The sequence below is a fragment of the Salmo salar genome, chromosome 14, assembly GCF_965601325.2.
Source record: "Salmo salar chromosome 14, fSalSal1, whole genome shotgun sequence".
Taxonomy (NCBI): domain Eukaryota; kingdom Metazoa; phylum Chordata; class Actinopteri; order Salmoniformes; family Salmonidae; genus Salmo; species Salmo salar.
The window spans coordinates 8,343,649-8,487,827 of record NC_138304.1 but is presented as its reverse complement, the minus strand read 5'-3'; the positions used below and the strand labels follow the sequence as shown (position 1 = coordinate 8,487,827).

The 144,179-nt window shown below is 42.5% G+C and overlaps 1 protein-coding gene across 1 annotated transcript; it reads right to left on the bottom strand.

Annotated features, from left to right (window-relative positions):
* Positions 1-25,054: 25,054 nt before the first annotated feature.
* LOC106568690 (pinopsin) lies at positions 25,055-136,686 on the bottom strand. The gene is made up of 4 exons (XM_014139251.3): positions 135,928-136,686; positions 110,435-110,763; positions 55,524-55,757; positions 25,055-27,279 (listed from the first exon to the last, which is right to left on the bottom strand). The coding sequence occupies exons 1-4, from the start codon at positions 136,295-136,297 to the stop codon at positions 26,923-26,925; spliced, it is 1,290 nt and encodes a 429-aa protein (XP_013994726.3). The 5' UTR covers positions 136,298-136,686; the 3' UTR covers positions 25,055-26,922.
* Positions 136,687-144,179: the final 7,493 nt, after the last annotated feature.

The following is a 144,179-nucleotide window of genomic DNA, read 5'->3' as shown; positions in this document are numbered from 1 at the left end:
ACTATTCACCCCCCCAAAGTCAATACTTTACAGCAATTACAGCTTCAAGTCTCTTGGGGTACGTCTCTATAAGCTTGGCACATCTAGCCACTGGGATTTTTTTCCCATTCTTCAAGGCAAAACTACTACAGCTCCTTCAAGTTGGATGGGTTCCGCTGGTGTACAGCAATCTTTAAGTCATAACACAGATTTTCAATTGGATTGAGGTCTGGGCTTTGACTAGGCCATTCCAAGACATTTACATGTTTCCCCTTAAACCAGTCGAGCGTTGCTTTAGCAGTATGCTTAGGGTAAATATCCTGCTGGAAAATGAACCTCCGTCCCAGTCTCAAATCTCTGGAAGACTGAAACAGGTTTCCCTCAAGAATTTCCCTGTATTTAGCACCATCCATCATTCCTTCAATTCTGACCAGTTTCCCAGTCCCTGCCGATGGAAAAACATCCCCACAGCATGATGCTTCACTGTGGGAATGGTGTTCTCGGGGAAAGAATATGGCACCACAATGATGAGAGGTGTTGGGTTTGCACCAGACATAACGTTTTCCTTGCTGGCCAAAAAGCTCAATTTTAGTCTCATCTGACGAGAGTACCTTCTTCCATATGTTTGGGGAGTCTCCCACATGTCTTTTGTGAACACCAAACGCGTTTGCTTATTTTTTTTCTTTAAGCAATGGCTTTTTTCTGTCCACTCTTCCGTAAAGCCCAGTTCTGTGGAGTGCACGGCTTAAAGTGGTACTATGGACAGATACTCCAATCTCCGCTGTGGAGCTTTGCAGCTCCTTCAGGTTATCTTTGGTCTCTTTGTTGCCTCACTGATTAATGCCCTCCTTGCCTGGTCCATGAGTTTTGGTGGGCAGCACTCTCTTGGCAGGTTTGTTGTGGTGCCATATTCTTTCCATTTTTTTATAATGGATTTAATGGCGCTCCGTGGGATGTTCAAAGTTTTGGAGATTTTTTTATAACCCAACCCTGATCTGTCCTTCTCCACAACTTTGTCCCTGACCTGTTTCGAGAGCTCCTTGGTCTTCATGGTGCCGCTTGCTTGGTGGTGCCCTTTGATTAGTGGTGTTGCAGACTCTGGGGTCTTTCAGAACAGGTGTATCATGTGACAGATCATGTGACACTTAAATAAAGTCCACCTGTGTGCAATCTAACTAATTATGTGACTTCTGAAAGTAATCGGTTGCATCAGATCTTATTTAGGGGATTCATAGCAAAGGGGCTGAATACATATGCACACACCACTTTTTTTTAAACAATACATTTTTTAAATTTCACTCCACCAATTTGGACTATTTTGTGTATGTCCATTACATGAAATCCAGATAAAAATCCATTTAAATTACAGGTTGTAACACAAACAAAATAGGAAAAATGGCAAGGGGTATGAATACTTTTGCAAGGCACTGTACAAACATTCTCTTTTTTGTTTTCTTGAGTAAGGCAGCTGTAATGCAGGTGTTTCAGCCTAGCTCAGTGCTTTCTGTGGTGGTGGGGCAAGCCAGCAGACAATACGGAGCGTTCCGCCGTGATTGGCTCAGTGTTCTGTCACTCATGGGGACGCTATGTCACCACCAAGTCTAAGGGTAGAGCTAGAAAATTCAAGCCCCTTGGGTGCTGCCATAGAGTTACATTAGAAGTGCCCATCCAAGAAGGCTCAAGGTCATTTGCCACAGATAACATGACGTCATATCACATTATATCTACAGTAGCTTTGATTGGACTGACATCATACTTTAAAAATCTTAGCTAGCAGTCATCATGAATCAAGTCAAAAATCTACTGGCAAATCCTTTTAAATCCATATAATCTGAAGAGAAATAATGCAGACAAATTATAGATAAAACCTATCTGTGCTCATCGGCCATTGTGTCACGGGCAGTAAATAACAGGAGGGATGAGTCAGGCGCAGGAGACTGAGGTCCGTTGAACAAAAACGTATTTAATACTGCCAAGGGGCAAAAATCCAAAATACAAGGCAGGGTGCACAAAAGATAAACTAAGAGAACGACTCCACTCTCAAAGTTAAACGGGGCGCAGCCCGGCAACCCTAATGCCTATCCAACACGTAGCACAAACAACTACGTACATAAATTCTGACCCCTATCACACGTAACATAAAACAATCCCGCACGAATCCTAACTAAACACAAACTAAATACCCCCCCCCTCTAATGACAAACACGAAACAGGTGCAACCTAAAACAGACATAACTAACAGACACTGAAACATAGATCGGTGGCAGTTAGTAGGCCGGCGACGACGACCTTCGAGCACCACCCGACCGGGGAGAGGCGCCACCTTCTGTGGACGTTGTGACACATTGGACATAAACATTACACAACAAGTTGGAAATCGCAAATTCAACAATGACTGGTTTGGAAGGAATCGGTGGCTGACTGCAAGCATTGCAAAGCAATCACTAGCCTGCTATTCAGTGAAGTTGTGTGGTCTAAGATTAAGGGTCTCTTTTCATAGTTTAAAATTATAAACATTCAACATTGACCATGCTGTCAATGAAGCATGATTTGTGCCACGCTCAAAACAACTGTTAAAACTTGGAACTGCAAAATCTGACTTTAGTGAGTTCAAGACAACTGGGAACTCTGGAAAAACAAGCTACGACCGGGAAAATACGTTTTGAACTTTCATCCAACTCGGAATTGCGAGTTCGGAACTTAGGCCTCTTTCTAGAGCTACGACCTGAAGATCACTGACGTCATCATGATTCAACCTTTTTTGTTCGAGTTTCCAGTTGTCTTGAAAGCACCATAAATCCAGAGAATGCCAGACTTTGATGACAAAGTTTGCCCACGAAGGACCGCCGCGCCACCTTCCTGTTCAAGTGAGCACAGCACAACAAGGTGAGTACAAAAATGTATTGTATGCTGCTGCAGAAATCATGTATTAATATAGGGAGATATGTATACTGTAGCTTAGAAAGTAATACTAAGTGTATGTTGTGTAGTAAGCTGTTAGTAGCCCATGTGCCTCACCCTAATAATTGTATCTATTTTCACCTCTTAATTTCGCCTACTGTTCTGACTTGGTGGTGCATATGTAGCCTATAACCTGTTTTTGAGAAATGTAATCATCAGATATTGTAAGAGCTTTCATTGTCTGCTTATATGTCCCCTTTATTTATTCTATGTTTCTGACTTGGTGTACAGGGAGAACACTGTAAGAATAAACCATGCTATGAATTCTGTTGCTGTACATTTCAAAAGTGCTTAACAAATAGTTATATTGATTAAGTCCGTGCTAGCTCGCTCAATAATGTCTTAATCTAAATTACGGATTGCCTCATATCTGCTTGTCGTCCCCTTATGCCATAGTTTGTACATCTCAATTGTCAGTAAAAACACATTTGTTTAACCAAGCATGTTAAATGTGTAACCAGAGGGGAAAAAAACTCTAGACCGCCTTTACTCCACACACAGAGACACGTACAAAGCTCTCCCACGCCCTCCATTTGGAAAATCTGACCATAACTCTATCCTCCTGATTCCTGCTTACAAGCAAAAACTAAAGCAGGAAGTACCAGTGACTTGCTCAATAAGGAAGTGGTCAGATGACACAGATGCTAAGCTCCAGGACTGTTTTGCTAGCACAGACTGGAATATGTTCCGGGATTCTTCCGATGGCATTAAGGAGTACATCACATCAGTCACTGGCTTCATCAATAAGTGCATCGTCCCCACAGTGACGGTACGTACATACCCCAACCAGAAGCCATTGATTACAGGCAACATCCGCACTGAGCCAAAGGGTAGAGCTGCTGCTTTCAAGGAGTGGGACTCTAACCCGGACGCTTATAAGAAATCCCACTATGCCCTCCTACAAACCATCAAACAGGCAAAGCATCAATACAGGACTAAGATTGAATTGTACTACACCGGCTCCGACGCTCTTGATGAGACAGCCTATAGGGAGGAGGTCAGAGACCTGTTAGTGTGGTGCCAGGATAACAACCTCTCCCTCAATGTGATCAAGACAAAGGAGATGATTGTGGACCACAGGAAAATGTATCGAGCACGCCCCCATTCTCATCGACGGGGCTGTAGTGGAGCAGGTTGAGAGCTTCAAGTTCCTTGGTGTCCACATCACCAACAAACTATCATGGTCCAAGCACACCAAGACAGTCATGAAGAGGGCACGACAACACCTTTTCCCCTTCAGGAGACTGAAAAGATTTTGCATGGGACCTCAGATCCTCAATAAGTTCTACAGCTGCACGATCGAGAGCATCCTGACTGGTTACATCACCGCCTGGTATGACAACTGCTCGGCCTCCGACCGTAAGGCATTACAGAGGGTACTGCCATCCAGGACCTCTATTCCAGGCGGTGTCAGAGGAAAGTCCCAAAAATTGCCAAAGACTCCAGGCACCCTAGTCATAGACTGTTCTCTCTGCTACCGCACGGCAAGCGGTACCGGAGCGCAAAGTCTAGGTCCAAGAGGCTTCTTAACAGCTTCTACCCACAAGCCATAAGACTCCTGAACAGCTAATCAAATGGCTACCCGGACTATTTGCATTGGCCCCCCCAACAGCATTTTTACGCTGCTGCTACTCTCTGGTTTATTATCCATGCATAGTCACTTTACCTCTACCTACATGTACATTAACCTCAATTACCTCGACTAACCAGTGCCCCCACACATATTGTTGCTCCTAATTATTTGTTATTTTTCTATTTTTCTTAGTTTTTATTACTTCAATTTATTTTGGTAAATACTTTCTTAACTCTTTTTTTCTTAACTGCATCGTTGGTTAAGGGCTTTGATTTGATTTGAAGTCAGCCATATAATAGTTTTTTTTGAAAGGCAGTAAATTAGGCTGAATGAACTGTTTCGCTGACAGACAAGGCTCCGCTGATAGCCAGGTGTAGCAATGGTAAGGTGTTGGGACTGCTGTTGGGACTAACAGTTTGTGGGCACCGTTTGTCACCGTTATAGTGCAATTCATGTATTGTTTAGTGATGTGTGTTGTGTAGTGGCTTTGCTGGCATGCATCCCACAAAATAAATGTTTGGGGGCCCCACCAAGATTTACATGCTGAAATCGCCACTGCTTACAGTATATAACCATCACAAATGGATATAGAAACTATTGAGTTGCAAAGGAAGAAATGATTAACACACAAATAATCTATATCCCAAGTTTTAGGAGAAAGCTCCAAATCTACCCTATGCTGCAAGTAGAATCGAGACAGTCTGCCTCTATCTAAATCCCATAATTTCAGGATTTTATGACCACTTCTGTGACAAGAGTTACAAAACCTAACTGAATAGTTGGTTCTACTCTGTGGGCCTGCAGGCTGCCTAAAATGTGCAGGAGGATTTCCTCTGCCTCGGTTCCAACAACGCCTGACCATATGCCCTTCCCTTTAGCAGAATACACAACAACGCTTTGTGGGCTGTTTGGGATTAGCCTCTGTACCTGTCCCAATAGCTGCACTGTGAGATATTTTGGCAGCTTGGCCTGCTTGCATACTAGAGAGCAGCGTGGACTCGCACACCACACACATAGGTTGGACTGACTGTGTGTCCATCCCGCTATCTGTATCCAAGACAGGCAAGTCACTTTGGAGCCAATTAGTGCTCTGTTCTAACAAATCTCTCTGCACGTCATGTAGAAATTACCCAGTCAAATTATGCTCTTTTTCGCATGCTTGAAGCTCTGCTTGCAACAACTCTATTTTTCCGCTCTGCGGTTCTCTGGGACTTCAGTCGTATCAAGCATGTTCCATGCTAGTTTGCTGTGTCGCAATTCATTTTTCCCAAGTAAAAACACAACAAGCTCCAGAATGAACATGTTCTTAGATGTTTTCCTATGCCAACATATTGCAAGTAATTAACAATTTCATCCCTAGTCAAATCAAATGTAAGCCCATTCTTGCCTAATTTTATCACATCATTAATTCAAGATGACTGCCATAAATCAAAAACATCTATTGCTTGCATATTTTCCATAATGCATGTGTTCGTTATATATCGGGGAATCTTATGGAATAAATTCCAAATTATCTGCAAGATATATCATGTCGGGGGTCACCATTAACTGTAGTGGGCAGTCATTTTTTGATATGTGTGTATTATAAATACCTCACATGCGACTCGTAATGAGACAAATCAATTAGCCCATTAAATGAATTATCTTTATCTGACTCCATAGGATAAATTGGAATATGCAAGGAGACTATGGTTGCGTTATAGTAATAGAAACGTCTGAGAATGGAATTCTAAATACAATTGTATTTAATTACTTTGTAAAATGATTGGATTCCCATACAAGGCATAAACGTAAGTTTCAAAGCATTAACAAGCATTACAAGGCATTATTCTAAGCATGGTCAGAGAGAGGGAGAGAAAAAAACATAGCCTGAAAGGCCATGCCCCAAAAGTCCATGGGGTGGAGAGAGAAAGCAAGAAAAAAAAAAGAGAAGGAAAGAGTATCTCAGCACAGCAGGTCAGGAACAAATATGAGAATGAACAATTCATCTTTTTTAATCATCTGAGTTGTTTGGATTCAAAACCTGAGTTGTTGACCAATAGTATTTCTGTAAAGTTAACCTCCAATCAGATATCAGACCTACATGATGTAACCTCTGCTTCTCAGAGGTGTGACAATGGGGGTTGGCAAGACCAACACAGAGAATGATGAATTCCTAAGACAACACACAGCAAATTCTTGCATACAGTTGTTAAGAAGAGTCACTTCAGGTCTGTGCTGCCCTACAGTAGCAAGCAGCTCAGCAACACTGACAAAAATGCCCCTCCCAAAAAGAAAGGTATGATTGAAATACATTATACAGTGTATATACAAAGGTATGTGGATACCCCTTCAAATTAGTGGATTCAACTATTTCAGCCACACCCGTTGCTGACAGGTGTATAAAATCGAGTACACAGCCATGCAATCTCCATGGGAAATATTGGCAGTAGAATGGCCTTAGTGAAGAGCTCAGTGACTTTCAACGTGGCACCGTCATAGGATGCCACCTTTCCAACAAGTCAGTTTGTCAAATTTCTGCCCACCTAGAGCTTCCCTACTCAACTGTAAGTGCTGTTATTGTGAATTGGAAACGTCAAGGAGCAACAACAGCTCAGCCGTGAAGTGGTAGGCCACACAAGCTCACAGAACAGGACTGTAGAGTGCTGTCCTCGGTTGCAACACTTACTACTGAGTTCCAAACTGCCTCTGGAAGCAATGTCAGCACAAGAACGGTTCGCCAGGGTTTCCATGGCCGAGCAGCCACACACAAGTCTAAGATCACCATGTACAATGCCAAGTGTTGGCTTGAGTGGTGTAAAGCTCACTGCCATTGGACTCTGGAGCTGTGGAAATGCATTCTCTGGAGTGCTGAATCATGCTTCACATTCTGGCAGTCCAACAGATGAATCTGGGATTGGTGGAAGCCAGGAGAATGCCACCTGCCCGAAATGCATAGTGCCAACTGTAAAGTTTGGTGGAGGAATAATGGTCTGAGGGCTGTTTTTCATGGTTCGGGCTAGGCCCCTTAGTTCCAGTGAAGGGAAATCTTAATGCTACAGCATACAATGACATTCTAGATGATTCTGTGCTTCCGACTTTGTGGAGACAGTTTAGGGAAGGTCCTTTCCTGTTTCAGCATGACAATGCCCCCGTGCACAAAGTGAGGTCCATACAGAAAATGACTGGTCGAGATCGGTGTGGAAGAACTTGACTGGCCTGCACAGAGCCCTGACTTCAACTCCATTGAAAACCTTTGGGATGAATTCGAACACCGACTGTGACCCTAATCGCCCAACATCAGTGCCCGACCTCACTAATGCTCTTGTGGCTGAATGGAAGCAAGTCCCCGCAGCAATGTTCCACCATCTAGTGGAAAACCTTCCCAGAAGAGTGGAGGCTGTTATAGCAGCAAAGGGGGGACCAACTCCATATTATTGCCCATGATTTTGGAATTAGATGTTCGACGAGCAGGTGTCCAGATACTTTTGGTCATGTTTTGTATCTACAAAAAAAAAGGAATTCAATGATTGATTTTTTTAACATGGTTAGGATACATTACTCATCATTATAGAGTAGTTACATTTATTTTGACCTTGTGTCACATACCAAGCTAAATACCAATGAAATGGCAGTAAGATTCAGAGGGACATGGAGGTGATGCTCTTGGGTCTTTGGGATATTGGAGGTAGGAAGGACCAGCAGAAAACCCAACCTCAGGTTGTTGGACAGATGCTCCATCTTCTTGCCATCATTCGTCACCATGTCAGAAGTGGTTACTTAATTATGTCTGATGAGTGGAGAGCATATAGAAATGCTCTGGAGGAGAATGGTTACCGTCTGTCATAGAAGATCATTTATTAACCCCGTCACTGGCACACACAACACATTGAGAGAGCATGGGGCACCATAAAGACATAAGTGAAGAGGCAACGTGGCAACTACACTGAGAAGTTGTTAAAGGAGCATCTCTGTTGCGTGAAATGGAGTTACTGGCTGGCTGAAAAACACAGAGATGGTGCGTTGGGCTGTTTACTGAAAGACATTAAGCTGTACATCAGATAAGCAGATCTGTTTGTTAATCATAAAAATAAAGTCCAGTATGTACAGCGGCTTGCGAAAGTATTCACCCCCTTGGCATTTTTTCTATTTTGTTGCCTTACAACCTAGAATTAAAAATGATTTTTGGGGGGTGTTGTATCATTTGATTTACACAACATGCCTACCACTTTGAAGATGCAAAATATTTTTTTTATTGTGAAACAAACAAGAAATTACACAAAAAAACTTGAGCGTGCACATAACTATTCACCCTCGAAAGTCAATACTTTGTAGAGACACCTTTTGCAGAAATTACAGCTGCAAGTCTCTTGGGGTATGTCTCTATAAGCTTGGCACATCTAGCCACTGGGATTTTTACACATTCTTTAAGGCAAAACTGCTCCAGCTCCTTCAAGTTGGATGGGTTCCGCTGGTATACAGCAATCTTTAAGTCATAACACAGATTTTCAAATGGATTGAGGTCTGGGCTTAGACTAGGCCATTCCAAGACATTTACATGTTTCCCCTTAAACCAGTCGAGCGTTGCTTTAGCAGTATGCTTAGGGTAAATATCCTGTTGGAAGGTGAACCTCCGTCCCAGTCTCAAATCTCTGGAAGACTGAAATAGATTTCCCTCAAGAATTTTCCTGTATTTAGCGCCATCTATCATTCCTTCAATTCTGACCAGTTTCCCAGTCCCTGCCGATGAAAAACTTCCCCACAGTATGATGCTGCCACCACCATGCTTCACTGGGGATGGTGTTCTCTGGGAAAGAATATGGCACCCCAATGATGAGAGGTATTGGTTTTGCGCCAGACATAACGTTTTCCTTGATGGCCAAAAAGCTCAATTTTAGTCTCATCTGACCAGAGTACCTTCTTCCATATGTTTGTGGAGTCTCCCACTTGCCTTTTGGCAAACACCAAAAATGTTTGCTTATTTTTTTCTTTAAGCAATGGATTTTTTCTGTCCACTCTTCTGTTAAGCCCAGCTCTGTGGAGTGCACGGCTTAAAGCGATCCTATGGACAGATACTCCAATCTCCGCTGTGGAGCTTTGCAGCTCCTTCAGGGTTATCTTTGGTCTCTTTGTTGCCTCTCTGATTAATGCCCTCTTTGCCTGGTCCATGAGTTTTGGTGGGCAGCCCTCTCTTGCCAGGTTTGTTGTGGTGCCATATTCTTTCCATTTTTTAATAATGGATTTAATGGCGCTCCGTGGGATGTTCAAAGTTTTGGATATTTTTTTATACCCAATCCTGTTCTGTATTTCTCCACAACTTTGTCCCTGACCTTGTTGGAGAACTCCTTGGTCTTCATGGTGCCGCTTGCTTGGTGGTGCCCCCTTGCTTAGTGGTGTTGCAGACTCTGGGGCCTTTCAGAACAGGTGTATTTATACTGAGATCATGTGACACTTAGATTGCACACAGGTGGACATTATGTGACTTCTGAAGGAAATTGGTTGCATCAGTTCTTATTTAGGGGCTTCATTGCAAAGGGGGTGAATACATATGCACGCACCACTTTTCCATTTCTAATTCTTTCGAATTTCTTTAAACAAGTATTTTTTATATTTCACTTTACCAATTTGGACTATTTTGTGTATGTCCATTACATGAAATCCAAATAGAAATCTATTAAATTATTGGTTGTAATGCATCAAAATAGGAAAAATGCCTAGAGGGATGAATACTTTTGAAAAGCACTGTAGCAGTATGGGTGACCGAAATATTTTGTTATATGTACATCCATTGTATTGGCACAATTTCTATGCTTCCCGTCCTTTAGCTTTTGACTGTTTTTACTTTCGGTTTTGTACACCAGCTTATATCTGAAAGAAACAGTGGGCGCCACTGTTCGCCCCCCCCCCCAGTGCATTTGATATTGTTTTTGTTTAATAGAACTGGAGGAGAGGAGCATCTATCCTCATGGTAAAAATGTGCTGCTATTCTTTCACGCTTTGTTTATATACAGTTCTAACTCATTTAAAATACAGTACAAACAAAATAAAAGGAAAGGTATGTTTTTTAAACTTTTTTAAATGTGTTTTAGCTGTTAATGATAATTCCTTATGTGTTAACACATTCGTGTGTTTACATCATTAAGCCTTTATACACAGTACCGGTCAAAAGTTTGGCCACACCTACTCATTCAAGGGTTTTTCTTTATTTTTACAATTTTCTATATTGTAGAATACAAGTGAAGACATCAAATCTATGAAATAACACATATGGAATTAAACGTATTAAGAAGGAAATATATTCTACAAATTAACTTTTAACAAGGCACATGTGTTAATTGAAATACATTCCAGGTAACTACCTAATAAAGGTAGTTGAGGGAATGCCAAGAGTGTGCAAAGCTGTCATCAAGGCAAAAGGAAGAATCTAAAATATATCATTTATTTTGAAAAAAATGGTTACTACATGATTCCATATGTGTTATTTCATTGTTTTGATGTCTTCACTATTGTTCTACAATGTAGAAAAGAGCAAAAATAAAGAAAAACCCTTGAATGAGTAGGTGTGTCCAAACTTTTGAATGATACTGTATGTCTTACTAATGACCAAAGGTGTCTGACTTTAAAGTAAGTACAGCAGCATTAGCTATAAGGCATTGATGTACAGTTGAAGTCAGAAGTTTTCATACACTTAGGTTGGAGTCATTAAAACTCATTTTTCAACCACTCCACAAATGTCTTGTTATTATTATTGTGTTGGCAAGTCGGTTAGGACATCTACTTTGTGCATGACACAAGTAATTTTTCCAACAATTGTTTACAGACTTATAATTCACTGTATCACAATTCCAGTGGGTCAGAAGTTTACATACACAAAGTTGACTGTGCCTTTAAACAGCTTGGAAAATTCCAGAAAATTATGTCATGCCTTTAGAAGCTTCTGATAGGCTAATTGACATCATTTGAGTCAATTGGTGGTGTACCTGTGGATGTATTTCAAGCCCTACCTTCAAACTCAGTGACTCTTTGCTTGACATCATGGGAAAATCAAAAGAAATCAGCCAAGACCACAGAAAAAACATTGCAGACCTCCACAAGTCTGGTTCATCCTTGGGAACAATTTCCAAACCCCTGAAGGTACCACGTTCATCTGTACAAACAATAGTATGCAAGTATAAACGCCATGGGACCACGCAGCTGTCATACCACTCAGAAAGGAGACGCGTTCTGTCTCCTAGAGATGAACATATTTTGGTGTGAAAAGTGCAAATCAATCCCAGAACAACAGGAAAGGACCTTGTGAAGATGCTGGAGGAAACAGGTACAAAAGTATCTATATCCACAGTAAAATGAGTCCTATATTGACATAACCTGAAATGCCGCTCAACAAGGAAGAAGCCACTGCTCCAAAACCACCATAAAAAAAGCCAGACTATGGTTTGCAACTGCATATGGGGACAAAGATCGTACGTTTTGGAGAAATGTCCTCTGGTCTGATGAAGCAAAAATAGAACTATTTGGCCACAATGACCATCGTTATGTTTGGAGGGAAAAGGTGGAGGCCTGCAAGCCGAAAACACCATCCCAACCGTGAAGCACGGGGGTGGCAGCATCATGTTGTGGGGGTGCATTGCTGCAGGAGGGACTGGTGCAGTTAACAAAATAGATGTCATCATGAGGTAGGAAAATTATGTGGATATATTGAAGCAACATCTCAAGATATCAGTCAGGAAGTTAAAGCTTGGTCGCAAATGGTTCTTCCAAATGGACAATGACTCCAAGCATACTTCCAAAGTTGTGGCAAAATGGCTTAAGGACAACAAAGTCAAGGTACTAGAGCGGCCATCACAAAGCCCTGACCTCAATCCTATAGAACATTTGTGAGCAGAACTAAAAAAGCGTGTGAGAGCCAGGAGGCATACAAACCTGACTCAGTTACACCAGCTCTGTCAGGAGGAATGGGCCAAAATTCACCCAACTTATTCTGGGAAGCTTGTGGAAGGCTACCCGAAACATTTGTCTCAAGGTCAACAATTTAAAGGCAATGCTAACAAATACTAATTGAGTGTATGTAAACTTCCGACCCACTGGGAATGTGATGAAAGAAATAAAAGCTGAAATAAATCATTCTCTCTACTATTATTCTGACATTTCACATTCTTAAAATAAAGTGGTGATCCTAACTGACCTAAGACAGGGATTAAATGTCAGGAATTGTGAAAAACTGCGTTTAAATGTATTTGGCTAAGGTGTATGTAAACTTCCCGACTTCAACTGTATGTGCTATGAATGACCGAAGGAGTCTCATTTAATACGAAGTATCACAGGACACTAAATAAAGTGTCAATAAATAGGTTATAAACGTTCTGCCCATTTATGAAGATTCTCAAGATCCTCAGGTTACTGTAGAGTGTGAGGGGTATTTAAATGGGGTGATAGACCAGCAAGGCTTGTTTTTGTGCATGTGTTAGAGAATTCTTCTAGTCAACATTCTGTGGCTGATCTCTCAGCTGGTAGAGGTTGAATGTGTCAAAGACCTAACTGTGTCCAGTACCGCACGATATGGCTCGCTATGTTGTTGTGTGTGTGTTTGTGTACGGAGGAAGACGTAACTTGGTTCCAGAAGAAAGCCACTTTCCATTTCCTTATCTTGGGGGCTTTAATCAAGGTAAGTGATTCCTGGTGTTATGTGACTACTATGACTTGAATGACATGACGGTTGGGGTCAGGTCTAATTGGCTATGCACCAAAGAGGGAAAAAGGTTGGGCCATTCTATACATTGTTTTGAGTATGACATGATAAGGTTATAGATGCTTTGTGAAGCCTCAAATGAATATGATTTATAAAGCTTTTATAAAGTCATGCTTATGTCACCCTTTTAGAAGCACAGGTTCATGTCATATTCTACATAGTAGGTTCTCACATTTGACATTGGTGGTTATGTCACACAGTTATGCCAAATTTATGAAACCTTTATAAACCATGACATACGGTTATAGATGCTTTGTAGCACATTTGTGGTGCTTATGAAGGCTTTATGTAGCCTTTATAAGCTGCACTTCATTTAAAGCAGAACCAAATTGGTCAATCAATCCACTCTGCACTGTGGAATGTTACCAAGACAAAGCGTGACCTTAACATAAATCACTTTGGCATAGGCACAATGATGGCCGCTTTGTTTTATTTTACAAGCTTTTGTTTCACCATGGCTTCTGTCTTCTAATCGCGACTTAGTATGTGTCACAAATGGCACACTATTCACTTTATAGTGCACTACTTTTAAAAGGGCTCTGGTAAAAAGAAAAGTCCACTATAAAGGGAATAGTCTGCCATTTGGGACATATCCTCATTCTTCTGTGGTGAAAAGCCACGTAGTGTGGGTAGAAATGAAAAGAAAGTAGTTCAGAATTGGAGGCCATTATTATTTATTTAAACAGGCAAGTCAGTTAAGAACCCATTCTTATTTACAATGAGGGCCTAGGAACAGTGGGTTAACTGCCTTGATTAGGGACAGAACGACAGATTTTTACCTTGTCAGCTTGGGGATTCGATCTAGCAACCTTTCGGTTACTGGCCCAACGCTCTAACCACTAGGTTACCTGCCGCCTCATGCGATCATGTCAGTCATAAAGTGCTTACTAATGTCTGTGTTGTTGAATTGGATGACATATTCGTTAATGGATAATTATAAACTAATACATGCTTTATTCTCCACTATTCTGAGATCTTTACAAAACTTTGGCCTTAAAGAAGTCTCTTTTAGTCAATAACTAACTAGAGAGTTTCTCATCCTTACTCTCGAAGGGCCCTCACTTGAGGATTGTACTGGTATTGTATCTAATTGCAGATGGTCTGGCTTGACCACAAGACAGAGACTGACCCAATAGTGTCCAGTTGGCATCCTTACTGAAATGCTTGCCATTAATGTCACTGTAGAATTCAGCATACAGTAAGTATGTCAAGCGCTTTCAACTTTTGCCAACTAACTATCTGTCACTGACGTGACCATCTTCTTTCTTTTTAATTTGTGAGATGTACATCCACACCCGTATGCATAAAAAAATACCATTTCCTTTTTCACTTGGAAGAAGATTAGGATAGTTATACGGATGTGGTGTGTGAATGTGTGTCTGTGTGTGCCAGAGAGAGAGAGAGAGAGAAAGAGAGGTAGCCTTACTCTTTTATGCAGAGCTCCAGTAGTCAGGCCGAAGGCCTTGCGGGTCCAGGTCACTTCAGTGTTCTGATCTTGGATCAGGTCTCCCGTGTCCATTTAACCTCATTCGCTATGATCTAAAAGGCAAAACTTATCCAGTCACCTGTAATTATATTCCTGACCCTGTTTGTCCTGTCACTCCCCCGGGAGAGCTTTCTATTCACTGGTTTCACAGCGTGTCAGTCCAATTTTATGTTTGTTATGATAACTGACTGAATCCAGAACGTGCGTGGGTTGGAACTACAATGACATTTCTAAAGTAGACAAATAATCCCTTTGTCATCATTATGAAGTCGTTAGGTTTAATTTAGGTGGCTACTTTCTGTTGCCATTATCTATCGACTATCGTCATTAAACCTAGCTGTGCTAAACTCCGGTGCTCTTCATGCTATCTAGCTAACATTACCATTGCATTTATATCTAAAGTAAAGACTTAAGGTGTGTGGAGCTCTGACTGCAATTTGCAGTGCTATCACTACAACACCAGTATATATCTGAGTGGATCAACAAGATGCAGAGTTTCCCTCTCAAAAACATTTCTGGCTCTATAAGTTTGTTGTGGTATTCGGCACAATTAAGATTTTACTTGGACCAGGTATTCCATTGCTTACTTGCACAAAAGGTTTTATCTCCACTAACCTGGATTTATAAAGGCTAAATAATTCATGGACTGATAACGAAATGAGAAGAAATAGAAGCATGTGTTAGGCGTGTATATGGGAGGCGAAGTCAAGTGCAGGAGAGCGGAGTATATTAAACAGGCGCACTTTAATACCGGTCAACAATGACAGCACATAAAACATACTAGTGCCACAAACACGGTCTATAACAAAAGTGCAGCGCCTTACAAAATAATCAAGTAACAATCAACAATTACACACAAAGACATGATGGGGAACAGAGGACTAAATACATGTAGATTGATTGGGGAATGAAAACCAGGTGTGTATGGAACAAGACAAAACAAATGGACATATGAGAAATGGAGCGGTGATGGCTAGAAAGCCGGTGACGTCGATCGCCGAACGCCGCCCGAAGAAGGAGAGGAGCCTACTTCGGCGGAAGTCGTGACAGTCCTGTGTGCTTTTGTCTGTCTGGGTGTTTGTGTAGTGTACATCCCAGTGCGTTGGTTCTTCAAACAATGTAAAAAAAAAAACATTCAAAATTAATCGATAGAAGGATATTGGGAACTATGCTCCAGTGGTAATGTTTCCCCTAGGCACAGATCTGGAATGTGAATGGGTTAGAGGTGGGTTACCCACTCACCTTTCTGCTAAGAGGGTTAGAGATGGGTTTCAACATGGATGGACTGGGACCAGAAATGGTCCCTGGCATTTCAAACACACCAGGAAATATTTTTACTTGATGGCGCATTATTGGTGAAATAATGATAATTCTGAACAAAATCCCCAATTTAGACCAGCCCACTGAACTAAAGATTGGACCAGCCCATCAGAATTTGCCCAAACTGCCCTATGGCCATTCAGTTGAATATTACATCAAGTCTGCTACTATGCCATGTGAAACATAATACAATACCACATTATGGGTGGAGTATTTATCCAACAAATAAGGTTCTAGAACTCGGTTGAAGAGCAATCAAGTGGCGAAGTGGGAACATGACGGTTCCTGCACGCACAAATCCTGAGAGGTCAGATGGAATAATCGTCATTAAGAAATCCATACGAGGAAAGGTCTTGTAGGGATACATACAATTAACCAATTAGCTATTCAATGTCCTTCCCCATCTCTCTGTATTTACCTTGTGGTTCATCATTTTAATGCTGGCCATCCAGTGATAGCTGGGCACACAGCCAAGCGCCATGGCAGTGAGTGTTATTTGGCATGAGCTGAAGACAAATTCCACCTGTTCCGGGGCATGTCAATAGAATATAAGACAGATTTGGAGCACTTTGGTGTCACAGACACTATTCATTTACAGGAGCAGAATACAGAAGACACAGCCTATGTCTTTAATTTTAATGCAAGTTCAAATCTCACAGGATATTTATCAGCGTCTAACCTGTGGTTAAGGATAAGAACAAAATAGGAGTTGAGGGTTAAATAGCTGTATAATTAATACGTGTATGATTAGAACACACATGTTGGATATATAATTGGCCAAAAATTTTAAAAATACAATCAAGAAAACAATTATGAATAATTCTAAATAAGTTATCAATCATTTTTACTAACACTAGAGTAATATAATTGTACTTAAAAAAAATTATAATAAAGAAGTAAACTTTCTGTCAGGTCAAAGCTGAAGAGCAGCTTTTCATTTCTTCCTTTTGTTTGTTTTCCTCTCCTATGTCCACATTGAGGAGTCCTTGCTGTTCTACGGCTGTGGGAAGAAAAATATTCAATTGTGACGCAGGACCTTTGTCATTACATGCCGGCTATTTATCAGAACAATTTTCGCCCAAAGGTGAACTGATCCATGACAAAAAGGATCATTTTTATTTCATTCAGGCTCCTATCCTAAGAGGTGGGGATGTCATCAGGCTATCCACAAGGTTAATCAGCCATTACCTGGCTGCAGCCTTCTGGGGGAAATCGGAATGATCCACGATAATGTGGGCCAGCCATGTTGATTATTGAAGCGATCAGATCTCCACTCCCTTGAGGCCTCTATGAACACTAGTGTCCAAATCCCAGCCCTGCACCGCAAACTCCAAATGTCTGCTTCACTCCAGGCTGATAGCATCAGTTTGGGTCCTGATTCCATCAATTCAAAGGTCTATTACAAGGAGTACAATCTATACCGGCACAGCATCACATTGCTGGGTAATCTCTTGTTGTTTCCTGTTCTTGCTAACTTGTGCAAGCTTTTCCCTGTTAAAGCTTTAAGAGATAATGCTCCTAGACAATGATAATTTGTTGCTGGGACCCAATTGACCCTTCACTAAGCCCCGCCCCAGAATGTTGGGCAACCAATCAGAGCGCTCCAACGGATAGCAACTGTCATCTAGTCCAACACCTCGGACATGCTCACATTTGAAACACATGAAGTAGCGGTGCACGACTCCAGGATTTTTGGAGTCGACTCCCAAAACACGCTGAAACAAATGCGCACACATGTACACACCACCTCATTATTGCGAAGTCCTACTAGTAAGACAACATTTGCGTTTTAGAGGACTGGCATGAGCATGATGGTGCCCATTTGCTCATCAACTTAGCCTATAAAAGGCCTGTTGTTTGAATATAGAATGTGATGTGTAGGAACTAGAATATTTCAGTAATACAGTATTTCTGCTTTGCGCAACCTTGACGGATCTCATGGGATGATGCGGCGTGCTCTATGCTGATAAACCTATTCTTTACCATGTCATATTCGGATGGTTATTACTAGAGATGTTGGTTTTGTAATTATTATCAAAGCATGTGCGTTATTCCAGAGGACGATTTACACAGGCTTAGTTTTTCGAAATTGCCCCCTGTAATTCTTAATAATTGAATTGACTCTTATGTCGGAAGCCTGTAGGGTTTTATTGTAGGCATGAAGATATTTCATTTACGTCATTTAGCAGACGCTCTTATCCAGAGCGACTTACACATTTCTGCATTCACCTTATGATATCCAGTGGAACAACCACTTTACAATAGTACATCTTTTTTTAGAAGGATTACTTTATCCTATCCCAGGTATTCCTTAAAGAGGTGGGGTTACAGGTGTCTCCGGAAGGTGGTGATTGACTCCGCTGTCCTGGCGTCGTGAGGGAGCTTGTTCCACCATTGGGGTGCAAGAGCAGTGAACAGTTTTGACTGGGCTGAGTGGGAACTGTGCTTCCGCAGAGGTAGGGAGGCGAGCAGGCCAGAGGTGGATGAACGCACTGCCCTTCTTTGGGTGTAGGGACTGATCAGAGCCTGAAGGTACGGAGGTGCCGTTCCCCTCACAGCTCCGTAGGCAAGTGCCATGGTCTTGTAGCAGATGCGAGCTTCAACTGGAAGCCAGTAGAGTGTACGGAGGAGCGGGGTGACGTGAGAGAACTTGGGAAGGTTGAACACCAGACGGGCTGCGGCATTCTGGGTGAGTTGTAGGGGTTTAATGGCACAGGCAGGGAGCCCCGCCAGCAGCGAGTTGCAGTAATCCAGACGGGAGATGACAAGTGCCTGGATTAGGACCTGCGCCGCTTCCTGTGTAAGGCAGGGTCGTACTCTGCGAATGTTGTAGAGCATGAACCTACAGGATCGGGTCACCGCCTTGATGTTAGCGTAGAACGACAGGGTGTTGTCCAGGGTCACGCCAAGGCTCTTAGCACTCTGGGAGGAGGACACAATGGAGTTGTCAACCGTGATGGCGAGATCATGGAACGGGCAGTCCTTCCCCAGGAGGAAGAGCAGCTCCGTCTTGCCGAGGTTCAGCTTGAGGTGGTGATCCGTCATCCACACTGATATGTCTGCCAGACATGCAGAGATGCGATTCGCCACCTGGTTATCAGAAGGGGGAAGGAGAAGATTCATTGTGTGTCGTCTGTGTAGCAATGATAGGAGAGACCATGTGAGGATATGACAGAGCCAAGTGACTTGGTGTATAGCGAGAATGCGTCGTGTGTAGATGATAATATGCTACACTGATAACTTGTGCTTGGCTGCCAAATTTATAGGTCTCCCCATAATATTTAAATTGATGAAGTGTGATCATACTTTTTTCTAGCGATCCATGGTAGACGTCCCTCTTAATAACAATGTTCATATTTATTTGAGCTGCTGAACCATGTTTGCACTTGACTGTGTTTATGGATGTGAAAGTGAACTTCCCATTTCCAAAAAGTTTAGCAGGGATGCTGCTTTGCGATCTATTGCCTAGGACAGGGCTCTCCAACCCTGTTTGTGTAGCGCTACCATCCTGATGGTTTTCACTCCAACTCTAATCTAGCGCATCTGATTCAATAATTAGCTGGTTGATAAGCTGAATCTGGTTAGTTACAACTGGGGTTGGAGTGAAAACCTACAGGAAGTTATCTCTCCAGGAACATGGTTGGAGTGCCCTGACCTAGGACATCAACAGTCAGCCAGAGTTTCATTAAATAAGCTATAGGCGCACAATACTTTTTATTGCACATTTAGGGCTAATCAAATTGTATTTGTCACATGCGCCGAATACAACAGGTATAGAACTTACTTACAAGCCTTTAACCAATAATGCAGTTTTAAGAAAATACAAAAAAAGTAAGTGATAAGAATAACAAATAATTCAAGAGCAGCAGTAAATAACAATAGCAGGGGGTACCGGTACAAAGTCAATGTGCGGGGGCACCGGTGTCGAGGTAATTGAGGTACTATGTACATGTAGGTAGAGTTAATAAAATACCAGGCAGTGATGCAACCCGTCAGGATGCTCTCGATGGTGCAGCTGTAAAACCTTTTGAGGATCTGAGGACCCATGCCAAATCTTTTCATTCTCCTGATCGGGAATGGGTTTTATCATGCCCTCCTCACGTCTGTCTTGGTGTGATGTGGATGCCAAGGAACTTGAAGCTCTCAACCTGCTCCACTACAGCCCCATCGATGAGAATTGGGGGCGTGCTCGGTCTTCCTTTTCCTGTAGTCCACGATCATCTCCTTTGTCTTGATCACGTTGAGGGAGAGGTTGTTGTCCTTGCACCACACGATCAGGTCTCTGACCTCCTCCCTATAGTCTCATCGTTGTCTCACACTGTTGTGTCATCAGAAAACTTAATGATGGTGTTGGAGTCATGCTTGGCCGTGCAGTCATGAGTGAACAGGGAGTACAAGAGGGGACTGAGCACGCACCCCTGAGGGGCTCCCGTGTTGAGGATCAGCGTGGCGGATGTGTTGTTACCTACCCTTACCACCTGGGGGCGGCCCGTCAGGAAGTCCAGGAACCAGCTGCATCGGGAGGTGTTTAGTCCCAGTGTCCTTATCTTCATGATGAGCTTTGAGAGCACTATTGTGTTGAACGCTGAGCTGTAGTCAATGAATAGCAATCTCACATAGGTGTTCCTTTTGTCCAGGTGGGAAAGGGCAGTGTGGAGTGCAAAAGATATTGTATCGTCTTTGGATATTTTGGGGCGGTATTCAAATTGAAATGGTTCTAGGGTTTCTGGGATAGTGGTGTTGATGTGAGCCAAGACCAGCCTTTCAAAGCATTTCATGGATAAAGACCTGAGTGCTACGGGTCGGTAGTCATTTAGGCAGGTGACCTTAGTGTTCTTGGGCACAAGGACTATGGTGGTCTGCTTGAAACATGTTGGTATTACAGACTCAGATAGGGAGAGGTTGAAAATGTCAGTGAAGACACTTGCCAGTTGGGCAGCGCATGCTCAAAGTACACGTCCTGTTAATCCGTCTGTCCCTGCAGCCTTGTGAATGTTGACCTGTTTAAAGGTCTTAGTCACATCGGCTGCGGAGAGCGTGTTCACACAGTCATCCGGAACATCTGATGCTCTCATGCATGCCTCAGTGTTACTTGCCTCGATGCAAGCATAGAAGTTATTTAGCTCGTCTGGTAGGCTCATGTCACTGGGCAGCTCTGGGCCTGGTCGAGTGTCTGTAGTATATCCCTCCCGTACGACTCATTGAAGAAAAACTCTCTCTAATCTGAGGTGAGTAATCGCAGTTCTGATGTCGAGAAGCTCTTTTCGGTCATAAGAGACGGTAGCAGCAACATTATGTACAAAACAAGTTACGAACAACGCAAAAAACAAACAAAATAGCATGGATGCTAAAGAGCCGATAAGGCGGCAACCATCCCGTTTGGCACCATTAAACTGCTGCATTTGGCGATGTTCAACTTCAATTCTATTCTTCATGGCACCATGAAGAACAGCTTAGCCGTACTTATTGATAGCCTAATATATAGTTGAATATACTTTTGGTGAATTTACAAGGCATTGCTAGACAAGACATTGCTGGATACAGATTACCAAGATATAGCCTACAGTGATTGAAAAAAGTATTTGATCCCCTGCTGATTTTGTACGTTTGCCCACTGACAAAGAAATGATCAGTCTATAATTTTAATGGTAGGTTTATTTGAACAGTGAGACAGAATAACAACAAAAAAATCCAGAAAAACGCATGTCAAAAATGTTATAAATTGATTTGCATTTTAATGAGGGAAATAAGTATTTGACCCCTCTGCAAAACATGACTTAGTACTTGGTGGCAAAACCCTTGTTGGCAATCACAGAGGTCAGACGTTTCTTGTAGTTGGCCACCAGGTTTGCACACATCTCAGGAGGGACTTTGTCCCACTCCTCTTTGCAGATCTCCTCCAAGTCATTAAGGTTTCAAGGCTAACATTTGGCAACTTGAACCTTCAGCTCCCTCCACAGATTTTCTATGGGATTAAGGTCTGGAGACTGGCTAGGCCACTCCAGGACCTTAATGTGCTTCTTCTTGAGCAACTCCTTTGTTGCCTTGGCCGTGTGTTTTGGGTCAGTGTCATGCTGGAATACCCATCCACGACCCATTTTCAATGCCCTGGCTGAGGGAAGGAGGTTCTCACCCAAGATTTGACGGTACATGGCCCCGTCCATCGTCCCTTTGATGCAGTGAAGTTGTCCTGTACCATTAGCAGAAAAACATCCCCAAAGCATAATGTTTCCACCTCCATGTTTGACGGTGGGGATGGTGTTCTTGGGTCATAGGCAGCATTCCTCCTCCTCCAAACACGGCGAGTTGAGTTGATGCCAAATAGATCAATTTTTTGTCTAATCTGACCACAACACTTTCACCCAGTTGTCCTCTGAATCATTCAGATGTTCATTGGCAAACTTCAGACGGGCATGTATATGTACTTTCTTGAGCAGGGGGACCTTGCGGGCGCTGCAGGATATCAGTCTTTCACGGCGTAGTGTGTTACCAATTGTTTTCTTGGTGACTATGGTCCCAGCTGCCTTGAGATCATTGACAAGATCCTCCCGTGTAGTTCTGGGCTGATTCCTCACCGTTCTCATGATCATTGCAACTCAATGAGGTGAGATCTTGCATGGAGCCCCAGGCCGAGGGAGATTGACAGTTCTTTTGTGTTTCTTCCATTTGCGAATAATTGCACCAACTGTTGTCACCTTCTCACCAAGCGGCTTGGCGATGGTCTTGTAGGCCATTCCAGCCTTGTGTAGGTCTACAATCTTGTCCCTTACATCCTTGGAGAGCTCTTTGGTCTTGGCCATGGTGGAGAGTTTGGAATCTGATTGATTGATTACTTCTGGCTCCCAGGTGTCTTTTATACAGGTAACAAACTGACATTAGGAGCACTCCCTTTAAGAGTGTGCTCCTAATCTCAGCTCGTTACCTGTATAAAAGACACCTGGGAGCCAGAAATCTTTATGATTGAGAGGGGGTCAAATAATTATTTCCCTCATTAAAATGCAAATCAATTTATAACATTTTTGTCATGCGTTTTTCTGTATGTTTTTGTTGTTATTCTGTCTCTCACTGTTCAAATAAACCTACCATTAAAATTATAGACTGATCATTTCTTTGTCAGTGGGCAAACGTACAAAATCAACAGGGGATCAAATACTTTTTTCCCTCACTGTATGCTCACGGTTCTGACTGTCTGTCTGCCTCCCCAATCCTCTCTTTCCCTTGCTGGATCACCTGCTCCTCTTTCTCTTCGCCATGAAAAACGCTAGTGTGTATTTGGTCTTCTTGTGCGAGACATATTTTGCATCATTTGATTACCGATGCAAGTTTCCGACTGTCTACCTCGTTGCCAACACGCTTACCTATGTCTGGCTGTCCCCCCTCCCATCTCTCTCCCCCTCACTAGCTCACTCTTTATTTGCTGTTAAAGATGCAAGAGTTTGTGTTCTCGAAGTACACTACGTGAAATAGTTTCCTCCGTTGCAAAAATCCTGAATGTTAGGAGTCTAATTCCTAGCGGAATCGAAGCTTGACACCCAGAAATGAGAACTGACACCTTGAGTCGAGGGGCAATGTGTCGAGGAATTGATTATTTTGGAGGTGACTCCCCACCACTAGATGAAAGCCATTGAGGGTTTTACAAAACCTGTGTTTTCCAACAAAGACAAACTGTTTAAATGGCTAAATAATTGAATAGTGAACCAAGGGTACTTGCTAATGTGATTCCTGAAATGCAGAGCCTGTTGGAGTACTTTTTAAATGCAAAATTACATTTGTTACATCATTTGCTAGCTCAGCATTTAGCTAGCTAACTAGTTCTCAGTCTTATTGACCACCCAACGTTGTTATCGCTAGCTAGCTAGTTAATATAACTATTTTTTTTCAAATGAATGTTATTTAGCTTAGTTAGCCATGTTATGAATACAACTCTCATCGGCATCAGGATACAATTTGAGAGAGCACTAGATAGCTCCAAAAGTGTTTAGTAACTTTGGATGCATGCTGACAGTGCATTCAGAGCCATCCAGTGGATAGCCTCACTACAACCTTTATTTTACCAGGTTCCTGTGAAGCAATTGTAATAACAGTCCACCACAACATACCAGAGAGTCTCCTGATTAGCAAGGGGTAGTCTGTGTTCAATTTCATTGTGTATTAATACACAGTTTTAGATCATTGTGAGGGGATTTCGCCAGTGGTCAGAAGGGGGAATTGGGTGTCCTAGGAAAATGTTGTCTGAGGTTGCAAAAGTAACCAAGGGGGGCGGGGGTTAGCGAAGGGTCAATTGATTTACACTTTACTAAATACATCTTATGATTTCTTAATGAAGCCTTTATAAACACTCCATTACGGTTGCTCTAAGGAGCAAAGTACTTTATAATGCTAAAGGAGGATATACATGTTTTATCTGGTGCTTTGCCAATTGTGGCATACTCTTCTGCCACCCTTTGCTTATGTGACTTATGTTGATAGCTTGAGGGTTACATCAATATGTGGCATTTTGCCAGAAAAGATTGTGGTTTAGGCTTGTGGTTAATCTTTTACAGCCATATATAGGGTAAGTTATATTGCCTGTTACTTGACCATAACCTCAACCCTTACCTAAAGCTAATAAAATGGCCTTCTTGGTTGTCAGGCAATCATACATGAAAGGGAGGTGAAGTGAAAACAGGTGTCTGAATGTTGTATACATCCTCTCCTACTGCAACAGATATGTCTCATGCAAAAGTAGGTTGACACTACTCAGCATTGAGGAGATGGATTGGGGGTGAGGTCCTGCAATAGACTAGACCTGTCAAGGTGGTGTACTTTATATTAAGTTGCTTCACGTAACAGAAACAGGTACGTTCTGGCTCGGATAAGGCTACTAAATTATCATACATCTGCATATTGTGTAAAACTACAACATCACTTCACTTCACAGTTACCAGATTCTTGTTTCCACTTTCAATGGGCCTAGTGTGTACAGCAGCTCTTTACTGAATACATCATCAACAGAAGACTTTATACATTGTTTTCAAAGTCTTTAATAAACTGCAACACTCAATACAGTATGAAATTTCTATTGCTTTGGTATAATATTATTTACATACTATAACTGGTTTGTCCATAGTTGAAGTGGCAATCTGCAGTTGCTACACACATTTTTGGACATATAAATGTGTATGTACCCATTGATTCTTGAAGAACAACTTAGAAATGCCTCACGACCTTAGTTCAACTGTCGTACCCCGTCAGAACCAAAATATAAGCTTGTTTTACTCCATTGTTTGTAAATGATGTAAATGGTAAAAACTATAATTTTGTCCTTACATCCATAGCTCTGTCTATGAATGAGAGTGCTACATTTCTCCAGCCCCATACCTCAGCCTTTTAGCGAAACAGTGATGCTTTGTTATTGTTTCAGCTGCTGATTGCCACTTTAAAAGTCGCATTTTTCAGATTTGAACAAAAATGTGTTCCACTTAAAAAAAAAAAAACAGAAAGTGCACTTTGTTCATACTGCACACACTGTACATGAAGTGGGCCATTAGGCCTACTCACTGGTGCACCAATACACATTTTTTATTCCACCTGAAGCACTGAGCATAGCCTCAAAGGTTGAGGACCAATGTATACAGTACATTTTGTAAGACTTAAGGTTATAATACAATATCTCAAGAGGACATGCTCTACCAGTCCTCTACTTTCACTTTAGTATCATGTCATAACAAGTCATGCAGTCAGACCCAATTGGGTATGATGCAAATGTGATTATTTTCATGGTTTTATGTCCCAAAGTACTTCATTGATATTCAAATAGGAAATTAGCCAAAGTAAACAACCTATCTAGTAGTAGGCCCTTAATCACAACACGGGCCATCATATTTCACATGAAAAGGAACAAACTATTGTACATTATGCTGTAAAGTTGTTAAAGCTAGTTTATATTACATAGCAGGGCTCTATTCAAGTCACTTGAGGATTGCAATGCCTACAGACCCAACATATAGTAAAACAATTACAACATTTTTGTCAGAACAGATTAGATCCCCTTTTCTCAGATCCAGACCGCAAGGCCAGAAATAATCAGGGACTGATTGCGACCTAACACAGTGAGTGGAATCTCTGGCCAATAAGTTACATTAATCAATCAATTTACCACCTGGGAGAAAAGAAAACCAACAGTACCCTGGACCTCCAGATCCATGCCCCACATATGGAACTTTTTGTACTTTTTTTCATATTTACATAAAATGTTTTTCAAAAGAAGTATACATGCCAGACACATGCTACCTATGTTTATGACAAATTATATACGTGACTAGCTACAATTGAATATGTTTGAGTGATGGAACTGCTGAGTTCAGCAGTAGATCAATGCTAAAAAATCATTAACAGTACAATCCCATCATTACCTTTAGTGTTTGTTGTTTTTTTGTCATTAGCGCTTTGTCATCTTGACACCTTTGAAAACTGTCTCCTGAAAATACTTGAATACAATAATTGCGTTTCCTCAATCTGTTATTCCAATCTCAGATCAATACAAAAATGCACTCTTTATCGCTCTTTATCTTTGTACTGTAAAAGGTACAGACGGTGAAATCACATCATGACATTTCATAGAACTAATATATTTGACAAAACATTAGAAATTGTAAAAAAATAACAGGGTTTCTTCACACCCTTTTCTCCCCACTCTCAGTCCATAGGTGTATTTGAGAAAGTAAATGGCGAAAGAATGTATAACATTGTGCAGAGCCAGACAGATTGATGTCCTTCCTCAAGACGGACTAGTAGCTCCTGTGGCTCCACTTCCGAAGAGTCATGAGGCTTTCAAAGATTTCCCTCTATGCCTCCTGTCCATCATACTGGCAAGAGGCAAGCTTCGTAACATCACTAAATCCACTTTGACGGACCCTCTGGATCCACCTCCCCTCCCTGTAATTGGTTCCTAGAGGTCGTAACCCCTGACGGCCTCAGACCTTCGCCGTTGTAGTGGGCCACTAGCGACACCATGTTGGGCTTGACCATGTCAGAGGAAGCGGGGACGGCTGCGTACACAGTTGCGTTCCCCAGCTGGGGGACTACGCTGGTGGGCTGCCCGAGGGAGGCCACCTCGAAGGTGAAGTTGTTGTCGTTGGTTTTGTTGGTGCCACCACGGACAGCTTTGGTCGGCGCCTTGGAGGAGCTCCTGACGCTGGAACCCCTCTGGGGCTCTTGGCACCTCAGCAGGGCTCGGAAGCACCTGTAGAACTGGCATACCAGTGAACAAACACATACACACATGCCCACGTTCAAACACATCCCCAACATACAGACGGACAAACAGAAAAAAAGATGGGGAGACAGAAAGACTTGAGTCAAGTTGGACTAACTGTACAGCATCTGTTTGCTCGAATGCTGAATTATCAGAAAAATGAACTACACTGCTAAAAAAAATAAAGGGAACACTTAAACAACACAATGCAACTCCAAGTCAATCACACTTCTGTGAAATCAAACTGTCCACTTAGGAAGCAACACTGATTGACAATACATTTCACATGCTGTTGTGCAAATGGAATAGACAACAGGTGGAAATTTTAGGCAATTAGCAAGACACCTCCAATAAAGGAGTGGTTCTGCAGGTGGTGACCACAGACGACTTCTCAGTTCCTATGCTTCCTGGCTGATGTTTTGGTCACTTTTGAATGCTGGCGGTGCTTTCACTCTAGTGGTAGCATGAGACGGAGTCTACAACCCACACAAGTGGCTCAGGTAGTGCAGCTCATCCAGGATGGCACATCAATGCGAGCTGTGGGAAGAAGGTTTGCTGTGTCTGTCAGCGTTGTGTCCAGAGCATGGAGGCGCTACCAGGAGACAGGCCAGTACATCAGGAGACGTGGAGGAGGCCGTAGGAGGGCAACAACCCAGCAGCAGGACCGCTACCTCGCCTTTGTGCAAGGAGGAGCAGGAGGAGCACTGCCAGAGCCCTGCAAAATGACCTCCAGCAGGCCACAAATGTGCATGTGTCTGCTCAAACGGTCAGAAACAGACTCTATGAGGGTGGTATGAGGGCCCGACGTCCACAGGTGGGGGTTGTGCTTACAGCCCAACACCGTGCAGGACGTTTGGCATTTGCCAGAGAACACCAAGATTGGCAAATTTGCCACTGGCGCCCTGTGCTCTTCACAGATGAAAGCAGGTTCACACTGAGCACATGTGACAGACGTGACAGAGTCTGGAGACGCCGTGGAGAACATTCTGCTGCCTGCAACATCCTCCAGCATGACCGGTTTGGCGGTGGGTCAGTCAGGGTGTGGGGTGGCATTTCTTTGGGGGGCCGCACAGCCCTCCATGTGCTCGCCAGAGGTAGCCTGACTGCCGAGATGAGATCCTCAGACCCCTTGTGAGACCATATGCTGGTGCGGTTGGCCCTGTGTTCCTCCTAATGCAAGACAATGCTAGACCTCATGTGGCTGGAGTGTGTCAGCAGTTCCTGCAAGAGGAAGGCATTGATGCTATGGACTGGCCCGCCCGTTCCCCAGACCTGAATCCAATTGAGCACATCTGGGACATCATGTCTCGCTCCATCCACCAACACCACGTTGCACCACAGACTGTCCAGGAGTTGGCGGATGCTTTAGTCCAGGCCTGGGAGGAGATCCCTCAGGAGACCATCAGCCACCTCATCAGGAGCATGCCCAGGCGTTGTAGGAAGGTCATACAGGCACGTGGAGGCCACACACACTACTGAGCCTCATTTTGACTTGTTTTAAGGACATTACATCAAAGTTGGATCAGCCTGTAGTGTGGTTTTCCACTTTAATTTTGAGTGTGACTCCAAATCCAGACCTCCATGGGTTGATAAATTGGATTTCCATTGATTATTTTTGTGTGATTTTGTTGTCAGCACATTCAACTATGTAAAGAAAAAAGTATTTAATAAGATTATTTAATTCATTCAGATCTAGGATGTGTTATTTTAGTGTTCCTTTATTTTTTTGAGCAGTGTATAATGAATGGTGAGGCTACAAAACTCCAACCCAACCAGTCATTGCCTTCCTTAAAATGGGGGAAACAAATAATGTATGTGCTGCTGTTACTCTTTATCCGTCACAAACAGCAGGATTAAGGTTTAAGGACCATTATACCAACTTCAAGTTGTTTCCTACCCAACCCCACAAAGACCACTTATAGATGCTTATGTACCTACTTGAGGTTGTTTCCCCATCTCACCTTCGCAGGCACAACCTCCTAAACTCTCCTACTTCCTGCTGACAAACAAAGGGTCCATTCAAGTTGCACGTTTCTCACCAGGGAAATCAATTCTCCCTTTCTCTTGTTCCCTCTATCTCTGAGAAGTGCCATGGTGAATAATTATGACTAATCAAGAACCGTCTGGTCGGAAACCTCCTTTTCCTCTTTTCTCCCTATCGTTCGTCGAGCTTGTTGTCTCACCTTGCCTTTTCACATAGGACAATGCTGAGAGACACTCATTATTTGTACATTTCCAAAATGGTATTAAATGCTGAACTAATTAGGTTCTCAATCAAGAATGAGTATTTGATAATGTGAGGCGCAGGAAACCTTGACTGGCTATATAAAAAGCCTGATAAAATAAGAGGACAACAGAGACTGTCACGGTTGTCGTCGGTTAAGGAGGACCAAAACGCAGCAGGTATGTGTACGCTCATCTTGACATTTATTAACTCAGAATGAACACACCAAAACGAAACGAACTTACGAACAACGAAACAGTCTTGAAAGGCTCACTCGGCAAAACAAGAAACAATCTCCCACAAATACACAGACAAACACACCCAACTAATATAGGACTTCCAATCAAAGGCAACACCACACAGCTGCCTTCAATTGGAAGTCCACCCCAATTAACTCAACATAGAAACAGATTACCTAGACTAAACATAGAATTACATAAACAAGGAACAGTGCCCAAAACCCCGGAATACATAAATCAAATGCCCTTTTTAGAAAAACCACCACCCCGAACCACATAAACCAAATACCCTCTGCCACGTCCTGACCAAACTACAATAACAATTAATCCTTATACTGGCCAGGACGTGACAGTACCCCCCCCCCCTAAAGGTGCTAACCCCGGAAGCACCTCAAATTAACAAAAACCCCAAACAACAACAAAAAAATCCCCCTAACTAAAGGGAGGGAAGGGAGGGTGGCTGCCGTCAACGACGGCACTGTGCTACACCCCCCCCCCCCCAACCCACCTATATCTGGATGTGGCTCTGGTTCAGGCAGTTCCGGGCAGACGACCCACCCCGGCAGCTCCGGGTAGACGGGCCACTTGGGCTGACCCGGAAGACAGTCGGGCCACTCGGGCTGTCCCGGAAGACAGTCGGGCCACTCTGGCATCGCCGGGCAGTCGGGCCACTCTGGCATCGCCGGGCAGTCTGGCATCGCCGGGCAGTCTGGCATCTCCGGGCAGTCTGGCATCTCCGGGCAGTCTGGCCACTCTGGCATCTCCGGGCAGTCTGGCCACTCTGGCATTTCACTGACGGGCGGCGCTGGCGACTATTTACTGACGGGCAGTTCTGGCGACTCTTGACTGACGGGCAGTTCTGGCGACTCTTGACTGACGGGCAGTTCTGGCGACTCTTGACTAACGGGCAGTTCTGGCGACTCTTGACTGATGGGCAGTTCTGGCGACGTCGGACTGGGATGACGCACTTGAAGCCTGGTGCGTGGTGCTGGTACTGGACGTACCAGACTGGGAACACGCACCTCCAAGCTAGTGCGGGGAGCGGGAACAGGACGAGTCGGACTGGGCTGACGCACTTCCAGGTCCGCACGAGAGACAGGAGCTGGAAACCCAGGGCTATGGAGGCGCACAGGCGGTCTTGATCTTACCTCCTGCACAACCCGTCCTGGCTGGATGGAACTAGTAGCCCTGTATGAGCGGGGTGCTTGTACAGGGCGGACTGGGCTGTGCAGGGGCCTGATGGTAGCCGTGCGTAGAGCGGGAGTTGGGTAGCCTGGTCCTTGGAGGCGTACCGGCGACCAGATGCGCTGCGCAGGCATCCTCCTACCAGGCTGGATGCCCGCTCTAGCACGACACCTGCGAGGGGCTGGAATAACGCGCACCGGTCTGTGCGTGCTTATGGGTGAGATAGTGTGCTCCTCAGCGAAACATGGCGCTCTCCACCTCATACGCTCCTCCATATAACCACGGGTAGCTGGCTTCCGGCTCTTCCTAGGCCTAGCCAAACTACCCGTGTGCCCCCCCCAAAAAAAAATATTGGGGGTGCCTCTCGTGCTTCACCCTCAGCGCGTCCAAGGCCTCGTACCTCCGCCTCTCTGCCTTGGCTGCCTCAATTTCCTCCCGTGGGCGACGGTACTCCCCAGCCTGGTGCCAAGGTCCATCCCCGTCCAGAACTTCCTCCCAGGTCCATCTCTCCCGCCAGTCCAACTCGAAATGCCTTTTCCTCTGCTGCTTGGTCCTTAGTTGGTGGAAGATTCTGTCACGGTTGTCGTCGGTTAAGGAGGACCAAAACGCAGCAGGTATGTGTACGCTCATCTTGACATTTATTAACTCAGAATGAACACACCAAAACAACAAAACAAAACGAACTTCCGAACAACGAAACAGTCTTGAAAGGCTCACTCGGCAAAACAAGAAACAAACAATCTCCCACAAATACACAGACAAACACACCCAACTAATATAGGACTTCCAATCAAAGGCAACACCACACAGCTGCCTTCAATTGGAAGTCCACCCCAATTAACTCAACATAGAAACAGATTACCTAGACTAAACATAGAATTACATAAACAAGGAACAGTGCCCAAAAACCCCGGAATACATAAATCAAATGCCCTTTTTAGAAAAACCACCACCCCGAACCACATAAACCAAATACCCTCTGCCACGTCCTGACCAAACTACAATAACAATTCATCCTTATACTGGCCAGGACGTGACAGAGACTGATTTTTCTCATACGTACCCTAACCACTACATCATACTCCCGTCCCATACAGATGAGTAATGATTACAAAATGGACTAGATAGCTGGTCTCAAGACACGCTGCATGGTAAAGGAAGGAGTGAGGTCCTAATAGCTGTTATAACTCATATCATAACTTGAAAAGCAACTCACATTCGCAGTGACTCCACTATCCCCTTAATCCACCAACAAAGTAACTTGTATATACTTATATCATTTTATAAAGTGTTTCTAAAAGTTATACGACAACATTATATAAACATATCGGAAAACATTTCGGAAAAGAAGCGTCAGTAGCTGCCTGCAGCAGATGAGCATGGAAATTCATTGTTTGGGGGGGGAAGTTATAGAAGGAAATCTGCATGAACATGCCATCCATATTTAAAATCTACAAACTGATCAGGAAACCACAGGTGCCGTGTTTCACACTGATATCACTTTTTGCAACAAAGTCAACAAAGCTCAAAGACGAGCTCAAAGCGCAGATATTTAATTTAGCACTTGTTGGAGGCTGACAGACAGAGTGTGTTATTAAAAAACTTCATATCCAGTTTTGAAAGCATAACAATGCAATGAGGGTATTTGGTTCATTTTTATTACAGGCATACACACATACAGATGGAGACAGAGACCTTGGTAGAAAAGGCCTACGTCCCAGGCTGAACTTTAACAACCCTCCCGTTCCATACCGTCATCTTAAGGGCTCTGACGTCACCTCCCTTGAGAAAACGTAGTGTACTTAGTATACTCTGCGAGTTTCATGTATACTTATAGTCTACTACATTTTCTCAAGAGACGTAAAAAAGGAGAGTGTCCTACGGCACCGCTGCCTCTTCAGAGGGAATACACAAAGACAATAGACACACACACAGAAAAGATCATCCAGATAAAACAAAGATACAGTAACACAGATCCACCTTGTGTTGACCCACAGTACATGCATTGGCAAAGTAAACACAATCCCCATTTCATAATGTCAAATTGGAGAGACTGAAGACTGGCATGGGGTGTATAAAGCATAGAAACTCTATGATCTTGTTGAGCATACCCTGATTTTGTCAGCTGTCAAAACACAAACCTTACTGAGGCACTGAGAGAATTGGATAGATGAGTGAGTTATGGAAAGCAGAGCAGGAGACACAGCATAAGGTCATATATGGGTGAAATATGGAAACTTCAAAAGCGGGTCTATGAGCAGGAAGTTTGAGTTTGTCATGGATTTTGACTGTTCTGGTCATGTTAATGACAGTGAAGCTGGATCTAGATGAAAACATACAACCTAGATGTCACGAAGAGGGGTAGAGGAGTTAGTGTGCTCCGAGGCTAGCTCAGCAAACACAAGGGTTTATATAAGGCCAGGATTCAATCTGTGTGCTCTAGTCGACAATGCAGCGTTTAAAGGCAATGCTACCGCATTCGCAGAGATGGCATGGTAAAAGCTGTCGGCTCAATTGAAAATCACCTTTAAATGTCAAGTGCGCTATAGCATATTTCCCAAACTCTGGCGTGTGTTTTCCCCTTAGTTCGGTTAGTTTGGACTAGTGGGAGCACTCTATCCGCACTCTGAAGCGCACTAAACAATGCACCATGGTTCGCTCAAAAAGGATGGTCTCAGTGCGTTTCCATTCCTACCATAGTGCTGTTCGCTGCAGGTGAGAAGGCAGTGAGGAAGCAGTCTGGACCAAACACAGGAAAAGAACCGGAGGCCCAGTATTATTGGTTGTTTGACTGCAAGCATTTTATAAAATGCACTCAGTACCATAACTTGATATATCTGAAACATTATGAGTAGCAACGCATTCATGAGCGCATTGGATGCAGATTAAGGGAGATGGGGGCTATACGGGGATATAGGTGTCAGGTATACTCCCTCTCCGGCCTCTAGGTCATCAGGCTGTTGATTATCCCGCACACCTTTCACCATCGTCAAGCGCACCTGCACCTCATGACACTCACCTGGACTCCATCACCTCCTTGATTATCTTCCCTATATCTGTCACTCCCCTTGGTTCTTTCCTCAGGTGTTATTGACTCTGTTTCATGTCAGTACGTTGTTTGTGTTTTGTATTTATTGTTTTGTTTATTTATTAAAACACTCACTCCCTGTACTTGCTTCTCAACTCAGCGCACTCGTTACAATAGGCTATTGAATAAAGGCTATTCACGTCGCAATTAGAGCAGCTATTGAGCAAATTTCTCCCGCATGTTGTTGGAAGACCAAAGCAAAAGTAATATGAAGTTTGGGACAAGTTATGCTTCTTGGTAATCATAGATGGATTTAAACATATGACTTGCATTAACACATGGTTTTGTTTAGGCATTTTAGTTTGTTTGAAATTTGGCACGGTGAAACCAACCAGACCAAATGAAAAAAATACAATATACAAATAATCTAACGCTGATTAGAAATATAGCTCGAACAATGTGTGAAGACGCCCTATTTTTAGTAGCTTGTTTTTAATTCAAGCTCTGTCAAGACGGTTGTTGATAATTACAAGACAGACATTTCCATGTCTTGCCATAGATTTTCGTGTCGATTTAAGTCAAAACTGTAACTAGGCCAATCAGGAACATTCAATGTCATCTTGGTATTGTGTTTCAGGTTATTGTCCTGCTTAAAGGTGAATTTGTCTCCCAGTGTCTGTTGGAAAGCAGTCTGAACCAGATTTTCCTCTAGGATTTTGCCTGTGCTTAGCTCAATTCTGTTTCTTTTATCCTGAAAAGCTTCTTACTCCTTGCCGATGACAAGCATACCCATAACATGATGCAGCTACCACCATACTTGAAAATATTAAGTGTGGTACTCAGTGATGTGTTGTGTAGGATTTCCACCAAACATAATGCTTTGTATTCAGGACATAAAGTTAATTTCTTTGCCACATTTCAGTTTTACTTTAGTCCTTATGGGAAACAAGATGCATGTTTTGGAATATTTTTTTTCTGTAGAAGCTTCCTTCTTTTCACTCTGTCATTTATGTTAGTATTATGGAGTAACTACAGTGTTGTTGATCCATCCTCAATTTTCTCTTATCACAGCCATTAAACTCTGTAACGGTTTTAAAGTAACCACTGGGCTCATGGTGAAATCCCTGAGTGGTTGTATTGGGTATCTTTGTAGTGACTGGGTGTATTGATACACCATCCAAAGTGTAAGTAATAACTTCACCATGCTCAAAGGTATATTCCACTTTAAAAAAAATCTACCAATAGGTGCCCTTATGTGCGAGGCATTGGAAAACCTCCCTAGTCTTTGTGGTTGAATCTGTGTTTGAAATGCACTGCTTGACTGAAGGACCTTACAGATAACTGTATGTGTGGGGTACAGAGATGAGGTAGTCATTAAAAATCATGTTAACCAATAGAGTGAGTGCATGCAACTTATGTGACTTGTTAAACAGATTTTTACAACTGAACTTACTTAGACTTGCCATAACAAAGTGGTTGAATACTTATTGACTCAAAACATTTCAGCTTCTCATTTTTAGTAATTTGACAAATAAAAAATGTACATTATTACACTTTAACATGATGTGGGGTATTGTGTGTAGGCCAGTAAAATAAAATCTATATTTAGTCAATTTTAAATTCAGGCTGTAATACAGCAACATTTGGAAAAAGTTAAGGGGTGTGAATACTTTCTGAAGGCACTGTAAGTAGCGCCATCTTTTTCTCTGATAAACTTGCTGGACTGTTTGCCATAATTTCAACATCAGTTGTCTCAGGTCTACACATGTGCCTATGGGGTAATGGGGGTATAAGCAAAGGGTTGTTTCTGGATGGGGTCATACGTTTGCAGTCGATAATGAACACAAGCTCTAAGCCAGTGAGGACATATTTTGTGAGCACATATTTTACATTACATGTACCCATCTACACGTTCATGTGACGATCGTCGCAATGAGGAGACCAAGGTGCAGCGTGGTCAGTGCTCATGATAAATTTAATTTAACAAAACAATAAACAAAGAAAAAACCGACTGTCATGTACTGCAGGCTAAACTGATCTGTACAAAAACCAATCTCCCACAAATCCAGGTGTAAAAAACACCTACTTAAGTATGATCTCCAATTAAAGACAACGATGACCAGCTGCCTCTAATTGGAGATCGTCCCAAACAAAACCCAACATAGAAATACAAAACTAGAACATGACAACATAGAAAAACTAAACTAGAAAACCCCCTGTCACACTCTGACCTACTCTACCATAGACAATAACAGCTTTCTATGGTCAGGACGTGACAGTTCATTAGGCCTTTAATGTAATGCCTTTCAATGCTCCTCAGGGGAGGCAGAGATGCAGAGTCGGCTGCTTTTCTTTTCAATGCGTGTTTAATTCAAGTCATAATTTGGATAAAAGGTCTGAATACACAAGGTGAGACAACGCTTGTTGCTCTCAAGGGACTGCTGACAGTTTGTAGCCCTCTAGGTTCTCACTACTGAACTTTGATTAGGACACAATACACATCCTTTATTCTCTGGTTAACTTGAGTCACCTGGACTCAATTGGGGAATGAGTAGTTCTTTAACCTGTTATGGCTAGGGGGCAGTATTTTCACGGCTGGATAAAAAACGTACCCGATTTAATCTGATTATTACTCCTGCCCAGAAACTAGAATATGCATATAATTATTAGCTTTGGATAGAAAACACTCCAAAGTTTCTAAAACTGTTTGAATGGTGTCTGTGAGCATAACAGAACTCATTTGGCAGGCCAAAACCTGAGAAGATTCTGTACAGGAAGTACCCTGTCTGACCATTTCTTGGCCTTCTTGATTATCTCTATCCAATACAGGGGATCTCTGCTGTTACGTGACACTTCCTACGGCTCCCATGGGCTCTCAGAAGGCGGCAAAAAGCTGAATCGTGGCGTTGCAGGCTCTGGCTGAAAAAAAGTACCGCGTTTGTATAGTGGCCGGTCACAGTACTATGAAACTCAGGCTCGTGCACGAGGGGATCCCATGCTTTTATTTTCTCTCTCTTTGTACGTATACACGCTTTCCCGGTCAGAATATTATCGCTTTTTAATGAGAAAAATGGCATAAAAATTGATTTTAAACAGCGGTTGACATGCTTCGAAGTACGGAAATGGAATATTTAGACATTTTTTGTCACGAAATGCGTCGTGCGCGTGACCCTTATTTACACTTCGGATAGTGTCTTGAACGCACAAACAAAACGCCGTTATTTGGATATAACTATGGATTATTTTGAACCAAACCAACATTTGTTATTGAAGTAGCAGTTCTGGGAGTGCATTCTGACGAAGAACACCAAAGGTAATCAAACTTTTCTAATAGTAAATCGGAGTTTGGTCAGGTCTAAACTTGGTGGGTGTCAAAATAGCTAGCCGTGATGGCTGGGCTATCTACTCAGAATATTGCAAAATGTGCTTTCACCGAAAAGCTATTTTAAAATCGGACACCTCGATTGCACAAAGGAGTTCTGTATCTATAATTCTTAAAATAATTGTTATGTTTTTTGTGAACGTTTATCGTGAGTAATTTAGTAAATTCACCGGAAGTGTTCGGTGGGAATGCTAGTTCTGAACGTCACATGCTAATGTAAAAAGCTGGTTTTTGATATAAATATGAACTTGATTGAACAAAACATGCATGTATTGTATAACATAATGTCCTAGGCGTGTCATCTGATGAAGATCATCAAAGGTTAGTGCTACATTTAGCTGTGGTTTTGTTTTTTGTGACATTATATGCTAGCTTGAAAAATGGGTGTCTGATTATTTCTGGCTGGGTACTCTGCTGACATAATCTAATGTTTTGCTTTCGCTGTAAAGCCTTTTTGAAATCGGACAGTGTGGTTAGATAAAGGAGAGTCTTGTCTTTAAAATGCTGTAAAATAGTCATATGTTTGAAAAATTGAAGTTTTTGTATTTTTGAGGAATTTGTCATTCGCGCCACGCCTATCATTGGATATTGGAGCAGGTGTTCCGCTAGCGGAACGTCAAGATGTAAGAGGTTAAGGCACCCTCATTTTTCAAATGTAATTAAACAAGTTAAGGCAAGTTAAATTGGGGATATTTCTGAACCATAGACTTTATAGTTCAAGGTCCAAACTCCAATACACTTTATACCTCCAGTGGTAGCTAGAAACGTAGAAACTGTAAAGTTCTGGGGGGCGAAACCAAATTCAACATTATGATGTAGTTGATTGTTTATTTGTTCCAATCTTTTCCTCTCAGTCTATGCTTGTTTTTTTTTGCAATTTTAACCATACCCATCTGCAACATCCATGGCCACCTCCACTGTACTGAGAGGAAGAGAAGTAGAAAATTGTACTCACCATAAGCCAAGTGCCATACCCCCGTCAAGAGGGCAATGATCTGTCTTCTCTGATAATTGTTACCATAGGTCTTCATGGGACAAACACATGCCGCCACTTGTATCTGTACAGCATTTTTAGTCTTCAACTCGCCTCAACTCACAGTTTCCATAGTAACGGGCTGGGAGGAATTGAAGACTGAAAATGACATACAGGACATTCGTGTCTCAGTTGAGTGGATGAGTGGGCTCAAATCTTCCTGAAAGGTCAGCCATTGGTGGGATACACGGGGAGGAGAATGTATAATTGAAAGTGCCAGGAAGGGACAGTGGAGCATTCGTACTGTCATGACATACCATTATATCTAAATATATCTTGCATTAATATTAAACTTGTGAGCAAAACACCTTCAGTGAAGACATAGAGGGTATTCAACTCGGAACACCAGTGTTTTACTGTTGAGTAAATGTTGCACTTGATACACGTAATGTTGGACTGGTGTAGGAAATAGTTTACAAGAAGTCAAGGTTTCTCTCTCTCTCATATCTTATGGCAGCGTTTCCCAAACTTGGTCCTGGGGATAATACCATACAAGTATAACCACTATTGGTTTTACAAGAAGACATTTGTTTTTCATTGTTTTCCACCCAACACAGACACACAAACACACACACACACACACACACACACACACACACACACACACACACACACACACACACACACACACACACACACACACACACACACACACTAGTGATTGTGTGTGTGTCAGAAGCTTTCTGTCCAAAAATGATGCAGAAAAATGTATCCATGCTTTTGTTACTTCTAGGTTGGACTACTGCAATGCTCTACTTTCCGGCTACCCGGATAAAGCACTAAATAAACTTCAGTTAGTGCTAAATACGGCTCATATTACTCCAGTGCTAGCCTCCTTACACTGGCTTCCTGTTAAGGCAAGGGCTGATTTCAAGGTTTTACTGCTAACCTACAAAGCATTACATGGGCTTGTTCCTACCTATCTTTCCGATTTGGTCCTGCCGTACATACCTACACGTACACTACGGTCACAAGACGCGGGCCTCCTAATTGTCCCTAGAATTTCTAAGCAAACAGCTGGAGGCAGGTCTTTCTCCTATAGAGCTCCATTTTTATGGAATGGTCTGCCTACCCATGTGAGAGATGCAGACTCGGTCTCAACCTTTAAGTCTTTACTGAAGACTCATCTCTTCAGTAGGTCCTATGATTAAGTGTAGTCTGGCCCAGGGGTGTGAAGGTGAACGGAAAGGCTGGAGCAACGAACCGCTCTTGCTGTCTCTGGCTGGCCGGTTCCCCTCTCTCCACTGGGATTCTCTGCCGCTAACCCTATTACAGGGGCTGAGTCACTGGCTTATTGGTGTTCTTCCATGCCGTCCCTAGGAGGGGTGCGTCACTTGAGTGGGTTGAGTCACTGACGTGGTCTTCCTGTCTGGGTTGGCGCCCCCCCTTGGGTTGTGCCGTGGCGGAGATCTTTGTGGGCTATACTCGGCCTTGTCTTAGGATGGTAAGTTGGTGGTTGGAGATATCCCTCCAGTGGTGTGGGGTTATTGCCAAGCCTCCAGCTTGGCAAAGTGGGTGGGGTTATATCCTGCCTGTTTGGCCCTGTCTGGGGGTTTCATCGGATGGGGCCACAGTGTCTCCTGACCCCTCCTGTCTCAGCCTCCAGTATTTATGCTGCAGTAGTTTGTGTCGGGGGGCTAGGATCAGTCTGTTACATCTGGAGTATTTCTCTTGTCTTATCCGGTGTCCTGTGTGAATTTAAATATGCTCTCTCTAATTCTCTCTTTCTCTCTCTCTTTCTTTCTTTCTCTCTCTCGGAGGACCTGAGCCCTAGGACCATGCCTCAGGACTACCTGGCATGATGACTCCTTGCTGTCCCCAATCCACCTGGCCATGCTGCTGCTCCAGTTTCAACTGTTCTGCCTGCTGCTATGGAACCCTGACCTGTTCACCGGACGAGCTACCTGTCCCAGACCTGCTGTCCCCGACCTGCTGTCCCCGACCTGCTGGAACCCTGACCAGTTCACCGGACGTGCTACCTGTCCCAGACCTGCTGTTTTCAACTCTCTAGAGACAGCAGGAGCGGTAGAGATACTCTCAAAGATCGGCTATGAAAAAGCCAACTGACACTTACTCTTGAGTTGCTGACTTGTTGCACCCTCGACAACTACTATGATTATTATTATTTGACCATGTTGGTCATTTATGAACATTTGAACATCTTGGCCATGTTCTGTTATAATCTCCACCCCGGCACAGCCAGAAGAGGACTGGCCATCCCTCATAGCCTGGTTCCTCTCTAGGTTTCTTCCTAGGTTTTGGGAGTTTTTCCTAGCCACCGTGCTTCTACACCTGCATTGCTTGCTGTTTGGGGTTTTAGGCTGGGTTTCTGTACAGCACTTTGAGATATCAGCTGATGTAAGAAGGGCTATATAAATACATTTGATTTGATTTGATTGTCATTCGCAAACGAACGGTTCTTTTTGAATGAATCATTTTGGCGAATGTCAGGAAACTAATCGCATCAGTGGCTCCCTGATTTGCATACTGCTACTACTGCTATTTGAGCTCCACACAACGTTTTTCTGCAGATAAGTTACAAAATAGTTATCTAAAGTGGGTGCATCCTCACTACAGAAACAATAAATAGTGGGGAGAGCTCGTCAGTGTAAAAACAATCTTTGCAGGCCATCTAATAATTTGGCCAGTTAAAAATGTATTTGAACACGCATTTCACGATCTGACATAATGGTAGCTTACTTTTGGGGCTTTACATTGGAGATTTGCATTTTTTTCATGGTTCTAGGTGAATTTTTAAGCATTTTGAACGAAGAACCGTTTGGGAGCCATGTTCCCCCATGATGAAAGGGGGGCATGACTTTGGGAGCCAAATGAGCCGTCTCTTTTACATGAATGGAGCCAAATCAAGTCTGGAATGCCTATTACAAACACACACACACTGCGCCCAGTGAGCAGTTAAGTGCCTTACTCAAGGGCACAAAAGCTGAAGATGGCAGCTAGGATACTGATGCCAACCCTCTGGTGGTCGGCTCATTTCCCACCAGATTTTTCTCATCTGACCTGGGATTCGAATGGGCAATTATCTTGTTGCTGGCTCGGCTCTCTAACCTCTGGGCTACCTTCCGCCTACATATTACTGATATCATACACTTATTTTAGATTGTCACCTGAACATCCATTTGCCTTTGAGCTATGGATATAAGGATGACGATTGTGTTAGCCATATTATTTTACTGAATACTTCAAGTTATATTGAGGTTTTCTTTTATTTATGAGTCTCATACAAGTCTCATACAAGTCTCATACAAGATGACATGCTCCAGTTCACTAAACAAAGTTTAAACAATGTATTGTATTTCCAGTCAAAACTCATGACATGCCTGTGTCCACTAGACAACGTCATCCCGCCCTGGGATTCTTCCATCTCCAGCGCTACACGATAAACAGCCACTGTCTTAGTGTTATACACACACTGAAACAAGCTGACAGTGCTTTACTTACCACTTATTCTGACCCCTTTGATGAAAAGAGATGACTGCGTGAAACAGTGTGAAGCAGAACACATCAGTAAAAAGCGATGTGATTAATCATACTCAGAATTAATGCAGCCACGATCCAGCCCTTCATCATTAAGACAGAAGGAAAGCAAATGCATGTAAACAAGGCTTTACCGCAATTAATAACTCTGAAAGGGACACCAAGATGCGCCAAGGCCATTAATAAGACAGAATGGCAAAGTTTTACATCCCTTAAGGGGATTCAATAATTTTCCACCTGCAAAACAATACTCTTTTAAATAATCTTAACTTCGGAAACTTTGTTCTTTGCTGTCCAACAAACACAAAAAGGCATTCATGTCTGAACTTTTATTTCCGAATAGTCAAACCTTTCATCACACTTTTTTCTGGAGCTCACGGCCAATCTCCCACTACCACAAATAAAACCTTCTGAATAATTCAACAAAAATACACTCTGTTTTATCTGTCCGTGAGGGGAATACATTTGGTAACAATAACACAAACAAGGGAGCAGAGGAAGATACAGTGAGGGAATGTAACGGCCGTCTTCAGAAAGAGACCAAGGTGCAGCGGAGGATGTGTTCATCATTAGGAATTTTAATAAATGAAAGAACACTACAAACAAACGAAACACGAAAAGAAACGACAGCCAAACAGTCCTGTCAGGATTAACTCTACACAGAAAACAATCACCCACAAACCCCAAAGTAAAAACAGGCTGCCTATGTATGACTCTCAATCAGCAACAACGATCTACAGCTGTTCCTGATTGAGAGCCACACACGGCCAAATCAAAGAAACAATCCAACATAGAAAAATAAACATAGAATGCCCACCCATGTAACACCCTGGCCTAACCAAAATAGAGAACAAAAACTCCTCTCTATTGCCAGGGTGTTACAGTACCCCCCCCCCCCCCCCCCCCCCCAAAGGTGCGGACTCCGGCCACAAAACCTGACACTAAAGGGGAGGGTCCGGGTGGGCCTTCCTACGGTGGCGGCTCTGGTGCGGGCCATGGACTCCGCTCCACCCTCGGCTTAGCCCACTTAAGTGGCGTCCCTGGCTGCGCCGGAGGACTGGCGGTGACCCTGGCGGCTCCGGACAGGCGGGCGGCTCTGGCGGCTCCGGACTGGCGGGCGGCTCTGGCGGCTCCGGACTGGCGGGCGGCTCTGGCCCAGGATTCACCAGGCTGGGGAGACATGCAGGAGGCCTGGCTCTGGGCGCAGGCACAGGACTCACCAGGCTGGGGAGACCCGCAGGAGGCCTGGTCCGAGGAGGCACAGGATGTACCAGGATGGGGAGACCCACTGGAGGCCTGGCCTGGGAGGAGGCACAGGATAGACCAGGCTGGAGAGACCCCCTGGAGGCCTGGTCCTGGGAGGAGGCACAGGATAGACCAGGCTGGAGAGACCCACTGGAGGCCTGGTCCGAGGAGGAGGCACATGATAAACCGGGCTGTGGGGGAGCACTGGAGTTCTGGTACGTAGGCTTGCCACCCATACTCCAGGCTGAATGCCTACTTTTGCCCGGCCCGGCACGGGCGGAGCGCAGGCATAGGCCGAACTGAGCCCTCCCAGCGCCCCGGAGACACAGTGCGCAGCGCCGGTGCAGGATAGCCTGGACCGAGACAGCGCACCGGAGACCAGATGCGCTGAGCTGGAACACTCCGACCTGGCTCGATGCCCACTCTCGCATGGCACTTGCGGGGGGCTGGCCTATAGCGCACCGGGCTATGAACGCGCACTGGAGACACCGTGCGCTTCACAGCATAACACGGTGCCTGACCAGTACCACACTGCTTCCAGTAAGCACGGGGAGTTGGCTCAGGTCTCCAACCTGACTCGGCCACACTCCCCGTGTGCCCCCCCAAAAAAATGTTTTGGGGCTGCCTCTCGTGCCTGTTGCGCTCCCTTGCCTCATACCAGCATCTCTCAGCTATCGCTGCCTCGATCTCCCACTGCGGGTGGCGATATTCCACAGCTTGAGCCCATGGTCCTTCTCCGTCCAGTAATTCCTCCCACTTCCAGGAATCCTGAATGCTCTTCTCCTGTTGCTGCTCCTTCCTCCGCTGCTTGGTCCGTTGTTGGTGGGTGATTCTGTAACGGCCGTCGTCAGAAAGAGACCAAGGTGTAGCGGAGGATGTGTTCATCATTAGGAATTTTAATAAATGAAAGAACACTACAAACGAAACACAAAAAGAAACGACAGCCAAACAGTCCTGTCAGGAATAACTCGACACAGAAAACAATCACCCACAAACCCCAAAGGAAAAACAGGCTGCCTATGTATGACTCTCAATCAGCAACAACGATCTACAGCTGTTCCTAATTGAGAGCCACACATGGCCAAATCAAAGAGCCAAACCAACATAGAAAAATAAACATAGAATGCCCACCCATGTAACACCCTGGCCTAACCAAAATAGAGAACAAAAACTCCTCACTATGGTCAGGGCGTTACAGGGAAAAAAGTAGTTGATCCCCTGCTGATTTTGTACGTTTGCCCACTGACAAAGAAATGATCAGTCTATAATTTTAATGGTAGGTTTATTTGAACAGTGCGAGACAGAATAACAACAAAAAAATCCAGAAAAACACATGTCAAAAATGTTATAAATTGATTTGCATTTTAATGAGGAAATAAGTATTTGACCTCTCTGCAAAACATGACTTAGTACTTGGTGGCAATCACAGAGGTCAGACGTTTCTTGTAGTTGGCCACCAGGTTTGCACACATCTCAGGAGGGATTTTGTCCCACTCCTCTTTGCAGATCTTCTCCAAGTCATTAACGTTTCAAGGCTGACGTTTGGCAACTCGAACCTTCAGCTCCCTCCACAGATTTTCTATGGGATTAAGGTCTGGAGACAGGCTAGGCCACTCCAGGACCTTAATGTGCTTCTTCTTGAGCCACTCCTTTGTTGCCTTGGCCATGTGTTTTGGGTCAGTGTCATGCTGGAATACCCATCCACGACCCATTTTCAATGCCCTGGCTGAGGGAAGGAGGTTCTCACCCAAGATTTGATGGTACATAGCCCCGTCCATCGTCCCTTTGATGCGGTGAAGTTGTCCTGTCCCATTAGCAGAAAAACATCCCCAAAGCATAATGTTTTGGTCATAGGTCATAGGCAGCATTCCTCCTCCTCCAAACACGGCGAGTTGAGTTGATGCCAAATAGCTCCATTTTGGTCTCATCTGACCACAACACTTTCACCCAGTTGTCCTCTGAATCATTCAGATGTTCATTGGCAAACTTCAGATGGGCATGTATATGTCCTTTCTTGAGCAGGGGGACCTTGCGGGCGCTGCAGGATTTCAGTCCTTCACGGCATAGTGTGTTAGCAATTGTTTTCTTGGTGACTATGGTCCCAGCTGCCTTGAGATCATTGACAAGATCCTCCCATGTAGTTCTGGGCTGATTCCTCACCGTTCTCATGATCATTGCAACTCCACGAAGTGAGATCTTGCATGGAGCCCCAGGCCGAGGGAGATTGACAGTTCTTTTGTGTTTCTTGCATTTGCGAATAATCGCACCAACTGTTGTCACCTTCTCACCAAGCTGCTTGGCGATGGTCTTGTAGCCCATTCCAGCCTTGTGTAGGTCTACAATCTTGTCCCTGACATCCTTGGAGAGCTCTTTGGTCTTGGCCATGGTGGAGAGTTTGGAATCTGATTGATTGATTGCTTCTGTGGACAGGTGTCTTTTATACAGGTAACACACTGAGATTCGGAGCACTCCCTTTAAGAGTGAGCTCCTAATCTCAGCTCGTTACCTGTATAAAAGACACCTGGGAGCCAGAAATCTTTCTGATTGAGAGGGGGTCAAATACTTATTTCCCTCATTAAAATGCAAATCAATTTATAACATTTTTGACATGCGTTTTTCTGGATTTTTTTGTTGTTATTCTGTCTCTCACTGTTCAAATAAACCTGCCATTAAAATTATAGACTGATCATTTCTTTGTCAGTGGGCAAACGTACAAAATCAACAGGGGATCAAATACTTTTTCCCCTCACTGTATATCACAATATATACCAGGGTCTATACCTGATCAATTATTTGGGTAATGTCTGTACTGACCTCGCCTTCTAGATGGTAACGGTGTGAACAGGCAGTGGCTTGGGTAGTTGAGTTCTTGATGATCTTTTTGGCCTTCCTGTGACATCAGTTGCTCTAGGTGTCATGGAGGGCAGGTAGTTTGCCCCCGGTGATGCGTTGTGTAGACCGCACCACCCTCTGGAGAGCCTTGCGGTTGTGGACGGAGCAGTTTCCGTACCAGGCTGTGATACAGCCCGACAGGATGCTCTTGATTGTTTATCTGTAAAAGTATGTCAGGGTTTTGGTGACAAGCCAAATTTCTTCAGCCTCCTGAGGTTGAAGAGGCGCTGTTGCACCTTCTTCACCACACTGTCTATGTGGGTGGACCATTTTAGTTTGTCTGTGATGTGTACGCCGAGGAATGTAAAACTTTTCACCTTCTCCACTGCTGTCCCTTGGATGTGGATAGGGGGATGCTCCCGCTGCTGTTTCCTGAAGTCCACGATCATCTCCTTTGTTTTGTTGATGTTGAGTGAGAGGTTGTTTTCCTGACACCACACTCCGAGTGCCCTCACCTCCTCCATGTAGGCTGTCTCGTTGTTGTTGGTAATCAAGCCCACTACTGTTGTGTCGTCTACAAACTTGATGATTGAGTTGGAGGCGTGCATGACCACGCAGTCGTGGGTGAACAGGGAGTACAGGAGGGAGCTGAGCATGCACCCTTGTGGGGCCCCAGTGTTGAGGGTTAGCAAAGTGGAAATGTTGTTTCCTACCTTCACCACCTGGGGGCAGCCTGTCAGAAAGTCCAGGACTCAATTACATGGGGCGGGGTTGAGACCCAGGGTCTCCAGCTTGATGATGAGCTTGGAGGGTACTATGTTGTTGAATGCTGAGCTGTAGTCAAATGAACAGCATTCTTACATAGGTATTCCACTTGTCCATATAGGATAGGACAGTGTGCAGTGTGATGGCGATTGCGTCGTCTGTGGACCTGTTGGGGTGGTTTACAAACTGAAGTGGGTCTAGGGTGGCCGGTAAGGTGGAGGTGATATGATCCTTGACTCGTCTCTCAAAGCACTTCATGATGACAGAAGTGAGTGCTACGGGGCGGTAGTCATTTAGTTCAGTTATCTTTGCCTTCTTGGGTACAGGAACAATGGTGGCCATCTTGAAGCATGTGGGGACAACAGACTGGGATAGGGAGCAATTGAATATGTCCGTAAACACACCAGCCAGCTGGTCTGCGCATGCTCTGAGGATGCAGCTAAGCAGCCTTGCGAGGTGTTAACACATTTAAATGTTTTACTCACGTAGTCCGTGATTTCCTGTAGACCCTGCCACATACGTCTCATGTCTGAGTCGTTGAATTGTGACTCCACTTTGTCCCTGTATCAGCATTTCGCTTGTTTCATTGCCTTGTGGAGGGAATAACTACACTGTTTATATTCAGCCATATTCCCAGACCTCTTTCCATGGTTAAATGCAATGGTTAGCACTTTCAGTTTTGCGCGAATGCCGCCATCCATCCATGGTTTCTGGTTAGGGTAGGTTTTAATAGTCACAGTGGGTACAACATCTCCAATGCACTTCTTTATAAACTCACTCACAGTCATCGTATAGGTCAATGTTGTTCTCTGAGGCTGACCGGAACATATTCCAGTCCGCGTGATCAAAACAATCTTGAAGCGTGGATTCCGATTGGTCAGACTAGCATTGAATGGTTCTAGTCACTGGTACATCTTGTTTGACTTTCTGCCTATAAGATGGTAGGAGCAAAATGGCGTCGGGGTCAATTTTGCCGAATGGAGGGCGGAGGAGGGCTTTGTATGCATCGCCGAAGTTAGAGTAGCAGTGATTGAGTGTATTACCCCTGCGCGTAATGCAATCAATATGCTGATAGAATTTAGGTAGCCCTGTTCTCAAATGTGCTTTGTATACATGCACACACAATCTACAATGTGGCAGTACTTGTGATTGAGTTACAGAAGTTTCCCTCCTCTAAGTTGGCACTGCCTAGGTGTTTCTGGGTATAATAAAGTCCCTAACGATAGCTGCATTCAGAGAAATACCCTATTTTTGTACCTTCTTCATCCACTATGCCCACAGTAAGACCAGCTGATAATTTGAGTTAGTTTGACAAGTTGATAATGGAACACTACCAATCGGATAACATCACAGTGTAGCCAATACATTTGATTAGAGCGATCTTATCAGAAATAGTGGACAAGCACTAGGTGGGTTGTTAAATATTCTGTCCCACACCAGATGCTGAAGGTGCAGGAAGTTTCACAAGTTGGTAAAGATAGAAGATCAACCATTTATTTTTGACCGTTGGTCTCGTTGAGAGAGAAATGCTGTCTCATTGACAAAGAGAAAACAAAGTCAATTGGTGCTTCTTATCAGCACTCAGGCTAGGACCCAGATGCACACACAGGAGGTGGATAGTACGAGTCTCAGAGTTTATTACAGTACAAGGGGCAGGCAAAAGGCAGGCAAAGGGTCGTAATCCAAATTAGATTCAGCCAGGTACAGGACGGCAGGCAATCGGAATGTCAAGGCAGGCAAAGAGTCGTAATCTAAATCAGAGTCAGGCAGGTACAGGACAGGCAGAAAGGGCAGAACTGGGGAAAAACTAGAGCACAGGAAACATGGGAACATGCTGGTAGGACTTGACGGGACAAGACGAACTGGCAACAGACAAACAGAAAATGCAGATGTAAATACACAGGAGATAATGGGGACAAATGGGAGACACCTGGTGGGGGGTGGAGACAAGCACAAGACAGGTGAAACAGATCAGTAATGAATTTACCTATATGCAGTACATCATAACTTTATCATAGCAAACATAGGGTAAGCTGGTGAAAATAAATGGTTGAACCGGGTGTATGACCAATTTCTAGAGAGAAGGACTGTGAAGGTGAAATCCCCTGTCAAGGCAGAGAGTTGGTCGTTACTGCATTCTGGGTTGAGTCGTTGGTGAGGAAGATGCCATGTCTCCTATTAATAATTTTAGTAGATGACCTCCTCTAAATATGTTGATTGTCTCCGATTGATTGGCTGTTTGCTTATAAGGATATACAGTAACGGACCGTCAACGCTCTAATGAAGGTTCAACATCATAGACGAAATTCATCAGCAGACATGGCCTAAGATGGAATGGAGACGTCTTCACATAGAAATTAGGAGCATTGACTAGGTGACAGATGTGAGGAGTACCATGCTAAAATGTCAATGACCATGTCTCACAGTAAAGCGCTTAACTTGCGGGAGGACGGGGGTCATGCCCGATCCAATATTAGAGACAGGTCAATTTGACGTCCTCAGTAATATACCATGATTGATTTGATTGATAGGAAATTATTTTTCCAACATAAAGCGTCAGACAACTACTGGCTTTCTGTGTCTTTTACACCACACAGTGGTACTCATTTCCTCGTTTTCTGATTGGACCCCCCCCCCCCCCCCGCCGCTAATTATGCTTTTGGTTTGGCGTGGTCCTCCAAAGCCTTGGTTTGTGGAGGGAAGGCTAACTTGGAACATTTAAAATAGTACAGTCAAATGTAACATGGTAAATTCATAAGCACAAATTATGGTTTTTTAAATGGAGAAAGTGAGAATGCGCATTTTTCAAAAGAGTGGTAATTGGTAACGGTTATATTGGGCACTTTGGTAGTATTATAAACCTTAAAACATCTAATTTCAAGTAGGCTACAGATTTAGACAAGGGTTGTTTCTACGAACCTCAGGCTGTAGGCTTAAGCAAGCCTGTTTCTCTCCCAGTCAGAGGCAGCCTGCTTGTTTCCCAGACTCTGACCACTGACCAACAGCAGCAACCTATCCTCTTTATTTAGGCCAAAATTGTGGGGTTAAAGCACACATCATGTTTATGCAACCAAATAATCACAATACTTCCAGAACCAACTTTTGTTTTCATTTTCATTTGAGAATCTGCAAAAGAAATTGGTCCACCCTAGCTACTGTACATTTCATGTGACATTGTAGAGCAGTAAGCTGGTTTATTTCTCATTTATTATTTATTTATTCTTGATTTCAATATGGAAGGGAAACCAGGTACTGGTGTTTGTATGTACTATTTCTTGATAAGTAAACATCTAATTGATTTAGTAAATCTCTGTTATTCGTATACCATATTTAGTAGCAGTTCATTTATTTGGGGAAGATGAAGGGGCATGGATAATACAAATACTGAGCTATATTGTATGCTCAATTTAAAATATATATATATATATTATACTGAAGAACAATATAAAAGCAACATGTAAAGTGTTGGTTCCATGTTTCATGAGCTAAAATAAAATATCCCAGAAATGTCCCATACAGTTTATTTCTCTCAAATTTTGAACACAAATGTGTTTACATCCCTGTTAGTGAGCATTTCTCCTTTGTCAAGATAATCCATCCACCTGACAGGTGTGGCATATCAAGAAGCTGATTAAACAGCATGATCATTACACAGGTGCACCTTGTGTTGGGGACAGACAATAAAAGGCCACTCTAAAATGTTCAGTTTTGTCACACAACACAATGCCACAGATGACTCAAGTTTTGAGGGACCGTGAAATTGGCATGCTGAATGCAAGAATGTCCACTAGAGCTGTTGCCATAGAATGTAATGTTCATTTCTACTCCATAAGCCGCCTCCAATGTCGTTTTAGAGAATTTGTCAATACGTCCAACCGGCCTCACAACCGTGTAACCATGCCAGCCCAGGACCTCCACATCCTGCATCTTCACCTGTAGGATTGTCTGAGACCAGCCACCCAGACAGCTGATGAAATTGTGGGTTTGCACAACCGAAGAATTTCTGCACAAACTGTCAGAAACCATCTCAGGGAAGCTCATCTGTGTGCTTGTCATCCTCACCGGGGTCTTGACCTGACTGCAGTTCGGCGTCGTAACCGACTTCAACCTTCGATGGCCTCTCGCATGCTGGAGAGGTGTGCTCTTTACGGACGAATCCCGGTTTCAACTGTACCGGGAAATGGTAGACGTGTATGGCGTCGTGTGGACGAGCGGTTTGCTGATGTCAATGTTGTGCCCCATGCTGGCATAAAGTATGGACACCGAACACAATCTTTCTGCATGATTTAAAAAAAAAAATTCTTTCACCTTTATTTAACAGTTGAGAACAAGTTCTCATTTACAACTGCACCTGGCCAAGATAAAGCAAAGCTGTGCGACAAAAACAACAAAGTTACACATGGGATAAACAAACATACAGTCAAAACACAATAGAAGAATCTATGTACAGTGTGTGCAAATGTACTAAGGTTAGGGAGGTAAGGCAATAAAAAGGCCATAGTGGCGAAATAGTGACAATTTAGCATTAACACTGGAGTGACAGATGATGATGTGCAAGTAGAGATACTGGGGTGCAAACGAGGGGGGAAAAAATAACAATATGGGGATGAGGTAATTGGGTGTGCTATTTACAGATGGGGTGTGTACAGGTACCGTGATCGGTAAGCTGCTCTGACAGCTGATGCTTAAAATTAGAGAGGGAGATATAGGACTCCAGCTACAGTGATTTTTGCAATTCGTTCCAGTCACTGGCAGCAGAGAACTGAAAGGAAAGGTGGCCAAAGAGGTGTTGGCTTTGGGGATGACGAGTGAAATATACTTGCTGGAGCGTGTGCTACGGGTGGGTGTATCGTGACCAGTGAGCTGAGATAAGACAGGGCTTTAGCAAAGACTTATAGATGACCTGGAGCCAGTGGGATGCGTGACGAATATGTATAGAGGGCCAGGCAACAAGAGCATACAGGTCGCAGTGGTGGGTAGTATATGGGGCTTTGGTGACAAAACGGATGGCACTGTGATAGACTACATCCAATTTGCTGAGTAGAGTGTTGGAGGCTATTTTGTAAATGACATCGCCGAAGTCAAGGATCGGTAGGATAGTCAGTTTTACGAGGGTATGTTTGGCAGCATGAGTGAAGGAGGCTTTGTTGCGAAATAGGAAGCTGATTCTAGATATAATTTTGGATTGGAGATGCTTAATGTAAGTCTGGAAGGAGAGTTTACAGTGTAACCAGACACCTAGGTATTTGTGGTTGTCCACATATTCTAAGTCAGAACCATCCAGAGAGTGATGCTAGTCGGGCGGGCAAGTGCGGGCAGTAATCGGTTGAAGAGCATGCATTTAGTTTTACTAGCATTTAAGTTGTTGGAGGCCACAGAAAGAGTGTTGTATGGCATTGAGGCTCGTTTGGAGGTTTGTTAGCACAGTGTCCAAGGAAGGGCCAGATGTATACAGAATGATGTCGTCTGCGTAGAGGTGGATCAGAGAATCACCATCAGCAAGAGCGACATCAATGATATATACAGAGAAAAGAGTAGGGCCAAGAATTTAACCCTTTGGCACACCCATAAAGACTGCCAGAGGTCCGGACAACAGGCCCTCTGATTTGACACACTGAACTCAATCTGAGAAGTAGGTGGTGAATCAGGCGAGGCAGTCATTTGAGAAACCAAGGCTATTGAGTCTGCCGATAAGAATGTGGTGATTGACAGAGTCGAAAGCCTTGGCCAGGTCGATGAAAACGGCCGCACAGGACTGTCTTTTATCTATGGCGATTATGCTATCGTTTAGGACCTTGAGCGTGGCTGAGGTGCACCCATGACCAGTTGTGAAACCAGATTGTATAGTGGAGAAGGTACAGTGGGATTCAAAATGGTCGGTAATCTGTTTGTTAACTTGGCTTTGGAAGACCTTAGAAAGGCAGGGTAGGGTGGATATAGGTCTGTAACAGTTTGGATCTAGAGTGTCTCCCCCTTTGAAAAGGGGGATAACCGCGGCAGCTTTCCAATCTTTAGGGATCTCAAACGATATGAAAGAGAAGTTGAACAGGCTAGTATAGTAATAGGGGTGGCTTGGGGGGGGGGGGGGGGCTTGGGCAAGTTGCTGCGGGGGGTGCAGAACTGTTGGGCGGTGTAGGGGGTAGCCAGGTGGAAAGCATGGCCAGCCATAGAAAAATGCTTATTGAAATTCTTGATTGTCGTAGATTTATTGGTGGTGACGGTATTTCCTAGCCTCAGTGCGGTGGGCAGCTGGGAGGAGGTAATCTTATTCTCCATGGACTTTACAGTGTCCCAAACTTTTTGAAATTTGTGCAACAGGATTCAAATTTCTGTTTGAAAAAGCTAGCCTTAGCTTTCCTAACTGACAGTGTATATTGGTTCCTGACTTCCCTGAAAAGTTACATATCACGGGAGCTATTCGATGCTAATGCAGTACGCCACAGGATGTTTTTGTGCTGGTCAAGGGCAGTCAAGTCTGGAGTGAACTAAGGGCTACAGCTGTTCTTAGTTCTGCATTTTTTGAATGGGGCATGCTCATTTAAGATGGTGAGTAAAGCGATTTTAAAGAATAACCAGGCATGATGGGATGATGGGATGAGGTCAATATCCTTCCAGGATACCCGGGCCAGGTCGACTAGAAAGGCCTGCCCACTGAAGTATTTTAGAGAGCGTTTGACAGTGATGAGGGGTGGTCGTTTAACCTCGGGCCCATTACGGATGCAGGCAATGAGGCAGTAATCGCTGAGATCCTGGTTGAAGACAGCAGAGGTGTATTTAGAGGGCAAGTTGGTCAGGATGGTATCTATGAAGGTGCCTATGTTTACGGATTTAGGGTTGTACCTGGTAGGTTCCTTGATAATTTGTGTGAGATTGAAGGCATCTAGCTTAGATTGTAGGATGGCCAGGGTGCTAAACATATCTCAGTTTAGGTCACCTAACAGTACGAAATCTGAAGATAGATGAGGGGCAATAAATTCACATATAGTGTCCAGGGCACAGCTGGGGGCTGAGGGGGGTCTATGACAAGCGGCAACAGTGAGAGACTTATTTCTGGAAAGGTGGATTTGTAAAAGTAGAAACTCGAATGATAGTGCACTGCCTCATGTCGCAAGGATCTGTACACAATTCCTGGAAGCTGAAAATGTCCCAGTTATTCCATGGCCTGTATGCTCACCAGACATGTCACCCATTGAGCACGTTTGGGATGCACTGGATCGATGTGTACGACAGCGTGTTCCAGTTCCCTCCAATATCCAGGAACTTCACACAGCCATTGCGGAGGAGTGGGACAAGGTTCCACAGGCCACAATCAACAGCCTGATAAACTCTACGTGAAGTTGTGTCGCGCTGCATGAGGAAAATGGGGTCACACCAGATACTGACTGTTTTTCTGATCCACGCCCATACTTTTATTTTTGAGGTATCTGTGACCAACAGAGTCATATCTGTATTCCCAGTCATGTGAAATCCATAGATTAAAGCCTAATGAATTTATTTCAATATACTGATTCAGTAAAATCTTTGAAATTGTTGCATGTTGCGTTTATATTTTTGTTCAGTGTATTTTATACTAATACAATTGCCCAGTGAAAGAGTGTCACGACTCCCACCGAAGTCGGTCCCTCTCCTTGTTTGGGCGGCGTTCGGCGGTCGACGTCACCGGTCTTCTAGCCATCACCGCTCCACCTTTCATTTTCCATTTGTTTTGTCTTGTTTTCCCACACACCTGGTTTACATCCCCTCATTACTCTACGTGTATATTATCCTCTGTTCCCCCCGTGTCTGTGTGTGGTATTGTTCGTTCTTTACGTGTGTGACGCTTCAGGCTGGTTTTACGGCGGGTATTGTTGTAACCCGTGGTTTTGTTATTTGTACCTATTTGTGTAATTTGTGCGCTTCGCTTTTTTCCTTGGGCCGGAGAGTTGTGAAGCAGTTGCATCAGGCTATTTTCCTCTGCCTGAATAAAGTGTGCCTGTTCACTTATCTCTGCTCTCCTGCACCTGACTTCCTTCGACCAGTTGCGCACACTCTGACAAAGAGATTTTGTTGAACAAGTCATTAACATCTCAAAATGATTGCCTCCCGTTTTCAATACTCCAGCACCCTCCCCTTGCGAGGATAACAAAACTGTGACATTTATAAAAGGTTTTATGAGATGGGAGAAAGCATTGGTAGGGATCTTGACCATTCCTCCAAACATAATCTTTCCAAATCCTTGATATCCTTCGTCTGCGTTTATGGACTGCCCTCTTTAATTCAAACCACACATTTTCAATGGGGTTCCAGTCCGGAGACAGATGGCTATTGTAAAATGTTGATTATGTGGTCAATTAACCATTTCTTTGTGGATTTTATCCAACACAATGTTATGCCCACAGCTCACAGCTGTTTACCAGTGAACCCTATTTCTCTCACTTTTCTTTTCTTTCTCATTGTTTCTGTAGTGAGGATTCACCCACTTTAGATAATTATTTTGTAACTTATCTGCATAATTCGTGTGGATGATTACGAAGTTTCTCTCACCTGTTTGTGAAGATGTAGTTGACATCGGGCAAATGTTACATTATGACAGTCAGGTAATGTACAGTGCCAGTCAAAAGTTTGGACACACCTACTCATTCAAGAGTTTTTCTTTATTTTTGCTATTTTCTACATTGTAGAATAATAGTGAAAACATCAAAAGTATGAAATAACACATATGGAATCATGTAGTAAACCAAAAAGTGTTCAAATTAGCCACCCTTTTCTGGAAAACCTGGGAATTTTGTAAGTATGACTATTACATTATGACCATGATTATATATCTTACCTGCTTGTTCATGAAGATATAGATAATGGGGTTGATGAACGTGCTGGTTTTGGCTAAGACTGAGGGGACAATGCTGGCCTCAGGGGTGATCAGGCTGGGGCGTCCGAAGGTGGCCAGCAAGGCCATGACCCCGTAGGGCATCCAGCACATCAGGTACACTAGCACCATGGTGACTACCATGACAAGAACACGGTGCTCCCTCTTCCTGCTCATAGCTGTGTTGATGCCGCTAACCTGGGGAGGCAATAAGCAGGGAAGTAGAGAAGATGCAAGGAAGGAGATTAGAGGAAGGAATGTGCAGTCGAAGAAAGAGACCAGAGGAAAAGGGGTAACAGAGGAAGAGAAAGACAACGAGTGAGAGAGAGCAACATCTGGAATGTCACTCTTGCTCATCAGACACAGGGAATGCACTGACAGTGGAATCAGAGAAACAAAGCGAAAGAAATGAGATCGAGTGGCCCACCATCGACCACTTTTCCCAGACATGCATGTTCTGACAGAGTGCATTGTCTATTTAGGTACTGGTGTGCGACAGGAATCCTAATTTCTTAACATTTTTCCCAAAATGTAAACAGGGTTCGAATCTTGGCATCTCCATTGGGAGGCACACTGAGACATCAGGGCTAAATGTCACCCATCTTGTCGTGGCCATAGAAACACACACACACAAAGCCCGCTGGGCCTCTTGCTCTGCACAAACATGAGCTGTTTATATTTGACTATCTGCACTGTTTCCCCGATGACCGTCCATCATCCCCTGTCACTCAAGTTGCCACAGAGACAGACACTTCGGCAGGAACCAGGTTTCAAAAGGCTGCAGTGCAGACATAATTAAGGGGATAGGAGTGTTTTCACCCACCCAAACAACAACAAAAAACATTACTAAAACATAAAACAACTTTCGGGTTTCAGCCATTAATCACTATTCTCATGGCAGCTAATCATGGTAGCGAGATTCACTCTCAGTCCAACCTGGTCTCAGAGCATTTCGTATTATTCTGTACTGAAATCCGTGAGCTACATATAGTATATGTTACGTTTGGTATGGTTACATAAGACAGATGGTTTCGTAAGGCAAAAATGAACGGAGGGTTGCGTGTTCGAATCTCATCAGGAACAACTTTAGAATTTTAGCTATTTAGCAACTTTCCACTACTTACTACTTTTTAGCTTTTTTAGTATGTTAGCTAACCCTTCCCCTGATCTTCATGTTTTTAGCTAACCCTTTAACCTAACTCCTAAACTTAAACCTAACCCCTAAGCCCCAGCCTAGCTAACATTAGCAAGCTAGGTAACGTTAGGCACCTAGCTAGAATTCATAACATATCATACGTTTTGAAATTTCATAACATATTGCATGTTTTGCAAATTCGTAACATATAATATGAATTGTAATTCATAACATACACTACCTGACCAAAAGTATGTGGCCACCTGCTCGTTGAACATCTCATTCCAAAATTGTCTAGAATGTCATTGTATGCTGTAGCGTTTAAGATTTCCCTTCACTGGAACTAAGGGGCCTAGCCCAAACCATGAAAAACAGCCCCAGACCATTATTCCTCCTCCACCAAACTTTACAGTTGGCACTATGCATTGGGGGCAGGTAGCGTTATCCTGGCATCCGCCAAACCCAGATTCGTTCGTCTTACTGCCAGATGGTGAAGCGTGATTCATCACTCCAGAGGACGCATTTCCACTGCTTCAGTCCAATGGCGGCGAGCTTTACACCACCCCAGTCGACGCATGGCATTGCGCATGGTGATCTTAGGCTGCTTGGCCATGGAAACCCATTTCATGAAGCTCCCAACGAATATTGATTGTGCTGACGTTGCTTCCAGAGGCAGCTTGGAAATCGGCAGTGAGTGTTGCAACTGAGGACAGACGATTTTTATGCACTATTGGCGGTCCCATTCTGTGCACTTGTGTGGCCGACCGCTTTGCGGCTGAGTCGTTGATGCTCCTAGACGTTTCCACGGCGGGAGCTCTAACAGGGCAGAAACTTGACAAACTGACTTGTTGGAAAGGTGGCATCCTATGATGGTGTCATGTTGAAAGTAACTGAGCTCTTCATTAAGGCCATTCTACTGCCAATGTTTGTCTATGGAGATTGCATAGATGTGTGCTTGATATTATAAACATGTCAGCAACGGGTATGGCTGAAATAGCAGAATCCACTAATTTGAAGGGGTGTCCACATACTTTTATATATATAGTGTATCATACACCACTCAGGGGGCTCCCGAGTGGCGCAGTGGTCTAAGGCACTGTATCTCAGTGCTAGAGGCATCACTATAGACACCCTGGTTCGAATCCAGGCTGTATCACAACCAGCCGTGATTGAGAGTCCCATAGGGCGGTGCACAATTGGCCCAGAGTTGTCCGGATTTGGCCGGTGTAGGCCGTCATTGTAAATAAGAATTTGTTCTTAACCTCTTACATCTAGACGTTCCGCTAGCGGAACACCTGCTCCAATATCCAATGATAGGCGTGGCGCGAATTACAAATTCCTCTAAAATACAAAAACTTCAATTTTTCAAACATATGACTACCACACTGTCCGATTTCAAAAAGGCTTTACAGCGAAAGCAAAACATTAGATTATGTCAGCAGAGTACCCAGCCAGATATAATCAGACACCCATTTTTCAAGCTAGCATATAATGTCACAAAAAACAAAACCACAGCTAAATGCAGCACTAACCTTTGATGATCTTCATCAGATGACACACCTAGGACATTATGTTATACAATACATGCATGTTTTGTTCAATCAAGTTCATATTTATATCAAAAACCAGCTTTTTACATTAGCATGTGACGTTCAGAACTAGCATACCCCCCGCAAACCTCCGGTGAATTTACTAAATTACTCACGATAAACGTTCACAAAAAACATAACAATTATTTTAAGAATTATAGATACAGAACTCCTTTGTGCAATCAAGGTGTCCGATTTTAAAATAGCTTTTCGGTGAAAGCACATTTTGCAATATTCTGAGTAGATAGCCCAGCCATCACGGCTAGCTATTTAGACACCCACCAAGTTTAGCCCTGACCAAAGTCAGATATACTATTAGAAAAGTTTGATTACCTTTGGTGTTCTTCGTCAGAATGCACTCCCAGGACTGCTACTTCAATAACAAATGTTGGTTTGGTTCAAAATAATCCATAGTTATATCCAAACAGCGGCGTTTTGTTCGTGCGTTCAAGACACTATCCGAAGTGTAAATAAGGGTCACGAGCATGGTGCATTTCGTGACAAAAGATTTCTAAATATTCCATTACCGTACTTCGAAGCATGTCAACCGCTGTTTAAAATCAATTTTTATGCCATTTTTCTCATAAAAAAGCAATAATATTCCGACCGGGAATCTGCGTTTAGGTAAACAGACGAAAGAAAACAAAGCATGGGGTTGACGCGGGCACGTGCCAGAGTCTCACAGTACTGTAACCAGCCACTACCCAAACGCGCTACTTTTTTTTCAACCAGAGCCTGCAAAGCCACGATTCAGCTTTTTGCCGCCTTCTGAGAGCCCATGGGAGCCGTAGGAAGTGTCACGTAACAGCAGAGATCCTCTGTAATGGATAGAGATAATCAAGAAGGGCAAGAAATTGTCAGACAGGGCACTTCCTGCATGGAATCTTCTCAGGTTTTGGCCTGCCAAATGAGTTCTGTTATACTCACAGACACCATTCAAACAGTTTTAGAAACTTTGGAGTGTTTTCTATCCAAAGCTAATAATTATATGCATATTCTAGTTTCTGGGCAGGAGTAATAATCAGATTAAATCGGGTACGTTTTTTATCCGGCTGTGAAAATACTGCCCCCTAGCCATAACAGGTTAACTGACTTGCCTTGTTAAATAAAGGTTACATTTAAAAATTAAACATAAATACGAAATGGGTTATGGTCATCCACAAATTAATAAATACCATACGAAAAGTAACATATCTTACTAAAAGGGCATCTCGGATTTACATACAGAATAATACGTAATGCTCTGAGACCAGGTTTCTCAGTCGATCTCTCCCACTGTCTCTCTAAAGACAACACTGTGATGATTTGATAAATGTTGGAGGCCTCTTCCAGCTCCCCTTTGTATTATGGGTTATGTGTGTGGGAGAACTAGGCACTAGCGAGCAGGGGAGTACTATCACATTTCAAAGTATTTTTTTATATAAATTGTTCCTAAACATGACCATAATTATTCTGTTTGCAGTGGGAATTTCCAGTAATTTGTCCTATCGGTTAAAGTAATGACTGCTTGGGCCTATTCATTCTGTTCTTGACCCTTCTGCATTATAAGCAATATTTTTCAGCTTTGCCTAGGGGCAGAGACCGATTTCGCCAAAAGGCTAAGAGCTAACTGCCTTAAACCAGTGTCTTCGTAAGGATTGCACCCATCTACCTCATAGCATCTTTGCACTTCCCTAAAAAAGCTAACTATTCACTCTCCATGCACAACACAAGGCCTAAAAGGGACACTGCCCACTGTTTTGTCCCGATGCTACTTAGTTAATCGATTATCATCACTGATTGAACAGCAGACTCCACTACTCTTTAAGACAGAAGTTATGGACCATTATATTTAAAGCATGTGAGAAAAGGTCAGAGTTAGAGAGGTAATGCCAAATTGACATTGGACATAAGGCTTCTGTCCATATTTTTTAAGATCCTTTTTTTAATGCAGGGCTTCGGATGTTTGATACACTCTCGATTTGGCTCCAACAGGGCTTTGATCCAGAAGATAACGTTTTTCCTTTCTGTCTCCATGACTCTTTCACTGAGTCAGCACTGAGCAAAGGACAATTAATGGGTTCAATCTAAAGACTGATTGGGTAAATCAAGACTGCTCAGTGACTTGGAAAGACAGAAATACGGGAGATACAAAGGTAGACAAAATGTCCTTCAAGGATCAGTGTGGTGTAGCCAATAAGAGGTGTTGTCTCACTTTATCTGTCTGTCTGACTCACTGTCTTCATATCATCTACTGCTCTGAAGAAAGAAAAAAAAAAATCTGTGGCAGCGAGCAGTATTCGTTAGGTATAGTTACCAATGGTCAGCAATTCCATTATCCCACAAAACTAAAGGGTGAAATGTTAGTGAAAATGTGGGAACTAGTTCTCTTACTAAAGTTTGTACCTTTAAAGGTAGACTCAGCGAGATGATGTCGCATCGAACAGGCTTTGAAGCCACAGGTCGGCATATTGGCACTCCCCAGTAGGAGCAGTCCTCCATAGGAATGAATGGAATTCTACAGTATTTCAATTAAAAGTTTCAAGAACAAAATTACATGTATTTAAGTATTTTTTGGTTGTTGTAGTAACATTAGTAACCTAAAAAATTATACTTGAAGGGAAATGTTTTTATATATATATGTATATAGTTTAGCTCACATAATATAATCTAAAAGTATACATTACTCTGTCTGTAATATAATTTAAACGTGGCAAAAACATGAATGTAGACATTAATAAGTGCATTATCTTTTGAATTCCCTTGGCAGGCACTGAAGCCATTTTATGTTGTGCAGTGCAATTAAAAAATGTATACAAATCTATGCCAACAGATTGTGGTGTTAACTTTAATCCAGATGCAGTGTCTGTGAGTGCTGTGTATGTGCATGCCAAGTATAGGGGGTCCTTTTCACTCTGGCTGAGACTGAAATGTCAATAAAGTAGAATAAATAGTATGTGCCAAACGAGTGTCCCTTCCTGGGAACAAAAACCTCTGAAAGATGTCTTCTGTGTCACATTGGCACAGAATTTCCATGTCTGTGATGGACGCTCAGCAGGTCTGAATGTGATTGCGGTCTACATACAGGCTTATGTTTTACCTCCATTGCCCTCATAAGCTAAATACAAAACAGTGTTTATGAGGACTTGGTGTAAAAAAAAAAAAATAGGCAAGGAGAAACATGGGGACACCACCTCACAAATGCACTTCTTTAAGTGTTGAATTGTATGTAACTGTGGGCTGCCAATGCCCAGTACTGTAAGAGCCTACCAACACACACAGATCAGCTCGACAGAATGCGCAACACTAAGCTATCAAAGTTTCTTACAGGCGTCATAACTTAAACGTCAATAATTAGAGCTATAGGCTACATTGCTGTCAAATTTGTGACACTATGCAATGAGCGTAACCAAGTCGCAACTTCTCCAGGTGCGCAATATTTTATGTGTGGGAGAGTTTCACACACACACACACACACACACACACACACACACACACACACACACACACACACACACACACACACACACACACACACACACACACACTATAGTGAGAGAGCAGGTAGGGGGCGAAAAAGCAGGCTGTGTCATTTTCATAGTATTGACATCACCTTTACCATAGCCTATCACACAATGACAGTGTGTAATGCAAATGAATGATAACAGTGAACGTTTGCCTACTTCTTTTAGTAGGCTACACACGGTATTGGTCCTACTACTGCAACATACAACATGTAAAAAGAAATGTAGGCCTATCTGAAATGCAGCCATATACACAACAACTGTAACTTTGCACACAAGAAAGCACGCGATGTTGAAGTAAAGCCCCACAAAGACTGGTAGCCCAAGATGTGCTCATTTAAACACCACACACCGTAACATCGATTCAGAACCATGAAAGCTACGCCAGTCAGCCGATGAAAGGATAACGTGAGCTGCCAATTTCAGCACCACTGGAGTGGACAGCCAGGACAACAGGAGCATTGCACCAGGGCTCACCTCAGAGCACAACCAATGAGGCTACATGGGTCATTGTCCCTATACCCATCAAATAACGCAAAGCTTTATATCTATCAATAGCAATTTGACCCACAAGCAAGGACATTAAGAATCACAGATAAATCTAAAAGCTGCATTTAAGTAAAAAGCAAAGGTCTAAACTTACTGAGGGAAAAGGTTGTAAAAATGACGCTGGAGAAGAAGGCAGACGTTTTACGTGCAACTTATTTTTGTTACATATTTTGTACATAATGTTGCCGCTACCGTCTCTTATGACCAAAAAGAACTTGCTGCTCTTTAATTACTTTTTACTTTTATTTCTTATTCTTATCCATATTTTTTAAAACGGCATTGTTGGTTAGGGGCTCGTAAGTAAGCATTTCACTGTAAGGTCTACACCTGTTGTATTCAGCGCATGTGACTAATACAATTTGATTTGATTTGTAGCTTACCATTTAGAAGAGTTGTAGCCTCCTCGATGCTGTGTTCAACCTCATGAGAAGTTTCTGATTCCATTCTCCTTCCTGGTGAAATTTACCTGCCAGGTCCCTCTCAAATGCCAGCTGGACAAGCTGGGCTTTTCGTTGATGTAACATGCTCTGTGTTCAGAGTCTGCGTTCACTGAATACATTCTTCAGGGTGGAGAACAAATTTTTGCACATTGCTGTAGATGCCCAAAATGTTTTTACCATGTTTCAGTGTGAACAGCACAGTCGGCATTGCTGACAAAGACCTGCTGTATCTTTGTAGAACAAACACTGAGTGGGGTCCATTTGTTGTTGCTGGCTGTGGTTGCGATTTCACTTTGCAAGAATGTGCAAGCCACAATAAACTCTGCTTCCACTGGTTCAGTTTTGGTTAGATTTAATAGGTTGTCAGGTGCATGTGGCTGTGGTAACAGAGGTGCAGGTGCTTGTTGTGACGTTACGCTCGTGCTGCTGGTGCTAGGCCATTGCTTTTCTCGATCTTGTTGGTCAGCAGGGCACGTGAGGGATGGGCGGCTATTACATTTGCTGCTAGGCTCCTCAGCCTCGGTGGTCGGGCCTGCATGCTGGTCGGTGAGCTTGGCATCACTATCGACATGGTGCCTAGCCATTTTCAGATATTCATGCTGATCAAAGCATAGTCAACTAGCTATAATTATTCAGCGCGCTGCTACCAAAACTTAATGAAGCTAGTAGCTACTAGCAATAACTAACTGTAGCTATCTGCAAATGTGAACAACTTTGAGAAAAAAAATGCCCTGGGAGCCAATGAGCTTCCTTAACAACGTAATGAAGGTGGTACCTTATGACATTGCATGGCTAGCATCCTAATCAGAATGAATTTTGGGGATTTTTATTACTAAATATTACATAATTACATTCCCCCTCCCTCACCCCTCTTCAGATCAAGAGTTAACAGCCGGCATATAGGCTCTGTCCCGGTCTGCGCAAGTGGAAGGCCCGGCCTCGCAGGTAATTCATATACCATTTGTTATGTTTATGGGGAAACAAAACTGGAGGGGGAAGGTCTGGTGGGGTCCATGCCCGGCTTTGCCACCCTGTGAAGCTGGTAACGTAATGTGTCTGGCTAACCATTTACACTATACTGCTGTAAACAAAACATGGCGGGTTGTTAAGGATGTTAAATTGAAATGGCATTCATACATCAAATAACGTGACGTCAGTGAAAGGCAAGGGAGAATCCCCTGTATAATGGTTTGCCTGAAATATATTGTACATTAGCAAAGTGAAATGTACCCATCTCCTGGCTCTACAGGGCACAGGATAACTCAAGGTGGCATGTTTACACTACATCCAGGAGACGGCCTTACAACATGGCCAATGATCAATCTTGGAGTCAATCCTGCCCCCCCCCCCCCCATCTCCCCTTGGAGTGTCTCCTTAAAGCGAGCCAACAACTCTGCGAGAAGACACTTTCTTTCTGACAGCACCGGCACCAGGCCATATATTAGAGCACCTTAATGTGCTTAATTAATCCACATAATCAGTCAATTTAAAGTAGTAGACAACCTAAATGGATTAACCGACTGCAACCGACTCTGGCCCGGTCAGTGAACATCACCTATTGCTGGAAGTGCGGGAGCGGCTGGGAGAGCAAGAAATGTGTGGCCTTTCATGACCATTTGATGTCCAATCTATGTCCAGTGCGTGTCCCATCAGCGGAGAATTGGGGTGATAAATGGCACGTGTTCCTACGACTCCCACCTTCTCCATCTTGCAGAATGAGGTGATTAGCATCGGTGGCTTGCCAGCCTTGGAACAGTTGAGCCTCTGTGTCGCCTGGGCAGTGAAGCGAAAGCAAAATGACCCTGTACTGTTTGCAGAGGAAAGACAAACAGGCCTCTTCCACCTTTAGGGACGTGGTTGCATGCCCCGCTAAACAACACAAACCTGCCACCCGCACCACAACATGGCTTCCCTCAGAGACTCTTAGAAAGCATCTGCCAAACAAATTAGTTCTGGATGGGGACATTTCCAGAAAGTATCATCTATGCCTCAAACTCTTGGGAGAGATGAGCAAGAATGGAATGGTTTGCGAAAAATTAAATCATCTTTCTGAGTGAAGACTGAATTTCCTATCTCCTATTGCTTATTTTATTTCCAGTTGCGTCCAACTTAATCCTGAGAACAAAACTGCACTGGTTCATCTCAGGGGCTTTTGAATCAAGGCAAGGCCCAAAACAGTGGCAAGAGCTCAATCAAGTGTTACAGCGATGTCTGTTCCCACCTCAGAATAGGTTTTCTTCCCTAAAATTCGATATAATGAGGAAGAATCTGTGGATGTTTCGCAAGGGAATTGTAAGGGAATCAATTGGGCCATCTTGAAGTTCAAATGATTAACAATCAACTTTATATGTTCATTTATTATATATGACTATGTCAGCTCGATTCCAGAGTCAATGGTCACACTTCTGTAAAACTACAGAGTAAAATCAAAACCTGAAAGATAGACTGGTGTTACTTATTGAGCAAAACACAGAGGTAAATGTATCGATTTACTATTCTGACATTAACTCTGACATGAATGATTGTGTGCAGCTATCATTAAGGAAAATACATTTCAGAGAATAAAGGAAGTAGTGCCTTGTAGCTTTCACTTGGATAAGTATTTTGGTGATTTCTTCTTAGCAGGGTTTGACAGCTGCAGCTGTGTATGATAACAAAGTCAAGTCGATATCTCCCACTAGGACATAAATGCCTCAGAAAGCTACATCCTCACCAATCAGATCTAACATTATTCTCCTCATCTTCTCTCCATACCCCAGGGAAAAGCTAAAAGTCTGAGAAATAATTAATTCCACTAATGCCATGTCATACATTTTGAGTTGTGAAGATGTATTTTTGTATTTACCCAAAGTGTCTTTCTACAGTATGTTGTGAAGTATTAGAAGCAACGGGACACACACACACACAACACACACACACACACACACACACACACACACACACACACACACACACACACACACACACACACACACACACACTCTTTAAGCTTATCACACATAAGACTTTACCCACACCTCCCAAAAAAACAAATAAACACACACACACACGCACATTCACAAGCTTTGGTATTCCAAATCAAACAGCCACACTCACTTATACAAATGTGCTATCTTAATCCTGCAACAACAGAAACTGTGAATTATTGTGTGGATTATAATGAATGGACATTTTTGTAGAGGTTGATAATTTCTTTGGTAGGATAAATCAAGTCTGACATTTTAAAGTGGAAAATATAAACTTTAGAAGCCTTTTTAAACCTTGAATACACTACCGTCTGCATTCCCTGCTGAGCAGGAAACAGAGTGATCAAATTAAGATAGTACATTTGTATGCCCATACACACCAGAGACACACACATACCCCACAAAGACACACACACAGCACTTTTGACTGCCTGTTTCGCTTCAGCATTCCAATTCCTGAATCCACAAGGACTTCCTGCCAGTCCTGCTCGAGCCGTTAAATGTGATTGATCACACTCTTTGTGTCTCTCGCATTACCCTACATGAGGCTCCTGTGGCCTGCCAAGATTCACTTGTCGCCGGTAAAGGGCTTTCTCAGCAAGAAGCCTGAACGCTCGACTGCGCCTTGCCACAAACGCTCACAATCCTTTCCAAATCAAATCAAATCAAGCTTTATTTCTATAGCACATTTCAGACATGGATGCAACGCAATGTGCTTCACAGGAAAAATAACTAATAAAAAACGATGAAAATAAAAACAGAAATATTTACTACACAGCAAACATCAGAGGATAAGAAAATGTACAATAAAAATAACATCTCAAAGAGTAAAAATCACCCTAAGGAAAAATAGAGCTAAAAAGGTGTGTTTTAAGATCTCTTTCAAAATGACCACAGTTTCAGACCCCTCAGGTTCTGAGGCTAGGGCCATAGCAACTAAAGGCTGCCTCTCCATGCCTCTTGGTCCTAGGATTTGGGTTAGTTAAAAGGCCAGTACCAGAGGACCTGAGGGACCTACCGGGTACATAATTAAAAAGCATGTCTAACATGTATTGGGGTGCACAATCATGGATTTAATAGAATAGAATAATCTTATAATGTATTCTAGAATTTACTGGCAGCCAGTGCAGAGAACTTAAAACCGGTGTAATGTGTGTTCTCCGTCTGGTCTTGGTCAGCATTCAGCTGCAGCATTCTGTATGTTTTGTAGTTGACCAATGACTTTCTTGGGGAGACCAGGCAGGAGCACATTACAGTAGTCAAGCCTGCTTGTAATAAAAGCATGGGCGAGTCTCTCTATATCAGCCTGAGAGAGAAACGCCGCTCCTTGGCAATGTTCCTCAGGTGGTAAAAAGCTGGTCACATTCCTAATGTGTGATTTGAAATTGAGTTCAGAATCTAAAATGACACCTACAGTGCCTTCAGAAAGTATTCATACCCCTTGACTTATTCCACATTTGGGTCTGTTACAGACAAAATTTTCTCCATAATGACAAATACATTCTTGCAAATGTATTGAAAATCAAATATCGAAATATCTAATTTACATAAGTATTCACACCCCCTGAGTCAATACTTTGTAGAAGCACCTGGGTAAGTCTCTAAGAGCTTTCCACACCTGGATTGTGCAACATTCTTGGTAAGCAACTCCAGTGTAGATTTAGCCTTGTGTTTTAGGTTATACTCCTGCTGAAAAGTGAATTAATTCTGGTTGAAAGCAGACTGAGCCAGGTTTTCCTCTTGGATTTTGCCTGTGCTTAGCTCCATTCCATGTCTTTTTTATCGTGAAAAACTCCCCAGTCCTTAACGGTAACAAGCCTATCCATAACATGATGCAGCCACCACTATGCTTGAAAATATGGATAGTGGTACTCAGTTATGTGTTGTATTGGATTTGCCCCAAACATAACACTTTGTGTATTCAGGACAAAAAGTGAATTGCTTTGCCACATTTTTTGCAGTATTACTTTAGTGCCTTGTTGCAAACAGGATGCATGTTTTGAAATATTTGTATTCTGTACAGGCTTCCTTCTTTACTCTATCAATTGTGGAGTAACAATGTTTTTGATCCATTCTCAGTTTTCTCCTATCACAGTCATTAAACTCGGTAACTGTTTTAAAGTCACCATTGGCCTCATGGTGAAATCCCTGAGCTTTTCTTTCGTCTCTGTTAAGTGAGTTAGGATGGACACCTGTATCTTTGTAGTGACTGGCTGTACTAATACGCCATCCAAAGTGTAATTAATAACTTCGCCATGCTCAAAGGAATATTCAATGTCTGTTTTTCTACCAATAGGTGCAATTATTTGGGAGGCATTAAAACCAAATCCCTGGTCTTTGTGGTTGAATCTGTGTTTGAAATTCAATGCTCAACTGAGGGACCTTACAGATAATTGTATGTGTGGGGTACAGAGTAGTAGTCATTCAAAAAATCATGTTAAACACTATTATTTCACTCAGAGTGAGTCCATGCAACTTATTATGTGACTTGTTAAGCACATTTTTACCCCTTAACGTATTTAAGCTTGCCATAAGAGAGGGGTTGAATACATTTCAGCTTTTAATTTTTTATGAATTTGTAAAAATTCCCCAAAACATAATTCCACTTTGACATTATGGGGTATTGTGTGTAGGCCAGTGACAACAAATCTAAATGTAAAACTTTCTAAATGTAGGCTGTAACACAACAAAATGTGGAAAAAATCAAGTGGTGTGAATACTTTCTGAAGGCACTATAGGTTTTTTACCTGGTGTTTTTTCTTTATTGCTCGTGAATTAAAATATGCAGCCAGATTCTCCTTCTGTGCTTTGGCTCCAACAATCCCTCCTTCCCTCTCTGTCACACCATCAAGGTGTTTCCCCTCTGCGAGGTCAGACACAGGGAATGATTGTTGCTTTTACAGAAAGAAAGAGAAAAAAGTAAGGCTGGGGGTAAAAATCGGCATCTGTTATTAAAGCATTATGTTAAGGCAAGGCAAGGCTTGCAAGGTTGGAAGTCTAGAGGCAATTGTGGGCAAAAGTGTGTGATTGCAGCCCACAAATCAAGGCGTTCCAGGAACGCCCCCCCCCCCCCTCGAGCATCCCATTGGTTCCTGCATGTGGGCATCTTCATGCAAGTGTTCAAGTGACACTTTTAAAATACTGGATTTCTCATGATTGTCTAGGCCAGGTATTCCCAAACTGGGGTATGTTTACACCCAGGGGTACGCGCAATGTGATTCATGTGTATTTTCTTCACATTTTCAAACAGTCCATTTATATTTTCCATCGGGGCTATACATTTAGGTGTTGTTTTTTTCTTGCCTGAGTAGCCTCGTTTCACTGCCAAAAATGAAATTAAACTATCTAGTGTTCAGCAAAATAACAACACAATGACAAATACAGGTAGCCTAGTCAAATAATTAACATCCAATCACATTAACCGTTACTCTCTTGCAGGAATTCCACTAACAGTCTGTATGTAGCCAAATGTAGCTGCTGAGCATGTTGGTATCTGTACTGATGGCGCAAAAGCCATGATAGGGAGACATAGTGGCGTGGTAACGCGCGTGCAAGCAGTTGCTCCCGACGCCACTTGGGTACACTGCAGCGTCCACCGAGAGGCTCTTACTGCCAAGGGAATGCCTGACAGCTTGAAAGATGTTTTGGACACTACAGTGAAAATGGTTAACTTTGTTAAAGCAAGGCCCCTTAACTCTTGTGTATTTTCTGCACTATGCAATAATAGGGACAGTGACCATGTAACACTTTTACAACATAACATGCACTGGTTGTCAAGGGGCAAAGTATTGACACGTTTTTTTAAATGAAGAGTCTAGCTTAAAGTTTTCTTTACTGACCATCATTTTCACTTATCTGACCGCTTGCATGATGACGAGTTTCTCACACGACTGGCCTATCTGGGTGATGTTTTTTCTCGCCTGAATGATCTGAATATAGGATTACAGGGACTCTCCGCAACTATATTTAATTTGCGGGACAAAATTGAGACTATAATTAAGAAGTTGGAGCTCTTCTTTGTCTGCATTAACAAGATCAACACAGAGGTCTTTCCATCATTGCATGATTTTTTTGTGTGCAAATGAACTCAAGCTTACGGACAATGTCAAATGTGATATAGCAAAGCACCTGAGTGAGTTGGGTGCGCAATTACGCAGGTACTTTCCAGAAATGGATGACACAAACAACTGCATTCGTTAACCCTTTCATGCCCTGCCTCCAGTCCACTTACCGATATCTGATCAAGAAAGCCTCATTGAAATTGCAACAAGCGGTTCTGTGAAAATTGAATTTAATCAGAAGCCACTGCCAGATTTCTGGATTGGGCTGCGCTCAGAGTATCCTGCCTTGGCAAATCGCACTGTTAAGACACTGATGCCCTTTGCAACCACGTAACTATGTAAGAGTGGATTTTCGGCCCTCACTAGAAAATGATTTAAGACTGATACTCTCTCCAATATAACCAAATATTGCAGCGTTATGTGCATCCTTTCAAGCACATCTTTCTCATTAACCTGTGGTGAGTTATTCACAATTTTCGATGAACAAATAAGGTTTTATATGTAAGGTGGTTAAATATAGAGCAAAATGATTGATTATTATTATATTATTATTTGTGCCCTGGTCCTATAAGAGCTCTTTGTCACTTCCCACAAGCAGGGCTGTGACAAAAACTCACACTCATTCTTATGTTTAATAAATGTATCGTATAGTGGGTGTGTGGCAGGCTTACAATGATGGCAAAAAACAACATTTGAGAGTGCGCTGACTGTGGTGCTAGAGGTGGTACGCAGCTGGAGGTTGAATGTTTGAACGGGTACGGGACTGTAAAAAGTTTGGGAACCACTGGTCTATGCGATTAAAATGTGTGTCAAAAGGGAAATAAAAGTATTATCATTTTTTAGCTTAGGCTTCATTAATGTTCAATGTTTTAGATTAAAATTGATGTGTAATCTGTTGATGTGTTGGATAGCAGATGTAACAGATACACCAACCACCCCACCCCTCTCTTTATCAAAGCTATGAGGAAGTGATGTACTAAATAAACAGATACCGTCCAGTAACAGAAGCACTTTCCTGCAGTCAAATGACCAAATGACCCTCTAGTGGCCTCATGGGTGGAATGTTATTCATATTTTTCATAATTAAAATATATTTTTTAAACAGCCAAAGAATGCAGTTTTTCTATGTCAAATGATTTTGTTATATTTCAGTCTTCTGTATATTTCACCAGCCACGTTGGTGGGTGGTCAGGGCTCCACAGTGTGAGCATTTAATTTGCATGTGCAAATAAAAATATTGTTAAAAGTATGAGCACATGTATAAATTATTTCTGCTGTTTTGTTTCATAGCTGGTAATCGCACAAAGAACTACAAATCCTATATCCCACGTCGCGCAGCACCACTGCCTGGCTGAGGGGCTGTGCGCAAGGAGTGCTGAAATATTCATTTTTAGAAGCGCTGTGCACATGCATAAAATATGGTCTAATTTACTCAAAAGTCTACTAAAGTGAGACTTTGTCCTCATTTTCTTGGTTAATTACATTGTTTTGCTCACAAACTAGGTTGTTTTTCAATGTTTGAGTTTGCTTCAACGGTCGTCGGCTGAATTCTCTCAATCTCACAGGCACTTGACTTGAGTGTGTTGGCACTTACCGCTTCTCCTTCTTCTTCTTCAGGATTTTAGGGCGGACTACATCCCAAAATTGTGTATTGCTGCCACCTATTGGGTGGGGTGAATAGTTCACATTTTAACATAGAAAAGGGAAATTGGAGAAAGGGTGAAAAATAAATCCCATAATCAACAAAAATGTATAATAAACAAAAATCTATATATTCCTACATTCAAAGTGAAATGTTTACTCAGATCCCTTCAGGCTCAGGGGGCACATCTTGTGACAAAATTCCCTGCAATGAGGTCTTGCAGATCAAATAATCCTTTAGCAGCATTCACAATAATGTCCAGTTTCTCTGAATTTTTGTTAGTTTGGCCAGGACAAATCAAACTTTGTCACATGCGCCGAATTATAACATGTAATAAGCATTTCATAGTAAGGTTACTGTGAAATGCTTACTTACAAGCCCTTAACCAACAGTGCAGTTCAAGAAAGAGTTAGCAAATAAACTAAAGTAAAAAATTATAAAAAGTAACACAATAAAATAACAATAATGAGGCGATATACAGGGGGTACCGGTACCGAGTCAATGAGTGGGGGTACAGGTTAGTCGAGGTAATTTGAACATGTAGGTAAGGGTGAAGTGACTACTGTATGAAGGTGACTATGCATCAGTTATCACCTGCACAATGAAAGCAACAAACTCCAGGCCTGTTACCACATTAACCTACCACCCTTCAAGGGGCAGCTGAACATTTGTGACTCATCTGTGATATTTTGTTTAAAAGGCTAGGGGTTACAAAAAATCTTCAGACCAGATAATCTTGTTTCTCATGATATGAAAGTCTTTAGGTGCCTTTTGGCAAACTCCTGTCATGTACCTTTTACTGAGGAGAGGCTTCTGTCTGGCCACTCTACCACAAAGGCCTGATTGGTGGATTGCTGCAGAGATGGTAGCCAGAGTGACCATTGGGTTCTTGGTCACCTCCTTGACCAAGGCCCTTCTCCCTCGATTGTTCAGTTTGGCTGGGCGGCCAGCTCTAAAAAGAGTCTTGGTGGTTCCAAACTCCTTCCATTTAAGAATGATTGAGGCCACTGTGTTCTTGGGGACCTTCAATGCTGCAGAAATTCTTTGGTACCCTTCCCCAGATCTGTGCCTCGACACAATCCTGTCTCGGAGCTCTACGGACAATTCCTCCGACCTCATGGCTTGGTGTTTGCTCTGTCAACTGTGGGACCTTATATAGACAGGTGTGTGCCTTTCCAAATCATGTCCAACCAATTGACTTTAACACAGGTGGACTCCAATCAAGTTGTAGAAGTATCTCAAGGATGATCAATGGAAACAGGATGTACTTTGAGTCTGTTCAATTTCGAGTCCCATAGCAAAGGGTTATGTAAGTAAGGTATTTCAGCTTTTTATTTTTAATACATTTGCAAACATTTCTAAAAACCTGTTTTCACTCTGTCATTGTGAAGTATTGTGTGTAGATTGAAGAGGAAAAATATTTATTTAATCAATTTTAGAATAAGTCTGTAACGTATCAAAATGTGGAAAAAGTAAAGGGGTCTGAATACTTTCCGAATGCACTGTATGTCGGCTAAATCTGAAATAAACTTTAAATGTAAATTTGCGATATTGTGCTGAACTTGAACAATATAGATCAAATCGAGCCTTGGAAGGGATTGATTTCGAAGTCGCTTTGTTGAGTCCAAAACAGGAATGACAAACTGGATGATATTCTGCTCCTGCTTGGAGGAGTGCTTAGATATATTTGGGCACCATGAACGCCAGCTCTCGCAAATAAAAATAAATATAATGAAAAAGCAGAAGTTATATTTGACACACGGAGCATCTGAGATCGTCAACAAATGGCTCTGGCTCCAGCAAACACCAGAATAAAAACAAGAAGGGAGAGGAAAATCTGGGATGCTGACGTTCCACAGATTTCGCCAATGTTTTCATGTACTGCCTTGAAACCTTGAACCTTTATTTAACTAGGCATGTCAGTTAAGAACAAATTCTTATTTATAATGATGGCCAAACAGGAACAAAAGTATTTGTTGAAAAACAAGAACTCATGGTAAAGGCCAATTAATGAAGTAATACTTGTCTTGTTAAGGAGATATATGTAGTGTGATAATGCAGGGGTACAATGGTGCTGATGAACCTCAGTGTCTACAGGATTTAGCTGTGCTGTTTTACTCAAGGACCAAAAAGCCTGTCACCCAAATTACTCATGTGTTTTTGAGCTGCAGTAAACATGAGTGTGACAGCTATATCGGTCCGCTAATACAGGTCTAGTAAAGGCCCAGTGCACTACTTTTGTAAAAAACAATAATAATTCTGATTTTTCAGGGGGTTCTGCAGCTCTCTGTACTTACATTCCCCAACCAGAAGCCATGGATTATAGGGTAGAGCTGCCACTTTCAAGGTGCGGGACTCTAACCCGGAAGCTATAAGAAATCCTGCTATGCCCTGTGACTAACCATCAAACAGACAAAGTGTCAATACAGGGCTAAGATTGAATCATACTACACCGGCTCTGACGCTCGCCTTATGTGGCAGGGCTTGCAAACTATTACAGACTACATAGGGAAGCACAGCCACGAGCTGCCCAGTGACACGAGCCTACCAGACGAGCTAAATCACTTCTATGCTCGCTTTGAGGAAAGCAACACTGAGGCATGCATGAGAGCATCAGCTGTTCCTGACGACTGTGTGATCACGCTCTTCGTAGCCAACATGAGTAAGACCTTTAAACAGGTCAACATACACAAGGCTGCGGGGCCAGACGGATTACCAGGACGTGTGCTCCGGGCATGTGCTGAACAACTGGCTGGTGTCTTCACTAACATTTTCAACATGTCCCTGATTGAGTCTGTAATACCAACATGTTTCAAGCAGACCACCATAGTCCCTGTGCACAAGAACACAAAGGCAACCTGCCTAAATGACGTCCGTAGCCATGAAGTGCTTTGAAAGGTTGGTAATGGCTCACATCAACACCATTATCCCAGAAACACTAGTCCCACTCCAATTTGCATACTGCCCAAACAGATCCACAGATGATGCAATCTCTATTGCACTCCACACTGCACTTTCCCACCTGGACAAAAGGAACACTTATGTGAGAATGCTGTTCATTGACTACAGCTCAGCGTTTAACACCATAGTACCCTCAAAGCTCATCACTAAGCTAAGGATCCTGGGACTAAACACCTCTCTCTGCAACTGGATCCTGGACTTCCTGACGGGCCGCCCCTAGGTGTTGAGGGTAGGTAGCAACACATCTGCCACACAGATCCTCAACACTGGAGGGGTGCGTGCTCAGTCCCCTCCTGTACTCCCTGTTCACCCATGACTGCATGGCCAGGCACGACTTCAACACCATCATTAAGTTTGCAGACGACACAACAGTGGTAGGCCTGATCACAGACAACGACGAGACAGCCTATAGGGAGGAGTTCAGAGACCGGGCCGGGTGGTGTCAGAATAACAACCTCTCCCTCAACATAACCAAGACTAAGGAGATTATTGTGGACTACAGGAAAAGGAGGACCGAGCACGCCCCCATTCTCATCGACGGGGCTGTAGTGGAGCAGGTTGAGAGCTTCAAGTTCCTTGGTGTCCACATCAACAACAAACTAGAATGGTCCAAACACACCAAGACAGTCGTGAAGAGGGCACGACAAAGCCTATTCCCCCTCAGGAAACTAAAAACATTTGGCATGGGTCCTGAGATCCTCAAAAGGTTCTACAGCTGCAACATCGAGAGCATCCTGGCTGGTTGCATCACTGCCTGATACGGCAACTGCTCGGCCTCTGACCGCAAGGCACTACAGAGGGTAGTGCGTACGGCCCAGTATATCACTAACTAGGGCTAAGCTGGCTGCCATCCAAGACCTCTACACCAAGTGGTGTCAGAGGAAGGCCCTAAAAATTGTCAAAGACCCCAGCCCCCCCAGTCATAGACTGTTCTCTCTACTACCGCATGGCAAGCGGTACCGGAGTGCCAGGTCTAGGATGGAAAGGTTTTTACCCCCAAGCCATAAGACTCCTGAACGGGTAATCAAATGGCTACCCGGACTGTTTGCATTGTGTGCCCCCCAACCCCTCTTTTACGCTGCTGCTACTCTCTGTTTATCATATATGCATAGTCACTTTAACTATACATTCATGTACATACTACCTCAATTGGGCCGACCCACCAGTGCTCCTGCACATTGGCTAACCGGGCTATCTGCATTGTGTCCCGCCACCCACCACCCGCCAACCCTTCTTTTACACTACTGCTACTCTCTGTTCATCATATATGCATAGTCACTTTAACCATAGCTACATGTACATACTACCTCAATCAGCCTGACTTACCTGTGTCTGTATGTAGCCTTGCTACTTTTATAGCCTAGCTACTGTATATAGCCTGTCTTTTTACTGTTGTTTTGTTTCTTTACTTACCTGTTGTTCACCTAATACCTTTTTTTGCACTATTGGTTAGAGCCTGTAAGTAAGCATTTCACTGTAAGTTCTACCTGTTGTATTCTGCGCACGTGACAAATAAACTTTGATTTGATTTCCAACTCTGACTCCCAGTACCAAAACTCAAAATTCTTCCTTGTTTGGGAAGAAACAAGCTTGAAACCTTGAACAAAGACTGTTGACATCTAGTGGAAGCCATAGGAATTGCATATGCCCCATAGCTTTCCATTGGAAGAGCACGGGCTCTCAACAAAATAAATAATTCAGGTTGGTTTTTCTTTGGATTTTCTCCTACCATATCAATTGTGTTATAGTCTCATACATTATTTAAACATTTCTATAAACTTCAAAGTGTTTTCTATTCAATGGTACCAATTATATGCATATCCTGGCTTCTGGGCCTGAGTAACAGGCAGTTTACTTTGAGCATGTCAGATGGATGCATATCCATGTATGATTAATATAATTCACCGATACATTTCTTGGTAGTCCAAAGTTGTAAATCACAGCTGGTCTGGTACATTGTTTGCTGCTTCCACCCAGTTGGGATGCACTGTTTCAGTTTCAATTCTCAATATTTTGAATGAAAATGGATGACTGTAAATAAGGCTGGGAATGTCAATACAATCAAACTAGCAAGAGCAATGATCACACGTCAGTCATAACGGGGCTAATAGGATAGCACATGTGTCAAACACAAGGCCCGCAAGCCGAATAGGACAAACAAGCGAGTGTAAATGAGTCAACAGTTGAGTCATCTACTTTTTCATCATCTTTAAGAAATAATAGCCTGATGCATGTGTACAGACACATACCACAGTCCTAACTAGGCTCCTAAAATGTTGCAGTCTGGTTTTGGTTTTAAAGCTTGACAACGAATATCCAAAAAACAAAACCTGCAAAAAAACACCATGCAAAGGAGAAACTTGTAGGCCTATTATAGCAACATTTGAGCAGTAGCCTAGTCTGGCTACTCAATTACAAGACATTTCGAGTGCAGCATACAGCAATGCTACTTTCAACCGCACCAGTGATCCATGCAGTGCAAAAAAAGGAAAACCATTTAAGTTAAAATTTTACAACAACCTATAGCTACATTTTTGTTATTTGGAGTTATTAAATACTATATTATGCACATCTGCAAGCATAGCAGAAAAGGCTGGACAAATAGGATTTATCTCTTCTTTTGTTTTAATATGTTAACATGCTATATACAACAGCATAAGGGGACATATTTAAAAAAAAAAATAAAACAACGGCCAGTTTGGGTCGCAGTTGCATGTTTTTTTTTGTGAAAACACATAGGCTATGTCTGGCCTGCGAATTCATTGTGCTTTTTCAGCACGGCCCATGAGCTGACTATGTATTTATGTAGCTAGCTATTTCTTTAGTTAGCTAAAAACACGGAGACTAACATTAGCTAGCTAGCTAGCTAGCTGCTGGGAGGATGTCATGTCATTGGAGGAGTGGATGAGTGACCAAATTTTTTCCCTCATATTGTTTTTCAGTGGCTACAGCTAGAGATGCAGGTGTCATTTGGTTAGCTAGCAAGAAATGTGAATTGCTTTGCTAGCTAGCTAGCTATGCTGATTTTGAACGACTGTTATCCACAGCAAATCTCTTAGTTGTCAATCAAATATATTTTGCAGGCAGGGAAGTCCCCATTCAGTTGTCGAAATGTGGGTTGGGACAAGCATGCATTTGCTAACTGCAACTGTTATATTCCTTTTCTTTTAGCCCCTCAAAGACTGATCTTCTTTTTTTATTATATACTAAACCGTTACAATTATAACTGGCTATACTTATTTCACCCCTTACCATAACTAGATACTATTCTCAGTCTAAATTGACCATAATTAGTGTTTGTAAAGTTACAGCCTTGAGAGGTATTATGATGATCAAAATTAGAGCTTTCAAATGTCTGATATTTAGAATTCAAGAAATACGTTCGAGCAATATTTGTTTTATTCCCTTGCCTGTTTACCTGTGAGCCAATGCCACAGATGTTAGAAAGTTGAGACAAGATATTATGTGTGTAGTCAATCTGAGTCGGGCGATGTGTATGATATTGGATGTGATTTAGTGAGAGTGTGTACAATAACGGTATAGGAGTAAGACTATAATGTGTGATGTCCAAATAAATAATAACCCTGTCAATTTGCATGGTTGAGTGTCTATGTTTGTAACATGTACTGTGTATAGCCTTAATATTCAGCATATCACCATCATAGTTGCATCATAATTACTTTTAACATCATTGAAAAACACACCCCAGCATTTCCATAGCAATTGACGTTTCACATGATCATGAAAGAGACCCTCCATTACTATAGAGACGACTTCACTACAGTACAAAAGTATCCCGTACAATATGTTACTATTCCCTATTCTGTACAATATGTTATGTCCCTATTCTGATATATTACCCTTTGCTTGTTGTAAACAAATAGAGTTGAAGTCGGAAGTTTACATTCACTTAGGTTGGAGTCATTAAAACTCGTTTTTCAACCACTCCACAAATTTCTTGTTAACAAACTATAGTTTTGGCAAGTCGGTTAGGACATCTACTTTGTGCATGACACAAGTCATTTTTCCAAAAATTGTTTACAGACAGATTATTTCACCTATAATTCACTTTATCGCAATTCCAGTGGGTCAGAAGTTTACATAAACTAAGTTGACTGTGCCTTTAAACAGCTTGGACAATTCCAGAAAATGATGGCATGGCTTTAGAAGCTTCTGATAGGCTAATTGACATAATTTGAGTCAATTGGAGGTGTACCTGTGGATGTATTTCAAGGCCTATCTTCAAACTCAGGGCCTCTTTATTTGACATCATAGGAAAATCAAAAGAAATCAGCCAAGACCACCTCAGAAAAGAAATGCAGACCTCCACAAGTCTGGTTCATCCTTGGGAGCAATTTCCAAATGCCTGAAGGTACCACGTTCATCTGTACAAACAATAGTACGCAAGTATAAACACCATGGGACCACGCAGCCGTCATACCGCTCAGGAAGGAGACGCGTTATGTACTTTGGTGCGAAAAGTGCAAATCAATCCCAGAACAACAGCAAAGGACCTTGTGAAGATGCTGGAGGAAACGGGTACAAAAGTATCTATATCCACAGTAAAACGAGTCCTACATCGACATAACCTGAAAGGCCGCTCAGCAAGGTAGAAGCTACTGCTCCAAAATCTCCATTAACCTCTCTGGGCCAGTGGGACGTTTGCGTCCCACCCTAGTCAACAGCCAGTGGAATCGCGTGGCGCGAAATACAAATACCTCAAAAATGCTATAACTTCAATTTCTCAAACATATGACTATTTTGCACCATTTGAAAGATAAGACTCTCGTTAATCCAACCACGTTGTCCGATTTCAAAAAGGCTTTACAGCGAAAGCAAAACATTAGATTATGTCAGGAGAGTACCCTGCCAAAAATAATCACACAGCCATTTTCCAAGCAAGCATATATGTCACAGAAACCAAAACCACAGCTAAATGCAGCACTAACCTTTGATGATCTTCATCAGATGACACTCCTAGGACATTATGTTATACAATACATGCATGTTTTGTTCAATCAAGTTCATATTTATATCAAAAACCAGCTTTTTAAATTAACATGTGATGTTCAGAACTAGCATACACACCGAAAACTTCCAGTGAATTTACTAAATTACTCATGATAAACGTTGACAAAATACATAACAATTATTTTAAGAATTATAGATACAGAACTCCTTTATGCAAACGCTTTGTCAGATTTTAAAATAGCTTTTCGGCGAAAGCACATTTTGCAATATTCTGAGTACATAGCTCGGCCATCACAGGCTAGCTAATTTGACACCCACCAAGTTTGGGGCAACCTAAACTCAGAATTACTATTAGAAAAATTTGATTACCTTTGCTGTTCTTCGTCAGAATGCACTCCCAGGACTTCTACTTCAACAACAAATGTTGTTTTGGTTCCAAATAATCCATAGTTATATCCAAATACCTCCGTTTTGTTCGTGCGTTCAGGTCACTATCCGAAGGGTAACGCGCGAGTGCATTTCGTGACCAAAAAATTTAAAATATTCCATTACTGTACTTAGAAGCATGTCAAACGCTGTTTAAAATCAATTTTTATGCTATTTTTCTCGTAAAATAGCGCTAATATTCCAACCGGACAACGTTGTATTCATTCAAAGACTGAAAGAAAAAAATGGAGAAGTCTCGTGACCGCGCATCTCAGTCTCACTGTCCCCAGGCAGGCCACTTACAAACTCTGCTGCTGTACTTTGCCCAGAGACAGGAGACACGTCATTCCGCTTTCTGAACGCTTTAGAGAGCCAATGGAAGCCTTAGAAAGTGTCACGTAACAGCACAGATGCTGTATTTTCGTTAGAGATGCAACAGAAAGACAACAAATTGTCAGACAGGGCACTTCCTGCATGGAATCTTCTCAGGTTTTGGCCTGCCATATGAGTTCTGTTATACTCACAGACACCATTCAAACAGTTTTAGAAACTTTAGAGTGTTTTCTATCCAAATCTACTAATTATATGCATATTCTCATTTCTGGGCAAGAGTAGTAACCAGTTTAAATCGGGTACGTTTTTTATCCGGCCGTGAAAATACTGCCCCCTAGCCCCAACAGGTTAAAAAAGCCAGACTACGGTTTACAACTGCACATGGGGACAAAGACAGTACTTTTGGAGAAATGTCCTCTGGTCTGATGAAACAAAAATATAACTATTTGGCCATAATGACCATCGTTATGTTTGGAGGAAAAAGGGGGACGCTTGCAAGCCGAAGAACACCATCCCAACCAGCCTTCCCTGTGGCTCAGTCGGTAGAGCATGGTGTTTGCAACTCCAGCATGGTGTGTGCAACGCCAGGGTTGTGGGTTTGATTCCCACAGGGGGCCAGTACAACAACAACAAAAAATATGCATGAAATGAAATGAAATGTATGCATTCACTACTGTAAGTGACTCTGGATAAGAGCGTCTGATAAATGACTAAAATGTAAATGTAAGCACGCGGGGTAGCATCATCATGTTGCGGGGGTGCTTTGATGCAGGAAGGACTGGTGCACTTCAAAAAATAGATGGCATCCTGGGGAAGGAAAATTATGTGGATATTTTGAAGCAACATCTCAAGACATCAGTCAGGAAGTTAAAGCTTGGTTGCAAATGGGTCTTCCAAATGGACAATGACCCCAAGCATACTCCCAAAGTTGTGGCAAAACGGCTTAAGGACAACAAAGTCAAGGTACTGGAGTGGCCATCACAAAGCCCTGACCTCAATCCTATAGAAAATGTGTGGGCAAAACTGAAAAAGCATGTGCGAGCAAGGAGGCCTAAAAACCTGACTCAGTTACACCAGCTCATGAGAAATGGGCCAAAATTCACCCAACTTATTGTGGAAGTCTACCTGAAACATTTGACCAAAGTTCAACAATTTCAAGGCAATGCTACCAAATACTATTTGAGTGTATGTAAACTTCTGCCCCACTGGGAATGTGATGAAAGAAATAAAAGCTGAAATAAATCATTCTCTCTGTCACGTCTTCCGCCGAAGTTGGTGCCTCTCCTTGTTCGGGCGGTGTTCGGCGGTCGACATCACCGGCTTTCTAGCTGCCACCGATCTACGTTTTTTTTCTATGTTGTTCTGTCTTGATTGTACACACCTGGTTCCCATTACGTTATAATTTATTCCCTATTTAATCCTCTGGTTCCCACATGGTTTTGTGCATGTTTGTTCTTTGTTTAGTTTTCAAGACTTCTGTGAGCTGGTGTGTTTTTCCCTGTGTGGAAATCATTGTTGTTTCATTTTCGAGTAAAGTACGTCTTGTACTCAGTTATGTGTCCTGCGCCTGACTCCGTCCTAACCGCTGCACACTGACACTTGACAGAAACATGCACCTAAAAAATGGAGTCAGCAGGTGCATCCAGTCCTCCGTTACCAGTGGAGGAGCGCGTCCAGCAGCACATGATGGAGCGATGGGAGAGAGGGGGTTTTCCCACACCCCCATTAACTTCACCCCAACCCACACCGCTGTCCATCCCTCCGTCACCTGGACCCAGTGGGATTCGGCTCTCGCTCCCAAGGGCATATGATGGGACGGCTGCCCGGGTGCCAGGGGTTCCTGCTCTACCTGGCGACAGTCCATCCGGCTCCCTCGGGATACGAGAGCTTGTCCACCCTCATCTCCTGTTTGTCGGGGAAGCGCTTGAGTGGGCCAACGCAGAATGAGGAGGAATAGACGCAGCGTTGGTCCGCTATGAGGATTTCACCCGCCGGTCTTCAATCATCCACCTGAGGGGAGAGCGGCGGGGGAACGCTTGTTCCATCTCAGACAGGGGATGAGGAGCGCACAGGACTTTGCACTGGACTTCAGGACCCTGGCTGCCAGCGCGGGATGGAATGAGAGGGCCTTGATCGACCATTACCGGTGTAGTCTACGTGAGGACGTTCATCGGGAGCTGGCCTGCAGGGACACCACCCTTACCCTCGACCAGCTAGTGGATTTATCCATCCGGCTGGATAACCTGTTGGCCACCCGCGGACTTCCGGATCGGGGTCCGTCCATTCCATACCCTAGCACCTCCGATCCTATACCTATGGAGCTCGGAGGTGCTGCTCTAAGGGTGACCGGAGGGGGGGCCGTTTCCTGCACCACCTGTGGCCACAGAGGGCACACTGCTGGTCGGTGCTGGAGAGGTTCCCCAGGGAGTCGAGGCAGCAGGCAGGTCACTGGTGGATCATCCCAGGTGAGTAGGCACCTGACTCACCCAGAGCCCCCTGTTGCGCACGTGTGTATGTATTGAATTTCCTGAGTTTTCCCCGCATTCCCAGCATAAGGCCCTAGTAGATTCAGGCGCAGCTGGGAACTTTATTGACCGTTCATTTGCACTTAGATTAGGGATCCCTATTGTTCCTGTTGATGTCCTTCCCTGTACTTGCCTTAGATAGTCGTCCTTTAGGGTCAGGCCTGATTAGGGAGGTCACAGCTCCACTATGTATGATAATGCAGGAGGGTCATAAGGAGAGAATTAGTCTCTTCCTGATTGATTCTCCTGCATTCCTGTGGTGTTGGGGCTTCCCTGGTTGGCCTATCATGACCCCACTATTTCGTGGCAACAGAGGGCTCTCAAGGGATGGTCACGTCAGTGCTCAGGGAGGTGTATAGGTGTTTCCATAGGTGCAACTATGGTGGAGAGTCCAAACCAGGTCTCCACCATGCACATCCCCCCTGAATATGCCGATTTGGCTCTCGCATTCTGGAGGAGTCATGTGTATCCTCTGTCTCAGGAGGAGACGGCGGATATGGAAACATATGACTCCGAATCTCTGGGACAGGGATACATTCGGCCTTCCACTTCACCTGCCTCCTCGAGTTTAATTTATGTGAAGAAGAAGGATGGAGGTTTATGCCCGTGCATTGACTATGGAGGTATAAATCAGATCACGGTTAAGTACAGTTACCCGCTACCTCTCATAGCCAGTGTGACCGAGTCATTGCACGGGGCGCGCTTCTTCACAAAATTGGATCTCAGGAACGCTTACAACCTGGGGCGTGTCCGGGAGGGGGATGAGTGGAAGATAGCATTTAGTACAACTTCTGCGCACTATGAGTACCTCGTCATGCCGTACGGGTTGATGAATGTTCCATCAGTCTTCCAATCCTTTGTAGTCGAGATTTTCAGGGACCTGCATGGGCAGGGTGTAGTGGTGTATATAGATGACATTCCAATATACTCCACTACACGCGCCGAGCATGTGTCCCTGGTGCGCAAGGTGCTTGGTCGACTGTTGGCTGAGAAATGTCTGTTCTTCCAACACTCTGTCTCTTTCCTAGGGTACCGCCTGTCCGCATCAGGGGTGGAGATGGAGAATGACCGCATTTCAGCTGTGCGTAATTGGCCGACTCCAACGACGGTAAAGGAGGTGCAGCGGTTCTTAGGGTTTGCCGTCTACTACCGGAGGTTTATCCGGGGCTTTGTTCAGGTAGCGGCTCCCATTAACTCCTTGCTGAAGGGGGGACCGGTGTGACTACAGTGGTCTGCTGGGGCGGACAGGGCTTTTGGTCACCTGAAGGCTCTATTTACCTCGGCTCCCGTGCTGGCTCATCCTGATCCCTCCTTGGCATTCATAGTAGAGGTGGACGCGTCCGAGGCTGGGATAGGAGCTGTGATGTCTCAGCGCTCGGGCACGCCACCAAAGCTCCGCCCCTGTGCTTTGTTTTCGAAGAAGCTCAGCCCGGCGGAGCGAAACTATGATGTGGGGGACCGAGAGCTGTTGGCTGTTGTCAAGGCTCTGAAGGCGTGGAGGCATTGGCTTGAGGGGGCTAAACACCCTTTCCTCATTTGGACTGACCACCGCAATCTGGAGTACATCCGGGCGGCGAGGAGAATGAACCCTCGCCAGGCAAGGTGGGCCATGTTTTTCACCCGTTTTGTTTTCACCCTATCCTACAGACCAGGTTCCCAGAACGCTAAGGCAGACGCACTGTCCCGGATATATGACACAAAGGAGCGGTCCACGGATCCCACTCCCATACTTCCAGCTTCTTGCCTGGTGGCACCGGTGGTATGGGAGGTTGACGCAGACATTGAGCGGGCGTTATGTACGGAGCCCACTCCCAACCAGTGTCCAGTTGGGTGTCGATTTCGTGACGGATCTTCCTCCATCACAAGGAAACACCACAATTCTGGTTGTTGTGGATCGGTTTTCTAAGTCCTGCCGTCTCCTTCCTTTGCCTGGTCTCCCTACGGCCCTACAGACTGCGAAGGCTCTGTTTACACACATCTTCCGGCACTACGGGATGCCTGAGGATATAGTGTCTGATCGGGGTCCCCAGTTCACATCGAGGGTCTGGAGGGCGTTCATGGAACGTCTGGGGGTCTCGGTCAGCCTGACCTCAGGGTTTCACCCCGAGAGTAATGGGCAGGTGGAGAGAGTTAACCAGGATGTGGGTAGGTTTATGCGGTCCTATTGCCAGGACCGGCCGGGGGAGTGGGCGGCTTTCATCCCCTGGGCAGAGATGGCCCAAAACTCCCTCCGCCACTCCTCCACTAACCTGTCTCCGTTTCAGTGTGTACTAGGTTATCAGCCGGTCCTGGCACCGTGGCATCAGAGCCAGATCGAGGCACCTGCGATGGATGAATGGTTTCGGCGCTCGGAGGAGACATGGGACGCTGCCCATGTGCGCCTGCAACGGGCCATAAGGCGACAGAAGGCGAGCACCGACCGCCACCGCAGTGAGGCCCCGGTGTATGCACCGGGGGACCGGGTCTGGCTCTCGACCCGAAACCTGCCCCTTCGCCTACCCTGCCGAAAGCTGGGTCCGCAGTTTTTGGGGCCATTTAAAGTCCTGAGGAGACTGAACGAGGTATGTTATAAGTTACAGCTTCCCCCTGATTACCGTATTAACCCCTCGTTCCATGTGTCTCTCCTCAGGCCGGTGGTGGCTGGTCCGCTCCAGCAGCCTGAGGACATCGAGGGGGCCAGGGCGTATACTGTGCGAGCCATCATGGACTCAAGGCGTTGGGCGAGGGGCCTTCAGTACCTCGTGGAGTGGGAGGGGTACGGTCCGGAGGAGAGATGCTGGGTGCCAGTGGAGGACATTCTGGACCCTTCCATACTGCAGGAATTTCACCGTCTCCACCCGGATCGCCCTGCGCCTCGTCCTCCAGGTCGTCCCCGAGTGGTGATCCTAACTGACCTAAGAGGGAATTTTTACTTGGATTAAATGTCAGGAATTGTGAAAAACTGATTTTAAATGTATTTGGCTAAGGTGTATGTAAACTTCCGACTTCAACTGTATAAACATGTAGACAGAGACATAGAAAAGATAGACAAACAAGAAACATATTAAATTATAGAACAGTTCTCGAACAATAGAGAGGGCAGGGAGGGAGAGAAAAGAGAGAGAGTGAGAGAAGAGGGTGAGATGAAGTGTGTATGTGTATGTATAAGTCCGTATGTGTAAGCGAGCATGTAATTGAGTACGTATGTGTTCATATCCACTTCATAGTGTTCAGATATTTTTACAGTTCCCATAGTTTCTTTTTTTCGGAACCTGAAGTCCCTGTAGAATTTAGCACAGCCATGGTGTTATGGAGCTGTCTCGGAATAGCTGTCCATCTATAAAGAGTTGTCCACAATGACAAAAGCACGCTTACCCCTCTCCCTCTGTTGCCTCTGTACAGGATACAACCTCTTGTGACGTTTGTTTATCTCCCGTGGAAATTGATCATTGAGACCGAATTTGGTCCCTTTAAGCTCCCTTCCCCTGCTTTTGATCAACTCCTTTTGTTGGTAGTGTTCAAATTTTGCGATGATAGGTCGGGGACCCTTGGTCTTGTCGCTCCGAGCTCCAAGTCTGTGTACTCGGTGGAAAGCCACCTTGTTTACAGTCTCTAGAGGAAGTTTCAAGGCAGATTGCATGAATTCTCTCATCGCACCATCTGGATTATTGGATGCGTTCTCAGGAATCCCCGAAAATATTACATTTTCACGCATGCTACGGCTTTGTATGTCTAGTAGCGACTCCCTCATTACCCTGGTTTCCCTGAGTAGACAATCCATGTTGGAATTGTGGATTTTACCTTGGCTGTGAATGCTTTGTTCTCTCCTTGGAACGTGAGAATTTCACCCTGGCTAAACTCCAAACTCCCCCTCAGCCCTGCTACCTCCTCACACAACTTTTCCAGTGTTGCATGGATTCCAGCCAGAGCACTAGCCTCTACTTCAACGTTAAGGAAATCGTCTGTGTCTGTAGATAAATCTGTCTTTCTTTTTTTTGTAGGGTTAGAGTTCTTTTGTGAGGTAGCCAGATCTTTCCATGATGGAGTATGTTGTTCCTCCATAGCATAAAGCTGTTTGTACTCGTCAATTTCCCTCAGGATCTATTAGTATCCAGGTTGGCTCTTTACTGCAACCAGTTATTTACAAAAGTTTTTAACAATGCGTCTTTCCCACGACAATGACCAGTGTTTCTGTAGTACAGCCACCTATCACTGTTGTTTGGTTAGCGTTGTATCTGTAGTACAGCCACCTAGCCCACTGGTTCAAATACATTTTTGGACCTAATGGATTGTTTTTTGCTCTGACATGCACTGTCAATTGTGGGACTTTATATAGATAGGTGTGTGCCTTTCCAAATCATGTCCAATCAATTGAATTTACCACAGGTGGACTCCAATCAAGTTGTATTGGAGTTCACCTGTGGATGAGCAATGGAAACAGGATGCACCTGAGCTCAATTTCAAGTCTGAATACTTATGTAAGTAATGTATTTCTGTTTTTTATTTGTAATACATTTGCAAAAATTTCTAAAAACCTGTTTTCACTTTGTCATTATGGGGTATTGTGTGAAAATTGATGAGGAAAGAAATGTAACGTAACAATATGTGAAAAAAGTAAAGGGGTCTGAATACTTTCCGAATGCACTGTACTGCGGCAAACCAAACCATGCTCCAGCTAGCAGCCTAGTGCAAGCTTGTTTGAATGCCGATAAGGTAGCTAGATTGCCAGCTTGTTGATTAAGTTGTTTAGTTTATTAGGATCCCCATTAGCTACTGCACATGCAGCAGCAATTCTTCCTGGGATCCACATAAAACATACAAATACATGACAAAGTACAGAACAGTTTTAGACAAGAACAACATAAGATATTACATTAAATTCAATTTTTTTATTAAATAAGAGTTATATATAGGAAAGACACCAAGAGACAACAAAAATACTATTTACACACTATTCATATATACATATTCATATATACAGTACAGTTAAATTATATCTACAGAAAGAGGAGAGGTGCTGTGATACAAAAACATATTGTATCTGTTTTTATGTACACTACTAATCAAAAGTTTGTACACACCTACTCATTCAAGAGCTTTTCTTTATTTTTACTATTTTCTAATAGTGAAGACATCATAACTATGAAATAACACATACGGAATCCTGTAGTAACAAAAAAGAGATAAACAAATCAAAATATATTTTTGATTCTTCAAAGTAGCCACCCTTTGCCTTGATAACAGTTTTGCCAACACTTTGTCCGCACTGACTGCAACTCCTTGCTAAGAGTCTCAGTGAACTCACTGGCTGTATGTGCTGATGTGTCTGCAAACATCAGCATACATAGTCATTTTAGCTTCTTGTAAGACTAGTGGCAAATAATTTGTAAAAATAGAGAAGAGTAACGGCCCAAGGCAAATGCCCTGAGGGATACCGCACTGTACATATCTGATGTTAGAGAAGCTTATATTGAAGCATACTCTCTGAGTTCTATTGGATAAGTAACTCTCCAACCATGTGATGGCAGGTGATGGAAAGCCATAACAAGTTAGTTTTTTCAATACGAAATTATGATCAATAACATCAAAGGCTGCACTGAAATCTAACAATAAAGCCACAACTATCATTGTATTATCTATTTACTTTAGCCTATCATCAGTCATCCGAGTCAGTGCAGTACAAGTTGAATACCCTTCCCTATATGCATGCTGAAAGTCAGTATTTAACGTGTTCTTTAAAAAATAGCATTGTATTTATTCAAACACAATTCTCTCCATCAGTTTACTAAGAACAGGCAGTAAACCGATTGGGCGGCTGTTAGAGGCAGCAAAGGGTGCTTTACTATTTTTAGGTAGTGGAATTACCTTAGCTTCCTTTCACGCCTGTGGGGACACACACTCCTTTAGGCTTCGGTTAAAGACATGGCAAATAAAGAAATACAGTCTGCTACCATTCTCAATAGTTTCCCATCTAGGTTGTCTATACCTGGTGGTTGGATACCAACTGTTTTTCCACCTCTTCCACACAAACTTGACCAAATTCAATACAGCAATCCTTCTCTTTCATTATTAGATATTCAATACACTAATATGATGGTTCACTGTTCCCTGTTCAAAGTAATTGAAATGATTAGCTATATCATAAGGTTTTGTTATAAATGACCCATCAACTTCAATGAACGATGAATTGGGTTTTCTGCCCATAATATAATTTAAGGTGCATTTAAGTCTTTTCCCCATAGTTTTTTATGTAATATCTTGTTTGGAAATACAATTTCTTAAAAATAAAAAAAATGTCTCAATTGACAGTATGTCAACCAATCAGCTGAGCAGCCTGACTTGTTTGCCACCTTTTTTGCATCATACAATTTTTAATCGATCCAGTGGGCTCTAACAGTTTCTTAGCAGATGCATGTTTGTCAACAATTGGCAAGAATAATTGTACTAATACTCCCAAGTGCTGCATCTGGATTCTCCTCCTTATACACATCAGGCCAACATAACATGTTTACATCTTCAACAAAAGAGTCTTGAGAAAACATTTTGTATGATCTCTTAAATAACTTTAGCTCCTGCCATTGGTACTTTGGCTTTCCTTGTTATTGCCACAATGTAAAGGTCACTACAGGCAATGGGAACGGATATTGCTTTGGAGCAAAGCTCTGCAGCATCGGTGAAGATATGATCAATGCAAGTGGATGTCACAGATCCAACACTATTAGTAAACACTCTAGTTGGTTGAGTGATAACCTGGGTCATATTACAGGCATTAGTCACAGTAAGAAGCTTCCTCTTGAGAGGACAACTAGATGATAACCAGTCAATGTTCAGGTCACCAAGAAAATACATTTCTCTGTTAGCATCAGAGACCTTATCTAACATCACACACGTATTCTCCAGATACTGACAGTTTGCACTTGGTGGTCTATAGCAGCACTCTAAAAGAAGAGGCTTCAGATGAGGCAGGTAAACCTGCAACTACAGCACTTCTACTTCATTTGTCATGAGATCCTCTCTGAGCTTTACAGGAATAAGGTTAAGAATAATACAGAAACACCTCCCCGTAAGCATTCCCTTCTTTTCTATAGATGTTATATCGTTTTATTCCTACTGCTGTATCATCAAGATTCTCAGAAAAGGCTAATATATTAAAATATGATCTAAGATTAGCAAATTACTAATCTCATGAACTTTGTTTCTGAGGCTACATATATTTATAGGAGCTAACGTTAACTCTTTCTTGGGTAGCTTATATAAAACTGAACTCGTAATGATAATAGGTTGTATTTCTAATAATTTTATTTCTTATAATACAAAATAAGGAATTCATGGATTTTAGCTCGCAGGGCCTAAAATTAACAATCGTCGCCTGCCAAATGTGGGTAGATTTTGGCATTGGTGGGTAAGATGTTTATTTCACCAGCCACGTTGGCGGGTGGTCAGCTGGGCTGCACAGTGTGAGCATTTCACTCGCAGTTGTGAATAAAAATGGTCAAGTATGATCACATTTATAGTAAAATAAATGCTGCAGTAGCTGTTTTCAAAGTATTTCTGCCGTTTTCTTTCATAGCTGGTAAATTAATCACACAAAGTAAAATAACTATGAATCCTATCCTACCTTGTGCTGTAACACTGCCTGGCTGGGGGATGTGCGCACGCGAAGAGCTGGGTGAAAGATTACTTTTTAGAAGCTCTGCGCACAGGCAGAAAAGTTTGTCTAAGTTGCTGGTGGACCAAAAGGTACATTTCAGGCCCTGTTAGCTCAGCTGCAGCAGGGTGCTCTATTCTTTGTGCCACTTCTCCATAGCTGTGTTGCTGGACTGTTGGTCTCTTCTGATTGGGGTTTTGTCCTGTTAGCATGGGGGGTAGTGGGGTGGGGTGGGTGGGTGCTGTCCACTCTGGAAGGGGCCTGATGGTGCAGGGTGGAGCTGGCCTCTCTGGATTAGGGCCTGGTGGTGTAGGGTGGTGCTGGTCTCTCTAGGTGGGGGCTGGTGGTTGTTATCTTGGAGGATGTATAGCAGAGTTCCTGTTTTTTTTGTGTGTTTTTTTTCATTCAGTTTCCTAGCAAACACCTTGAAACCCTATTTGTTCAAGTGTACTAGGTTGCACATCAGCGGGTGGTAAATGTCATGGTGGTTCTCTAGGTAAACATTGTCCAAGAGTGCACAGAACTCTAGACAGCTCAGCGTTATTTGCCTTGAATAATGTGGAAGGGCACATCGCCACATGGTAACAGGGTGGACACAGTGATTTTGGTGTTAGGAAATCTCTCTACAACTATGGCTGCCACTTGCTGCATTGCAGGAGCTACATGTCTTATCATTACCATCAAATCATTAGTACCTGTGTGAATTATAATATGTTTGGCCCAATTAAATTTGTTGCTTGACAGACTTTAAGACACTTGCTGTTGTTGGGCAAAATAGCTTTCTGACTGACATGCCAGGGACTAGCAGTTTCTCTATGAGAAATGTCCCATTGGAGTCATATAAAATGAAGGCCACAAGGTCCTCTGCCTGTGTGCTCCTGTTCTGGGCTGTGGTGTCTGGAGTGATGTTCTTTGGATGTACTGGGATGGGGACCACAGGTTACCTTTCGTTGTCTTCCTCTCGCCTGAGGGTCCCAGCATGGCTCCGCTAGTTATGGTGCTCTGGGGCTGGGATGATCTTGGGGAAGTCTGGCCAGACCTATCTGATGAGGGGAATGTGCTGGTGAGGGAGGAGGAGTTGTACTGGGTCTAGTTACTCACCTCTTGGGCTGAGTGTGTGAGTTCCGGAGGTTCACTATGAGAAGCAGTGGTACTGTTGATGAGGGGATGTGAGGGTGTGATAGTGAGGGTTGCTCCAGTTGTTTTGTTAGAGTGTGGATGGTGATGTCTGTGTTGTAGCAATTCTATGACAACTCCCTTTGTAGATCTTCCCTGATGCCAGCTACCTCTCTCCTCATGATGCTCTCGACCGTTGCCAGTTTCTCTCTCAGCTCCTCCTTATCCTGCCTCAGAACTATCATCTTACCACAAAGCTCATTCACCTCTTTCTCCAGTAGGGACATACTCCCAAAGGCACCAAAGTGGTAAAGCATCAAAGTTATGGGACTGTTCTCAGGAATCAGCATGTATCTGAATCTGAAAAGTTGACACGGTGCCAGCTGGCTACTTTGTAACAATTGGCCAACGTGATAACTATGCAGAGAGCAGTCAGCTGTGCTGTAGAACTCTCCGCACTAATCACAGAAGAACAGATGTCAAGAAAACAAATTTGTACATTATCTAAAACTTGACTACACTAGCTAGTTAGCTAACTAGAGGGAGTATTCAGCATTGAGTGTGTGTACTGGTGTTGTTAGCATCCCTGCCTTTCATTTAATATGGATTGATTTGAGACTGGTTCAGCCAGCAAGCAGACACTTACTCCTTAACTAGCAAATGACCATGCACATTTCAAATGTCATAAATACTGATTCTACCACCACAAAACACATTCACTAGATGTAGAATTAAGTAGTGAAGGCTTGCTCATGAAAAAAATACATCAATATTAGCTAAATGTTTATAGTTTTTGGTAAGATTAACTCTGACTCTTTTGAGGATGAAAGGGGGTTCAATGGATGATGTCACCTTGGTAACATGTTTGAATGTTAGGACTAGGGCTGTGGCAGCCATTACATTTTGTCAGCTGGCTATTATCATGCAAAAGTTTGCCGGTCTCTCGGCAGTTGACGGTTAATTAACATAAACACGTTTAGCACCTCCAGGCCTCCACGCATACAAGCTGCATACAAGCCACTGAGGCGCACCTTTGGAACATCTACATTCAAAAAGTCTAATAGATCAATTTAATATACACCATCACAATAAATCCATTGTTTATTTTAGTCATGTCTAAAGAAACTGAAGAACAGAATATGAGTTGGCCTACTGTATGTTATCTGGCTATGCTCTAGGCTGCTTGTTCATTTAGCTGACAAGATAGGTATATATACGCTGCCATTATTTTAAATTATATGATTTTATAGTAAGAAGAATATAATTGAACTTAGCTTGATAAAATAGAAAGGATATTTTTCACATTCCGGAGCGAGTACGCATATGAAGTGGCTATGTTGAGCTGAAAGTGATTATTTGAAACAGGTCCTATACACTAGATTAAGAGTTATTTGTCAACTTTTGTTGTGAATTATACAAACCTTAGAATGTCTTAGAAATCAAACATATATGGGTTGCATGATGCGACTACAGGTTATTGATCATTTTGAGAAAGTCACAAAAAAGCTTGCGCTTTGTTCCTTGCCTCAGGCTGCACAGCTGTTCTCTCATCAAGTGATCATATTTTCACTCATCAGACTATTCTCAATTAAATCTTGTCTTTACTAATACACTATATATACAAAAGTATGACAATCCTTGAAATTAGTGGATTGGGCTATTTCAGCCACACCCGTTGCTGACAGGTGTATAAAATCGACCACACAGCCATGCAATCTCCATAAACAAACATTGGCAGTAGAATGGCCTCACTGAAGAGCTCAGTGACTTTCGACGTGGCACTGTCATAGGATGCCACCTTTCCAACAAGTCAGTTCATCAAATTTCTGCCCTGCTAGAGCTGCCTTGATCAACTGTAAGTGCTGTTATTGTGAAGTGTAAAATCTAGGAGCAATAACGGCTCAGCCGCAAAGTGGTAGGCCACACAAGCTCACAGAACAGGAAAACAGAGTGCTGAGACGCGTGGAGCGTAAAAATCGTCTGTCCTCAATTGCAACACTCACTACCGAGTTCCAAAACTGCCTCTGGAAGCAATGTCAGCACAATAACTCTTCGTCGGGCGCTTCATGAAATGGGTTTCCATGGCCGAGCAGTCACACACAAGCCTAAGATTACCATGCACAACGCCAAGTGTCGGCTGGAGTGGTGTAAAGCTCGCCGCCATTAGACTCTGGAGTAGTGGAAACGCGTTCTCTGGAGTAATGAATCACACTTCACCATTTGGCAGTCCAAAGTACAAATCTGGGTTTGGCGGATGCCAGGAGAATGCTACCTGCACCACTGTAAAGTTTGGTGGAGGAGGAATAATGGCCTGGAGCTGTTTTCATGGTCCGGGCTAGGCCCCTCAGATCCAGTGAAGGGAATCTTAACGCTGCAGCATACAATAACTTTCTAGACAATTCTATGTTTCCATCTTTGTGGCAACAGTTTGGGGAAGGTCCTTTCTTGTTTCAGCATAACATTGCCCATGTGCACGAAGCGAGATCCATATAGAAATGGTTTGTTGAGATCTGTGTGGAAGAACTTGACTGGCCTACACAGAGCCCTGACCTCAACCCCATCTAACACCTTTGGGATGAATTGGAACTCCAACTGCGAGCCAGGCCTAATCGCCCAACATCCGTGCCCAACCTCATTAATGTTCCAACATCTAATGGAAAGCCTTCCCAGAAGAGGAGAGGTTGTTATAGCAGCAAAGAGTGGGAATGATGAGCAGGTGTCCACATACTTTTATTAATGTAGTGTATATGAAATTAGTTTCTATTAACAAATGGGCAGGAACAAGGGCAGGGGAAAAAAGACGTCACCTGTATGCACTCGAATAGCGAATGGAGGCTGCACGCTTTCCCGCTGGTCCATTTTTTTCAATCTTGCCTGGAGGCTACTTCGATTTTATAGCAGAGCTGTGCTTAATATGAGCAGCTGCAAAATAAATATAAGAACACTTATTTCGCCCAAACTCTGTATGACATGGGCTCTCGAACCCTGTTTCTGCAGCTACCCAGTGCTACATTTGGGAAAGCAAGTGATTTTAAAATATAGGCTAGACCAGTTAGCCTATGTACCAAAGACATCTTAAATCAGTTTTGTTGGAAGTTTTTCTGCCATGCGTAATATGCAATATGCGGTAGGCTATGTATTGTATAAGACACAATCAGTGGAGTAGTGGAGGGTATACGTACTGTAGGTAAGCCATATAGGCTACCCACTTATTTTTAAGCGGGTATTGCCTATACTCACTGATAAGTATCAAAGTTAATAATTAATATGGCTGATGGAACAGATCGTAATGTTTAGCTTAAAATGTTGATAAACTATTATTTCTTCACATTTTATGCACAGAAATGTACACACTGAGGTAGGCCTACACGTGAATGTTCCAAAATGCAATTTGAGGGAAAACACCTTTCTAAAATCAAGCGGTTTCATGAACAGAGATGGAAATATCAGTTAGGAAGAGGGGGGATTTTAAAGAAGCAAGAACTATCATGGGCTGCTAATATGATTAGGATAATGCCATTTGGCTGCTAGACAATAAAGAAAGTTGAAAGAAGAACAAGAGAATGCATATGAGTAAGTCGTTATTAAAATAATTGCCTCCACGCTTCTATAGTGGGATTTTTTCTTAAGGCTACTTTGTAGAAAGCTAACACATGGCTCATAAAATGAAGCGAAACATCCAGGTTTGAAACAATTAAGGAACAGGAAAAATATAGCGATGCTAATGATTGGCCTAAAAGTCTTCTGGTAGATGGAAAGGCTTTTCCAAAAATCTTCTCTATTAAATGTTAACTACTGTAGATACAAAGTAGACTATGCCTACCTGTCAGAATGGTATCATGATTATTTGCATCAATCCAGAAACACCTTCAATCAAACAATAGTGCTAGGTGCCTACACATTTGAATTAAATGGTAAATACTCTCAAAAGTGGTCTCCTGATGTGGGTTAAGCATTGTTATGGAATTAGAACATACATTTTCGTCATATTTCTGTAAAAAAAAAGTATGACAGAACAAAAACCTGAAGAAATATCTGAAACCTGTGAATTTCGGACTCAGTTTATATGTTTCAATAGTAGGCCTACTATTAGCCTACTGCGCAGTGCAACTTGGTTTGGCCTGACTGAAAGACCAATATGGGATTTATCATTTAAGTCATTCAATGTGTATGTCACTGTTTGTTATAGAATTTTTTACACATGGCGCCTTTCCTTCGCCGGGCTGGCCGCTTGCATTTTCTGGGGCAAAATTATAGTATACCCACTTCTCCAGGCACCACTACACCACTGGTACAATTTAATTTTTTAATTTTTTATTTAACTAGGCAAGTCAGTTATGAGCAAATTCTTATTTACAATAATGGCCTACCCCGGCCAAACCCTCCCCTAACCCGGACAACACTGGGCCAATTGTGTGTCGCCTCATGTGTCTCCCTGTCGTGGCCGGCTGCGACACAGCCCAGGACCAGGCTTCTTTCTTCAAATTGATCATCACATTGAGGTAAGTTTTAAAAGCAGTATACTGTTTTGATGATAACGGTTTCATCTGATTTTCAAATACATTTGCATTGATGTCAGAGTTAGAGCGACAATACAGCCCTGAGTGCCAGGCCATTAGGACCTGATGGTTGTTAGCAAGTTGGGTACTACCAAAGAATGTCCAGAATGCATAAAAGGAGAATACCTTGAGTCAACGGTCACATGGAATTTTACTGCGGTCATGACTCATGACTGCCGGTGTGGCGGTGATACAGTCACCGCAACAGCACTAGTTAGGACAGCATATTGTAGCCAGACGTCTTTTTAGCTATCCCATGAGCGTTTGCGAGTTATTAGACAGATCAGTGCAGATGGCCGTCACGCTATCTGATGTGAGACAATGGTGTTGGGAAAAAAACCTGTCACTGAGCATGAAAGCAGAACACTTTGGTAACTAACAGCAAGCACAACTTGGTAATAAGTGTGAAGTATTTCAGCCTTCCCTATGGGTCTGCCCTATGTGACAGACCTTGCTAAGTGAAATCATGGCCACAGACAATTTGGATGTGTCAAAGCAGAGATAATCACTTAAAACCAAGGGATTGAGGAAAAATGACTAAATCCGACAGGTATTCACCGCTAAGGGATAAATGTCTGTCAATCTGTTGCTGCAAACGTGCTCTTATTCACTCTACATCTAACTGTATTTCAATAAAGTGAACACATAATTGCTGTTTTTTGCCTGTCGAGTGTGTCATCACCAATGTAGAGGGAGGAAAGAGGTGATTATTACAAAATATTTTACCATCACAAAATGTAGTACACAGGGGACATGTTACACACAAACAAAGAATTAAACTGACATGTATCAAACACACACATCACATTGACACTTTAAAAGTATAATTAAGTAGGTGGTGTCGTTGTTAAAATGACTTCTAATCCCTACAAAGCCATGCCCAATTAATAGCAATAGTTGTCGCAACTCAGAACATTGGACACCAAATGTATCATTAAAATAAAAAAGACTACTACTGTATGGTGTCTATGTCAAATGTTCCTCTATTTCAATGCAACTGCTGTGTGGTATCATCTTGACAGCTGTGAAACTGTTTCATGCCTCCTTATCGACAGAAAACGGTTGCCCAAACCATCAAAAATTGGACAGGAGATGAGACATGTCTGAAGTGTGTGTTGGAATGGCAATTACGGAGAGGAGAAAGGCTTTCATTGCGAATGAAGGACAGTGAAAGAGTCAGATAGAGAGTGATGATCAAAAATAGAAGAGAAAAATACCAAAAGGGAGTTTCAGAGAATGAACATATGGATCAGGAATATTGGCTCAGTCAAAATGTACACTACCACTCAGAATGAAGAGTTGTATTGGGTATGCATGCTAACTTCGGAACCTAGCCATGGACTGTGATAATCAAAAGGTTTGAAGTTCTTTACCTGCAGTTTCACTTAGTTTCACCAGCTAAAGGTTTATCCAATGTAAAAACGTAAATCATCAGCACATTCTCTAAATCCAATTGGCCGCTGAAGTTTCTCCCAATATATTAGGGAAACTTCACAGAAATCAAAATTTGTAAACTCACAGGACATAGGAAATCTCAGTCCAAATATTAGGAATATCCATTGAACCGAGCTTATTTGTTGTCAAACTTGTGGCAAAATAAGCTTTAGAGTGGCCTAACGTTCTTCAATTGGGGATCATGGAGGTACAAAGTTCCATTGATCAAAACATCAAATGGATTATATATTATGTGGTTATAAGAGTAATGAAATTAATGGTGAACATGAAGGTATCTCTAATACATCAACAAATGAATTAGTTAATTATACCAAATAATTCCACATATAAGGTTTCAAATGTGCTCACAAAAATAATCAGATACCACTGACAAAGTTACTGAACCGATGGCCTGTGTCAATTTGAATGCAGGCAATTTCCTCTGAGCAAATATAGAGCCAAGTTAAAGGATAATTAAATTAGATTTCAGGTATGGAACACCCAATTTCATGACTGTGATATGCTAGTAACGGACGCTCTTTGGAAACATGATAATTGTCACAAAGTTGCAGGGTTGCTAAATTGAAATATAAGATGTCAGGTCGGCAGCGCAAGCAGTTAAATGTCAGGCGGTTCCACAATCAGGAACAAAGATATCCCTAAGAGGTGAGCGATTCATTTTTCAGTGGTTGGTGTCAGTCATAAGCTGCCATGGCAGAATGGAAGGAAATGACATCTATGATTATGGCCTGACATGTTGCCATGGAAGTAGTTGTTTGTAGTCGTTTGTTTGCTTTTTGTTCCCAATAGTTTAGTCTACAATTTTAAAAAGTTAAATGGAAAGTAGTACTAATCGATTAGTGCTTTCTGAGGTTGGTTCGGTTTAGGTAAATTATTAAAACATAACCATGTTTTTCGATTTCAGTTTCGATTATTATTATTTTTACATGAAATGCACTACGCATTATGTGGGCTGAATACTGTAACACAGAATACAACAATTAATAAAAATCCCATGATGGTAGTGACTGCCCATTTTTGCTTATTACTTATTAACCATCATTTAGTCACATTACTTTACTTTAATAAAATATATATATAGATATAATATTTCAGTTGTTGTGTATTCGTTTTATTTGATGACTCTATAGAGCTGCTGCCTATGCTGTGCTGTGACAAAATCATTATTTTAGTAGTTCTTCAAAGTAAATAAGTCATCATTTATGACTGCTGAATACCAACTATCAATCACTTAGATCATGTATTTTCAGGTAGAGATACCTTGTGAAGCAACTGCTTTCTGTCCCTCTTGATCACGCGTTCTCTCTTCTCTCCGTATCTGTTCCACATAGACGGGACAAGTAGGCGTGCATGCAATGGGTAATGGTCATTGTAGTTAATTACCATGTTTTCTGTGGTAAACTATGTAGATTATTGGTCTGTTGGAAACTACAACTCCCTAGTACACGGGGCGGAAATCCCGGGGGGGACGGGGGGGACACGACCCCCCTCATCCTGGGAAAAATATGATTTGTCCCCTCTAATATATAACTGAAACATAACTATGTCATTTAAATAATATTAATAATACGCAATGAAAGCAATTGTGCTGATTATAGACACTTAATAGCTCATTTTTAAGTTTCAAAAGATTGCGACCCCCCCACCCTTTGCCTCACAATGGTTTGATCCACTGCCAGTTCCTTAGTTGGCAAGGTAACAGAGGGGTGGCATCCACTGTCTGAAAGGCACTCAATGAACGTAACTGACGTGAGGTTAATCCAGTCAATCGCGCACACACACTAGCTGAATATGCAGAGCTAGCGTGCAAATATTAACTATTAAGCTAGCTAGTAATTATTCCATTTATGTGGCCTCGTCAAAGATGGAATCTTTGCTATCGTCAATTTATTCCAAGATCAGCATGCAGATGATGTAAGTTAGTGCTTCAAAGTCCCTGTGATAAGGTTAGCGATAAACTGAAGTCCAAACTGAACAGAACTACACTCTCTTCTACCATTGTCTTAAATATATTTAATGGTCTCGTTGCAAAAGCTAAATTGTCGCAAGGGAACTTTTATTTATTTATTTTATTTCACCTTTATTTAACCCGGGTAGCAAAGATTATAGCAAACACCACTGAAACGGAATTGGTGCTCGCTAGCTTTGCAAATTCAGCTATTGTTGGAAGCCAGCCAATATGAAACAAACTATTAAAATTACAAAAGGTTGCAGCATATGTTGTGTAAATGGTGAACTCATACAGCTGTCAACTCTTGTCATTTTAATCCGTTTCACATTTGCTAGCTACCTTTTAGATCGAAGCCCAAATAGAATGATAAAAGATAAGATGATAGAAGCCCATCTCCTACTGTAAATAACCTACACACTGTGTGTGTGTAGCCAGCCAGGTAGAAAAATGGCAGAAAAATAAAAGACGGACATCAGAGTATTTTTCAGTACACCAAAACGCAAAGTAAGAACCCTAGTAGCCTAATATCTCAAAGACTAGTTGATAAAATGTTCATAAGAAAGAAATGAAATTCTAATGGAAATGTTTGAAAATGATGTCATTAGGCAGAGCAGGCAACAGATGGCACACAGACAGCAGAGTTGGAGACAGATATGCAGGGACAGACTGGCAGAGACAGGGAGTCTCAGGTAAGTTTGTTGAGTCTTTGTTTGGCAACATTATGAAAGGTTCTCAATTTTTTTTACTTGTAAAATAGGAACATAATTGGAAAATGCCATGGATACCCCCACTCTCAACTTAAACTGGTGACTGAACTATGATTTGTTAAAGGCAATGGTATTGCTGTTGTGATTAGTTGTGTAGTTTTGGGTACCGGTAGTTAGGAGTACGGCAAACACCTTATTTCTTTGGTTCCTCAATATACATTTACCATATTACAATGTAGGCTATGTGTTACAGCACTACTTTTGGTGTCCCCCTCAGGAATTGCTCTTGAGAATTTCATGTAATTGTCCCCTTCAAAGTTGATATCAGATTTTCGCCCCTGCCCTAGTACATCGCACAGTTCAGGCTTGATCTGATTTATCTTTCGAGAAACTGAGCATCGAGCTCACACATTGTCATGCTGAAACAAGAAAGAGCCTTCCCCAAATGGTCATCACAAAGTTGGAAGCACATACTCGTCTCGAATGTTATTGTATGCTGTAGCATTAAGATTTCCCTTCACTGAAACTAACGGGCCTAGCAGTTACAGTTGGCACTATGTATTGGCACATGTACCATTCTCCTGGCATTCGTCCATCGGACTGCCAGATGGTGAAGAGTGATTCATCACTCCAGCGAACGGGCTTCCACTGCTCCAGAGTCCAATGGAGGCGAGCTTTACACCACTCCAGCCAATGCTTGGCATTGCGCATGGTGATCTTAGGCTTGTGTGCGACTGCTCGTCCATGAAGCTCCGGACGTACAGTTCGTGTGCTGACGTTACTTCCAGAGGCAGTTTGGAACTCGGTAGTGAGTGTTGCAACTGAGGACAGACACAACTGTGGCCTACCACTTCGCGGCTGAGCCGCTGTTGCTCCTAGACATATCTACTTCACAATAACAGCACCTACAGTTGACCGGGGCAACTCTAGCAGGGCAGAAACTTGATGAACTGACTTGATGGAAAGGTGGCATTCTACGACGGTGCCACGTTGAAAGTCATTGAGCTCTTCAGTAAAACCATTCTACTGCCAATGTTTGTCTATGGAGATTGAATGGCTGTGTGGTTGATTTTATTCACCTGTCAGCAACGGGTGTGGCTGAAATGGCCGAACCCACAAATTTGAACTGTTGTCCACATACTTTTGAATGTATAGCATATCTGATTTTTTGCATGGGCAGCCTCTCAATCCACCACATCTGCCTCAATCCACCGTCGGCCTTCCGCATCTACGGTGGAAGGTGGCCGAGCTACAGCGGTGTTTGTCAGACCATGGGACATCCCGAAAATCGGTCTTCTTACGAAAACGTCTATAGCATACTAATGGTTTGGCAAACTCAATGAAAAGATAAGACTCTCACGATGTTCTCCGTTTTGCTCTACGACCCTCACAAGCCCCACGGGGCTCGTCTGAAGTCAGTAATGCTGATGTGCCAACTGCTGTCTGTAGCGTCAGAACCGTTTCAGCTACAATTATCACAGAACTCGTCTGAAGGTACAAATGAATGGAAGTATGGAGGTAACAACAAAAATAAGGGGTTAAATAAAACATTTTCTGAGCTGTCTTATATGTTATATTTTTGACTGTCTTTTTGCCATCTATGAATTTCTTATTCAATGCATTTTTATGGGCTATAGTAGTAAAGGCCAAATTCAATATTGTATCCAATATTTCATATGTTATAAAGTAGAACCCCCCTCCCTTTTCAAGTTAACTTCTTATGGGCAGGTGGGACGCCAACATCCGGTGAAATCGCAGAGCGTGAAATTCAAACGACAGTATTATAAATATTTAACTTTCATAAAATCACAAGTGTAATACATCAAAATAAAGCTTAACTTCTTGTTAATCCAGCTGCTGTGTCAGATTTGAAAAAGGCTTTACGGTGAAAGCAAACCATGTGATTATCTGAGGACAGTGCCCCGCATACAAACACATGAAAAACATATTTCAACCAGGTAGGTGCGACACGAAAGTCAGAAATAGCGATATAAAAAATGCCTTACCTTTGATGATCTTCTTCTGTTGGCACTCCAAAAGGTCCCAGTTACATCACAAATGGTCCTTTTGTTTGATAATGTCCTTCTTTATATCCATAAAAACTCAGTTTAGCTGTTGCGCTTCAGTCAATAATCCACTCAGTTTCCCTCAATCAAAATGTATACAAAATGAATCCCAAACGTTACTAATAAACTTTTCCAAACAAGTCAAACAACGTTTATAATCAAACCTTAAGTACCCTAACATGTAAATAAATTATAACATTTAAGATGGAGAATCGTTATTGTCTTTACCGGAGAAAAATACCAAAGAACGCGCTCTCTTCCACGCGCTTGGAAACACTACAGCCAAAATGGGAGCCACCTAGAACAACTATAATTTCTGGCTCATTTTTCCAAAAACCAGCCTGAAACTCTTTCTAAAGACTGTTGACATCTACTGGAAGCCTTTGGAACTGCAATCTGGGAGGACTTGGCCTTATAATAAAAGTGATAGCCATCGAAAATAGGGATAGGCAGATTCTTTGGGGGGAGGGGGTGGTTTGTCCTCGGGGTTTCGCCTGCCATATCAGTTCTGTTATACTCACAGACATAGTTTTAACGGTTTTAGAAACTTTAGAGTGTTTTCTATCCATATCTACCAATTATATGCATATCCTAGCTTCTGGGCCTGAGTAACAGGCAGTTTACTTTGGGCACGCTTTTCATCCGGATGTCAAAATACTGCCCCCTACCCAAGAGAGGTTAAAAAACAAAAAATAACTGACATTTCGCTAATTGCTCATTTGAAAGTGCAAAATAATGAAAAGCCTCAGTCTCCAGTTCCACAGCAATTGAATGGGTCACTGCTGTCATGTGGTTTTGTAATGCAAAAATTTAATTAGTAGTCGATCCTATACAATTACAGTGATACTGTACATGTACAGTATTCAGTAGACTGTATAATGTTATTTTAGAGCCAGCAATAAACCAAGATCTCTAATTGAAACAATTACTATAGACCATGTGTATGTGCATGTGTAATGTCTACCGTGGGTGTCGTTTCACGTCAGTAATAATTTACATTCACAGGAAACTAGGACAGTTCTTCCAACCACACTCGCAGCTTGCAAATGGCATCGGGCATGGGCAATTTTCCCATTACTTATCTAATACAAAATAGTAAAGTCCAAAAGTAGGTATGATTTTCCAATAACACACGGCTCTGCAAAGTGCTCACTTCGCCCAATCCCGACAACCAGGTACAATTTCACACACTTGTGCACACAAGCACACTAGAAACACAGACGCGCTTTGCTTCACTGCTTTTCGTTTAGCACTCTTAAGATGGGGACTAAAGGCTGGTTTACTGTCCATCTATCAACATGTCTATAGACAATTGTCGTAGCGACATCATGAACATTCTATTGTTATCCGACATCATTGCCATTACGTAAAAGTATAAACACAAAACGACAGCCTCTGCATGACATCAGCAGCCCGGTGCTCCAAATAGCATACTTTCTCTTTTTTAACACCAAGAAACCCATCCGCTTAAAAATAAATTCGGTAAATGTCAACCTAGCAAGCCAGGCAACTATAAACAATTTTCTAAACAAAGGTTTGGTTCGTTGTTAGCTAGCTAGCTGGCGAGATAGCCAGTTCAAATAATGACCAGAGTATAGCTGACAGCATCTTAACTTTAACTACTTTTTATTCATCATTACAGGAAAATAAACCAACAACAATATAATTACAAGTCTGGTTGCTGTGGCAGTCTAGTAAACACAACAACGGATGTTGCGACAGTCACAGAGACTTAAACTTTTTTCATGTCTGTGCAACAAGGAAACTGACAGTTGCAGCGATGGTCTACAGACATTTTACTGGAGTATAAATTAAATTGCATTTTGACCAGCAACACTTGTCGCATTCTAATTGTCTATAGACATGTCGATAGACAGACTGTAAACCAGCCTTAACACAAAGGCACACACATGTGCACACATATATACACACACAAACATGTACACACTTGTGTGCACACACACACCCTGGGACCCGTTCTGGTTACAACAGCCATATTATCAAGCTGGTGGAAGCTCTGCACACAATAGGGGAGAGAATGTGGGGGAGGGGGTCGAACCCATAGAATTAGGAATTAGAATACTAGAATGGATATGAACCGTCTTATGATGGGATAAAGGTCAGACATTTTGGTCAGTTGGTCAACCATGGTTTGCCAGTGCTGTGATAAGGTTTTGTGTAAAATAATGAATTTGAAGAATTTATCTGCACTGTATGTTTGCTAGCTAGCTAGCAAGACCGTTCTAGAGGAATGATTCCATAAATGTGTCAAATTAAACTGCCAATATGCCAACATTCCATTCAAACAATGCAGTCGATCCACAGCCATACACTGGCTGAAATCAGTTGATAATAGGACTTAGACAAGTTGTAAATGCAACAAGTACTGATATTGTATCATATACTGTAATAGCACTCACAGCTTTCCCCAAAAACTAAAATTGAGACATTTATGGTCTGTTGACATATATTTTAGAGGCTATTTATATAGACAATTGGTATAAAACCAATATAAACTATAACAATATTTTAGGTTGACAATAATTATATTACAATTAAGCAATAAGGCACGAGGGGGTATGGTATACGGCCAATATACCACGGCTAATTACAGCAGTAAAAATACATGTTTTGTCATAGCTGTGGTATACGACGACTGTCAGCCAATCAGCATTCAGGGCTCGAACCACCCAGTTTATAAATACTGATATATCACATGCCTTACTTTTATTTTCCTGCATAAGTAAAATTATGCCTCAACTGCCATTCACTCCAATTTGACTGGTTTTGATTTCTTCCTGACCAATATAGATGCGGTAAAGAGGTCAATCAAACTCGACCAAAACAATGGAATTGCCATGGAAATGCATGGGGGAACGATCCCAAATCTCCTCACTGCCCCCCCAGAAAAATTTTGAAAAATTTAGGCTATGGTTTATATGTGTATTTCACACTATGTTAAGGTAAAAATCTGAATATAATGCTTGTATAGATGTCAACCCCAACACATGTTCATGTCATCATCACCAATCAACTGCGTTACAGTTAAAAACGACTCTGACTACCACTACCCATTTCTGTATGCTAGCTATGCTAACCAGCTTAAACGAACGGGAGTTAGCATTTAGCAGTCACTTCTTCTAATCCTGAAAAAGGACAACTTCTAAATGTTGCAAGCAAAACAGCCACATATGTCGAAATCGGACTTAAGTAACCAAATGTGAGCCTGTTACAACGCATAAATCATTACGGATTTCACAAATATCCATATTTTTTTTATTTAACCTTTATTTAACTAGGCAGGTCAGTTAAGAACAAATTCTTATTTACAATGACGGCCTACCCCAGACAAACCCTTACGATGCTGGGCCAATTGTGCGCCACCTATGGGACTCCAAATCACGGCCGGATGTGATACAGCCTGGATTCGAATCAGGGATTGTAGTGACGCTTCTTGCACTGAGATGCAGTGCCTTAGACCGCTGTGCCACTTTGTTAGATCAGATTTATGGAATGTGTGCTAATCTGGTAAAAGTGTGAAAAAAACATATTTAATGCTGAAACCCTCATATTAAACAGCATATTAAAGTTGATGGTTTATATTTAGGATAATGTTTTACAGCTTTTTATTTTATTTTTTAAATCTTATTTTTATTATTTTATATATTTTACATAAAATTACAGATACCTGTGATAATCTGAAGTACCCAAAAAGGTGACTAAACATACAATGACAAAAAATCGATTTACCAAAATTCTGGTAGTTTACTGGTAAATTTTGAACGTTTCCAGGAATACACCTTCCCTTTGCAACCATAGTCGCTGTTGTAAGAAGAAACAAACATGAAAATGAGAACTTCTGTACACAGGATCCTGTATTTCCACAGGGTAGCTCTCGGAGTTGGAAAGCACTGGTTTGTAGAGTGCTGTTGTTATCTGTGCAATGTTCGAATGAGACAGCCGTGACCTGCTCATCTCAAATTGTCTGATCATATTTTTTAGGCTCGGACAAATGCAGTTCCTTTCTTCAGTGACTGACGATAGATAAATATATACAATGCCTCTCGATGTGTGACTTGCCTCTGACCAGGTCTTTGGTATTGGCAACACGAACAGGTTGACTAACAGGTCCCGTGTGGCTCAGTTGGTAGAGCATGGTGTTTGCAACGCCAGGGTTGTGGGTTCGATTCCCATGGGGGACCAGTATGGAGATGAAATGTATGCATTCACTACTGTAAGTCGCTCTGGATAAGAGCGTCTGCTAAATGACATAGATGTAAATGTAACAAAGTGCTTTTCACAGCAAATCGTAGCTCGTTTCTTTTCCTTCCGGATGGCAGAAGCTTTCCTACAAAACTTCAATTTGAACCCCTAGCACATCAACCACCTATGTTTTCCCTCTGCTAATCACAAGTCAAGAGTCAAAGAAGTAGTGGATTAATCTGATTCAAGGCCTCGTAACTACAGGTTAACGATGTGGATAGATAAGTCTGTATGGGGATGCAAAGGCGCAGAGAGACAAAGAGAAAGAGTGAGACACACAGAGCGACAGAGAGAGTGGTTAAGAGATTGAGAGATATTAGCCAAGATAGAGAGAAACGGAGAGTGAAGGAGCGAGACCTGCCACTTGTGGCCCACAAGTGGCAGCTTGTGGCCCACAAGCTTCCTCAAGATCACTTGCAAAGGTCCCACTAATTGGCATTTTAAAAACATGCAAACTGTTTGAGTCAGATAACCATGTGTTTCTGAGCTCCGTATTGTCAAATGCAAGTATACTCTCTAGATGTGTATTTACAGACAAGTATGGAAAAGAGAATGCAAGGGTACTACAGGATATTACATGGTATGAAATATATGCAACAAATTTTCCACCAACAGTTTTCTGTGTCAATGCACCACACAACAATAATGTGTGGTAAGATTTCTAGTTAGCCTATTGCAGATCTGGACAAATGATCCACCTCCCACTATTGTCACTATTAATGGTGGATAGTGTCGCCTTGATCTGTTTCAAATGTCCTTGTGATTGTCGCCTATCTTCCCCATTATCCCCTGTGTATTTATACAGGTGTTCTCTGTTTGTCTGTTACCAGTTCGTCTTGTTTGTCAAGTGAACCAGCAGTTTGTCTCAGCTCCTGCTTTTCCCCATTCTCTCTTATTCTCGCCCTCCTGGTTTTGACTCTTGCCTGTCCGACTCTGAACCGGTCTGCCTGACCACTCCGCCTGCCCCTGACCTTGAGCCTGCCTGTCGTCCTGTACCTTTGCCCCTTCTCTGGATTACCGACTTCTGCCTAACCTGAGCCTGCCTGCTGTCCTGTACCGTTGCCCCACCACTCTGGATTATCGACGCCTGCCTGCATTGACCTGTCGTTTGCCTGCCTCTGTTGCTGTAATAAACATTGTACTTCAACACAGTCTGCATTTGGGTCTTACCAAATGCATAGTGCATATGGGAGGTACCAAAACACCTTGATAGGGGAGCTGCATGCAAGCAGATGACAAAATTTGACTAGGATGGAATAAATTATACACTGTGGCTTGCGAAAGTATTCACCCCCTTGGCATTTTTCCTATTTTGTTGCCTTACAACCTGGAATTAAAATAGATTTTTTGGAGGGGGGTTTGTATCATTTGATTTACACAACATGCCTACCACTTTGAAGATGCAAAATAATTTTTGGGTGAAACAAACAAGAAATAAGACAAAAAAATGTTTTACTTGAGCGTGCATAACTATTCACCCCCCCAAAGACAATACTGTGTAGAGCCACCTTTTGCAGCAATTACAGCTACAAGTCTCTTGGGTACATCTCTATAAGCTTGGCACATCTAGCCACTGGGATTTTTTCCCATTCTTCAAGGCAAAACTGCTCCAGCTCCTTCAAGTTGGATGGGTTCCACTGGTGTACAGCAATCCTTAAGTCATACCACAGATTCTCAATTGTATTGAGGTCTGGGCTTTGACTAGGCCATTCCAAGACATTTAAATGTTTCCCCTTAAACCACTCAAGTGTTGCTTTTGCAGTATGCTTAGGGTCATTATCCTGCTGGAAGGTGAACCTCTATCCCAGTCTCAAATCTCTGGAAGACTGAAACAGGTTTCCCTCAAGAATTTCCCTGTATTTAGCGCCATCCATCATTCCTTCAATTCTGACCAGTTTCCCAGTCCCTGCAGATGAAAAACAACCCCACAGCATGATGCTGCCACCACCATGCTTCACTGTGGGGATGGTGTTCTCGGGGTGATGAGAGGTGTTGGGTTTGCGCTAGACATAACATTTTCCTTGATGGCCAAAAAGCTCAATTTTAGTCTCATCTGACTAGAGTACCTTCTTCCATATGTTTGGGGAGTCTCCCACTTGCCTTTTGGCGAACACCAAACGTGTTTGCTTATTTTTTTCTTTAAGCAATGGCTTTTTTCTAGTCACTCTTTCGTTAAGCCCAGCTCTGTGGAGTGTACGGCTTAAAGTGGTCCTATGGACAGATACTCCAATCTCCGCTGTGGAGCTTTGCAGCTCCTTCAGGGTTATCTTTGGTCTCTTTGTTGCCTCTCTGATTAATGCCCTCCTTGCCTGGTCCGTGAGTTTTGGTGGACGGCCCTCTCTTGGCAGGTTTGTTGTGGTGCCATATTCTTTCCATTTTTTAATAATGCATATATTTAATGGGATGTTCAAAGTTTCAGATATTTTTATAACCCAACCCTGATCTGTACTTCTCCAAAACTTTGTCCCTCACCTGTTTGGAGAGCTCCTTGGTCTTCATGATGCCGCTTGCTTGGTAGTACCCCCTTGATTAGTGGTGTTGCAGACTCTGGGGTCTTTTAGAACAGGTGTATGTATACTGAGATCATGTGACACTTAGATTGCACACAGGTGGACTTTATTTAACTAATTATGTGACTTCTGAAAGTAATTGTTTGCACCAGATCTTATTTAGGGGCTTCATAGCAAAGGGGGGTGAATACACATGCATGCACCCCTTTTCCGTTTTTTATTTTTTTAGACATTTTTGAAAAGTTATTTTTTTCACTTCACCAATTTGGACTATTTTGTGTATGTCCACTACATGAAATCCAAATAAAATCAATTTAAATTACAGGTTGTAGTGCAATTTTTTTGGGGAAAAACGGCAAGCGGGATAAATACTTTTGCAAGGCACTGTAGTTATACCTGCAAAAATGTCCCTAAGTCTTCTCTATGCAAGGACAGAGAGAGGGAGTCTGTCCCATGACCAACTCCTCTCTACTAATAAACACCCCTAATTTCCATACAATGCGGCATAAATAAAAAGACGATAACAATGGGGAAGCTGCATCATCCAAAACTTCCCTCCCTCACCTCCCTTACGTTGATTGGCTATTTATCATTGATAAGGTAAAGTTGGTGGAGCCTGTCGCAGCTTAAAATAGATGAATCGATTTTGTTATCCTCATGTGGCCCGGACCATAGACGAGCACTTTATTAGCTTGGGGAATTCAATGCTGTCAGCATCTCTGATTTCATTACTATGCGTCTTCAGAAGAAAAAAAAGAAAAGGAAAAAAATAAGAAAGGAGGGATCTGCTTATTAAAATAATGGAAACTTTGGTTATTATTCATGTCGTTCCTCATGGTTGTTGATGAGCCGCTGAGCGTTTATCATTTAAGGCATGATGCACTAAGTGTTGAGTGAGCTGTAATCCTGGAAAGATTGCTCTGAGACCGGCTTTCAGAAATCAGAGCAAGGTGAGATCCCCGGGAGGTCTCTCTCTGTGTGAGACAACGCTTCCTTTACAGCTTGTCTGCTGATAGTCAGAAATGAGAGTGGAAGCGAAAACAAAAGCTGCCATAGTTCATGATGATTTACTGGGGTAATAATGCGCTTAAGAACATACAAATGTGAGACAAGTTGGAAGTACCGTAACATACATCATTGCTGCACTCTAGACACAATTGTGGTTTATTCCATATATTGTATCGTATTTAACTTCTGAACTTGGACAATGGCTGAAATATTTTAATGCGTGAATCTCTAGTCATTTCCATGTGTTTTTACAACAGCTAGTACATTTACTGCCACAATTAAGTAGCTGCAAAAATACCCCATAGTGTGTGTTGTTATTAGTAAGGATGGGGAGGTCGGAGAGGGCCACAAATGTCTCTAACTGCAACTCAGCACTGCCTAGACCAAGGAACAGTAGTCCATGCATTTAGTAGTGTGCACTGTAACAGAGTTCTGTGCAATAGCTACTGTAATGAAAATCAACATGAATAAATGTATGAATCCAAGAAAACAAGTGCGGTTGTCCTACTCACCTGTTTGATTGCATGCAACAGCTTACCATAGCAGTAGACTATGACCAGGAAGGGGATGATGAGGCAGAAAACAAAGAGGCAGAGGATGTACGAGACATTGTTGGCACTCTTGGCCTTCCAGTCCACGGAACAGGTGGTACCGGGCCCCTCGGGGCCGTAGCGGCTCCAGCCGAAGAGCGGCGGCAGGGTCCACATCAAGGAGTAGAACCAGGAGAAAGTGATGCCCAAGGCTACCTTCCGGTAGTTGGTGGAGTCGGCCTTGGTTGGGCCCATCATGGTGCTGTAGCGCTCGTAGGAGAGCACGGCCAGGGAGATGAGGGACACGATGCCTGGAAACGAGAACACAGACACTTGCTCAGACTATGTAGAACAGGGCCAATACAGGAGTTCATCGGGGGTCAAAGACAACACAGACACAACACTCCAGCCTTAAAACAAATGTTTACCTACGGGGTGTTTAAACAAAAATGCATGCAGAATCATTAGTGGGAGTGCTCATATAGACACAAGTAAATGATATCACACTTGAGTGTATGCTGGCTTCCTACTGTTTTACCCTGGAAGTGTAAGTAATGCATCCATATAGGTTGTTATTACTTTGCAAAGAGAGATTCCAATGTACTATACAACATGTAAGTGTGATTGCTTCACACAAAGTAGCATAGGGCATGCAGAATTTAGCTTTTAGACATTCTGCAGGAGGGCCAATGATACCAGTGATGAATAGATGCCACAGAAGCTTCCATAGAGCATTCTATAATTTCTCACCTTTCAATGCACATACTTCCTACTCTGCAGCATTTGCAAAGGAGCATTTCATATCCAGCCACTGCTCCCAGAAACCTGACCCCTCATCTTCTTTATCTTGTTTGTTTTTTCATTGAAGTGAAACGTAATATTTCTATGTAATATTTCCGCCATCGTTTCCTATGACCGAAAAGGACATCAGAACAGCGATCACTAGCCTCGATTTGGATGAAGAGTTCTACTTCAATGAGTCGAGGGCGCAGGATATACCGCTCACCCCGGATCAGGCCCAATTTTTTTTATTTTTTTTATTTAACCTTTATTTAACCAGGTAGGCCAGTTGAGAACAAGTTCTCATTTACAACTGCGACCTGGCCAAGATAAAGCAAAGCAGTGCGACAAAAAACAACAACACAGAGTTACACATGGGATAAACAAAAGTACAGTCAATAACACTATAGAAAAATCTATATACAGTGTGTACAAATGGAATACGGAGGTAAGGCAATAAATAGGCCATAGTAGCGAAGTAATTACAATTTAGCAAATTAACACTGGAGTGATAGATGTGCAGATGATGATGTGCAAGTAGAAATACTGGTGTGCAAAAGAGCAAAAAGTAAATAAAAACAATATGGGGATGAGGTAGGTAGTTGGATGGGCTATTTACAGATGGGCTATGTATCCCAGATACTCGGAAAAGGAAAAGACGGCGTAAGAGAGGCCGGCATGCGGGCACCCTTACAAAACTAAGTCTGCAAATAAATTATCTGCCTCTATCCTCCGTTCAATTGGCAAACGTACAATCACTGGAGAACAAACTGGATGAGCTCCGTTCAAGACTATCCTATGTTCCTCAGAGTCGTGGCTGAACAAGAGCATGGATAATATACATCTAGCTGGTTTTTCTATGCATTGGCATTATCAAACGGAAGCATCGGGTAAGCTCAAGGGGGAAGTGAGTGTCTTTCTGTTAACAACAGCTGTCATATTAAGAAAGTCTTGAGGGTTCTGCTCGCCTGAGTTATAATACCTCATGATAAGTTGTAGACCATACTATTTACCAAGAGAGTTTTCATCTATATTTATCGTAGTTGTCTATTTACCACCACAAACTGATGCTGGCACTAACACCGCACTCAAAGAGATGTATAGGGCCATAAGCAAACAAGAAAATGCTCATCCAGAGGTGGTGCTCCTAGTGGCCGGTGATTATAAAGCAGGGAAACTGAAATATGTCTTACCTAATTGTCACCTGTGCAAATAGATGATCAAAACTCTAGATCATCTTTACTCCACACACTGAAACGCATACAAAGCTCTCCCTCACCCTCCATTTGGCAAAGCTGACCATAACTCTATCCTCCTGAATCCTGCTTACAAGCAAAAACTCAAACAGGAAGTACCAGCTCAATATGGAAGTGGTCCGATGAAGCGGATGATAAGCTACAGGACTGTTTCGCTAGCGTCTGGTGATCCGTCTGGTCCTGCAGCCTTGTGAATATTAACCTGTTTAAAAGTCTTACTCACATAGGCTACGGAGTGCGTGATCACACAGTCATCCGGAACAGCTGGTGTTCTCATGCATGGTTCCGTAGTGCTTGTCTCGAAGCGAGCATAGAAGAAAGAATAGTTTGCAAGCCCTGCCACATCCAACGAGCGTCAGAGCCTGTGTAGTAGGATTCGATCTTAGTCCTGTATTGATGCTTCACCTGTTGGATGGCTCGTCGGTGGTCGTATCAAGATTTCTTATAAGCGTCCGGATTAGTGTCCCGCTCCTTGAGAGTGGCAGCTCTAGCCTTTAGCTCAGTGCAGATGTTGCCTGTAATCCATTGCTTCTGGTTGGGATATGTATGCATGTTCACTTTGGAGACGGCGTCGTCGATGCACTTATGAAGCCGGTGACTGATGTGGTAAACTCCTCAATGCCATTGGATGAAACCCAGGAAACATATTCCAGTCTGTGCTAGCAAAACAGTCCTGTAGCATAGCATCCGCGTCATCTGACCCCTTCTGTATTGAGCAAGTCACTGGTACTTCCTGCTTTAATTTTTGCATGTAAGCAGGAATCAGGAGGATAGAATTATGGTCAGATTGGCCAAAAGGAGGGCGTGGGAGAGCTTTGTATGCATCTCTGTGTGTGGAGTAAAGGTGGTCTAGAGTTTTTTTCCTCTGGTTGCACGTGACAAAACTTGGTACACCTGATTTAAGTTTGCCTGCATTAAAGTCCCCGGCCACTAGGTGCACTGCTTCTGCACGAGCATTTTCTTGTTTGCTTATGGCCTTATAGAGTTGGTTGAGTGCGGTCTTAGTGCCAGCAGCGGGCTGTGGTGGTAAATAGACGGCTATGAATAATATAGGTGAGAACTCTCATGGTAGATAGTGTGGTCTACAGCTTATCATAAGGTACTCTACCACAGGTGAGCAATACCTCGAGACTTCATAAATATTAGACATCGCGCATACGCTGTTATTGACAAATAGACACACGCCCTCACCCCTCGTTTTACCAGACGTAGCTTCTCTGTTCTGCCGGTGCATGGAAAATCCTGCCAGCTCTATATTATCCGTGTCGTCGTTCAGCCACGACTTGGTGAAACATAAGATTTTACAGTTTTTAAATGTCCCGTTGGTAGGATAAGGATAATCGTAGTTCATCAATTTTATTTTCCAATGATTGCAGTAGAACAGATGGCAATGGGAGTTTACTCGCTCGCCTACAGATTCTCAGAAGGCAGCCCGACATGCGCCCCCTTTTCCGCTGTCTTTTCTTCACGCAAACAATGGGGATTTAGGCCTGTTCCTGGGAAAGCAGTATATTCTTCTTGTCAAACTCGTTAAAGGAAAAAGCTTCTTCTAGTTCAAGGTGAGCAATCACTGTTCTGATGTCCAGAAGTAATTTTTCGGTCATAATAGACGGTAGCAGCAATATTATTTACAAAATAAGTTAAAAAAAAAAAGTTACAAACAACGCAAAAAAACTAACGAAATAGCACTGTTGGTTAGGAGCATGTAAAACGGCAGCCATCCTCTTCGGCGCCATCTTAAAACATCTGGATATGCTCCATGCCATAGCTGACAAGATATGCTAATACATCGTGTGCCATTATATTATTTTATATGATTTTTTTTAATAAGAAGAATATAATTGAATTTAGCTGAAGAAAATCTAAAGGATATTTTTCCTATTAAGGAGCGACTCTGCATATGAAGTGGCTATGTTGAACGTAAAAGGGATCATTTGAAAAAGGTCCTATATGCTAGATTCAGTTATTTGGCAACTTTAGTTGTGAATGATACAAACCATAGAATGTCTTAGAAATCAAAACGTATATGGGCTGCATGGCGCGACTATAGGCTATTGATGATTTGAGAAAGTTGCAAAAAAGCTCTGTTCCTTGTCTCAGGCTGCGCAGCTGTTCTCTCATCAAGTGGTCATATTTTCACCCATCAGATTATGCTCCATTTAAAGTCTTTAATCTTGATTTAGAATGGCCGATTATGAAATGGGCAGGAACCGGGGCAGGGGGAATAAAAGACATGGCATCTGTATGCACTCGAATGGCGAATGGAGCCCGCAAGGTTTCTCACCACTCCGTTTTGTAGGCTACTTCGGTTTTATAGCGGAGATGTGCAGCTGATGAGCAGCTGAGAAATACATATAAGAACACTTATTTCACTCCATGCATCAACCACTGTTTGAGGAGCATGCTCTGTCTGCCCCGAACGATGATATTCCGCTGAAACTCTGTATGCCTTGGGCTTTCCAACCTTGTTCCTGCAGCTACCCAGTGCTTAATTTGGGAAACCAAGTGAAATCTGTTCGGGAACATCGATAGTAACATGTGTACGCAACTAAACATATTTCACTAAACTTTTGACAGCCAGTCTACACGCTCGAGAAAGTAATAAAGGAGAGAGAGGAGGAGAAAGCGTGATGGTGATATATTCTGCATAGCTAAAGGTAATGTGTCACCCAATTATTTATGGGAAAAAAGCACTATTACTTAGCCTACAATTACTGCATTTCTATTTTGAACAGCTAACTGTGAGCCAACAATGAACCAACAGCATCGCCTAGGGCTATACTTTCTCTTCCAGACTCATGGATATTTTTGTGAACATAGCATAAGGTAACCAGTTCATCCAGTATACATAATACAGTTCACACTCAAAGGTGATTACTTGAATTTGTTTAATTTTTGAGTATATGCTAGACTAATTGTGTTCCAAAGACATATTTAATCAGTTTCTTTAAATGTTTTTCTGCCATAATATGCGGTACACTATGCATTTAATAACGGCACAATCCAATTTCTTATTTTTTTTTTGGGGGGGGGGGGGGGTGTTGTACTCATAAGTCTATGCATATGCATAAGCTCTACTATACTTATGGGTGTTTTGAATTAATCATCACCTTAGTAAGTGCTGTCCATTTCTTTATGTTAGGTTTTGAAACAACATCCACAACAACCATGTTTGGGACGGTTTTAACCTTCTTTTGAACTTCTTTCTTCAAATTGATCATCACAGTGAGGTGAGTTTTAAAAGTACTATAGTCCTACTGTTTTGATTATAATATACAGTACCAGTCAATAGTTCGGACTAACCTACTCAATCGAGGGTTTTTCTTTATTTTTACTATTTTCTACATTGTAGAATAATCACTAAGGGTCTATCATAGTCCACACACACCAACAAAATCATGAAGAGGGGACAACAACACCTCTTCACCCTCAGGAGGCTAAAAAGATTTGGCATGGGCCTCAGATCCTCCAAAAGCTCTACAGCTGCACCATTGAAAGCACCTTGACTGGCTGCATCACCACTTGCTATGGCAAATGCTTGGCATCCGACCGCAGGCGCTACAGAGGGTAATGCATACAGCCCAGTACATCACTGGGGCCGAGCACCATGCCATCCAGGATCTCTATACCAGGCGGTGTCAGAGGAAGGCCCTCTGCTACCGCAAAGCAAACGTTACCGATGCACCAAGTCTGGAACCAACAGGACCCTGAAAGGCTTCTACCCCCAAGCCATAAGATTGCTAAATAGTTGGTTAAATAGTTAAACAAATAGCACCTGCATTAACCATTTTTGCAATCGCTTTTTTGACTCAGCATATACACTGCTGCTACTCTTTATTATCGATCCTGTTGTCTAGGAACTATATTCCTAGTTAAATGTACTGTACATACAGTGCATTTGGAATGTATTCAGACCCCTTGAAATATAATTTTTTCCCTCAATCTACACACCATACCCCATAATGACAAAGCAAAAACAGTTTTTTAAAATTTTTTTTGCAAATGTATACATTTTAAAAAACAGAAATATTACATTTACATAAGTATTCAGACCCTTAGCTCAGACCTTTGGGAGCGATTACAGCCTTGCGTTGTCTTGGGTATGACGCTACAAGCTTGGCACACCTGTATTTGGGGAGTTTCTCCCATTCTTCTCTGCAGATCCTCTCAAGCTCTGTCAGGTTGGATGGGTAGCATCGCTGCACAGCTTTTTTCATGTCTTTCCAGAGATGTTAGATAGGGTTCAAGTCCAGGCTCTGGCTGGGCCACTCAAGGACATTCAGAGACTTGTCCCGAAGCCACTCCTGCGTTGTCTTGGCGGTGCGCTTAGGGTCGTTGTCCTGTTGGAAGGTGAACCTGTCTGAGTTCCTGAGTGCTCTGGAGCAGGTTTACATAAAGGATCTTACTGTACTTTGCTCCGTTCATCTTTCCCTCGATCCTGACTAGTCACCCAGTCCCTGCCGCTGAAAAACATTCCCACAGCATGATGCTGCCACCACCATGCTTCACCGTAGAGATGGCGCCAGGTTTCCTCCAGATGTGACGCCTGGCATTCAGGCCAAAGAGTTCAATCTTGGTTTCATCAGACCAGATAATCTTGTTTCTCATGGTCTAGTAGTCCTTTAGGTGCCTTTTGGCAAACTCAAAGTGGGCTGTCACGTGCCTTTTTCTTTTATGGTGGAGTGGCTTATGTCTGGCCACTCTACCATAAAAACCTGATTGGTGGAGTGCTACAGAGAGGGTTGTCCTTCTGGAAGGTTCTCCCATCTCCACAGAGGAACTCTGGAGCTCTGTCAGAGTGAACATCGGGTTCTTGGTCACCTCCCTGACTAAGGCCCTTCTCCCCCGATTGCTCAGTTTGGCCGGGCAGCCAGCTCTATGAAGAGTCTTGGTGGTTTCAAACTTCTTCCATTTAAGAATGATGGAGGCCACTGTGTTCTTGGGGACCTTCAATGCTGCAGAAATTCTTTTGTACCCTTCCCCAGATCTGTGCCTCGACACAATCCTGTCTCGGAGCTCTACGGACAATTCCTTCGACCTCATGGCTTGGTTTTTACTCTGACATGCACGGTCAACTGTGGGACCTTATAGACAGGTGTGTGCCTTTCCAAATCATGTCCAATCAATTGAATTTACCACCGGAGGACTCCAACCAAGTTGTAGAAACATCTCAAGGATGATCAATGGAAACAGGATGCACCGGAGGTCAATTTCGAGTCTCATAGCAAAGGGTCTGAATACTTATGTAAATAAGGTATTTGTTTTCAATTTTCTATACATTTGCAAACATTTTCAAAAACCTGTTTTTGCTTTGTCATTATTGTGTGTAGATTGATGAGGATTTGTTTTTATTTAATCCATTTTAGAATAAGGCTGTAACGTAACAAAATGTGGAAAAAGGAAGGAGTCCAAATACATTGTTTCTACCTCAATTACCTCGTACCCCTGCACATCGACTCGGTACTGGTACCCCGTGTATATAGCCAAGTTATCGTTACTCATTGTGGATTTATTATTACTTTTATTATTACATGTTACTACTTTTCTATTATTTCTCTATTTTCTTTCTCTGCATTTTTGGGAAGGGCCCCTAAGAATTTCACTATTAGTCTACACCTGTTGTTTACGAAGCATGTGACAAATAACATTTGATTTGATCCATGAGGCTGTCCTTCACGGCCATTGATTTCCAACAGCAATGAAGCAGACCCAACCAGCCATCTAATTTAAAAGTGTGGGCCAGACCATTCACTGAGCTGCTGTATAGTTCTTAGCTCTCACAGGCAATGGGAGATATTGCATGGGCTCTGAAAGTGCAGGTTGTTTAGGTGTGAGTGTACGTGCATTTGTGCGTGCACACCGGTTCACAGCAGTGTTTGCATACATGTGTAATATACAGCTGTTGACTGTCTGAGCCACAGGCAAAGCTCAGAGATATTAATCACGTTTACCTCATACGATCACGGCTACTGGATTCACATGAGCTTGCTTGATGAACTTTATGGATGTTTTTATTGATACTCTTGACCTATCTGGGCTGGTGAGATTTGTAGCTTTATGAAAGTTATGAAATTGCAATATATTACAAAAATGACACCAAAATACTACAGCATCTCATGGTTTCAATTCATAGACATCCAGGTAGTCCATTTAATAAAGTGCCCAGTATCTTCTCTGTGCACTGACCCCAGCATATTCAAGCATCTAAACGTATAATAAAGGTGATGCTCTGCTGATGGAGAGCTGTATACAGCCAACAAATTACTAAAATCAAATAGAATTACTAAAAAATAATTAAAGCCTTTCTTCAAAGACGGCGAATATGAAATCTAATATTCCCATCATTATGTGGAGGAAACAACCGCCGAAATTAGGTTATGTTAGTTGGCCAAGCAGATGCCTCTGCCCAAGTTTGGGCCAGCTCGCTAGCATAAAATCAACATGGGACTGCTTATTCAAAGTAGAGCCTTATGAAGTGGGACACCAACTCGATGGACCTCACATCAGAGAGGCCAGCTTAATCTAATATCCTCAACATTTTCAAAATGTTTTGAAATTACCTAAATAAGATGAAATTCACTTGAGCATTTCCCCCGTTTTGGGTTAGTTCCTTGTGCATCGTGTATTTGTCTTTCACAGAAAATCTAATCAAGTAAATGTTTCGGTATTGTACAGTTCTTACCACAGGATGAAATGATACCTACATTGGCCCAATAATTGACTGCAGCGATTTTTCTGCCTTTGAAATCCTTGGGTGGGCCGTCTAAGCGATTTTTGGGGCGCCTAAATTCAAACTGTAAAAATGTAATGTTCAGTGTGGAAAAAAGCTTTCAGTGTTAACTTAAACCAGAGATAAAGTATGTAGAAAAAATAATGGTGCTATATATTTTTTAAATAATATAATCTACACAGTCAGGGAGATTTAAAAATTGCAATAACAATGAATTTAGCAGTATGTATTTTGTATTTATGTTTGAGCAAAAGAACACAGGATTAGCCATGGCAAAATGTGTAGAATTACAGGAAACTGCAGCTCTATTGAGCACTTTGAGAAAATGATCTCTACATTTCAGCCACACGAGTGGGCGACCACGCCAGAAAAAATCCTGAACTGCCGTCATTTCTGATTTCCATTTCGGACATTAACTCAACATCTGGAAAAGTTTAATCAGTGTCAAAAGTGTCCCTATCAGATATAAACTTGAGAGCTCACCACAAATGTTTTGCAAAAGGTTTTCATGCACACTATCTGTAGTTCAACGATATACCACTATCTGTAGTTCAACCACCCTTATGGAAAAACCATACCAATTTCACATGTGAATGTAACGCCCTGGCCATAGAGAGGGGTTTTGGGCCATGTGTGTGGCTCCCAATCAGGCACAGCTGAAGCTCGTTGCTGCTGATTGGGAGTCACACATAAGGAGCATGTTTTTCCTTTGGGTTTTGTGGGTAATTGTTTCTGTTTTGAGTATTTTCCTAACAGGACTGTTTGCTGTCGTTTTTGTTCATTTTGTAGTGTTCTCTTGTTTTTTGAATTAAAATTCTAATGATGAACACATCCTCTGCTGCACCTTGGTTCTCTCTTCCAGACAGCCGTTACAGTGAACAAGTGAAGTGTTCCAAAAACACGTTTTCACAAAATCAATATAGAATACATAAACTAGCCCCAGAATCCTTTGTACCATAATGAAAATACAATCAGCAAGAAAATGAATGAAGGCCCATTGTTAAAAGTTTGGACTCAAGTGGATACACTGTTTTATTATGGAGAAGAGGCTGTGTGGTTGAATAAATTAAATTTCGAAAGAAGACAACCACTCTGAATGACTTTCAATGTGGGAATGATACAGATTAGAGAAAGGAAGCATTTGCAAAAGTTTGGGAAGCTCTGCTTTATCTTTCATAAGGCCAGAGGAGGTGCATACATTTAAAAGGAATTACGGGCACAAAAGGTCAAAGAATGCACCACTGACAAGATACAGGATCTGAAAGTGGCTTACACAATTAACATAAGCTGTGTACTTTTTTTCTTTGTATGAATAAAAGGTTACGGATAAAGTACAAATGACTACCTTTGCTATCTGCACCCAAGGCAACTCTGTATAGGAATACTAATGCTCTGAAATCCCACCTCCCATCATACATAATGAGTATTGTGAGATGTGTTTATTCACTATTTATAGGACTTGCTCATTACCATCGTATCATGACCTTTACGTTAGAGTGATTTTGCTTCCCTATACTGTTGAGAGTTCTCACCGACCTTGACAAAAAACACTACACGAATCAGGGCCATATACAGAATACAGTCCAACTTCTGCATTCAGCAAGAACAGACAAGGTTAGGTTAATTCAAAGCCTGTGTACACCTGAGGCAGATACAATATATATACAAAAGTATGTGGACACCCCTTCAAATTACTGGATTTGGATATTTCAGGCACATCCGTTGCTGACAAGTGTATATATATATTACACAGCCATGCAATCTCCATAGACAAACATTGGCAGTAGAATGGCCTTAATGAAGAGCTCAGTGACTTTCACGTGGCACTGTCATAAGATTCCACCTTTCAACAAGTAAGTTCGTCAAATTTATGCCCTACTAGAGCTTAGCCGGTCAACTGTAGGTGCTGTTATTGTGAAGTGGAAATGTCTAGGAGCAACAACGGCTCAGCCACAAAGTGGTAGGCCACACAAGCTCACAGAACGGGACCGCCAAGTGCTGAAGTGCTTAAAATTGTTTGTCCTCGGTTGCAACACTCACTACCGAGTTCCAAACTGCCTCTGGAAGCAACGTCAGCACAAGAACTGTTCGTCTGAAGTTTTATGAAATGGGTTTCCATGGCCAAGTAGCCGAACACAAGCCTAAGATCACCATGAGCAATGCCAAGCGTTGGCTGGAGTGGTGTGAAGCTCGCTGCCATTGGACTCTGGAGCAGTGGAAACGTGTTCTCTGGAGTGATGAATCACGCTTCACCATCTGACAGTACGAGGGACGAATCTGGGTTTGGCAGATTCCAGGAGAACTCTACCTGCCCGAATGCATAGTGCCAACTGTAAAGTTTGGTGTAGGAGGAATAATGGTCTGGGGGTATTTTTTTATGGTTCGGGCTAGCCGCCTTAGTTAAAGTGAAGGGAAATCTTAACGCTACAGCATACAATGACATTCTAGATGATGCTGTTCTTCCAACTTTGTGGCAACAGTTTGTAGAAGGCCCTTTCCTGTTTCCGCATGACAATGCCCCTGTGCACAATGCGAGGACCATACAGAAATGGTTTGTTGAGACCGGTGTGGAAGAACTTGACTGGCCTGCACAAAGCCATGACCTCAACCCCATCCAACACCTTTGGGATGAATTGGAATGCCGACTGCGAGCCAAGCCTAATCGCCCATCATCAATACCCAACCTCACTAATGTTATTTTGGCTGAATGGAAGCAAGTCCCCGCAGCAATGTTCCAATATCTAGTTGAAAGCCTTCCCAGAAGAGTGGAGGCTGTTATAGCAGCAAAGGGGGGACCAACTCCATATTAATGCCCATGATTTTGGAATGAGATGTTCGATGAGCAGGTGTCCACATACTTTTGGTCATGTAGTGCATTACCGTATGCAGGATCACGAAGGAATGATGGAGGGAAGGAAGTTCAAAAAGAGGAAGGAAGTCTTTTTCAATACAATAGAGGACAATGACACTGCGAGATAAGGATACAAATGCAAAGAGGAGTTGGACTGGCTAAATGGTTGCCCAGGGCTGCTAACTAAGCAAGCCCTTTTAATGTGAAATAAGATGTGTGACTGCAATAATGTTTTCCGGTCTTAAACTTGCTGAGTTCTCATCTCAGGCCATTAAGTTGAGGCAGCAGGTTCTAAAGTCATTCCAGACATCACTTAACTACAATACTGGCCGTTCAGGTCCAATGGCAAGACTGATGTATGCAACATTCAACTGTTTTACAGCCTCAAAACCAAAGCTAGATATTGTGCTAATGTCATGAGCACAGCTTCTTGAGGGTCCTCTTGAGGATAAGTTGATGTGATTTTCTTTAGGTAGATTGTTTATTCAGCGATATGATGTTCCTATGCTGGGCAACTAACAACATAGAATAAAGACGGTATTACGACTTGAGATCTGCAAACTTTACACAAATTTCCACATAAGTCACCCATTGACATCAGTTAATGATTTACATGAAAGTCTGAGTTGTGTTCACTTACCTCACCTCTGAATTGGCCTGAAAGAGAATATGAAGTGAGAGGTTATCCTTGTTAGTAGTTGTTGTCACACAGCTGTCAAGAAAAACAACCAAGAAAACGGCGCAGATAGATCGGGCAGCCGTGCATCTAGCCCCTAAGCAACGTTGCAATATTTTGTTTTTTTATGTGTTATTTCTTACGTTGTCAGCCCAGAATTTTTGTGGTGTTATTACATACAGCCAGGAAGATCTTTTGGATATCAGAGCGGCGGTAACTCACCAGCATTACCACCATTACGATCAGGAATACAAATTTCCCAAATCGCATCCTTTGTTCGTACCCCCCCCAGGGCAATTTAACCTGTTAGGGCTAGGGGGCAGTATTTGCACGGCTGGATAAAAAAATGTACCCGATTTAATCTGGTTACTAATCCTACCCAGTAACTAGAATATGCATATACTTATTATATATGGATAGAAAACACCCTAAAGTTTCTAAAACTGTTTGAATAGTGTCTGTGAGTATAACAGAACTCATTTGGCAGGCAAAACCCTGAGACAGATTCTGACAGGAAGTGGATATCTGATGTGTTGTATTACCTTTAAACCTATGCCATTGAAAAACACAGGGGCTGAGGAATATTTTGGCACTTCCTATTGCTTCCACTAGATGTCACCAGCCTTTACAAAGTGTTTTGAGTCTTCTGGAGGGAGATCTGACCGAACAAGAGCCATGGAACGATGATGTCCCATTAGACACCTGGCGCGCGAGTTCATGTTGGGTACCCTCGTTCCAATACGTTATAAAAGAGAATGCATTCGTCCACCTTGAATATTATTCATGTTCTGGTTAAAAAAGGCCCTAATGATTTATGCTATACAACGTTTGACATGTTTGAACGAACGTAAATATATTTTTTCCCCTCGTTCATGAAGTGAAGTCCGGCGGGCTTAGATCATGTGCTAACAAGACGGAGATTTTTGGACATAAATGATGAGCTTTTTTGAACAAAACTACATTCGTTATGGACCTGTGATACCTGGAAGTGACATCTGATGAAGAGAATCAAAGGTAATGGATTATTTACATAGTATTTTCGATTTTAGATCTCCCCAACATGGCGGCTAGTCTGTATCGCAACGCGTATTTTTCTGGGCGCAGTGCTCAGATTATTGCAAAGTGTGATTTCCCAGTAAGGTTATTTTTAAATCTGGCAAGTTGATTGCGTTCAAGAGATGTAAATCTATAATTCTTTAAATGACAATATAATATTTTACCAATGTTTTCTAATTTTAATTATTTAATTTGTGGTGCTGACTTGAATGCCGGTTATTGGAGGGAAACGATTTCCTGAACATCAATGCCACAGTAAAACGCTGTTTTTGGATATAAATATGAACTTGATAGAACTAAAAATGCATGCATTGTCTAACACAATGTCCTAGGAGTGTCATCTGTTGGAGATTGTAAAAGGTTAGTGCATCATTTTAGCTGATTTTATGGTTTTGGTGACGCCTGTCTTTGAATTGGCACAACATTACACACAACTCTTGTAAATGTACTGTCCTAACATACTCTAAATTTATGCTTTCGCCGTAAAACCTTTTTGAAATCGTAAAACGTGGTTAGATTAAGGAGATGTTTATCTTTCAAAGGGTGTAAAATAGTTGAATGTTTGAAAAATGTGAATTTTGACATTTATTTGGATTCAAATTTGCCGCTCTTGAAATGCACCTGCTGTTGATGGAGTGCACCACGGGTGGGACGCTTGCGTCCCACCTAGCCCATAGAGGTTAACTGATTCCAGAGGCTGATCCAAAACACCGCCGGCAGAGAAGAGGGATTCGGAGTGGACTTCTAGTCCAACTCAGGAGGCGCGCACACCACCCACCACTTCCGAGTATATTACTCGCTAATGTTCAGTCTCTGGATAATAAAGTTGACGAGCTCAGGGAGAGGATTTCCTTCCAGAGAGACATCAGGGATAGTAACATACCCTGTTTCACGGAAACATGGCTCTCTCGGGATATACCCAAGAATACTCAGTCCATTGCGCAGACAGGAATAAATATCTCTTTTGGAAGAAAAAGTGCGGGGGTGTATGTTTCATGATTAACTACTCATGGTGTGATTGTGACAACATACAGTCCTTTTGTTCACCCGACCTAGAATACCTCACAATCAAATGCAGACTGTATCCCCCCCCCAAGAGAAATCTCTTCGGTTATAGTCACAGCCGTGTATATTCCCCCTGAAGCCGATACCACGACGGCCCGCAAAGAACTTCACTGGACTTGCAAACTGGAAACCACTGGAAACCACATATCCTGAGGCTGCATTTATTGTAGCTGGGGATTTTAGCAAAGCAAATTTGAGTAAGACGCAAAAGAAGTTCTATCAACACATTGACTGTAGTACTCGCACTGCTAAAACACTCAAACACTGCTACTCCAACTACCCGTGATGTCTACAAAGCCCTCCCCCGCCCTCCCTTTGGCAAATCTGATCACGACTCCATTTTTCTCCTCCCTTCCTATGGGCAGATACTCAAACAGGAAGTACCAGTTCTAAGGACTATTCAACGCTGGTCTAACAAATCGGTATCCACACTTTAAGATTGTTTTGATCACGCAGACTGGGATATGTTCCGGGTAGCCTCTGAGAAAAACATCGGCGAATACACTGATACGGTGACTGAGTTTATCAGGAAGTGTATAGGAGATGTTGTACCCACTGTGACTATTAAAACCTATCCTAACCAGAAACCGTGGATAGATGGCAGCATTCACGCAAAACTGAAAGCAGGAACCACCGCATTTAACCATGGCAAGGTGACTGGGAATATGGCCGAATACAAACAGTGTAGTTATTCCTTCCGTAAGGCAATCAAACAGGCAAAACGTCAGAACAAAGACAAAGTGGAGTCGTAATTCAACGGCTCAGACACTACACGTATGTGACAGGGTCTACAGACAATCACGGACTACAAAGGGAAAACCAGCCACATCACGGACACTGACGTCTTGCTTCCGGACAACCTAAACACCTTCGCCTGATTCGAGTATAACACAGTGCTACCGACCACTGTGGGCTCTCCTTCTCCGTGGCAGATGTGAGTAAGACATTTAAGCGTATTAACCCTCGCAAGGCTGCCGGCCGAGATGGGATCCCTAGCCGCGTCCTCAGAGCATGCGCAGACCAGCTGGCTGGAGTGTTCACGGACATATTCAATCTCTCCCTATCCCAGTCTGCTGTCCCCACATGCTTCAAGATGGCCACCATTGTTCCTGTACCCAAGAAAGCAAAGGTACCTGAACTAAATGACTATCGCCCCATCGCACTCACTTCTGTAGCACTCACTACCTTAAATAGCCATCACTAGCACATTAGATGCTGCTGCCTTATATACATAGACTTGAAATCACTGGCCACTTTAATAATGGAACACTAGTCACTTTAATAATGTTTACATATTTTGCATTACTCATCTTATATGTATATACTGTATTCTACCTAAATGGCGCCGGAGGAGATGGCTGTCGTTTTAAGGTCCCCTAACCAATTGTGCTATTGTGTGTTTTTTCGCGTTATTTGTAACTTATTTTGTACATAATGTTTCTGCCACCATCTCTTATAACCGAAAAGAGCTTCTAGATATCAGGACAACGATTATCCACCCAATACTTGGAAGAAGATTTTTTCTTTAACGAGTCGGACACAAAGGATTTACTCCAGACGCCCGACAAGACCCTCATCCCCGTCATTCGCAGGAGAAAGAGACGGAGATATCGGGGACGTAGGTCTGGGTGCCTTGTAATGATCCGGCGGCGAGTGGGTAATCTGCCTTTACCATCGGTCCCTATTGGCCAACGTACAATCATTGGATAATGAAAGAGACGAACTACGAGCACGTATATACTACCAACGGTACTTTAAAAACTGTATTATCTTATGTTTCACTGAGTCGTGGCTGAACGACGACATGCATAACATACAGCTACCAGGTTTTACGCGTTTTCGGCAAGAAATAACAGCAGCCTCTATGGCCAACGTACAATCATTGGATAATGAAAGAGACGAACTACGAGTACGTATATACTACCAACAGTACTTTAAAAACTGTATTATCTTATGTTTCATTGAGTCGTGGCTGAACGACGACATGCATAACATACAGCTACCAGGTTTTACGCGTTTTCGGCAAGAAATAACAGCAGCCTCTATGTATATTTGTAAACAACAGCTGGTGCATGAAATCTAAGGACGTCTCAAGGTTTTGCTCGCCTGTGGTAGAGTATCTCATGATAACCTGTAGACCACACTATTTACCAGGAGAGTTTTCATCTATATTCTTTGTAGCTGTCTATTTACCACCACAAACCAATGATGGCACTAAGACCACACTCAATTAGCTGTATACAGTCATAAGTAAACAGGAAAACACTCATCCAGAAGCAGAGCCCCTAGTGGCCGGGGACTTTAATGCAGGGAAACTTAAATTGGTTTTACCTCATTTGTACCAGCATGTTAACTTGTTATGGATAGGGGGCAGTATTTTCACGGCCGGATAAAAAACGTACCCGATTTAATCTGGTTATTACTCCTGCCCAGAACTAGAATATGCATATAATTAATAGCTTTGGATAGAAAACACTCCAAAGTTTCTAAAACTGTTTGAGTGGTGTCTGTGAGTATAACAGAACTCAAATGGCAGGCCAAAACCTGAGAAGATTTTGTACAGGAAGTACCCTGTCTGACCATTTATTGGCCTTCTTTGTCATCTCTATCCAAAACAAAGGATCTCTGCTGTAACGTGACACCTTGTAAGGCTCCCATAGCCTCTCAGAAGGCACCAGAACGTTGAATGATGACTTTGCAGTCCCAGGCTGAAAAACAGTAGCGCATTTGGTAAGTGGTCGATCTGAGAACAATGAGACGGGTGCGTGCGTGCACGTGAAGAGTCCATTTTAGATGTTGAGTCTTTGAACGGAAAGGACGTCTCCCGGTCGGAATATTATCGCTTTTTTACGAGAAAAATCGCATAACAATTGATTTTAACCTCTATGGGCTAGGTGGGACGCTAGCGTGCCACCCGTGGTGCACTCCATCAACAGCAGGTGCATTTCAAGAGCGGCAAATTTGAATCCAAATAAATGTCAAAATTCACATTTTTCAAACATACAACTATTTTACACCCTTTGAAAGATAAACATCTCCTTAATCTAACCACGTTTTACGATTTCAAAAAGGTTTTACGGCGAAAGCATAAATTTAGAGTATGTTAGGACAGTACATTTACAAGAGTTGTGTGTAATGTTTTGTCAAGTCAAAGACAGGGTCACCAAAACCATAAAACCAGCTAAAATGATGCACTAACCTTTTACAATCTCCATCAGATGACACTCCTAGGACATTATGTTAGACAATGCATGCATTTTTAGTTCTATCAAGTTCATATTTATATCCAAAAACAGCGTTTTACTATGGCATTGATGTTGAGGAAATCGTTTCCCTCCAATAACCGGCAGTCAAGTCAGCGTCACAAATTAAATAATTAAAATTAGAAAACATTGGTAAAATATTATATTGTCATTTAAAGAATTATAGATTTACATCTCTTGAACGCAATCAACTTGCCAGATTTAAAAATAACCTTACTGGGAAATCACACTTTGCAATAATCTGAGCACTGCGCCCAGAAAAATACGCGTTGCGATACAGACTAGACGTCATGTTGGGGAGATCTAAAATCGAAAATACTATGTAAATAATCCATTACCTTTGATTCTCTTCATCAGATGTCACTTCCAGGTATCACAGGTCCATAACGAATGTAGTTTTGTTAAAAAAAGCTCATCATTTATGTCCAAAAATCTCCGTCTTGTTAGCACATGATCTAAGCCAGCCGGACTTCTCGTCATGAACGAGGGGAAAAAATATATTTACGTTCGTTCAAACATGTCAAACGTTGTATAGCATAAATCATTAGGGCCTTTTTTAACCAGAACATGAATAATATTCAAGGTGGACGAATGCATACTCTTTTATAACGTATTGGAACGAGGGTACCCAACATGAACTCGCGCGCCAGGTGTCTAATGGGACATCATCGTTCCATGGCTCTTGTTCGGTCAGATCTCCCTCCAGAAGACTCAAAACACTTTGTAAAGGCTGGTGACATCTAGTGGAAGCAATAGGAAGTGCCAAAATATTCCTCAGCCCCTGTGTTTTTCAATGGGATAGGTTTAAAGGTAATACAACACATCAGGTATCCACTTCCTGTCAGAAAATGTCTCAGGGTTTTGCCTGCCAAATGAGTTCTGTTATACTCACAGACACCATTCAAACAGTTTTAGAAACTTTAGAGTGTTTTCTATCCATATATAATAAGTATATGCATATTCTAGTTACTGGGTAGGATTAGTAACCAGATTAAATCGGGTACATTTTTTTATCCAGACGTGCAAATGCTGCCCCCTAGCCCTAACAGGTTAAACAGCGTTTGACATGCTTCGAAGTACGGTAATGGAATATTTTGAATTTTTTTGTCACGATACGCGTCCGCGCATCACCCTTCGTTACCCTTCGGATAGTGTCTTGAACGCACGAACAAAACGCCGCTATTTGGATATAACTATGGATTATTTGGAACCAAACCAACATTTGTTATTGAAGTAGAAGTCCTGGGAGTGCATTCTGACGAAGAACAGCAAAGGTAATCAAATTTTTCTTATAGTAAATCTGAGTTTGGTGAGTACCAAACTTGGTGGGTGTCAAAATAGCTAGCCCGTGATGGTGAGCTATCAGAATATTGCAAAATGTGCTTTCACCGAAAAGCTATTTTAAAATCGGACACCGCGATTGCATAAAGGAGTGCTGTATCTATAATTCTTTAAATAATTGTTATGTTTTTTGTGAACGTTTATCGTGAGTAATTTAGTCAGGACGTGACAATCGTAAATATTTGATACCAAACACATTTAAATTGTGTGTATACTATAAATGTGTATACTTTCAGTTTTGTTCCCCTCTAAGTCATTATTTCTTATTCTCATGATTTATGATACATATTCTTCTTCCACTGAGTATTTTTTCTGACAAGCCTGTATAAGACAGATCCTACAAGCCTGAGTGCATAACACTGAAACTGAGAAATAATCACTTCAAAAGTGACTCTGAGTAATTCCTCAGCCACAGCCAATGGAAAATGGACCCTTGTTGATGTCTGGGAGCAACAGTGCCTAGCGACCACACACCATGCCTCAGATTCAGATGCCAAAACTTGTCAAAGGGTTAGTAAATTGGCTCCTTGTGGAACGTACTGTTATCACTTCAGTGGCTAATATAAGTAATGCAGAACCACTGAATGTCTCATATAGTGGGTAACTTAGTAAGCAATAAATCAAGACTAAGAGACTTGAAATGATCACAATGAAATGTCCCAGCCAAAACTCTGGGAGCTGGTGTGATGCTATGTGAGCTTCCTTTCAATTTGGAGGCAAAAAACTATTTAAGAAGAGAAAAGGTCAAGATAGTTCTGCGAGTATAAAAAGTTTTAACAATGTCACAAGGATATCACTTATCTAACCTGAAGGGATGCACTAACAATGTTCCTGTATTAAATTAAGTTGTAAATATTTTATGATACTGCCCATAGCTCTACCGAAAAGCACCCTTTTTTTGTTTTAGAAATAAGCTGTTGAAGACAGGAAAATATACATTTTCTGTAAATGTCAACTTAATTTCCCAAACAATGAATGAATTTAACCATGCTGGAGTATCACTAAACATAATTTTCTATGAAAAATGCATCTGTATTCAATAGGCCTAAGTGATGGTTGTATTCTGTTGTTCGCCATGGCTCACCGCCACTGCCAAACCAGTGTGGAAAAGCTTTTTAATGGAACATGCATTGTTTAGCAAAATTCAATTGAAAAAAAAACTGGATTCATGATACAAAGTTGGATGTGCCATTTTTAGACTGTAGCCCCCTGAATGTCTCTGCACTGCCAGCATCTCTTAATCACAAGGGGCAGATGGAAAACCAACATGTATATATCTTCGTGACAACATGTCTTAGGGGCTGACATTCCAGCTTTTATCATGTGTGGTCAAAGGAGAGGGACTAGGTTTGGGTGTGATTGGGGCAGTTAAAACTGGTTTGGATGTACCATACTGGGTTGAAACATGACATTTTTATTTTAAAATGGTGCCAATGAGTATTAATGCAGGTCTGGACACATTAAAACACAATTTGCCAGTGGGGCTTTAAACAAGCTTATGGAGACTATTAAAAAGAGCTATAGCTGCTAAATACTGTTGTATAAAGATAGCAGAGAGCCTGAGATGTTATAAAAAGAGGATATGCACTGGTTCTGGCCTAGAACAACCCGAGCAGCCCACATATGGCCAGTTTCAATAAATGTGTGTTTATATCAGCAAACAGATTTACATTTACATTTACATTTAAGTCATTTAGCAGACGCTCTTATCCAGAGCGACTTACAAATTGGTGCATTCACCTTATGATATCCAGTGGAACAACCACTTTACAATAGTGCATCTAAATCTTTTAAGGGGGGGGGGGGGTTAGAAGGATTACTTTATCCTATCCTAGGTATTCCTTAAAGATCCTCCGGAAGGTGGTGATTGACTCCACTGTCCTGGCGTCGTGAGGGAGCTTGTTCCACCATTGGGGTGCCAGAGCAGCGAACAGTTTTGACTGGGCTGAGCGGGAACTGTGCTTCCTCAGAGGTAGGGGGGCCAGCAGGCCAGAGGTGGATGAACGCAGTGCCCTTGTTTGGGTGTAGGGCCTGATCAGAGCCTGAAGGTATGGAGGTGCCGTTCCCTTCACAGCTCCGTAGGCAATCACCATGGTCTTGTAGCGGATGCGAGCTTCAACTGGAAGCCAGTGGAGAGAGCAGATCACAGGAACATTGGTGATTCTTCCTTTACAGCCTATTGAGGCCTGGTTGGATGGACTAATGCACTTTGGACAGTTTAATGTGCAAGGCAGCAAATGAGCTGGGCTTCGGACAATTAGGAGAGATTAGGAGGGTGCCCAACTCCAAAAACAACAGTAAAAACCACACAAAGAGGCAGACCGATATCTCTGAATAAGCCCGAGTGGAGTATTTACATAACCTTCATTATCTAACACTCAGAAAACTTAACTCATGAGAAGCCAATATGGCACAGTTCTAAACTCCAGACATCTGTGAGGGACTGAAGCAGCATCACAGAGTAGGACTGATAAAATTACTCAAAGTCACTGTTGAAGTGATTATTTCAGTTAGCTTGAAATCACAGAAAATTAAGTCAATGGTATCCTGAATCTCTTGTACAGTGTAAAACCAAGTGTTTATGATCTGAACACATAACTAAACACTTTTTTGTAACACTTTTTAAATGCATCAAGGGATTTAGAATTTCAATGAAAACACGTCATAGTGTTTTTAGATCGTAAACACCAGAACATGTTTATTCTCTGTAACACTTTTTAAACACATTAACAAGTTTATTCTCACAATGTGTTTAGGTTTTAAACACTAAACACTGAGAGTGTTGTTTTAACACTGTAGGGTGTAAAATACGTATTTTCATTTTTCCCAGCGTGCCTTTTGAGTGAATGAGAATGACTGTGTTTGTTAGTGACAGAGACCTGGTTGCTGCATTAAATAAATTCTATTCCTGAAGCTTTCACCAAGTGACTGCCTTAGTGAATGTATTTCAATTAAAAGTAAACCCTTTATGGCAACATCTTATACATTACATAAGGCCTTTAGTTATGGCCTAGTTATCCTCGACATTGAGGTCTGAAAATCCTGGCTCACGGGCCACATCAGACCTGCATGTCACAATACGCTGGTTTGTGAAGTGAGGGAGGATATTCAAGAATTTGAATATTTTATCACACTCAACCTGTACCCTGAATGACTACTATGGTGAAGGACTTAATAAACAAGACTAGCTAACAGATTGGATTAGTTTAGAAAAATGCCAGTTATTTATCTTTGTATAGATGAATTAATTAATCAATGTGCATGAGGAAATTAAATAGATATTAAAACAAACTATTCTAAAAATCTACCTGCAACAAAGCATACTGGGAAAAATGATGAGGCCCCACCTACATCTTTTTCACTCTGAGTTAACAGAAATACATTTAACAATGTGGAGTAATAACACCACGCAATTAAAAATATTTATTAAATTAAATGACATGTTCAGTTGCGCTGAAATGTAGGTAAGGTGACAGACATTCCTAACACTGAACTGAATAAAAGACATGGAAGGTCACATACATTTCTAATGATTAGATGCACTCAAAACAGGATGATAGGAAAGTAAACACTTGTGTTTAAAATCGAAACACTCAGGAGATATAGATATTCTCCTGGTTGGAACTGACTGGAAAAAGCTGACTATCATGTTTAATTCTGTATTCTGAAAGCCTGTGTTTAAGATGAGAATACTAGCAAATCAAAATGCTTAATGTGCCTAAATGCCTAATGTTTAAGTTTTAAACATTGACGTCTTGGTTAAAAACGTGTCACATTTCAAGGTTTTACAGTATAGGCATCGAACCATATCACTGCATGGTTTATCAGTAAATAGACAGCTATAACACCCACAGTTGATTGTGACTAAAGCTCTTGAAGCATCTCCTGTGCAATACAATTGTATCTATACTCTCATTCTTGGCGAGGAAGCCTATGGGGAATCTATCTTTCGACTTTACAATCTTGCACTCTTGCTACAGTCTCCCAACAAAAAATGTGACAGATAGCACACTGTTGTTAAAACAATCTGGTTGTTGAAAGGACATGATAACCTCAGCGTTACTCTGGACCCTGATCTCTCTTTTGACGAACATATCAAGACTATTTCAAGGACAGCTTTTTTCCATCTACGTAACATTGCATAAATCAAACTTTCTGTACAAAGATTATGCAGAAAAATGAATCCATGCTTTTGTTACTTCTAGGTTAGACTACTGCAATGCTCTACTTTCTGGCTACCCGGATAAAGCACTAAATAAACTTCAGTTAGTGCTAAATACGGCTGCTAGAATCCTGACTAGAACCAAAAAAGTGATCATATTACTCCAGTGCTAGCCTCCCTACACTGGCTTCCTGTTAAGGCAAGGGCTGATTTCAAGGTTTTACTGCTAACCTACAAAGCATTACATGGGCTTGCTCCTAGCTATCTTTCTGATTTGGTCCTGCCGTACATACCTACACGTACACTACGGTCACAAGACGCAGGCCTCCTATTTGTCCCTAGAATTTCTAAGCAAACAGCTGGAGGCAGGGCTTTCTCCAATAGAGCTCCATTTTTATGGAATGGTCTGCCTACCCATGTGAGAGACGCAGACTCGGTCTCAACCTTTAAGTCTTTACTGAAGACTCATCTCTTCAGTAGGTCCTATGATTAAGTATAGTCTGGCCCAGGAGTGTGAAGGTGAACGGAAATGCTCTGGAGCAACGAACCGCCCTTGCTGTCTCTGCCTGGCCGGTTCCCCTCTCTCCACTGGGATTCTCTGCCTCTAACCCTATTACAGGGGCTGAGTCACTGGCTTACTGGTGCTCTTCTATGCCGTCCCTAGGAGGGGTGCGTCACTTGAGTGGGTTGAGTCACTGCCGTGGTCTGCCTGTCTGGGTTGACGCCCCCCCTTGGGTTGTGCCGTGGCAGAAATCTTTGTGGGCTATACTCGGCCTTGTCTCAGGATGGTAAGTTGGTGGTTGAAGATATCCCTCTAGTGGTGTGGGGGCTGTGCTTTGGCAAAGTGGGTGGGGTTATATCCTGCCTGTTTGGCCCTGTCCGGGGGTATCATCGGATGGGGCCACAGTGTCTCCTGACCCCTCTTGTCTCAGCCTCCAGTATTTATGCTGCAGTAGTTTGTGTCGGGGGGCTAGGGTCAGTCTGCTATATCTTGAGTATTTCTCCTGTCTTATCCGGTGTCTTGTGTGAATTTAAGTATGCTCTCTCTAATTCTCTCTTTCTCTCTTTCTTTCTTTCTCTCTCTCGGAGGACCTGAGCCCTAGGACCATGCCTCAGGACTACCTGGCATGATGACTCCTTGCTGTCCCCAGTCCACCTGGGGACAGCAAGGTGGACTGGTGCTCCAGTTTCAACTGTTCTGCCTGCGGCTATGGAACCCTGACCTGTTCACCTGACGTGCTACCTGTCCCAGACCTGTTGTTTTCAACTCTCTAGAGACAGCAGGAGCAGTTGAGATACTCTCAATGATCGGCTATGAAAAGCCAACTGACATTTACTCCTGAGGTGCTGACTTATTGCACCCTCGACAACTACTGTGATTATTATTATTTGACCATGTTGGTCATTTATGAACATTTGAACATCTTGGCCATGTTCTGTTATAATCTCCACCCGGCACAGCCAGAAGAGGACTGGCCACCCCTCATAGCCTGGTTCTTCTCTAGGTTTCTTCCTAGGTTTTGGCCTTTCCACCGTGCTTCTACACCTGCATTGCTTGCTGTTTGGGGTTTTAGGCTGGGTTTCTGTACAGCACTTTGACATATCAGCTGATGTAAGAAGGGCTATATAAATACATTTGATTTGATATCCGACCTGTTGGTGCCCTCAAATGCATTTCATTATCCTTTGAAGACCGCATATGAATCATGTGAAAACTACAATTTTAACAGACTAAATACCCAATTTGACTCACAACACAGTCGGGCGTGCACTTTAAATGAAGACTAAACAAAATGTCTAAACATTTAACAAATAAGATTTGTTTTTGATGCACCTGGGCGTCAGAGCTATTTTCATGTAGCCTACCTACAGTGAACACCATAATGCAGTTTAATCAAGCAGAGATCATGTTTAACTAGCCTGATTTAATGTGTATGACAAGATATATATATATATTTATATATTTATATATTTTTCTACATCTTATTATCTATCACAAATGAGTCAGAGACTTCAGAAGGGGATGTCGAAACAAGATATTAATTGGTGATATATGGACGTTTGAATAGAAAGGACCCATCATGCATGCTACGGTTGGAACTGATGACTATCGATATGCAGTTGTGATATTCAAATTAAACTATAAAAAAGAATACCAAGCATATCCCCTCTACGCATTGTGCTGGCCAGATTCCAAAAGCGCACACCACATCGAGGATAGCCTATACCTCTTTTACAACCACATTTGAAACATAACCAAACGCTAATAATGAAGCAACTCTATAGTACACTTACCAAATAGTGAATTGGCAAACCCGTACCATACACATCCACTTTTTCCTATGAGCCATCTTCCTTGCGTACTTGCCGCGAAACTGAACGGAGTGCCCACCACACACACAAGCAGATCGCTGAAGGAAATGTTAATTAGTAGCAGGTTGATAGGCGAGCGCAGCACCTTGTAACGGCAGAAGAGGACAAGAACCAGGAGGTTGTTGAGGAATCCGAAGGTACCAATAAAGCCCAAACACACAGCGACTATCAGGTTCCCGGTCGGGCTTAGGCTGGTGCGGTATGACGCTTCCAGATTCCTGTCTCCAGCAACCGCACACAGCGCGCTATTGGTCCTTGTGCAGCCGCTGAGGCTCACGTTGGGCACAATCATCGCAATCCGTTTTCTCAGCACAAGCGTGTGGTTGGCATTTTTAGGAGAGACGAAAAATGTGGGCTTCTGAGTTACAATCCATTAAAGTTGATTGCAGAGAAACTTTTTGCTTTGAATAATATGTTTTCCAAATGTTGAACTTTGTTTCCCAGTTCAGGGTTTAAAACCAGAACAAAGTTTGATGAGGCTGTGCTCCACCATGTGGTAGTTAAAATCCACACACCGCTGGACTAGACTCTCTCCGTCTGTGTTGATATTATTGTACTACTTTCACAGATGACGTGAGCGCCATGGAACTGAGCATTTTGTATTCGAAGGGGGTACAAATGACCTGAAAATGCAGTGAGGGTTAAAAGGCCAATGCAGATGAAAGCGAGCGAATAGAAGTTATTCTGCGGCCGCCTGACCTCACTGCCACTTCCACCTTTTATTTTGCTGCCACTTCCACTACAGAAAAAGTAGGGTACAGTTGGCTACACCAGTCATATGCAGCCGACTCTCAACTTCTTTTGACCAAAATCTAACCAAATTTGGGCTAAGTGCTGTGATAGTAGCCTATCACTGAAACTGTTATTCTGTACCTTAGTAACCACCACGTGCAGGCGCGGTCCATGATCCTGAAATCTTTGCCAATTGAATTACATCACTACATCAAATATCTAGATCAGTCAACGGTGCGAAAAGTTTCGTACAAAATAGTTCCCTTTATGAACGTCAGCATCCCGTGAGAGAGGAGCTACTCTTCTGTTTCAGAGCAATACTTTGTTCCTTTTGTTTTACTCGCCTTTTCATTCGTAGCAATTAATCACTCCTTAAAAGACAAGAAGACATGTAAATCGGTTATATGACATGACAGTCTGTGCCTGTTTTGTGCTTGCTATCGATCCTTCTTCGTTGTTAAGGTAATTTATAATTTCTGTCTAAAACAAAGGTAAAGTTGCAAATCCAATAAAGCCTATTCATTTTCAAGCTGTGTATTGTTGTCGCAGTACGTGATGGATGATTTCAGACCGAGAAGAAATGACATTTCATACAATGTTTGTTAAGATTAGCTGCTGTACAGAGCTCTGATCTTAACGCAGCCAATGGGGTTTTGGATAAAGATGGGTGAAACCTTAGAAAAAGAAAAATATTCCTATATAATTTGTGATTGCTCTAAAAGAATCCTATTGGTTTCTCACAATCCTATCGGATTCCTATTGGACAATGTTTTCCTATTGGAAATCAAAAGTAATTCTATTGGATCCTATAGGATTCTTGCAACCCTATAGGATTTTGTGTCACCTCTATCAGAATCATATTGGAATCCTATTGGACTACTTTTTTCCTATTGGAAATCAAAAGTTATCATATTGGATTCCATAGGTTTTTGATCATTCTTGTAGGATATTGTCACCCCAATCAGAATTGTTTTAGAACGTTTTTTCTTAATCAACACATTCAATTATTGTTTGTCATTTTTTCCAGTACAATAAAACAACATTAATTACAACATTTTCATTGATCGGAAACAACAATTCTATATTAATGTCGGTTTTATTCACCACCACAATACGAGAGTGATTCAAGGCTGCAAGTTAATTTGCAGTATGACCAGCAGTGCAGTACAAAAAACATACTCACTTGAGTTATTTGATTTGATTGTTATTCATGCAACTTCCTGTCTTTGAATTAGACATTACAATATGATTTCTCATTTTACAGTGCCTTCAGAAAGTATTCGTACCCCTTGACTTATTCCAAGTTTTGTTGCGTAACAGCCTGAATGCATAATTGATTAAATAGATTTGTTTTCTTACCCATCTACACACAATACCCCATAATGACAAAGTGAAAACATGTTTTTAGAAAATTAGCAAATTATTTGAAAGTTAAATACAGAAATCTCCTTTACATACAGTACCAGTCAAAAGTTGACACACCTACTCATTAAAGGTTTTTTTGGTGTATATTTTCTACATTGGAGAGTAATAGTGAAGACATCAAAACTATGAAATTACACATATGAAATCATTTAGTAACCAAAAAAGTGTGAAACAAATTCTTTGTTTAAAATTCAGATTCTTCAAAGTAGCCACCCTTTGCCTTGATGACATATTTGCACACTCTTGGCATTCTCTCAACCAGCTTCATGAGGATTGCTTTGCCAACAGTCTTGAAGGAGTTCCCACATATACTGAGCACTTGTTGGCTGCTTTTATTTCACTCTGCGGTCCAACTCATCCCAAACCATCTCAATTGGGTTGAGGTCAGGTGATTGTGGAGGCCAGATCATCTGATTCAGGACTCCATCACTCTCCTTGGTCAAATAGCCCTTGTGCAAAGGGTGTCTACTTTGAAGAATCTAAAATATACTGCTCCAAAAAAATAAAGGGAACACTTAAATAACACATCCTAGATCTGAATGAAATAAATAATCTTATTAAATACTTTTTTCTTTACATAGTTGAATGTGCTGACAACAAAATCACACAAAAATAATCAATGGAAATCCAATTTATTAACCCATGGAGGTCTGGATTTGGAGTCAACCTCAAAATTAAAGTGGAAAACCACACTACAGGCTGATACAACTTTGATGTAAGGTCCTTAAAACAAGTCAAAATGAGGCTCAGTAGTGTGTGTGGCCTCCACGTGCCTGTATGACCTCCCTACAACGCCCGGGCATGCTCCTGATGAGGTGGCGGATGGTCTCCTGAGGGATCTCCTCCCAGACCTGGACTAAAGCATCCACCAACTCCTGGACAGTCTGTGGTGCAATGTGGCGTTGGTGGATGGAGCGAGACATGATGTCCCAGATGTGCTCAATTGGATTCAGGTCTGGGGAATGGGGGGGTCAGTCCATAGCATCAATGCCTTCCTCTTGCAGGAACTGCTGACACACTCCAGCCACATGAGGTCTAGCATTGTCTTGCATTAGGAGGAACCCAGGGTCAACCGCACCAGCATATGGTCTCACAAGGGGTCTGAGGATCTCATCTCGGTACCTAATGGCAGTCAGGCTACCTCTGGTGAGCACATGGAGGGCTGTGCGGCCCCCCAAAGAAATGCCAGACCCACACCATGACTGACCCACTGCCAAACCGGTCATGCTGGAGGATGTTGCAGGCAGCAGAACGTTCTCCATGGCGTCTCCAGACTCTGTCACGTCTGTCACGTGCTCAGTGTGAACCTGCTTTCATCTGTGAAGAGCACAGGGCGCCAGTGGTGAATCTGCCAATCTTGGTGTTCTCTGGCAAATGCCAAACGTCCTGCACGGTGTTGGGCTGTAAGCACAAACCCCACCTGTGGACGTCGGGCCCTCATACCACCCTCATGGAGTCTGTTTCTGACCATTTGAGCAGACACATGCACATTTGTGGCCTGCTGGAGGTCATTTTGCACGGCTCTGGCAGTGCTTCTCCTGCTCCTCCTTGCACAAAGGCGGAGGTAGCGGTCCTGCTGCTGGGTTGTTGTCCTCCTACGGCCTCCTCCACATCTCCTGATGTACTGGCCTGTCTCCTGGTAGCGCCTCCATGCTCTGGACACTACGCTGACAGACACAGCAAACCTTCTTGATGTGCCATCCTGGATGAGCTGCACTACCTGAGCCACTTGTGTGGGTTGTAGACTTTGTCTCATGCTACCACTAGAGTGAAAGCACCACCAGCATTCAAAAGTGACCAAAACATCAGCCAGGAAGCATAGGAACTGAGAAGTGGTCTGTGGTCACCACCTGCCGAACCACTCCTTTATTGGGGGTGTCTTGCTAATTGCCTATAATTTCCACCTGTTGTCTATTCCATTTGCACAACAGCATGTGAAATTTATTGTCAATCAGTGTTGCTTCCTAAGTGGACAGTTTGATTTCACAGAAGCCTGATTGACTTGGAGTTACATTGTGTTGTTTAAGTGTTCCCTTTATTGTTTTGAGCAGTGTATATTTTGATTTATTCAAAAAATCTTTCTTGCTACACTTCCATATGTGTTATTTCATAGTTTTGATGTCTTCACTATTATTCTACAATGTTGAAAATAGTAAAAATAATGAAAAACCCTTGAATGAGTAGGTGTGTCCAAACTTTTGACTGGTACTGTATACACACTGTAGCTTCGTTATTGTTTTTAATTGTGTTACTATTTCCTTTTTTTATTTAGCAAACACTTGTCTTACTTTTTAACTCTGCTTTATTGGTAATGGGCTCGTAAGTAAGCATTTCATTGTAATGTCTACACCTGTTGTATTTGGTGCATGTGACCAATAAAATTTGATTTGATGTACTCCGAATCACTTGACATGGACGTTTTCCAGATGTCTTCGCTGTCGCCTGCGTGAGACAAATTGATGGCGGCCAGACCTCTCCCGTCCAATTTTTTTTTTTTACAAACCTTATTTGTCAGTGAAGGTAATTGTAACCCACACATGAACTCCTTTACTTTAACCGTCCTTTGTGAGGAAGAAGGCCTCATTTGGTTTGGTAGTTATAAACTCATTGCTGTAATGTAAGACTACTCTATTCACATGCATGGCCATAAAAGCCTATGCTTGCTCTTGCACTATAGGAGACGGATGGAAAGTACTTCCCACACTACCATTTTTTTCAAGCTTAATTATCAATTTAAAAACAGCATTGTGACATTTAATATAAAAAAGGTCTTCCAGACATGCAGCCCTAATTGGGTTGGATTAAGACATTTTAGGTCTTCTGCTGAATATCTTTTCCATTTAATATGCTCAGTGGGACTTCCGTGGTATGTCGTCAAGTTTTTTAGGTCAATACCGTAGATTGACTTCAGAGAGCTCTCCTTTTACAAGGGCGCTACTAGGGTCACACGGTCATAAGACTTAACCTTTAACTTCTATCCAGGACATTCCCAACTGGATGTTGGATGGTCCCATTAATTAAGTTTGTGAGTCCAATGAAAGACCAAATAACTGAACCTCTATCCTCTTATTATTATTTTCATCATTGTGACCAGAAGTTCCCAAGTCGCCGCAAATTTGCGGCGACTGGGAAACTTGTGATGAACATTCTACTGTTTGCTGCAAACTCATTATGAATAAGCAAATTAGACCCAATTTTTGGTAACTTTGTGTATTAACAACATTGAAATGTTTTATCTACATGAATAAAACATCTAACTTTAAACGAACTTGCTTCTCACAAAGAAAACTAAACATAATAAATGTACTAAATATACTAAACAGACAAAAATAAATCCAATATAACTTGAAATCATCAGTGTGCTAATGTAGAAAAGAGCAAAGACTGTATTTCCTAAATACATTATTTCTGTAACATTTTTATGTAGCTACAACATTTACATGAGAGAAATGTGAACTCTATAGGGATGTTGCCCTTAGGATGTTTAAAGGGGCAGCTACAGAATTTACATGAGCCAAGTGATGACTAAGCAATAGCTTTCAACCCATGAGAAAAAATAAGACAAAAGAAAACAGAAAACAACAATACAAAAAAACAAATGACATCAAGGACAACTAAAATCATAACAGCAAGGCCAACTGTACATGTTTGAGTGCATGTCTGGCACTATTTACATATGTGTGTGTCAGTGTATGTGTGTATTTGAGTGAGAGTGTGTGTATATGGATGTGTACAAACACCTGCATGGCATCAGCCCCAGGCAAACCGGCATTAGCTGTAAAATTCGCTGAAAAGAATCTTGCGTTGTTTTATATATCAACTCATACACCCTGTACAGTGGAATCGGTACAAAAATCTCTTCCCAACTATTTTGCAATCTGTATGGCACAGTTGTCAACATACTGGTCCTCAAACGAAACTGGTATACTTTCCTATTTATGCTATTTTTATTCCTCCGCCAGTTGATCCTTTATATTGGGCAGACAGACCAGTTCCCTACATCCTCCCACTGCCACCTGCCGCCTCCATTTTTGGGGTAATGTTGTAATCAATTGATTGCAAGTAAGGTTTTGGGAAAATTACATCAGCTGTTACAAAGTTGTCTTGATGTTAATATGCTTCTCACTGACACTAGCATTCTAAATGTTTCTGATTTGTATAAATGCTATATAAATAAACAATGTAGCTACTGTAGCATAAACTGGGACTTAGAATCAAATCAAATCAAATTTTATTTGTCACATACACATGGTTAGCAGATGTTAACGCGAGTGTAGCAAAATGCTTGTGCTTCTAGTTCCGACCATGCAGTAATATCTAACAAGTAATCTAACCTAACAATTTCACAACAACTATACACACAAGTGCAAAGGAATGTACATAAAAGAATATGAATGAGTGATGGCCGAACGGCATAGGCAAGATGCAGTAGATGGTAGGCTTCCCTGTGGCTCAGTTGGTAGAGCATGGTGTGTGCAACACCAGCGTTGTGGGTTCAAGTCCCACGGGGGGCCAGTACAAAAAAAAAAATGTATGAAATGTATGCATTCACTACTGTAAGTCGCTCTGGATAAGAGCGTCTGCTAAAAAAATGGTATATCCATATGAGATGAATAATGTAGGGTATGCAAACATTATATAAAGTGGAATTGTTTAAAGTGGCTAGTGATACATTCATTACATCAATTTTTCCATTATTAAAGTGGCTAGAGTTGAGTCAGTATGTTGGCAGCAGCCACTCAATGTTAGTGATGGCTGTTTAACAGTCTGATGGCCTTGAGATAGAAGCTGTTTTTCAGTCTCTCAGTCCCAGCTTTGATGCACCTGTACTGACCTCACCTTCTGGATGATAGCGGGGTGAACAGGCAGTGGCTCGGGTGGTTGTTGTCCTTGATGATCTTTTTGGCCTTCCTGTGACATCGGGTGGTGTAGGTGTCCTGGAGGGCAGGTAGTTTGCCCCCAGTGATGCGTTGTGCAGACCTCACTACCCTCTGGAGAGACTTACGGTATGGGCCCAGCAGTTGCCGTACCAGGCGGTGATACAGCCCGACAGGATGCTCTCGATTGTGCATCTGTAAAAGTTTGTGAGTATTTTTGGTGACAAGCCGAATTTATTCAGCCTCCTGAGGTTGAAGAGGCGCTGCTGCGCCTTCTTCACCACGCTGTCTGTGTGGGTGGACCATTTCAGTTTGTCCGTGATGTGTACACCGAGGAACTTAAAACTTTCCACCCTCTCCACTACTGTCCCGTCGATGTCGATAGGGGGCTGCTCCCTCTGCTGTTTCCTGAAGTCCACGATCATCTCCTTTGTTTTGTTGACATTGAGTGTGAGGTTATTTTCCTGACACCACACTCCGAGGGCCCTCACCTCCTCCCTGTACGCCGTCTCGTAGTTGTTGGTAATCAAGCCTACCACTGTAGTGTCGTCTGCAAACTTGATGATTGAGTTGGAGGCGTGCATGGCCGCGCAGTCGTGGGTGAGCAGGGAGTACAGGAGAGGGCTGATAACGTACCCTTGTGGGGCCCCAGTGTTGAGGATCAGTGGGGTGGAGATGTTATCTACCCTCACCACCTGGGGGTGGCCCGTAAGGAAGACCAGGACCCAGTTGCACAAGGCGGGGTCGAGACCCAGGGTCTCGAGCTTAATGACGAGTTTGGAGGGTACTATGGTGTTAAATGCTGAGCTGTAGTCGATTAGCATAATTCTTACATAGGTATTCCTCTTGTCCAGATGGGTTAGGGCAGTGTGCAGTGTGATTGCGATTGCGTCGTCTGTGGACCTATTGGGGCGGTAAGCAAATTGGAGTGGGTCTAGGGTGTCAGGTAGGGTGGAGGTGATATGGTCCTTGACTAGTCTCACAAAGCACTTCATTATGACGGAAGTGAGTGCTACGGGGCGATAGTGATTTAGCTCAGTTACCTTAGCTTTCTTGGGAACAGGAACAATGGTGGCCCTCTTGAAGCATGTGGGAACAGCAGACTGGAATAAGGATTGATTGAATATGTCCGTAAACAAA

Coding starts and splice junctions, on each gene's coding strand:
- LOC106568690 (XM_014139251.3), bottom strand. CDS start 136,297: ATGATTGTGCCCAACGTGAGCCTCAGCGGCTGCACAAGGACCAATAGC. Junction 110,764..135,927: donor GTTTGCCAATTCACTATTTG/GTAAGTGTACTA, acceptor TCTCGTTTCCAG/GCATCGTGTCCCTCATCTCC. Junction 27,280..55,523: donor ATATCTTCATGAACAAGCAG/GTAAGATATATA, acceptor CTGGTATGCCAG/TTCTACAGGTGCTTCCGAGC.